Here is a 132,786-nt window from a genome sequence, read left to right on the forward strand (position 1 = left end):
AGATCAAGTCTCTCTCTAATGTGTGGTAATACTTGGGAACAGATTTCCAAAATTAAAATCACTTGGAGCTGATTCCTTGGTGTATTTTATGTTGAACAATAATAAAAATAACAATAATACTAATAATATAAAACGTGTAATATAAATAATATAAATCAACTAAAAAAATCGGCCCGCGGGCCGCCAGTTGGAGAACCCTGACTATGGGCTAGTAGAAGGCAAGAGATGGAGAGAGACCAGCCTCCGTTGGGCCGATTGCGTTAGCTACCCACTCTCAGCCCATCTTTATGTGTATTTTTTCATTTGCATACGTCTGTTAAATTCTTACTGACAAAAACAGTGTGGGTTAGCGTTAGCTAGTTCATTCTGGTGATGGATGCCCGAATGTCAGGCGGGACCGGTGTCGTTGGTACAACCGCTAACGTTAGATCAAATTTGCCTAACGTTAGATCAAATTTGCAAGGACCCAGTTCAGGTAACGGGAGAAGGATGACGTCCAAAAAAACGCGTTCAAAAAAAGGGAAAAGAAGAAAGAGACGGAGGAGTAAAAAGACAAAGACCAACAGAACACCACCATATTTACCACCGGAGGTAACTGGCTATCTACTGTAGCTAGCTGCAGCTTGCTATCAAGTTAATGTTAGTTGGCTAGCTAGCAATATTATCCAATGCTAGGCTAGCCAGAGCCTAGCTATTTACAAATTCTGACATTATTTTAGCTAGCATCTGGCAGATGCTGTCGTCTGAGCTTTTTCGATGGTAAGAAACGTTTTGGCCATATGTAACGTTGTTATAAGCAGGGAATGGACATTTGTTTGTTTGTTGACAACAACAACAGCTGGCTTTCTCACATTACAATAAATGTTGTGACTAGCTGCAAGAGAGCAGCTTGGCAGCTCCATGATGATGTTACAATATACATTGTTTCCCTGGTGGTACATAGATGTAAAATATTGTACTGATAGCTTGCTGTGGTGTGGGTAGTTTTTAGTAAGAAGTACATTAGTCAACAGTGGGTTGTGCTTGTCTGTCAAAATACAAAATGCAGTACAGGCACATCTTTTCAAAACATGTCCTTCCCTCTGTTTCTCTCAGGCTGAAGAGGGAAACATTGAATATAAGGTACTAGTATACAGTTCTTTATTTTTGCATGCCATTTTCCATTTCACCTGTAGCTAGTAATCAAAAGACAAAACACAAAACACATCGATGTATAGGCACGTGGTTCACTTGTTGGACACTTCTTGGTGGTGAAGTGTTGTCCCGTGCTCTAACTTCATTTCAGCTGAAGTTGGTGAACCCCACACAATACCGCTTTGAGCACCTGGCCACCCAGTTAAAATGGCGTCTTCAAGAGGGACGGGGTGAGGCGGTGTATCAGATTGGGGTGGAAGACAATGGCCTGCTTGTCGGACTGTCAGAGGGAGACATGAGAGCCTCGCTGAAGACCCTACGGAGGATGGCAGAGAAGTATGTCACTACCTCGTTTGCAAACGTCACCAAAGGCACAATCTGGGATACTTTCTTCTGCTCAATGGTCATTTCAATTATACCCATAGATTTTTGAAGAAACTACTTTATAAATGTCTAATTTGACAGTTTGCCATTGTTGCTGTATTTACTAGTTGCCCTTCAGTTTGGTGGGTGTTGGTGATAAATATGCTATGTCTGCCTCACCAGGGTTGGTGCTGACATCACACTTCTACGAGAAAGAGAGGTGGATTACGACTCGGACAGAAGCTGCCGGAAAATCGCAGAGGTTCTTGTCCGAAAAGTTCCAGACGACCAACAGGTGAGATTAAACAGCAGAAGGGCTGACTGTGTGCTGAGATGTGGTCCAGTGGTAACACTCCTGGCTCCATGCATATATGTGACTCCCCCAAAGACTGTGGTTAAATTCCCTTCTCACTGTATCTCCCATTGTTTATTTTCTGTCTGTCAATAAATAATTAAAATGCGAAAGGAGAGTGACTCTCCACTCTCCTTAAAAAAAACTGTAGAGTCAGATGTCCTACCTCTACCATTTGTTTTGCACTCAATTATATAAATGCTCAATGGTAAGCTGTACATACAATGAAGGGTTTCTGCCATGCCGATCTGCTATAATTTGTGTGTGTATGAGAGCAGTTCTTGGACCTGCGTGTGGCGGTGCTGGGAAACGTGGACTCCGGGAAATCCACACTGTTGGGCGTGCTGACGCAAGGCGAGCTGGACAACGGGCGAGGCCGGGCACGCCTCAACCTCTTCAGGCACCTTCACGAAATCCAAACGGGCAGGACATCCAGCATCAGCTTTGAGATTTTGGGCTTCAATAGCAAAGGGGAGGTGGGTAACAGCGTCTTATAGGTGACAAGATAGAGGACGGAAGGATAAACACGCATTAGTTTTCCTCCTTTGAGCAAAGACTATAAAAAAACAACTTAGTCCTCAAAAACGACACTGATATAACAAAAACGTGTAATGACACAAAAAACTATGTAACAGTAAACAAATGTTTTGATCATCTTCTATTTGTGACTAACCCATAAAAACAGTGTAACAACACACAAGTTAATTGAACTTCCTCTCATGTGGCTTTTGAAGGTGGTGAACTACAGTGACTCCCGTACAGCCGAAGAGATTTGCGAGAGCTCTTCTAAAATGATCACTTTCATTGACCTGGCCGGCCACCACAAGTACCTGAAGACCACCATCTTTGGCCTCACCAGCTACTGCCCAGACTTCGCCATGCTGGTGGTCAGTGCCAACACAGGCATAGGTAAGCCCGATCATATAGCTATAACAGTGTAGATTGTGCGGGCCCTCGTAACCTCTACAAGATTTGTTTGGCCCAGCAAGCTATGAAAAGTGATGTGCGTTTGACTACTTATGTGACCACTGACTAGGGTTACAAAGAGGGCGTTAATTGCAGATGAGGACATTGTTTATTATATGTTTTTCCATTAATCTTCTCCTGAACATATTTACTAGAAACTCATGGACAACTTGGACACCATTTCTTTTTTTTTGTTACTCAAGTATAAATTACCAAAGTTTCCATAGATTTCCAAAATAATCAGTTAATTACCAAAAGTCTGGTAACTTTTGTAAATTACTGGGAGTTTTGCGACCCTACCACTGACCCAACCAGATACTATTTTCTCCCCCTTAGCTGGCACCACCCGGGAGCACCTTGGCCTGGCCATGGCACTTAAGGTGCCCATCTTTATCGTGGTCAGCAAGGTGGACCTGTGCGCCAAGGGCACGGTGGAACGCACAGTACGCCAGCTGGAGTATGTCCTCAAGCTGCCCGGCTGTAACAAGGTGCCGATGGTGGTGGCCAGCCCGGACGACGCTGTCACAGCTGCCCAGCAGTTCGCTCAGTCCTCCAGGTAGACCTAGAAGGAAACTGGAATTGAGATTCAGAACCCAACTATACACCACATAAGCCTTAGTCCAGGGTGACTAGAAGGGAATTGACTTAGCAAGCATGTACGGCAACGTTGTTTGTATTGGTGGGGGAAAAAATCAATACAGTTACATATTGGGATATTATTTTTAAGGATATAGCATATCGTTTTGACAATATCCCAATATTATTTTTGCGATAGCTGCACCAAAACTTTCCTTCATAGCTTGTTCTCCATCTTTTTTAAAATAGGGAGCCAATTTGTTTTAAGCACTTTTATTTCCATGACTGATCAAACCTGTTTTCTCATGGCTCTCTCTTGTCCCTCTGCAGCAGACATATGGTGAGCAATATGTTTGGAACATCGAATCACAATAAAATCGCAGTATCAAATCGCAATACATATCGTATCGGCACCAAAGTATTGTGATAATGTTGTATTGTGAGGTCCCTGGCAATTCCCAGCCCTAGTTGTTTGACCTAGTTGTTTGACTTTGTCTAATTTAAACATCAAGGGACTAACTAACTTAGTGGGCAGAATTTGGCATGGGACATCATAATGATGCAATTTTCCCATGTGTAAACTGATTTTATGAAAGTCAGATAACCAGATTAGAAGTGTTTTAGACATCTTTTGAGAAACCATTAAAATATGTCTACCTGGTTGTTATTTGACCAGATAACATCCAAAATATGACATCTTTATGACTTCTTGATGTAGTCATGAAAAACATGTCTTTACCTGGTTGTAATCTGGTTGTCCGATATGTCTCCTCAACCAGAAAACCACTTCTTGACATCCAGACAATAATGTTCTGATCACCCAAGCCAATTTCTTTACACAAAATTACATAATTACAACAACGTTTGTGATGTCATGGTTAGGTTATATACTGGTCGTAAAAGTCACCTCATGCCAACTTTAGCTACATGTATAGTCTGTGCTTGAGAGTGCAACACTGGTGTGTCCCTTTGTGCCGTAGCATCACACCCATCTTCACCCTGTCCAGCGTGTCTGGAGAGAGTCTGGACCTGCTTAAGGTCTTCTTCAACATCCTGCCTCCTCTCAGCAACAGCAAGGAGCAGGAGGAGCTCATGCAGCAACTTACTGAGTTCCAGGTAGTACACCTGCATATACACACACGCACCCAGGCACATTAACGTATACAATTATTGTGTGAATGATGTGTGTGCATGGACATTGTGTGGGTCCATGCACACTCACAACTAACACAATAATACACATATTACACACACGTACAGTATTTACCAACACACTACACCCATCCAAACGCATTCATACATTCATGCACACGCATAACAAAACATACACCCACACATACATTGCATACATACGAGATGTGAACATGCACTTTCACACATTCAGATTCACACCCTTATTCTGTATCAATGGTTGCAAAATATACTTCCTCATTCCTCTGCTTGTGAATATAGGTAGATGAGATCTATACAGTGCCAGATGTGGGGACAGTGGTGGGAGGAACTCTCTACAGGTCAGTTGGCCATACATCATATTGATACTCATGAATGGAATGATAATGGATTGATTTAGAACTGTTCTAGGGATTGTTCATCCAAATGACAAAATGACATATTGGTCTCCTTACATATTGGTCTGTCTATGGACAAGGTCTGACCTAATTCCTGCTTTGGTTTAGTTTCCCTGGCACTGTTTCCAAATCAAATCAAATGAAATTGTATTTGTGACATGCGCCGAATACAACAGGTGAAACACCTTACAGTGAAATGCTTAATTACAAGACCTTAACCAACAATGCAGTTTAAGAAAAATAAGTGTTAAGCAAAAAATAAAAGAAGAAGAAAAATAGAAAAATAACAAATAATTAAAGAGCAGCAGTAAAATAACAATAGCGAGGCTATATACAGGGGGTACCGGTACAGAGTCAATGTGTGGGGGAACAGGTTAGTCGAGGTAATTTAGGTAATATGTACATGTGGGTAGAGGTAAAGTGACTATGCATAGACAATAAACAGAGAGTAGCAGCAGCGTAAAAAGATGAGGTGGGGGTGCAAATAGTCCGGGTAGCCATGATTAGCTGTTCAGGAGTCTTATGGCTTGGGCGTAGAAGCTGTTGAGAAGCCTTTTGGACCTAGACTTGGCGCTCCGGTACAGCTTGCCGTGCGGTAGCAGAGAGAACCGTCTATGACTAGGGTGGCTGGAGTCTTTGATAATTTTGAGGGCCTTCCTCTGACACCGCCTGGTATAGAGGTCCTGGATGGCAGGAAGCTTGGCCCCAGTGATGTACTGGGCCGTACGCACTACCCTCTGTAGTGCCTTGCGGTCGGAGGCCGAGCAGTTGCCATACCAGGAGGTGATGCAACCAGTCAGGATGCTCTCGATGGTGCAGCAGTAGAGCATTTTGAGGATCTGAGGACCCATGCCAAATCTTTTCAGTCTCCTGAGGGGGAATAGGCTTTGTCATGCCTTCTTCACAACTGTCTTGGTGTGTTTGGACTATGATAGTTTGTTGGTGATGTGGACACCAAGGAACTTGAAGCTCTCAACCTGCTCCACTACAGCCCCGTCGATCAGAATGGGGGCGTGCTCGGTCCTCTTTTTCCTGTAGTCCACAATCATATACTTTGTCTTGATCACATTGAGGGATAGTTTGTTATCCTGGCACCACACTGCCAGGTCTCTGACCTCCTCCCTATAGGCTGTCGTGGGCAAACTTAATGATGGCGTTGGAGTCGTGCTTGGCCCTTGCAGTCATGGGTGAACAGGGGGTACAGGAGGGGACTGAGCACGCACCCCTGAGGGGCCCCCGTGTTGAGGATCAGTGTGGCAGATGTGTTGTTACCTACCCTTACCACCTGGGGGCGGCCCGTCAGGAAGTTCAGGATCCAGTTGCAGAGGGAGGTGTTTAGTCCCAGCTTAGTGATGAGCTTTGAGGGCACTATGGTATTGAACGCTGAGCTGTAGTCAATGAATAGCATTCTCACGTAGGTGTTCCTTTTGTCCAGGTGGGAAAGGGCAGTGTGGAGTGCAATAGAGATTGCATCATCTGTGGATCTGTTGGGGCGGTATGCAAATTGGAGTGGGTCTAGGGTTTCTGGGAAAATGGTGTTGATGTGAGCCATGACCAGCCTTTCAAAGCACTTCATGGCTACAGACTTACGTGCTAACGTTTTAGCATTTGTGGCACAAATCCCATTCAAGTCATGGTACCTATATTAGCATTTTTCGCGCATCATGTTCACATCTATAGGTGACTTTGTTGAGCTTTTTTTGTAAGATACTTTCAGAGGATTTGCTTAGTTAAGCTTTTAGCTAATCAAAAACCAATAGAAGTCAATCTACTGCAAACGGTGTAACCTTGAAGTGCTGCTCCAAATGATTTGACCTGGAGAGTTCCACCTTGACATGGCATAATATGTTTTTCCTCCCGTTGTCCCGCGGACAGTGGGGTGTGTCGCGAGGGGGAGAGGCTGGTGGTTGGCCCTACGGACGAGGGCCGTTTCCTGAGGCTGAAGGTGGGCAGCATCCATAGGAACCGCTCTGCATGCAGGGTGCTGAGAGCCGGCCAAGCCGCCACACTGGCCCTGGGCAACTTTGACCGCTCGCTGCTCCGCAAGGTCAGAGGGTTCAGCCACAACACAACTGCACCGCATGTGCCCAGATGTGAATTTTCATGACTTTTATTTATTTATCTAGAAGATATCGTATTCTCCCCTACCATGTTCTATGTTCTGCCAATCACATCCCTTAATATGACTGAACATTGCAGGGTCACATTTTGAAACAGGACGACTGCACGAACTGCTCATGGTTATGATACTGTCATCTGTCCTCTGTTTTGTGTGTTACATGTGAAACCTCAAGCATAGGTAGCAGGTTTGTGTAGCCTACTACGTTTTTATGTTTGTTTATTTTTGAAGCACTCCAGACAAGAAGTTCCCTCATGGGAAAAATAAATGTATTCTATAAATAAAGTTATTCAAAAATTGATAGCTATCCGTGAAAAACATACTTTTGTCCTTGAACAATCTGACACAATGTCCATGCACACTCATAACACAATATAATACACACATACATGCACAAACAACTCACAAGTCATATGTAGTAAAAATGTAGTCTACTGTTGTTATAAAATCAGTCCCACAATGGTTGTTCCTTTCCCATCTCCCAAAGTACTTATTGGTGTGTGTGTGTGTTTGTGTTGAATAGGGTATGGTGATGGTCAGCACGAAGATGAACCCCACCATCTGCTGGCAGTTTGAGGCGGCCATCGTCCTTCTCTTCCACGCCAAAACATTCCGTCGGGGCTTCCAAGTGACCGTGCACGTGGGGAATGTAAGACAGACGGCCACCGTGGAGTGCCTGCATGGAAAGGTTAGTAATAATCATTATAAACTGGGTAGTTAGAGTCCTGAATGCTGATTGACTGAAAGCCCTGGTATATCAGACAATATACCACTGGTATGACGCAAAACTACTTGTTTACTGTTCTAATTACCTCAGTAACCTATTTCTAATAACAATAAGGCACCTCAGGGGTTTGTGGTATATGGCCAATATACCACGGCTAAGGGCTGTATCCAGGCACTCTGCGTTGCGTCGTGCATAAGAACAGCCCTTAGCCGTGATATACTGGCCATATACAAGACCCCCTCGTGCCTTATTGCGTAAGTATACACTCCTTTTTCTTTAAAAAAATGTTTTATTATTTAAGTTGATAAATTATAAGTTTTATTCGTACAGCGTCTTTCATACATTGTATTATTCAGCCAAATTTGTACAATGTCAAATGAAACCACAGTTAGCACCGCCTTAACACAGCAGTGCCTCAATATGGGCCGCATTCAGTAGGACACAACTTTGTGCAACGTTCAGATAGAGATTGTATTATATAGAACAAACATGCCACTCTGCCTTGTAGAGGAAGAGGAATCAGGTCAGCTCTATCCATGACATTTCTATCTGCAACGTTCCACAATGTCTGCCTACTGATTGTGGCCCTGCTGCTTTACGTGTCAACACAAACCGTTTTGTGTACCCTTCCCTGTTTTCACCACCAGGAGGAGCTGCGCACAGGCGAGAGGGCCGTGGTCTGCTTCCGCTTCATCAAACACCCGGAGTACCTCCGCATGGGCGCCAAGCTGCTCTTCAGGGAGGGCGTGACCAAGGGCATCGGCCACGTCACCAGCCTCCTGCCCAACTCACACAACCATGACCAGAACCATATCCACGACCAGAACCAGAGGGAGGTAGAGAAATAGAGAGGAGGAAAAAGGAGGGAAGGAGAGGAAATGATAAGCTCTCCTGAACATGCCTCCCCCCTCAGAGTAAGTTTGTGTGAACTGCCGGCGCCGGACGTCATCCCAGTAGTTTGGTATTGAACCACACACTGGTATTTTAATCCCCATTTGTGTGTATCTAAGTGAGTCTGTACTGTACTTTCCTCATCTGCCCTTCGTGCCATGTAGAGATGTGAAGCACCATTGAAACCCTTGATCCTTCTCAGTGGTGTATTCTGGAGCGGCGCTTTGATGAGTGTGGGTTCGGCCGCACGGCAAAGGTCGGCGTCTTAAGTCGAAGCCGGGTGACCTCTTGGAAGGCAGGCTAAGCTTTCATCTAATCTGCTGTGGATTGCTTGAAGGAACCATTCCCATCCCTCTCTGGCTCCAAACACCAGAGGGTCATTTCAAAACAGATACAATAGATCAAATGCATGCTCTCCCTGTTTTACTTGGACTGGACAATGTGGAACATACTCAGTATACCCATCCTTCGGAGGTTTAAAGGGATAGTTGGCTTTTTAAAAGTTTTAGCTCATTGTCGATTTACCTAAGGCAGGGTTTCCCAAACTCGGTCCTGGCCCCCCCCCCACGTTTTGGTTTTCGCCCCTAGCATTACACAGCTGATTCAATTAACCAACTCATCATCAAGCTTTGTTTATTTCAATCAGCTGTGTAGTGCCAGGGCAGAAACTCTGACCTAAGGTGTTGTCGTTTTTTAAGTTTGTTAGCTTGTTATTTAGCAACGTCAAGAATGGCTAGCATTTTTGGCGCATGTAGCAATGCTAGTGTAAACAGGTTGTATCAGTTAGCATTGCTTTCAAAAGCATGGGGAAAGCAAGGGAGTGGACCAGTGGGCGTCCTGTCTGCAAAAGGAAGAAGTCTTACCATGCTTTTGAATGCAAGTTTCCTTCCATCCTTTTTCTAAAAGATTACGTGCTTTACTCTCTGCACTTCATTCGTCTTGATTAGTATTAAGGAAAGGTAGACCACGTGCCGCCCATTTTGGTGACGCAAATAAGTGGCACTAGCACCAACCGTAAATGCTGCCATGCTAATTTTTTAAATGTGAAATTCAACTAAGTCTGTGTAGGGCAGCAATAATGTGTGAGGGTTGAGAATGAGTCAAGACGCTCGGCGTAGTCAAGTGACGGTTGCATTGCAAAGCCGTTCTTAAAGAAATGCAGGGGCAAGTATTTTAAGTGATGTGATGTTTTTCATAGTAGCAACGCTTTTGTAACCCTGTTATGTCAACCCATTGAACCCAATGATGTCTATGTCATAGCTTCAGGCTCGTCTGTGTACAAGGCAGCTTTGTGCAGCTAGATACCCATGTGTAGAGTCTGCATGTTAATAGGGACTTGTGAAAATCTAATCAGACGAAATGGACTCCTAAATGACAAATATTTATTGAACTCTTGACTTTATCCCTTAGCCTTTACGGGGTTGTGTGCAATCATAACTAAAGCATTGAATGTACTGTACATTAACTTCTAAATACTATTTTGAAGCACTAAAATTGTAGTTAGAGTTGTCGATTTTGCACTTTGTATTTTTGGAATAGCTTCTGCATGTTTGTGTAGGCCAGAGGTTACCGAACCTAGTCCGGGAGAGCTGGAAGGTGTGCAGTAGTGAAACACCTGATTCAATTTATCATGGTGTTGATGCGTATTGAGGTCTTGGTGACCACTGATGTATGCCGTTTATTCAAGTAACAGCTGATCTTTACAGTATCTTATATGTTTACGGTCATAAGAATTATACACATGTAGTACAGAAAGCATGCAGAGCGCTTTTCTTTTAGATTATATATTAAATATAATTATAAGCTTAGTTGAGACAAGTGGCAAGTTTGCAGTATGTGTATGCATTGCATCAAGGTTGTGTAAATAATATTAAACATGTTTTATCGTGACTTCTTTATTTCATGGACACTTTTGTCCCCATAGAAACATCAAAAGACAACAAATATTTTAGCATCTTTTTATTGACTTAAGAGCTGAACTTATTTGGCTGGATGGTCAACACAGATTGTTCACAGAACACATTTAATGTGAATTTTGCAGCTTAGCTGAAAGCAAATTTTTGAAACGTCACTTGTTTAAATTACTCAATTCCATTAATAAAATATATGTTTACACTTTTATGACTTTCATGAATAGGCTAAACATTAATAACTATTTATAAAGGGCCTACATACTATTAATGACTATTTCATTATTTACATTGAAATTATTAGGCATTTATAATAAAGGATTAAAAAGCATTTATAATGCTTAATCATGAAAGTTATAACGTGTAACCATAAAATGCTGGTCATATTCTGTCTGGTCCATATGAAGCATTGGATTAGGAGGTGATGTTGAGCGAGGCTCTTGAAGCTTGTGCATTCAACATTCATTATTAGCATTTCATAGCACAGCATGCAAGGCTACGTACAGAACTCACACACACAAAATGTTCTACAAAAACATTGAAAAATAAACATTCATAGGAAAAATGAAAGTAACACTACCACAACATTACAGAGCTTCAAATCTATGTGGAGCTACAGTGCCTTCAGAAAGTGTTCATACCCCTTGACTTTTTCAACATTGTTGTGTTACAGCTTGAATTTAAAATGGATTAAATTGAGATTTTGTGTCACTGGTTTACACACAATACCCCATAAATGAAAAGCTGAAATGTCTTGGGTCAAAAAGTATTCAACCCCTTTGTTATGGCAAGCCTAAATAAGTTTATATATTTTTTTGCTTAACAAGTCACATAAGTTATATGGACTCATTCTATGTGCAATAGTAGTGTTCAACATGATTTTTGAATGACTACCTCATCTCTGTACCCCACAAATACAGTCCCTCAGTCGAGCAGTGAATGGATGGTTCAACATTATAGTTACTTCACAATACTAACCTAAATGACAGAATGAAAAGAAGGAAGCCTGTACAGAATACAAATATTCCAGAAAATGCATCCTGTTTGCAATAAGGCACTAAACTAAAACGGCAAAAAATTCAGGCAAAGAAATTAACTTTATGTTCTGAATACAAATCGTTAGATTTGGGGCAATTCCAACATGTCACTGAGTACCACTCTTCATATTTTTAAGCAGGGTGGTGGCTGCATCATGTTATGGGTATGCTTGTCATCGGCAAAGACTAGGGAGTTTTTGGGGATAAAAATAAACAGAATAGAGCTAAACACAGGCAAAATCCTAGAGGAAACCCTGGTTGAGTCTGCTTTCCAACAGATGCTGGGAGACAAATTCACCTTTCAGCAGGACAATAACCTAAAATACCAGGCCAAATATACACTGGAGTTGCTTACCAAGACAGCATTGAATGTTCCTGAGTGGCCTAGTTACAGTTTTGACTTAAATCGGATTGAAACTCTATGGCAAGAATTGATAATGGCTGTCTAGCAATGATCAACCAACTTGACAGTGCTTGAATAATTTTAAAAAGAAAAATGTGCAAATATTGTACAACCCAGGTGTGCAAAGCTCTTAGACTTACCCAGAAAGACTCAGCTGTAATCGCTGCCAAAGGTGATTCTAACATGTATTGACTCAGTGGTGTGAATACCTATGTAAATTACATATTTCTGTATTTCATTTTCAATACATTTTCAAACATTTCTAAAAACATGTTTTCACTTTGTCATTATGGGGTATTGTGGTACATGAGTGAGAGAAAAAAACGAATTTAATCCATTTTGAATTCAGGCTGTAACACAACAAAATGTGGAATAAGTCAAGGGGTATGAATACTTTCTGAAGGCACTGTGTACCCACAGCAAGATTGTTTGTGATAACCTGATAGTAAGATAATGGAAAATAGTCAAATACACAACCAATGTTTTTATATACTGCATCTTGTGTGTATATAAGCTCTCCTCTTGCCATGATGTAGAAAAAGCTTTACATTTCCAACTGCCACAGTTACAAACCCTTACAAATTGATTTTGCTCAGAAAATCCCACGTCTACAAAAAACACGGTTTAGAAGTCTCCATTACAAATGTTGCACGGTGTATACATTCCTACAGTGAAAAGGAAACAGCATGGCCATGTGTATATTATCAATACATAGGTTGAAAACCTTTAAGCATGATATGGTCCTTCACAGACAGGTCCAAAATACCAAAAGCTTGAAGTGTAATGCTTGACTTGACATTCAAAAGACCAGAAGCGTGAAATGTAGTGCTGGACTTTTATGTTCTTCATTCGCCTTTCTAAAGTAACTTCTTGTTCTTCAACTTCTTCAAGTCAGAGTAGTTTTCAGCAAGTAGGATGGAACATGAGCCGATATAATTTAAGCCAAGCTCCTCTGCCGTGGCTTGATCCTCAGATACAGCTAAGAAGAAGAAAATACAATTTTAAAGATCATATAACTATGGTAAGCAGGGGGCTGAGATTCTCATTTAGATGGTCTCAATTTAGATTCAGCATTATTACATAATATTCTTAAGTGACAGGATTTCCCCCACTAGTTAAAGAAATCTATTAATCCTTGCCAGATGAGGGATCTCCGTATGTGAAATGGCAGATATGTTTTTGTCAAGGGGGTTACGCAAGGAGCTGGTAGGTCTTTACAAGGCATGCGTGACTTAGAAATGTTAGGTCTTCACCAGTCTTCTAATCAGAGAAGTAGACCCCCAAGGGTAATTTTTCCCCCTCAGAAATAGATTGAAAGTTGCGGTTTTATACTTTTCACTGAACATATTCTTTGACCTCCAGCACCGGTGGCAGTATTCACAACATCTCAGAGTAGGACTTTTGACATTTAATTTGCCATAATGAATAAGATTACCAGTAAACTTTTTTTAAGCGCCCAGGCATTTATTTGCTTTAAACGCAGAGCTCACCCTGTTATAATGTGGGTTTCTAGCTCTACAAGTTGATAAAAACAGCTACTGTCATTAAGTTCCCAGACAGTCCCGTTTGCTAATTAAAACACTTACATTTAGAAAGCACTGCAAATGTTAGGCTACAAGGTGGCGAAGTGGATCGTGGTAAAATTAGTTTGACGTTGGATATATATTTCTAACTAGCCCCATAGAGCCGAATGTCTGTCGAATATCCAACCTCTAACTGTACCCCAGTGGTCAGTTTTCTTTGCTGGCTACACAGACAGAAATGCATTTTGGCAGGTAGGGATCAATCATCCAGCGCGAGGTAGAGAGAGAGGCTTGAAAAACAATTATCAACTTTGGTAGAGATGCTGTGGAATTCCACTGGAGCAGTGCGACAAAATGTGTGCATGCATAACCTACTGGTAATTACTATTTTTTGACCCTGCATTTAAGAGAGACTGGCATTTATTTTGCGATGCCCGGCCATTAGAAGAGACCAGCGTTTGTTGGAGGCTCGGCATTTAATGGAAGTTTTACAGTATATGGACAGATCCTAGATCAGCATTCCTCCTCTTAGACGTTTTGTGGAAATGCCCCCTGGTCAAAACCACCGGATATGTACAGTGAGGGACAAAAGTATTTGATCCCCTGCTGATTTTGTACGTTTGCCCACTGACAAAGAAATGATCAGTCTATAATTTTAATGGTAGGTTTATTTGAACAGTGAGAGAAAGAATAACAACAAAAAAATCCAGAAAAACGCATGTCAAAAATGTTATAAATTGATTTGCATTTTAATGAGGGAAATAAGTATTTGACCCCTCTGCAAAACATGACTTAGTTCTTGGTGGCAAAACCCTTGTTGGCAATCACAGAGGTCAGACGTTTCTTGTAGTTGGCCACTAGGTTTGCACACATCTCAGGAGGGATTTTGTCCCACTCCTCTTTGCAGATCTTCTCCAAGTCATTAATGTTTTGAGGCTGACGTTTGGCAACTCGAACCTTCAGCTCCCTCCACAGATTGTCTATGGGATTAAGGTCTGGAGACTGGCTAGGCCACTCCAGGACCTTAATGTGCTTCTTCTTGAGCCACTCCTTTGTTGCCTTGGCCGTGTGTTTTGGGTCATTGTCATGCTGGAATACCCATCCACGACCCATTTTCAATGCCCTGGCTGAGGGAAGGAGGTTCTCACCCAAGATTTGACGGTACATGGCCCCGTCCATCGTCCCTTTGATGCGGTGAAGTTGTCCTGTCCCCTTAGCAGAAAAACACCCCCAAAGCATAATGTTTCCACCTCCATGTTTGACGGTGGGGGTGGTGTTCTTGGGGTCATAAGCAGCATTCCTCCTCCTCCAAACACGGCGAGTTGAGTTGATGCCAAAGAGCTCGATTTTGGTCTCATCTGACCACAACACTTTCACCCAGTTCTCCTCTGAATCATTCAGATGTTCATTGGCAAACTTCAGACGGTCCTGTATATGTGCTTTCTTGAGCAGGGGGACCTTGCGGGCGCTGCAGGATTTCAGTCCTTCACGGCGTAGTGTGTTACCAATTATTTTCTGGGTGACTATAGTCCCAGCTGCCTTGAGATCATTGACAAGATCCTCCCGTGTAGTTCTGAGCTGATTCCTCACCGTTCTCATGACCATTGCAACTCCACGAGGTGAGATCTTGCATGGAGCCCCAGGCCGAGGGAGATTGACAGTTATTTTTTGTTTCTTCCATTTGCGAATAATCGCACCAACTGTTGTCACCTTCTCACCAAGCTGCTTGGCAATGGTCTTGTAGCCCATTCCAGCCTTGTGTAGGTCTACAATCTTGTCCCTGACATCCTTGGAGAGCTCTTTGGTCTTGGCCATGGTGGAGAGTTTGGAATCTGATTGATTGATTGCTTCTGTGGACAGGTGTCTTTTATACAGGTAACAAACTGAGATTAGGAGCACTCCCTTTAAGAGTGTGCTCCTAATCCCAGCTCATTACCTGTATAAAAGACACCTGGGAGCCAGAAATCTTTCTGATTGAGAGGGGGTCAAATACTTATTTCCCTCATTAAAATGCAAATCAATTTATAACATTTTTGACATGTGTTTTTCTGGATTTTTTTGTTGTTATTCTGTCTCTCACTGTTCAAATAAACCTACCATTAAAATTATAGACTGATCATTTCTTTGTCAGTGGGCAAACGTACAAAATCAGCAGGGGATCAAATACTTTTTTCCCTCACTGTATATGTCCACTTTTCCTATACTAAACCACTGCTCTGAATACAATATGGAGCTGCAGCCCACAGACACACACTACTGCTGAATTCCAAATTGACCCCTCTTCACCCTGCCTATGAGTTTTGCCACATTTCTTACACCTATCCAATCATTTCAGATCTACAGGAGTGCCTAGGGCTTAGGAACTAGGGGTGGAGCATACAGTGCATTCAGAAAGTATTCCGTCATTCGGAAAGTATTCAGACCCCTTGACTTAATCCACATTTTGTTATGTTACAGCATTATTCTAAAATGGATTAAATTGTTTTTCCCCCTCATCAATCTACACACAATGCCCCGTAATGACAAAGCAAAAACAGGTTTTTAGAAATGTTTGCAAATGTATAAATAAAATAAAAAAGAAATCACATTTACATATGTATTCAGACCCTTTACTCAGTACTTTGTTGAAGCACCTTTCGCAGTGATTACAGCCTCAAGTCTTCTTGGGTATGATGCTACAAGCTTGGCACACCTGTATTTGGGGAGTTTCTCCCATTCTTCTCTGCAGATCCTCTCAAGCTCTGTCAAGTTGGATGGGGAGCGTCGCTGCACAGCTATTTTCAGGTCTCTCCAGAGATGTTAGATCGGGTTCAAGTCCGGGCTCTGGCTGGGCCACTCAATGACATTCAGAGACTTGTCCCAAAGCCACTCCTGCGTTGTCTTGGCTGTGTGCTTAGGGTCGTTATCCTGTTGGAAGGTGTACCTTCGCCCCAGTCTGAGGTCCTGAGCGCTCTGGAGCAGGTTTTCATCAAGGATCTCTCTGTAGTTTGCTCCGTTCAACTTTCCCTCGATCCTGACTAGTCTCCCCAGTCCCTCTGGATCTCTGTCATAGTGACCATCAGGTTCTTGGTCACCTCCCTGACCAAGGCCCTTCTCCCCCGATTGCTCAGTTTGGCCGTGCGGCCAGCTCTAGGAAGAGTCTTGGTGGTTCCAAACTTCTTCCATTTAAGAATGATGGAGGCCACTGTGTTCTTGGGGACCTTCAATGCTGCAGAAATGTTTGATACCCTTCCCCAGATCTGTGCCTTGACACAATCCTGTCTCTGAGCTCTACGGACAATTCCTTCAACCTCATGGCTTGGTTTTTGCTCTGACATGCACTGTCAGCTGTGGGACCTTATATAGACAGATGTGTGCCTTTCCAAATCATGTCCAATTAATTGAATTTACCACAGGTGGACTCCAATCAAGTTGTAAAAACATCTCAAGGATGATCAATGGAAACAGGATGCACCTGAGCTAAATTTAGTTTTTTTATACATTTGTAAACATTTCTAAAAACCTGTTTTCGTTTTGTGATTATGAGGTATTGTGTGTAGATTGATGTGGATTTTTAAAAGTAATCCATTTTAGTATAAGGCTGTAACGTAACAAAATTTGGAAAAAGTCAATGGGTCTGAATACTTTCCGATTGCACTGTATGTGTGGCCAGGCTAGTGTTCCTCCCCTCTCTCCTGCTCACCCCTAGCAGGTTCCTTGGAATGTAGCCCTCTCGGTCTCCGCAGCGGGCCCACCACCATTCTATCTCGTCCTTGTCCTCGCGCCGCAGCACCGTCATGCAGTCGCCTTCCTGGAAGGCGAGCTCGTCATCGTCCTCGGCCTCGTAGTCCCACAGGGCGTACACCACCCCACGGTTCATGATGCCCATCTTCTCCTGTACACCTGCATCAACACAAAGTACCACCCACCTCGTCAAGAACAAGCCGTTAAGATTCAATTTCCGCTAAAACATGTTATGGAGGACCGAACGTTAGTTGGAGTAGGTGAGGGTAGCTGAATTTTGTAAACAAGCGGAGGGGTCGAGTCGGTTGCAAAATGGAAAAAGAGTAACAGGCTGTTTTGTTGTTTTGAGCTTTATCTCCAGTCAGCGTACACTAGCGGTCTCACCGTAGAGGAACTGGGAGCACTGTGCGTAGCCCTCCTCCATCTCCTCGCACTTGTCGGCCGCTGTCTGCATGTCACTGTAGGTGGTGGCGAACACAGCAGCCCCGGACTCCACCAGGAACTTACACACCTGCACGTTATTACAGGAGGCCGCACAGTGCAGTGGAGTCCTGGGAGAGAGACAGACACGGAGAGGTAGAGTGAGGTAGGGACGGAAGAAAGGGAGGGAGGGAGGTAGAGGAAGAGAGGAGGGAAGAGAGGGAACAAGGTGGGAGAGTTGGAGGAGATGAGAGCAAGAGGATGGGTGAGGGAGAGTAGGGGAGTGAAGGAGGGGAGAGATAAAAATACAATAACTTCAGTAATAGTGGGCGACTGGATAACATCAGCCACATGAACACATTGAGACAGTCTTGGATGTGACGTGCTACTGGTTGCTGGGGGTGACAACAGCTTTTATAACAGCTACTGTAAAGTCACTGTAAAGTGATCTTGGCTACTGTAAAGTGACAACAACCACTATAAATATACTGTAAAGTGACAACAACCACTATAAATATACTGTAAAGGGACAACAACCACTATAAATATACTGTAAAGGGACAACAGCAACTGTAATGCGACACTGGCTACTGTAAAGTTATAATGGCTCACCAGCCATCGCTGTCGGCAGCGTTGGCGTTCACGCCAAACTGCACCAGGAACTTGACGATCTCGGTGTGGCCAGCGCAGACGGCGTTGTGCAGGGCTGTGATGCCCTCATCATTGGGCAGGCTGGGGTCATCCACCTATAAGGCACAAAGTTAATAGGCTTCAAGACATTTCCTAGACAAGGTCAGTTATCTGTCTTTACCCCTTACGGTTGATGTTAGGATTTGGGGTGGGATTAGCTGATCTTAGATCTGTGCCCAAGGGCAACATGGTTGAGGTTAGGATTTGGGGAGGGTTTACCTGATCTTAGATCTGTGCCTAAGGGCAACATGGTTGAGGTTAGGATTTGGGTAGGTTTTAGCAGATCCTATAACTGTGCCTAAGGGCAACTTCTAAGCTAAGCGTTTTGACGGACATAGACCAGCGTTTCTAGTTGCTTAAGAGTACTACTTAAGTATTACTTGCAGCGGCATTGCAAAGCCTTTGCTTATGGGACGTTTGTGTGGAAGAGTCGTCTGAGGTGATCCAGTCTGTGGTATTAACATTGAAACAGCAGAAATTAGCTGGGCTAATGATATAAAACTCACATCACGGAGTTCGAATCCGGCCAACAGCCCTTTGACTCCCCACCCCCCTTATCTTCCCAACAATATCTCTTCAATTAATAGGAGTGGGACTGCCCCACACATAAAAAAAAAAAAAAAACTCACATCATAGATGACCCTCTGCACCAGGTCATACTCGCCCTCCAGAGATGAGTCCAGCAGCAGGGCCAGGGGGTTGAACTTGACCCGCATGCCGTGGTCGATGCGCTCTGAGCCGACCTTGCGCAGGTTGGTCCTCTTGCCCTGCAGGAGGGGTGTAGGAGGAGAGGAGTGAGGGGTGTAGATGTTTCACAATTACAATATAATGCAGTGACATCTGCTAGCTATGGTCATCGAAATTGCTAAAAGGTTTTAAAATGAATTACAATAAATGCAACAGTTGGACAATGGATGAAGATACTCCAAACTTTTAGAATTTGTATTATCCATGATATTGACTGAATTATAGCACATGCAACATTTTACTGGCTCGGACAAATAATGAATGGAGTTCAGGGACTTTGGTGGAAATTCTGGTATTCAATTTGTCAATTTTTTATGCATTCAAATCAATACATTTTGTTATTGTATCAGGTATTTTTTTTGTGTGTGTTAAAAAATCAAATGATATGTGCCTCATTTGCATAAATACACTGGGTGTATTTTCGGTAACATCGATAGCAACATGTTTTCACACCAAACATATTTCATTAAACTGTTGACAGCCCCTCTCTCTGAACGCTCGAGAAAGGAATGAAGAAGCGAGAGTAGAGTAGGAGATGGAAACGCACGGTGGTGATATATTCTGTAGCTAAAGTTAATGTGTCAGCCTAATAATTATAAAAATATGAAAAATGCCCTATTCAAAATCAAATTCACTATAATTGTAGGTTAACTCTGTAACCTCAATTAACAATCAAAGAACCAACAGCATCGCCTAGGCCTATACGTTCACTCCCAGACTCATGAATAGAAAGTTTGGAGCGTAGCATAAGGTAACCAGTCCATCCAGTATGCATAATAATACAGTCCACACTCATTACTAGAATTTGTTTAATTTTGGAGTATAGGCTAGACCAATTATGCACCAAAGACATCTTAAATTTGCCGTGCGTAATATGTGGTAGGCTATGTATTGTATAATGGCACAATCATTATTTAAATGCCTATGTTAAAAAAAACAAAAAACATAGAAAGCACTGACCATTTCGTTGTGTTAGGCTTTGAAACAACATCCACAATGACCATGTTTTTCACTCAGTTTCAACCTGCTGTTGAACGTCTTTCTTCAAATTGATCATCACAGTTAGGTGAGTTTTAAAAGCATGATGCTGTTTTGATGATAAGTGTTTGATGTGATTTTCGATCGCATTTGCATTGATGTCAGAGGGGTTAGGGGACAATAGAGCACTGAGTACCAGGCCATTAGCGACCTGATGGTCGTTAGCTTGTTGGGTACTACCAACATACAGTATGTCCAGAGTGTATAAGAGGAGATTACAATGACTCAGTCACATGGAATTTTACTGCGGTCATGACTCATGACTGCCGGTGTGGAGGTAATACGGTCACCGCAACAGCCCTAGGGACAAGTGAATTTTACACTCTTCAAACACAGATGGCTGAAAAAGACAGATCCTCAGGTGGGCGGGGCATGCGCGTTGCTACATCTGCCACTATAAATACATAATACTGTATATGTCACACAAACAATACATCAATCAAAATGGTTTCCCAATACCAAATATCTCACCATCCGTGTAACCCAATATCCAAACCAGCACACCTTTTAGTATGTTTGGCTAAAACATGACCTCATACTATGTATTATGCTAGTATGGGCTATTTGGACATAGAATGTGGGTGTGGCTACATACCGGTGGCAGAGTAACCTGTCCCGTGACCTCTGGAGCCTGCATGCTGAGGTTGTCCTCCCCCAGGTCCTGCTCCCCCGCGCTGGGGTATGGAGGGGGCGGGTAGGGTGGGTACTCCTCCATGTAGGCTTCTGGCTGATGGGGGGGCGGGGGGCAGGGCTCCGGCTCCTCTTCCTCCAGCGATGGGGGCAGGGTGTGGCTGGAGGAGGAAGAGGGCTCTGGGATGGGCGAGTGGGGGGGCTGGGGAGGAGGCACCTGTGTGTCTTCCTCGGTCTCAGCAAGGGACACGGCGGCGTCGAAAACTTGGGACGTACCAGTGCGGTCTGGGGCTCCACCGGCACTGGCGCCCTCCTTCCATGTTCCTCCACCTTCACCCTCATAGGGGGACGCCACAACAGTCTCCATGGCGGCTAGTGTGGTCTTCTGGTAGAGCAGCTTCTGAATGTTGGGCCCCGCGGGGCCCTCAGGCTCTGTGATGGAGCTGCGCTTCTTGAGGGGCCGCGGGGCATGGTGCAGCCGGCGGCGCAGGGCCTCCAGGTCGGCGTCGCTGGGGTGCCGGTGGGGGTGTGAGATGAAGGGGAGGAGCTTGGTGGGGCTGAGGGGACGAGGGGCCCGCTCTGTCTCCTGGCTCTCGGGGGCTGGAGGTGCCAGGCCGGGACCCCCCTGGTCCACCTCGAAATCGCCGGCCCCCAGATAGGTGGAGTCCTGGAGGAGCGACTGCTGCCCCCCACTGCCTGGGATGACTGGCTTTCCATACACTATCAGAGAGAGAGTGAATGGTCAATGCGTGCTAATGGGATCAAGGAAGCTGCTTCATAGCAATAAAACAACCTAGCACGCTAACACAATCACCATTCCATCTTTTAAAAGAGTGTAAGGCTGTTAGTAGGGAAATTTAAGGAAGGTATTTTGCTAAACAATAACAGAAAATGCAGAATGATTTTATCAAATTACTCAGTTTAGTAACATAGTAAAGATCCAGGAGTCATAGGAGTAGCCATACACTACAGTAGCCATGGCTCCTTCTCTTACCTCTGGGCTGCGTGCGTGTCAGAGTGCCCCCGCCTGTCCTGGGCTGTTGGGTGTACATGGAGTAGATGGAGGAGGCCGCCACAGTCTGTGGCTTCTGGAGGACAAGCACTGCTGCTGTGGACTCTGGAGGATCCGGGGTGAAGGGGCGCACCGTAGCCGCTGGAAGAGCCTCCTGCTTTGAGGGCAGAGGCAGGGTGTGGCTGTGGATGGGAATGGGCGGAGGTGCACACAGATGGAGGGAGGCGGCCGGTTTGGCCTTGCCCGGGAAGGTGCCTGTGCTGTAGGGCTGTTTGCCGAAGGTCGGGGGCTTGGTAGGAATAGGAGGTGGCACCTTGCCGAGAGCCTTACCACCAGCCTATTGAGTCAAGAAGACCGTAACATGCATAGTATAATGAAAATTAAATACATAATATTATCACTGCAACAAATGTCAATTAACAGATGGTTATTTTTTATTATTATTACCCCTTTTTCTCCCCAATTGGTAGTTACAGTCTTGTCCCATCGCTGCAACTCCCGTACGGACTCGGGAGAGGCGAAGGTCGAGAGCCATGCGTCCTCCGAAACACGACCCTGCCAAGCCGCACTGCTTCTTGACACACTGCTCGCTTAACCCAGAAGCCAGCCGCACCAATGTGTCGGAGGAAACACTGTACAACTGGCGACAGAAGTCAGCCACAAGGAGTCGCTAGAGCGCGATGGGACAAGGACATCCCGGCCGGCCAAACCCTCCCCTAACCCAGACGACGCTGGGCCAATTGTGCGCCGCCTCATGGGTCTCCCGGTCGCGACACACGGGAGGCTAATTAACAGATGGTTTTATCCAATACAACTGACAGTTCACACATACAGTACCAGTCAAAAGTTTGGACACGCCTACTCATTCCAGGGTTTTTCCTTATTTTTACTATTTTCTAATAGTGAAGACATCAAAACTATGAAATAACACATATGGAATTATGTAGTAACCAAAAAAGTGTTAAACAAATCAAAATATATTTTATATTTGAGATTCTTCAAAGTAGCCACCCTTTGCCTTGATTTCATAGTTTTGATGTCTTCACTATTATTCTACAATGTAGAAAATAGTAAAAAATAAAGAAAGACCCTTGAATGAGTAGGTGTGTCCAAACTTTTGACTGGTACTGTATATCCAGTATTAATATGTGGGCCATGAGGGAATCAAACCTACAAATGGTTTTACCACCCTCCAACCCAAAAAACAATACAACCCTGTATATTGAAAATACATTGAAGCTGCTTCATTGACTAATCGGGCATTTTTGGAAAAAGCAAAACAATGGAAAGCAGAATAATATGTATTCTCTGTGGGTCTGTGATCATTTATAGGAAGAAAATAAATTGGGTAGGGAAGAACATAGCAAGGGAGCGAGCATCTTTTAAGAATATGAATGGTTCCTAAAATGCTTCTGAAAATCAGTGCAGTACCTGGGCATCCCTTAAGAGGTCCTCGCTGCTCTGATTGTTCCGTGAGGGGACAGGAGGTGGGGCGTCAAACATAGAAATGTGACGCCCCTTTTGGTCCTTGAGGGTCTCGGCATCTCCTGCAACCACAGATGAAACCACATCAGAACATTATATGAACCATATGACATTTACATTATCAAAACCATATGACATCCATATCATAATCAGAACATTATCCAAACCATATGACATCCACATAAGAACGTTAACCGAACATTATCAAGATGGTCAGAACCATATACACATCACAATCACTGTAACCTGGAGCAAGTCTTTATTTTTAATATATTCCCAGCATCAGTTTAATAAAACACTATGCTACATCTCAGGGGATGACCTGAAATTAATTTCTAAATTAATTAAATAATATGGCCTTAGCAAGAATTCCCTTCATTAATTCAAAATTGCCCATTCTTTTCTATTAGGATTAGTTAATTCATGCAGTACATTTTCAATTCACTTCCTGAATTGAAAATGGAACTGACCCCAACCCTGGTTCCTAGCCAAGTCGAAGGGAGATGGTTACCTGAGCCCTGTGAGGAGAGGCTGGACATACGAGGCAGAGTAGAGGACATGCCATGATGACTGCCACTGGACTCTGGACTGGAGCTGGACCAGTCGGACAGCTTGGACGTCTTGGATGACTGGAAACCTGTCAGAGAGAGGAGAAGTGTTAACACATAGAAATAGCACTTGAATTGCAAAGGCAAATATATGTCCACAATCTACTACTACACAGTTACACACATGCACACTAACACACGGCCAACGCAGTCACTTGCACAAACACAAGCGCACACACGCAATTGCAATTGAACACACACACACACAAAGTAAAATCATCCATAACGAAACAACGTTTTTACCTGAGTAAGGTTTAAGCGGTCTAGGAGGGGCCTTCATGGAGGAGTCTGGCATGGGTAAGGTGGTGGTGCCGTCGGGGTAGGCAGGCTTAATCAACAGCTCCTGTCGGCTCGGCACCGGAGGCCCTGGGGCCGCAGTGGAGGACAGGATGTAAGGGCCCACGGCCGCCACTCTGGAGGGGCCACACGGCTGCAGGGCCTGGCTCTCTGTGTGGATCTGGAGAGAACGTTTGGGTAACACTTTATCTAAAGTTAGCAGGTATGATGCTTTATTAGTTGTTATTAGCATGTATGAGCCTTTATAATATCTTATTATGAGCCTAATAATATGTTATGTCACCCTATGTAGGGCAGGGATGGGCAACTGGTGGCCCACGTTTTTTTAGGCCCGCGGATCAATTTCCATAAAAAACTAAATAATAATGTTTTGTTTTTAGGAACTCAGTCGGGGTCTCAATTTACTGTTGAGAGGTAAAACATTTTTTTTATCTCCGCTGTCAAGAAGGGGGCTGCTAAAATGTTTTACTTGCATTGGGGGGGTCCACAACATTTCGCTTAGTGCCCCCAAAAGTATGGATGTGGGTACTTGATGTAAGGATGTGAGCCTTGAGCCACTGCAGACCCTCATGATAAGTTCAGATTTTCTGTGGCCCCCACCCCCATCAAAGTTGCCCATCCCTGATGTAGGGCATTGTAATGTAAAAGATTACTCCTGCACATATCACATTGATCTCATGGACTGTCAGTCCTTGCATCCATAGCTCCGTCTATTAATTGGAGTGGTGCTACATTTCCCTGGCCCCATTCCTCAGCTTAGTTCCAATAAATGTGGGGCTGATGTGGTCTGATGAACACTGCCCTAAGGTAACAATAAAGCTTTTGAACTTTGAACCTCTACTTGACTCACGGGCAGGTTCTCCTTCTGCTGTAGCGCTGCCTTCTTCTTCCAAAGGCGTTCGCGGAGCTCGGCCACTCGCTTGTCCATGGTGGCTACTTCCAGGTTGCGCTTGCTGAGGCTCTCACGCTTCTGCTGCAGCTTGGCACTCTGGTCCTGGTTCAGCTTATTCCTCAGCTTAATCAGGGGGAGAAGGGAGAGAGAGCTAGAGTCAGCTTTATGTTTATATAGAGCTTTTCCCACTACTGAGCCGAACTAAGCCGAGCCAAACCAAGCTCTACTGAGTTGGCCTGGTTACATATCCACCATAGTTGCTGGAACCGTGCTGAAAAGGACAGTGTGAAAAGAAAACTTCAGAGCCAGCAGTTTTGTTCTGGGGTATACACTATATATAAAAAAGTATGTGGACACCCCTTCAAATTAGTGGATTTGGCTATTTCAGCCACACCCATTGCTGACAGGTGTATAAAAACGAGCACACCGCCATGCGATCTCCATAGACAAACATTGACAGTAGAATGGCCTTACGGAAGAGCTCAGTGACTTTCAACATGGCACCATCATAGGATGCCACCTTTCCAACAAGTCAGTTCGTCAAATGTATGCCCTGCTAGAGCTGCCCCGGTCAATTGTAAGTACTGTTATTGCGAAGTGGAAACGTCTAGGAGCAACAACGGCTCAGCTATGAAGTGGTAGGCCACACAAGCTCACAGAACGGGACCCCTGAGTGCTAAGGTGCGTAGCGCGTAAAAATCATCTGTTCTCGGTTGCAACACTCACTACCAAGTTCTAAACTGCCTCTAGAAGCAACGTCAACACAATAACTGTTCGTCGGGAGCTTCATGAAATGGGTTTCCATGGCCGAGCAGCTGCACACAAGCCTAAGATCACCATGCGCAATGCCAAGCATCGGCTGGAGTGGTGTAAAGCTTGCCGTCATTGGACTCTGGAGCAGTGGAAACGCGTTCTCTGGAGTGATGAATCACGCTTCACCATCTGGCAGTCTGACGGACGAATCTGGGTTTGACAGATGCCAGGAGAACACTACCTGCCCGAATGCATAGTGCCAACTGTAAAGTTTGGTGGGGGAGGAATAATGAGTTTGGGCTAGGCCCCTTAGTTCCAGTGAAGGGAAATCTTAACGCTACAGCATACAATGACATTCTAGACAATTCTGTGTTTCCAACTTTGTGGCAACAGTTGGGGAAGGCCCTTTCCTGTTTCAGCATGACAATACCCCTGTGCACAAAGCGAGGTCCATACAGAAATGGTTTGTCGAGATCGGTGTGGAAAAACTTGATTGGCCTACACAGAGCCCTGACCTCAACCCCATCCAACACCTTTGGGATGAATTCGAACGCCGACTGCGAGCCAGGCCTAATCCCCCAACATCAGTGCCTGACCACATTAATGCTCTTGTGGCTGAATGGGAGCAAGTCCCCGCAGCAATGTTCCAACATCTAGTGGAAAGCCTTCCCAGAAGAGTCGATGCTGTTATAGCAGCAAAGGGGGACCAACTCCATATTAATGTCCATGAGATGTTCGACGAGCAGGTGTCCACATACCTTTGGTCATGTAGTGTGTGTTTGTTGTCCCGCTGTGTTGATGATGTTATTTTTGCCGCAAAAAGAAACTTCTGTGGAAGCAGACAAATCGGATCTTCTCTTACCTGCAGCTCCTTGTAAAGACGCTCCAGCTCGCCGGCGGAGCTCGGGCCGTCATTCGAGGGCTCCATCTTGACGCTTTTCAGGGTCTCCAGCTGCCTGCTCAGCTCCTCCACTCTGGAGACGGCCACCAGGAGCTCCCGCTGCTTACTCTGAAACATCCCGTTCATCTGCTCTATCTCATCCACTATACGGCCACGCAAATCAACAAACACACACAAGCACACACAGACAGACACAGATAAACAGACACAGTAGTCAAATTTGAAAAGTAACATTTAGAGAATGCTAATGGTGTGTTAGGTTAAACCAAAATCAAATTTTCCGTTAACGTCAAGATTTTATCTTAAACCTAAACATGTTCTGTGAACGTCTGGTACGGCAGATCAAAAAATAATAATAATCGAGAAATGTTTCAGCTATCATTCCCCCAAATTGCACCTTCAGGTTCAAATGTATTATTATTATAATTTTGATAGTAACAGTCTTTTCGAGAGCCATGCATCCTCCGAACCACGGCCCTGCCAAGCTGCACTGCTTCTTGACACACTGCTCGCTTAACCCAGAAGCCAGCCGCACCAATGTGTCGGAGGAAACACCGTCCAACTGACGACCGAAGTCAGCTTGCAGATGTGCGGCCCAACACAAGGAGTCGCTAGAGCATGATGAGACAAGGAAATCCCGGCCGGCCAAACCCTCCCCTAACCCGGACGACGCTGGGCCAATTGTGCGCCACCTCATGGGTCTCCCGGTCACGGCCGGCTGTGACACAGCCTGGGATCAAACCTGAGGCTGTAGTGACGCTTCAGCACTGCCATGCAGTGCCTTAGACTGCTGCGCCACTCGGGAGGGTAGGTTCAATTGTTTTTTTTATGTCCAAATAATCTTAATACACAACGTTCCCATAACCTTCAGGTGTACATTCTCGGAATACACAGAAAACTGGACAAAATAACATTCTGGAAACTAAAACCAGGAATCCTCTTTTGAACCAAAAGTAGTTAGCTGAGTGTACACTGTAGGCCTAAGCCAACCAGCAAAAACTGCTGTTTTCGTGCAAAGAAATGTCAAGTGTGTCAATTTGGAAAAAAACATGTTACCCAGAAAGCCCTACCCAGCTCCTTTCCCAAACCCCTCTTCATCGAGTGTCCTCAACTCCTCGCTCTCCCCTTGGCACTGACCCAGTTTGCTGTTGCTGAGGCGTTTCTGCTCCACTTGACCCTTGAGTGCCCGCACCCGCCGCAGCTTGGTCTCCTGGTTCTCAGCGTTCTCACGGAGCTGCCGTAGTCTCTCCTGCTCTGACGCCTGCTGCTGCTGCTGCCGCTGCTCCTGCAGCTTCAGGTAGCGCAGACGCTGCTCCTAGCCATCCAAACAATAAAACATTTTCAAGTTCAGATTATTTTTATAATACCCACATGGTGTATTAAAGTAGTCAAAGGTGTACTATTTAGTCCCATATCCCTGGCACACAATGACTACATCAAATCTGTGACTATACAAACTCTGCATTTGCAGTTTGTTTTGGGTGTCTTTTGTATCATGTCTTGCCCAATAGTAACATAATAATAATAATATGCCATTTAGCAGACGCTTTTATCCAAAGCGACTTACAGTCATGCGTGCATACATTTTTCTGTATGGGTGGTCCCGGGGATCGAACCCACTAACCTGGCGTTACAAGCGCCGTGCTCTACCAGCTGACCTACAGAGGACCAGCTGAGCTACCGTAACCAAATACGGAATAATGTATTGTTATTTTGGAGTCACTTTTAGTGCCTGTGAGAATTGAAGATGTTTCTGAACACTTCTACATTCACGTGGATGGTGCCATGATTATGAATTAATCATGAAGGAAGCATGAATAATGATGAGTGAGAAAGTTAGGGCACAAAGATGATACCCCCTCGCTCTGGATAAGAGCGTCACCTTAATGACTAAAATGTAAATTGCTAACCTCCACTGTTACTGGTAATGGTGAGAGGTTAGCATCCTTTATTGTAGCCTTTGTAACTGTCTAACTCAGTGTTAGACCTTCCCATGTCTTTAAAGAAAGAGACTTGTCTTTATTAATAGAGCTTAATAAAGAGAAGGCAGAGGGGACAGTGTGAAGAAGAACTGTCTAGGAAGAAACCTTGAGAGGAATCAGACTATTCAACTGGAAGCCTATGTCAAGCTAATAAGTATTGGTAAGAAAGGGAAAGAAACAACTATTTTTATTGGACATTGTCTCGTCTGGAGCTCTACCATACAGGCCCATCTGCTTCACGCTGGCCTAGGCATGAGAAAAGGTGAAGAATTACATGTCTTGACCTTATTTAGTGGCTGTACTCCTCTGCCAAACGAGTCAATGTTCTTGTTTGACATCAACTGCACTGATCTACAAATCCCCTTGCATCATAAATAACTACTGATTATTATTTATAGCCACGTCAGTCAGTCACAATTTACCCACAACGTATCATGGTTTTGATGCTCTCCAACATGGCCAATGTCTTGCCCTACCTTTGAGGCCAGGAGCTGCTGCTGCGAATTGATCTGCTGCTGTTGCCGTGACGCCATCTCCTGCAGCTCCGAGAGGGTGATGTCCATGCGAGGCGGCGCCACCTGGGGGGTCAATAATGACAATGAATGTGTCACACCACACCATTTAACCATTGGCTTCCATCTTCCTTCATTTTACTGTAGTACCGTTTTTTCACTCACCCCATTCTCCATGCATCGGTCCACAGGGACCTTGACCATGTTCCTTTTGGCTGGGTGATCGGAAACCCTTGATCCGCCTATACAAGACAAAATACAGCGGTTTTGTGAGTGTGTGTGTTTGTATCTAACTGTTGGAGAGGGACGTGCATTTGCTGCACAACTGATCATGGGGAGTATAAAGAGGTGAGAAGCTAATTGCTATTTGGGGAAAATTCCACATCCGGAGGAATCTCTGTTAAAAGGGAGCTCCACTTTGTTTGTGTATTACAGTCTGTTTATGATCAAAGTTGGAACAAACATGACCGGAAAACCGACACATGACCCGAGCACTGCACCATGAATAGGGGTCATACTCTGAGGATACGGGATGAATAGGACAAGCATGAGTTGTAGAACTGCTCATTATGTAATAACTGGTGGAGCAGCCAAAGAACCAGGCCTCGTCTACACAGTTGCTCTTCCCGTGCCAGTGTCTGACGGTTATGCAATGCTGTTTTGCGAACAGCTAATATGGGTAACCCAAAAAGGCTGAACAACAAGGCTGATCCCTTTAATAAGCTCTTTGGGGGGCCACAACTCAGGCTTATTAGTTATACAACCCAAATCCTACACCTTATTTGGTAATAACGGCACAAGCAAAACAGGGAGCCGAGCCAGACTGGTTGTAATTGACTACAATCGTGTCCCAAGAACAAATAATAAAGCCTTTGTGCTGTGATATCCCTTGCACTGTTCTGTTGCGTAATATGGCTTTGTCCTGCGTAGGGGGCCCATCATTCCAAGCAACTAGAAACCCAAACACATGGAACTACACAAGGTTCTCAAATGACCAGAGAACCTTGGGTTAAGAAAGAAAGGGCTTTCTGTTGTTTTCAAGTTGCATAAAGGACTAAGTTATGAGGGGGCATCACATAGTGGTACCACTGAAAAGAATATGACCTTGGCTAATCGTCTCATGAAAACGCAATGCGGATATTCACAGAAAAAAGAACAAGCACAAAACCAAAATCACAGCAATGAAAGTAAAGTGTACTGTTCCCTATGGGCTCACTTTAACCATTAGCATGGGTATTTTCATTACGCCGATTCTGTGCAAAACGTTTCTTAAACGGAAGCAAACAGAACAAAAACGGGGAGGGACCTACCTGAATTTGTCCAATAGAAACTTGTTTTGCTCTGTTTGCTTCCGTTTGGTTCTTAAACGGTAAATGTTTTCCGTAATGAATACACCCCAGCTGAGAGGGCGGTTAACGGGTAGCATGCTACCTAAGACTACATGGTGAAGTTGTTTAAAGGTGCTTACACATTTGGAAGCTAGGTGAATTGCAACAGCACTAGACTGCATTCAAAACAAATATCCCCCCTCCCCCGCATTCAATTTCCCCGTAACATGGCGGAGACTCGCGCTTGAGCCTTTTACTTCCAGTTTTGGTCTACCAGCTTCAAACAGCTGTAAAAACTATATTTTTTGTTATTGAAAATATATTTCACAGCGATTTAGATGGTACAATGATTCCCTACACTATTCAGGGCTTGTTGTCTCACATAAACAGACATTGAGTGAACAGTGTAGAATTTTTGCACCCAGGAAATGACAGAGCGATTTCTACATTGGCCGCTTGACCTGATTTCCGCTAAAGACAGCCACAAAATCAAAACAGCTTTCCCATTTTGACAACAGATGCCGGCAGGAGAAATCTATCGGCGAATATCACAGCCAATCACAACACTTGCGGGTAAGTAATACTGTGAAACACTATCATTACACTATTACTGCAGATATATTTCTGAAATTACAATGCAAAAATAAAATAGAAATCCTATGTGTAGCACCTTTAAAGTGGGTTAAAGTGTTCAATATTCTACATCATATGGGGGTGTGTTCAGAAACTGGATTGTGTTATTACAACCACAAAGGATGCTATGACAATAATAGTGCCACTGGGTTATGGCAAGTTCACAAAATATAGAAGAAAACGCAAAAGCAGCAAAAGAAGAATTAAGGATGGCTGAATCATCTTTCTGTCAGGCATTTACATAAGCTTTAGTGTGTGTGGGCCATGTGGCACATTGGGTGGCATGGTATTGCTTAGGTTAGCCACAGACAGTGCCCGTGGCATATTTTATTTATTTATTTCACCTTTATTTTACATTTTAGTCATTTAGCAGATGCTCTTATCCAGAGCAACTTACAGGAGCAATTAGGGTTAAGAGCCTTGCTCAAGGGCACATCAACAGATTTTCCACCTAGTCGGCTCGGGGATTAGAACCAGCGGTTACTGGCACAACGCTCTTAACCACTAAGCTACCTGCCACCCCAGGTACGCCAGTTGAGAACAAGTTCTCATTTACAACTGCGACCTGGCCAAGATAAAGCAAAGTAGTGTGATAAAAACAACAACACAGAGTTACATATGGGGTAAAACAAAACATAAAGTCAAAAATACAACAGAAAATATACAGTGAGGGAAAAATGTATTTGATCCCCTGCTGATTTTGTACGTTTGCCCACTGACAAAGAAATTATCAGTCTATAATTTTAATGGTAGGTTTATTTGAACAGTGAGAGACAGAATAACAACAACAAAAAACAGAAAAACGCATGTCAAAAATGTTATAAATTGATTTGCATTTTAATGAGGGAAATAAGTTTTTGACCCCTCTGCAAAACATGACTTAGTACTTGGTGGCAAAACCCTTGTTGGCAATCACAGAGGTCAGATGTTTCTTGTAGTTGGCCACCAGGTTTGCACACATCTCAGGAGGGATTTTGTCCCACTCCTCTTTGCAGATCTTCTCCAAGTCATTAAGGTTTCGAGGCTGACGTTTGGCAACTCGAATCTTCAGCTCCCTCCACAGATTTTCTATGGGATTAAGGTCTGGAGACTGGCTAGGCCACTCCAGGACCTTAATGTGCTTCTTCTTGAGCCACTCCTTTGTTGCCTTGGCCGTGTGTTTTGGGTCATTGTCATGCTGGAATACCCATCCACGACCCATTTTCAATGCCCTGGCTGAGGGAACGAAGTTCTCACCCAAGATTTGATGGTACATGGCCCCGTCCATCGTCCCTTTGATGCGGTGAAGTTGTCCTGTCCCCTTAGCAGAAAAACACCCCCAAAGCATAATTTTTCCACCTCCATGTTTGACGGTGGGGATGGTGTTCTTGGGGTCATAGGCAGCATTCCTCCTCCTCCAAACACGGCAAGTTGAGTTGATGCCAAAGAGCTCCATTTTGGTCTCATCTGACCACAACACTTTCACCCAGTTCTCCTCTGAATCATTCAGATGTTCATTGGCAAACTTCAGACGGTCCTGTATATGTGCTTTCTTGAGCAGGGGGACCTTGCGGGCGCTGCAGGATTTCAGTCCTTCACGGCGTAGTGTGTTACCAATTGTTTTCTTGGTGACTATGGTCCCAGCTGCCTTGAGATCATTGACAAGATCCTCCCGTGTAGTTCTGGGCTGATTCCTCACCGTTCTCATGATCATTGCAACTCCACGAGGCGAGATCTTGCATGGAGCCCCAGGCCGAGGGAGATTGACAGTTCTTTTGTGTTTCTTCCATTTGCGAATAATCGCACCAACTGGTGTCACCTTCTCACCAAGCTGCTTGGCGATGGTCTTGTAGCCCATTCCAGCCTTGTGTAGGTCTACAATCTTGTCCCTGACATCCTTGGAGAGCTCTTTGGTCTTGGCCATGGTGGAGAGTTTGGAATCTGATTGATTGATTGCTTCTGTGGACAGGTATCTTTTATACAGGTAACAAACTGAGATTAGGAGCACTCCCTTTAAGAGTGTGCTCCTAATCTCAGCTCGTTACCTGTATAAAAGACATCTGGGAGCCAGAAATCTTTCTGATTGAGAGGGGGTCAAATACTTATTTCCCTAATTAAAATGCAAATCAATTTATAACATTTTTTACATGCGTTTTTCTGGATTTTGTTGTTGTTATTCTGTCTCTCACTGTTCAAATAAACCTACCATTAAAATTATAGACTGATTATTTCTTTGTCAGTGGGCAAACGTAAAAAATCAGCAGGGGATCAAATACTTTTTTCCCTCACTGTATATACAGTGTGTTCAAATGTAGCAAGTTATAGAGGTAAGGCAATACATAGGCCATAGTGCAAAATAATTACAATTAGTATTAACACTGTAATTATAGATGTGCAAGAGATGATGTGCAAATAGTGATACTGGGGTGCAAATGAGCAAAAATAAATAACAATATAGGGATGAGGTAGTTGGGTGGGCTAATTTCAGATGGGCTGTGTACAGGTGCAGTGATCGGTAAGGTGCTCTGACAACTGATGCTTAAAGTTAGTGAGGGAGATAAGAGTCTCCAGCTTCAGAGATTTTTGCAATTCATTCCAGTCATTGGCAGCAGAGAACTGGAAGGAATGGCGGCCAAAGGAGGTGTTGGCTTTGGGGATGACCAGTGAGATATACCTGCTGGAGCGCATATTACGGGTGGGTGTTGCTATGGTGACCAATGAGCTAAGATAAGGCGGGGATTTGCCTAGCAGTGATTTATAGATGGCCTGGAGCCAGTGGGTTTGGCGACGAATATGTAGCGAGGACCAGCCAACAAGAGCGTACAGGTCACAGTGGTGGGTAGTATATGGGGCTTTGGTGACAAAACGGATGGCACTGTGATAGACTACATCCAATTTGCTGAGTAGAGTGTTGGAGGCTATTTTGTAAATGACATCGCCGAAGTCAAGGATCGGTAGGATAGTCAGTTTTACGAGGGCATGTTTGGCAGCATGAGTGAAGGAGGCTTTGTTGCGAAATAGGAAGCTGATTCTAGATTTAACTTTGGATTGGAGATGCTTAATGTGAGTCTGGAAGGAGAGTTTACAGTCTAACCAGACACCTAGGTATTTGTAGTTGTCCACATACTCTAGGTCAGACCCGTCGAGAGTAGTGATTCTAGTCGGGTGGGCAGGTGCCAGCAGCGTTCGATTGAAGAGCATGCATTTAGTTTTACTAGTGTTTAAGAGCAGTTGGAGGCTACTGAAGGAGTGTTGTATGGCATTGAAGCTCGTTTGGAGGTTTGTTAACACAGTGTCCAATGAAGGGCCAGATGTATACAAAATGGTGTCGTCTGCGTAGAGGTGGATCTAAGAGTCACCAGCAGCAAGAGCGACATCATTGATATACACGGAGAAAAGAGTTGGCCCAAGAATTGAACCCTGTGGCACCCCCATAGAGACTGCCATAGGTCCAGACAACAGGCCCTCCGATTTGACATATTGAACTCTATTTGAGAAGTAGTTGGTGAACCAGGCGAGGCAGTCATTTGAGAAACCAAGGCTATTTAGTCTGCCAATAAGAATGCGGTGGTTGACAGAGTCGAAAGCCTTGGCCAGGTCGATGAAGACGGCTGCACAGTACTGTCTATTATCGATCGCGGTTATAATATCGTTTAGCACCTTGAGCGTGGCTGAGGTGCACCCATGACCAGCTCGGAAACCGGATTGCATAGCGGAGAAGGTACGGTGGGATTCGAAATAGTCGGTGATCTGTTTGTTAACTTGGCTTTCAAAAACTTTCGAAAGGCAGGGCAGGACGGATATAGGTCTGTTTGGATCTAGAGTGTCACCCCCTTTGAAGAGGGGGATGACCGCGGCAGCTTTCCAATCTCTGGGGATCTCAGACGTTACGAGAGGTTGAACAGACTAGTAATAGGGGTTGTGACAATTTCGGCGGCTAGTTTTTTAAATAAATCGTCCAGATTGTCTAGCCCAGCTGATGCCCAGCTGATGAATGGACCAGATTTTGCAGCTCTTTCAGAACATCAGCTGTCTGAATTTGTGTGAAGGAGAAGCGGGGGGGCATGGGAAAGTTGCAGCAGAGGGTGCAGAGCTGGTGGCCGGGGTAGTGGTAGCCAGGTGGAAAGCATGGCCAGCCGTAGCAAAATGCTTGTTGAAATTCTCGATTATTGTAGATTTATCGGTGGTGATAGTGTTTCCTAGCCTCAGTGCAGTGGGCAGCTGGGAGGAGGTGTTCTTATTCTCCATGGACTTTACAGTGTCCCAAAACTTTTTGGAGTTAGTGCTACTGGATGCAAATTTCTGTTTGATAAAGCTAGCCTTTGCTTTCCTAACTGCTTGTGTATATTGGTTCCTAACTTCCCTGAAAAGTTGCATATCGCGGGGGCTATTCGATGCTAATGCAGTACGCCACAGGATATTTTTGTGCTGGTCAAGGGCAGTCAAGTCTGAGGAGAACCAGGGGCTATATCTGTTCTTAGTTCTGTATTTTTTGAATGGGGCATGTTTATTTAAGATTGAGAGGAAATTACTTTTAAAGAACAACCAGGCATCCTCTACTGACGGAATGAATCAATATCCATCCAGGATACCTGGGCCAGGTCAATTAGGAAGGCCTGCTCGCTAAAGTGTTTTAGGGAGCGTTTGACAGTGATAAGGGGTGGTTGTTTGACTGCGGACCCGTTACGGACGCAGGCAATAAGGCAGTGATCGCTGAGATCCTGGTTGAAGACAGCGGAGGTGTATTTAGAGGGTAAGTTAGTCAGGATGATATCTATGAGGGTGCCCATGTTTACGGATTTAGGGTTGTACCTGGTAGGTTCGTTGATCATTTGTGTGAGATTGAGGGCATCTAGTTTGGATTGTAGGATGGCCGGGATGTTAAGCATATCCCAATTTAGGTCACCAAGCAGTACGAACTCTGAGGATAAATGGGGGGCAATCAATTCACATATGGTGTCCAGGGCACAGCTGGGGGCTGAGGGGGGTCTGTAGCAAGCGGCAACAGTGAGAGACTTATTTCTGGAAAGGTGGATTTTTAGAAGTAGAAGCTCAAACTGTTTGGGCACAGACCTGGATAGTATGATAGAGCTCTGCAGGCTCTCTCTACAGTAGATTGCAACTCCACCCCCTTTGGCAGTTCTATCTAGACGGAACATGTTGTAGTTGGGGATGGAAATTTCAGAATTTTTGGTGGCCTTCCTAAGCCAGGATTCAGACACTGCTAGAACATCATGGTTGGTGGAGTGTGCTAATGCAGTGAATAACTCAAACTTAGGAAGGAGGCTTCTGATGTTAACGTGCAGACAACCAAGGCATTTACGGTTACAGAAGTCAACAAATGATAGCTCCTGGGGAGTAGGAGTGATACTGGGGGCTGCAGGGCCTGGGTTAGCCTCTACATCACCAGAGGAACAGAGGAGGACTAGAATAAGGATATACGGCTAAAGGCTTTAAGAACTGGTCTTCTAGTGCGTTGGGTACAGAGAATAAAGGGGGCAGATTTCCGGGCGTTGTAGAATAGATTCAGGGCATTATGTACAGACAAGGATATGGAAGGATATGAGTACAGTGGAGGTAAACCTAAGCGTTGGGTAACAATGAAAGAGATAGCATCACTGGAGGCACCGATTGAGCCGGTCTCGGCGTGTATGGGGGGTGGAACAAAGGAACTATTTGAGGCAGTTTGAGAGGGACTTGGGGTTCTACAGTGAAATTGTACAATAAGAACGAACTGGAACAGCAATAGGCAAGGCATATTGACATGGGAGAGAGGCATAAAGCAATCACAGGTGTTATTAGAGAGAGCTAAGACAACAACTGGTAATGGCGATAAAGTTTGGGCTGAGGCTAAACAGGACAGGGTACCGTGTAAAGGAACAGTCCAGCAGGCATCAGCTGTGCAACTGAGTGATCATAAGGTCCAGTGAACAGCAATATGTGAGTCAGAGAGCAGTTCGAATTGGTACTACAGCACAGCGATCAGGAAGCACGGCTGTCATTTGCGTGTGCTAGCGGGCCGGGGCTAGCAGATGGATCTTCGTGGTCGTCGCAACAGGAAGCCTGTTGAAACCACAGACGACTACGTCGGCAGACCAGTCGTGATGGATCGGCGGGGCTCCGTGTCGACTCTAGGAGGTCCCGTCCGGTTGACAGAGAGGTAGATAGCCGGGAGATGTGCCTGACTCAAGGCTAGCTCAAGGCTGATTAGCCAACAACAACGTTCATTTGGTTGCAGCTAGCTAGTTGCGATTATCCAGTGTTAAAGGTCCAGTGATTCAGTGATTCCGGCAGAAAATCCGATAGGTTCTGGGTCGATAACGCGCTGTGCAGACAGTGCAGACTGGCCGATAATAGTCCAGGCTAGAGCTGGCTGGTAGGTAGTGCATGCCACGGACAATGGTGAAAAACCGCTAACGGTGGCTAATAGCAAGTAGCTAGTTAGCTGGTTAGCTGGCTACTCCCGTCCGGTAGACAGAGAGGTAGATAGCCGGGATATGGGCCTGCTCGAGGCTAACTGATGCTTGCTTCGGGGGCAGTGGTGATTAGCCTACAGCAACATCCATTTGACATCCATTCGGTTGCGGCTAGCTAGTTGCGATCCGGTGTTAAGGTCCAGTGATTCAGTTATTCTGGCAGAAAATCAGATGTTCTGGGTGAAAACTGCTAACGGTGGCTAATAGCAAGTAGCTAGTTAGCTGGCTGGCTAGTTTCAACTGGAGATTCTAGATAAAGGTGAGTAAATAATAGAATCCGTTCCACATTGAGTGAGGCGGGTTGCAGGAAAGTATATTTAGTAGAAGGATGAAAAGTGTGATAGGGAAATATATACGTAAAATTCAAAATAAAATACAAAAAACAGGCTATTTACATGGACACACAAGAGAACACGACCGCACTGCTACGCAATCTTGGAATACAAAGCATAATTATTTAAATGATTTTAAGAAAAGAAAAATGGCCATGTAGCAACTCTAATATGGTAATTGTATTGAAATTCATCATCCCAACAATGGGGACTATGAAGTGTGTCTCCCAGTTAGAATAGTAGCTGGCTGTATTGACTTTGGCTCAACTGTAATGGAATATAGGACGAATAGAACATTGTGTACACTACACACATAACGGCCAGTAAACACACATGCCTACCCAGGCGTCTCCATTTTCAGGCTATGCTTGACACATTCAGTTACCACACTATTTACCATCCAGGGTACTGGTGGGGGATGTGTGTATGTGGCTCTCACCCGACTCTCGGCAGGGTGCCCGGTCGTGGCGCAGAAGGAAGCGCACCTCCCCCCTCTGCTGTTCCCAACGCTGGAGCACGTCCAGCATTCGCTCTCCGTCACCAATGGCGCGCTCTGGTGTGACAAAGAAAGATGCCTGAGTAAGCAGTTCTTGAGTCCAAGGCCACGTTCCATTTTGGTCCCTTACCTCAACCTTTACCCTTCAGGTGTTCACATCTGACGGGATAGCGGTACTGCTTTCACCCATTACGTCACCTTTAAGATTAGTGAACGCCGAAGTAGTAGGGGCTAGGGAGCGAAATGGAACTGGGCCAAAGTTGACATTGAACAAGATTTTTTTGGTTCCTCCTACCCACCACTGAAAACTCCGGCCTTCGATTGGTTTCATTCAGTTCAACACTTTGATGAGTGCAGCCCTGCATAACATATAAACCTAGAGTAAACACTGCCGTTAAAAGTTAGCCAGGAAGTGTCCTGGCTGGCCTAGCAGTAATTCCACAGCCTCACACATGACTACGGTGTTGGCATTGGTTTGAATCTGGCCCATGCCCTTCTAGCACACCTCTCCTCCTTACTTTACTGTCTCTTTTTACTGTCTCTGTCCAATAAACTTGATCCTTAGTAAGAAGTTGGCACTCTACGATAAGTTTAAAAGGCATAGAATTGAGAAGACTGAGTGAGAACCGTAATGAAACTCACCTGAGCCTCGCCACATCTCGGCTAGGTAGCATTCTCCCTCCCCCGGCTCCTTGCACAGCTCCACCACATCCCGACAAAGCGTTTCCGGGGTAACGGGCACCTCTGTGAAATGCTGGTTGTTGTTGCTGAGGTACACGGTGAGGAACATCTAAGACACAGACAGTGAAAAACTGACCATTAGAACAGTGTTACTTGACATTGGTGCTGTGTACAGTATTCTGGACTGAGAAACCCTGTTATAGAACATCAGGGTCCAACTCCAGACAAAGACTGAGCCAATTCAGAGAAACCCATCGCAGTGGGGGACTTACAAAAATAGTGAGAAAATAATTAGAAGCACATTAGGTCCCTGCTCTCTTCGAAACAGATGGTCAATGTCTATTTTGGATCCAAATATCTTACGGGGAAGTCATTTGTCAGTGTGGTCTTTTTTCTAATAGGGGCAATTCCACTGTAACGGAATTGCGCTGAGACTCAGATTTTTCACTTAAAATGTATGCCAAACAAAAAACATTGATTTAAAAAGTTTAACAAACCAGTAAATGCACAAGGACTACATTTAAGATTTTACACTGAACATTTTACAAAAAAACATTTACTGGAAGAACTGTGCAGATGCAAAGTTTGGTAACAGAATTTTGGTTAAATCTCCCTCAGTTTTTTATGTGAACACGTTTTCCAAACACTTAAAAATCTGCTTCGAATTCATATTCAAAGAAGTCTGTAGAAAGAATTGGGTGTCAGCTATGACATCACACCTTGAGTTTGAAAAAAAATTATTTTGGTTATTGAACTACACTAAGTGAAGTGGATTTATACCCGGTAACAGAATTGCGCCAATATAATTTAATCAATGGTCCTTGATTTGTACTACACAGAAATGCATAATTTTGGATATGAATGTCATTCACAAAAAGGTTGTCCTTTGCATATTTGGGTATTATTCTACACACTGGCTATTATTTTAATTAGCTCCACCACCAAACAAGACCAAATTTGGTTGGTCCAGACCGGACAAAATCTGAACCAATCATAGACGTCTATTTTTCACAAGTTTGGACATCAAATTACAGCACAGTAGAGCCTTGTAGAGAACAGTACCTCACAGAACAGTAGAGTATAGTTCAGTACAGTAGAGTTCAGTACAGTATAGTCAAGTAGAGTATAGCTCAGTTCAGTACAGTAGAGTTCAGCAGAGTATAGTACATTACAGTGTAATGTACTCTACAGGACTTTACTGAACTCTATTCTACTTTTCTTTACTATACTGAACTATACTCTACTTTTGTTAACTGTACTGTGCTTTCCAAACTTATGAAACATAGGCGTCCGGACCGGACCAAATCTGAACCAATCGTGGACGTCTATGTTTGGGCCGGTCCAGATGTCTGTGGACGTTGAAATCAAGACCAGGGCAGACTGACCAAATAAAAAATTGAAAGAGATGGGGCTCATGGGTAGGTGTCAGTAAGAGCCAGGAGGTGACATTAATTAGAGATGGAGAGAGAGAATTGAGAGGTTGTCCAGACTTTTCACACTCTTGCTTTGACCACCAGATGACAGAAAGAGAAAGGAAAACATTTATTAGCTGAACATAATAGTATGTCAGTGAAAGGGAGAATAGTAGCAGGCGACCCAACTGTTGTTTGTGACTACTATGATTTCCCATTGTAGCCAATTAAATAGCAAAAACTCCGCTACCAATTTTTTGGAAATTCTGTTACCGATCTGGTAACAGATTTTAGTTTTAATCACATAAGAATTCATTTTTAAAAAATCTAAACACTATAACTAACTGGCAGGGCCTATAAAAAAAACAAAGCTCGGGGCCTATGATTTCTTAATCCGGCCCTGCTCATGAGGGAGAGAAATTTGAAAATATCTTAAAGATATGTGGACTTTTGGTAACAGAATTTTAACGCACATCGTAATGCTTCTTAAACTTACAGAAGGCAGAAAAGGTAATCCTAAACTATACTGAACAAAAATAAACGCAACATGTAAAGTGTTGGGCCCATGTTTATGAGCAGAAAAAAAAGATTCCAGAAATGTTCCATATGCACAAAAAAAAATGTCTCTCTAATTTTGTGCACAAATTTGTTTACATCCCTGTTACTGAGCATTTCTCATTTGCCAAGATAATCCATCCACCTGACAGGTGTGGCATATCAAGAAGCTGATTAAACAGCATGATCATTACAAAGGTGCACCTTGTGCTGGGGACAATAAAAGGCCACTCTTAAATGTGCAGTTTTGTCACACAACACAATGCCACAGATGTCCCGATTTTGAGGGAGCCTACAATTGGCATGCTGACTTCAGGAATGTCCAACAGAGCTGTGGCCAGATAATTGAATGTTCATTTGTCTACCATAAGCCGCTTCCAAAGTCGTTTTAGAGAATTTGGCAGTACGTCCAACTGGCCACACAACTGCAGACCACGTGTAACCACGCCAGCCCAGGAACTCCACATCTGGCTTCTTCACCTGCAGGATCATCTGAGACCAGCCACCAGGACAGCTGATGAAACTGAGGAGTATTTCTGTCTGTAATAAAGCCCTTTTGTGGAGTATTTCTGTCTGTAATAAAGCCCTTTTATGGGGAAAAACTCATTGTGATTTGCTGGGCTTCGCTCCCCAGTGGGTGGGCCTATGCCCTCCCAGGACCACCCATGGCTGTGCCCCTGCCCAGTCATGTGAAATCCATAGATTAGGGCCTAATGAATTTATTTCAATTGACTGATTTCCCTTTATGAACTTTAACTCAGTAAAATCCTTGAAATTGTTGCGTTTATATTTTTGTTCAGTATAAATATAAGTGTTGATATTAGTTGGCAGGCGTCTAATTCAACATTATTGTGTTTAGATGTATTTGTACTACCGTAAGACTTTTTCTGGTAGATGTATTCTAAGACCCCCTTTTCATCTGTTTGACAATAAATCAAAGTCTTTGCTTATTCCTAATTTTGAGAATGGAAAATACTTGCCTTCGGAAAGTATTTAGACCCCTTGACTTTTTCCACATTTTGTTATGTTACAGCCTTATTCTAAAATGGATTCAATAGTTTTTTCCCCCTCATCAATCTATACATATTACCCCATAATGACAAAGCAAAAACAGGTTTTTAGAAATGTGTGCTAATTTATAAAAAATTTAAAAACTGAAATATCACATTTACATAAGTATTCAGACCCTTTACTCAGTACTTTGTTGAAGCACCTTTGGCAGCGATTACAGTCTCGAGTCTTCTTGCGTATGACGCTACAAGCTTGGCACACCTGTATTTGGGGTCGTTTCTCCCATTCTTCTCTGCAGATCCTCTCAAGCTCTGTCAGGTTGGATGGGGAGCGTCTCTGCACAGCTTTTTCAGGTCTCTCCAGAGATGTTCTTTTGGGTTCAAGTCCGGGCTCTGGCTGGGCCACTCAAGGACATTGAGACTTGTCCCGAAGCCACTCCTGCGTTGTCTTGGCTGTGTGCTTAAGGTCGTTGTCCTGTTGGAAGGTGAACCATCGCCCCAGTCTGAGGTCTTGAGCGCTCTGGAGCAGGTTTTCATTAAGGATCTCTCTGTACTTTGCTACATTCATCTTTCCATCAATCCTGACTAGTCTCCCAGTCCCTGCCGCTGAAAAACATCCCCACAGCATGATGCTGCCACCACCATGCTTCACCGTAGGGATGGTGCCAGGTTTCCTCCAGACGTGACGCTTGGCATTCAGGCCAAAGAGTTCAATCTTGGTTTCATCATACCAGAGAATCTTGTTTCTCATGGTCTGAGAGTCTTTAGGTGCCTTTTGGCAAATTCCAAGCAGGCTGTCATGTGCCTTTTACTGAGGAGTGGCTTCTGTCTGGCCACTCTACCATAAAGGCCTGATTCGTGGTGCTGCAGAGATGGTTGTCCTTCTGGAATGTTCTCCCATCTCCACAGAGGAACTCTAGAGCTCTGTCAGAGTGACCATCGGGTTCTTGGTCACCTCCCTGACCAAGGCCCTTCTCCCCCGATTGCTCAGTTTGGCCGGGCGGCCAGCTCTAGGAAGAGTCTTGGTGGTTCGAAATGTCTTCCATTTAAGAATGATGGAGGCCACTGTGTTCTTGGGGACTTCCAATGCTGCAGAAATGTTTTCGTACCCTTCCCCAGATCTGTGCCTCGACACAATCCTGTCTCGGAGCTCTACGGACAATTCCTTCGACCTCATGGCTTGGTTTTTGCTCTGACATGCACTGTCAGCTGTGGGACCTTATATAGACAGGTGTGTGCCTTTCCAAATCATGTCCAATCAATTGAATTTACCACAGGTGGACGCCAATCAAGTTGTAGAAACATCTCAAGGATGATCAATGGAAACAGGATGCCTGAGCTCAATTTCGAGTTCTATAGCAAAGGGTCTGAATACTTATGTAAATAAGGTATTTCAGTTGTTTATTTTTAATACATTTGCAGAAATTTCTAAAAACCTGTTTTCGCTTTGTTATTACGGGGTATTGTGTGTAGATTGCTGAGGATTTTTTTTTCTTTAATCAATTTTAGAATAAGGCTGTAACGTAACAAAATGTGGAAAAAGTCAAGGGGTCTGAATACTTTCCGAAAGGCACTGTATGCCTTAATCTCTCAAAAATATAGACTCGTAGCTTTCATTTGTCACCCAATTTGACATGGTCCTATGAACTTCACGTTGGTGCTTATGGGTCCTTTTACAAATAAATTACCATAGGGAATTCCACGAATAATAATGGTGTTATTTCGCCATCTGGACTGAGCCAGCCCAAAGACAGAATGGGGACAGTCTGGTACCTACTCCAGAACCCCCTCTGGAATTGTGAAGGGGTGAATGCAGTTCTGAACACCTTTTCAAAAAGAGAAAACTGGGTCTCAAATTCCAATAGAGCCAAGCCCCAATCTTTGAAAATGAAAACATGATGACGAGACAACACTTTCAAGGACACCGGTCCTTGAGAAAAGGGGGCAGGCTCTGTGAATTTGACCTTTCACTAGATTCTACAGGTCAACAGTTTCATTTCAAATGCGCAAACGCTGCAGCAGACCACTGTGACAACTGTATATGGGGGACAATAAAGGGTTATAGAGCCAAGTGCAAGTCAGCAATTTCTTCGCATCATAAATAGCAGGCCAAGCCAAACACATTCCGCTGCCCAAAGGTATAGAGGATGCAAAAAGCAATCATTGGCTTGTTGCTTCGTAGAGGTGGTCTGGCATGTGGCCTGTTAGAGCTATACCATTGAGGTAACAGATGGGCTTTAGACTGAAGATGCGCCCCAAATGGCACCCTTTTCCCTACAGTACATAGTGCATTGCATTTGACCAGGGCCCATAGGGTGCCATTTGGGACACACACTGAGAGTAACATGGAAGCTGTCCTGTAGACTGCAGCACTTCGTTCCCACTAACAACCGACAGAACCTGCCATTCAGAAAACCTCTGCTTAAAACCCGTTATAATTTGGAGATGCCACTATAAAATCAGGAGACTTAGATCTTACTAAGCTATTGATCTGAGTGGTTTTCAAATTCTTTGTCAAACTGAGCTGTCTAACAATTTCCTGAAATCTATGGAAGGTTTTCAAGCCTGAAACCATTCATGATAAATCTATGATGTCAAGCACAGGTGGATTATGGAGAGAAACATAATTATGTCGAGGCAACAGTATAAAATAATAAAGCCTTCCACATCCGCCACAACATCTGGTATTTAACAGAAGTGGCTGAGAGACACGTAACAATGCTAAACCACTCGCAATGCCGACTGATCCGACATTTGTGAAATCGAGGCACAAGCTTGCCGGCTGACACTCCACGCACCAATTCAAGTATCCGGTTTGAAGCAGCTGTGCACTAAGGGTTTAAAAATAGGCTTTTTTTGCCTAAATGCTCTCAATCTGGGCACTGGATCAGACTACAGCTGGCGATATGACTGACTGCCTTTCTGTCCTAGTCACGCTAGGAGTACAAGAAAACCACAGACTGGCAATTGGAGCTAGGATAACATCATGGCCATGTGCCTTCTTAAAGGTAGATTCTGCCATATGACATCATCATGCAAAGCCAAGCAACTTCCTGCTTGCAGACAACAAGATAATTAATATCAGCAAAAATACTACTAATTGCCAACATTCGGCCTCCCTTGAGACATGCCCACATTGGAGAGTGGCAAATAGAGGCAAATTCTAAGTTTGTTGTTGTTGATTTCTTTAAAACAGGAAGTCACCCCACTTTGCATGACAATGTAATTTTGCTAAGTCTACCTACAACACTCTAAAGAGTCCGTCTTTAAAGAGCCACTGAACACGCCTATTGACAAGTGTGTTTTTCTGTTGCTCATTAGAAAAACAGGATTTCAGTCTTGGAGCTGTGTTTCCTGACTGATTCCACATTTGGTTAATGATGTTTGTCCCCCATTTCACTTCCTCAAAATCCCCAGAATGAATCGGGGATAACTCAAGAAATCTGTCATACATGTTTACGTTTTTGCTGAGGATGTTTTAGCTGCGCAATTTTACATCTAACTAAGGTGTTTGGTGCAGTATTTCTCAAGTAAAAACATTTGCGACGTGTTGTCTTATGTAAACAAAGTCTGCTGGGCAGTCTGTCTCACTGTATATGCTACTGGATAGAGAGCTATCACTGCAGCTGTTCACCCCATGTTAGTGGGCAAATGTACATCGTCAAATCAAAACCCAACCTTCATTTACCCGTTGTGACACACAGATGTTCCAAACTCAGTTTTAGGCGAGACTGACTTTATGACCAAAATTATCCTATTTACACTTTGTAGTCAATTTTGACACTAGAATAACTGTTTCTGATTCCTATCAATGCCACATAGGCCATTTTCAAGGGGATTTGTTGCTTTTTAAAGGCAGTCGCTCTTTAACAGTATATAGCTGATTTGAGTCCTATTTGTATCTTGTAAAGCTGCTTAAAAAAATATGTGGACCCCAGCTTGTTTCTCTGTATACAGCACACTTCTCAACAGAAAATGTATTTAAACTAACGCTGTTCATCAACTAAACCACACTTACACTAATGTATTCATTTATTGAATGGTAATAGGTACATTTTTGACTAAATACACATCTTAAGGAAGCCCATGCTTGAACCCCCCCCTTTTTCAAAGGGGACGCGGACATTGGAGGCATTTGCTAATTCCCTGGCATGTCCCTGTTTGCTTGGCACCACTCACTGAATGCATGGCATGTAAAGACATACATTGTGCTTTTGTACGACCTGTCGAATACAAATCGACCGAACATCAAATTACATGCAAAGTAGCACACTTGTATTTCCATACACAAATGTATAGGAGAGCTATCATTGCTGGCTCTTGGCCTGCGTCCCAAATTGAACCCTATTCCCTATGTAGTGCAATACTTTTGATCCGGACCCATAGGGATCTGGTCAAAAGTAGTGCACTATGTAGGGAAAAGGTTACCATTTTGGATGCACTCTTGCAGTGGATGACCAAGTCAGAATAGGGGAATGTTCTTTTCCCCTCAGAGAATAATCAGTTCTTATGGAAATGTGGCTTCTTTTTTTTTATGGGTCGCCAATGATGATGTCCTTGTGCTATCCCCCACCGTCGACGTTCTCGTACTGTATGTGCAGTGGGGTCCGAAATTATTAACACCCTTGATAAGGATTAGCAATAATGACTGTATAAAAGAAATCATTCAAATTGCGAAATTATATAATTGTATACATTTGCTTAGAGAAAGAGATTTTGTTTAGCAAGTAATATAAAAAACATCTCAAAAAGGTACGGGTTAAAATGATTGACACCCCTAAAGATTCTTATAAATAAAGTAGTCAGAAGTGTAGTATTTGGTCCCATATTCCTAGCAAGAAATGACTACATCAAGCTTGTGACCTTTCAAAGTTGTTGGATGTATTTGCAGTTAGTTTTGGTTGTGTTTCAGATTATTTTGTGGCCAACAGAAATGAATGGTAAATAATGTATTGTGTCATTTTGGAGTCACTTTTATTGTAAATAACAATATAATATGTTTCTAAACACTTCTACATTAGTGTGGACGCTACCATGATTACGAATAATTCTGAATGAATTGTGAATAATGATGAGTAAGAAAGTTACAGAGGGCCAAATATCATGCCCCCAACACATGGTAACCTCCCCTGTTATTGGTAAAGGTTAGCATGTCTTGAAGGTATGATCTTTGACCCTCTAATTTTCTCACTAATTATTCAGGATTTATTCAGGATTATCCGTAATCATAGTAGCATACATATTAATGCAGTAGTGTTTAGAAACATATTCTATTCTTATTTATAATAAAAGTGACTCAATACATTATTTATCATTCATTTCTATTGGGAACAAACTAATCTGAAACACAACCAAAACGAACTCCAAATGCATCCAACAAGTTTGTAGTCACAAGCTTGATGTAGTCATTGCGTGCTAGGAATATGGGACCATATACTAAACTTTTCACTACTTTATTTATAAGAATCTTTAGGGGTGTCAATCATTTTGAACCCTACCTTTGAGGGAAAAAAATATATAACTTGTTAAACAAAATCTCTTTCTCTAAGCAATTGTATTAGTATATAATTTCCCAAAATTTTTTTGCATACAATATAGCTCAGTATTTGAATTATTTATTTTATACAGTCATTATTGCTCATCTTTATCAAGGGTGTCAATAATTTTAGACCCCACTGCATATCTTGGAGAACCAGAAGTAGAATAGAATACTTTACTGCCTTTGAGAGAAGTTGTCCTATAGGCTACACTGTATTCCAGGTAGCCTCCACATACAGATCATTCCAGTTATCAGAATAAGACGTGTGCATAGGCAGTAGTTGTATAAACAAAGCACACATAGAATTGAAAACAATCCATTCTAATTCTATGGATAGATTCTATATAAAAACACTGTTATGGCAGGCGGCTTGATTGAATACAATTCCCCTGATTCACACAGCAGGGGAAAGGCAGAGCACTTTGACTTTGCGTGTGGGAGCAGCCCTAATAACACAACACTGCCCTTCTATTCAGACAGATCAGACAGCTCCGGGGTGAAGTTTCCCCTAAGTACATATCTAGGATCAGCTTCCCCTCCCCCAATCCTAAAAATGCTAAACTGACCCATGATGAGTGTCTGGGGCAACTTCACCCTACTCCTATCAGACATTGGCCTGCGAGGTCTAGTCTGTGGTAAAAATAAAATAAAAAAATGTTTCACAGTGTGGGGCATCTAATGAGATCGATTAGGCTAAACTTCTCATTAATGGCGCATCAGTATGACTGAGTATAAACCTCATTAGCAATAGGGAGTCTAATTGGTGGAGGATAAGGTGATGAGCTAAGTGCTATGAGATCTTCGGAAAGGTTTGCTGTAATTGCAAATTGTTCCTCTGTTATTAGGTGAGATAAACATAGACTTCGGGCATTTGACCACGATGACTCGGACTAGAGGCTCTATATGACCTTCCTTTAACAAATGTCAACTAAAAGGTTCTGTATTTCATAACAACTCACTGTTGATAGGGATAGACTGAATTAATCGTGGATGGTGGTCTTAATCCGAAATCTAATTACTGACAAAGCCCTTCTTGCGCCTGCAAATTTCTCCCCAAAAAATAACTTGTGTGAGATGCCTTGAGGAAATCTAAATAACCTTTTTTGTGACATTCACTCTTGGTGAATTATTGTGCTGTGGTGATAAAAATACTAGAGCGCTCAAAAGTAGGCATGGGAGGAGAACAAGTTGAAATGATACACACAAGTTGTTATGGGACCAACTGACCATTACATTTTGTTAAACAGGTTGATTGAATTGTTGATATACCATGACGGACACAAATGGAAAGCTAATTAATTGGAATAGAGAGTGACTAGAGATGAAGTTTGCTGTGACGGCAGTTACAAGCTACAGGAGTAATCCAACCCCACTGGAGTCATTGATTATTCATGCCAATAACAGCATCCAACAAATGAGCATCTGTCGATACATGCATCATCGGGGCAAAGCCATCCTACGGAGTCCAACTTCAAAGAACTGTTGCGTTTCCTCTTGAAACGGGGACCTTTTCAGTTAAAGCGGTATCATTTTCTCCATTACGCGTTTAAAAAAAGATATTAGCACTAACCCTTGACTTGTGGTTGAGTGGATCTTTAATAAATGTTGGCAGATTGGGATAAGCTTGCGAGCCGCCACCGCCGGTCAGCTCCCAATGTTTTTAAACTGCGGCCTGGGTCCAGGCCATATGGCCAGGCTCACGTGACTTTACTATTGAATCAACGTAGCAGCAGCAACCCTCCCCCGTTCCCAACCCCCACTGTGCTGAGCATTACTCTGGGAGCAGAAAAACAGTACTGGGTGAAAGCAAACACAGCCCAGTCGCTCAAATGTTTACATTTTGACATAGCATTGGGGACAATGGGAAATGTAATTGAAAATCTCCACCACAGCCGTGGAGCAGTACTTTTGACTAATCGCCTAATGAATTTATAAATAGCCTAAATACAGCAGCAGGAAGATTGTGTGTGTGTGTGTGTGTGTGTGTGTGTGTGTGTGTCTGTGTGCTTGCTTACTGGTCACTGTGGTAACAGTTGCAAAGGCACTCCGTAACCTCAGGTGTGGGATGAGTTTAACAATGGTAATCAATGGTATTTGGAACCAGATAACAGAGTCTAGCCTATCAACTAATCTATTATTTACCCCTATCTGTATCACCCCTGACCCTGCTAAATAATTGTGTTGTTTCCACAAAATTATCGTGTCTCCCATATAACTGGTGTTACCTTTTGGTGCTAACCCTGGCTAATACCTCACTTGTAGGTAGGAGGTCCTTGGAAGTTGAGTCCAAATCAGTTCTCAGTTCACATAACCACATGATGGAACAGCCTGAAATAGATTTAGCCTAAGCACCATATTTATGAATTCTACCAGGGCTAACAATGATCTTCCAGGATCTCGACCTATATAAAGAAACACAAGATGTTGGGCCAACATTGGGCTCCCAAGAGGAACAAACAGACATGCTAAGTTATATTTCCCTCATCAATTTTACAGTTTAACAATGCAGGGTCATTGTTCTTCAAATAATAGCTGTACTTCTTGTTTTGTGCCTACTTTCCAACCCATGTTTAACTAGCAAAATTACACAACTGATAAGGCAACTATCTTCTTCTTCACTATGTTCAACTGTTGTTGTCAAGATGTGTCATACACTCATTAGTCAAGATTTTTGTTAAAGAACAGTGTCTGGTTGAACAAGAAAAGGGAAAATGTTTAGATGTTGTTGAGGATGACATGTTGGCTCTAATTCACACATCACTAGGGTATATTGTTACACAGTAACCATGTACTCTACCATGTCTAAGGTCTATAAGGACAGTAAATCCTCACTTGGAAACACCGGACCTCAGGGGAGCCAAACAAGTGACACACTCAAGAGCTTAGATAATATCTTGATTTACCATTCTGCAGACCAGCTAATAATAGAATACCATTGTGCCCATTGTGTGTGGAAACCTGCACCCACCTCATGGAAAATCCAAATGTAGAACCCTATTCAGTCAAAGGTTGTCTAGGGTACGACTGACAAAGATTAGTGCAATGCAGGAAAGCCTGTTCAAATTTGTAGGAAGATTAGTTTGTATTTTGTTTCACATAGTACAGTTTTATAAACAAATTCAGTCACACTTTCTTGCAGCACACAAAGAGGATCTTGTAAGTCTCTTACCCAAGAGGGGTTACAGCAGTCGTGCTCTGGGTCTGGGGTAAGATTTGAGGCTCACACTACCTCTCATTTGACTATGAATGGTATACATTCTACTCCCGATGCAAGGGCCTGAGACTGCTATGAATGGATGCACTCAACCAAAGTATGCATTATCAGTACTTCTGTACCTAAACAGTTTGAACTCCAATGTGCATTTACCTGTAATCAACTGCATGTTTTCCAGTATCACTGCCAAGTGAGATCAAGTTTATAAATTGTCTTATAGGGCTGATGCGAGAGTGGATTGCGCAGTCAGATGGAACAGAGTAAATAGGCATTTTAATGTCATAGATTTAGCCGGTGGTAACTTGTGGAATAGGCACCGGCTGGAATGCGGTTTTAACCAATCAGCATTCAGGATTAGAACCGCCCGTTGTATAAAAAAACAACAAGGGTTACATTTTGTAAGCTGGGCTGTTCTACATGAATTCAATCACTTTTTGACAGCACCCCTTTTGATTTGAACGAAACCTTCCATTCATGTTTTCCCATGGTAGAAGTGGTCAGAAAGTGACTTTTTGGACATGAAGGCGCTCAAAGTTGACCCATTTTGCATGAGATTAGACATCCATATCTTCATCACTGAAAAACATCAACAATTGAGTTTGATATCATTTGAAAGCTTACAGAGTTGTCAAACTATTGTATAATTTATTTTTATTTTAATAAAAAATTTCATTTTTTAACCTTTAAAACTAAAATCTGCAGTTGAAACAATAACAAAGCGGCACCCCACCTCTGTTTTGGTGAAAAGCTAACAAATGGGCCTGGAGAAATGTAACCACTAAAATCCATAGACAGAGATATGGATTCAAGGACTGACTAACCATGATATCAAAATGATAGTTTTAACCATGTTGAGCTATACAGTGTTTGTTTACATTTTTGTTTTTTGTTTTTTTACAAACATTGGAGTAAAACAATCTTATATGGTTCTGATGGGGAACGACAATTGAACTATGCTCATGAGGCATTTATAAGTTATATTCTTCAAGAATCAATGGGTATATAAGTCCAAAAATGGATGTAGCAACTAAGGATTGTAGCTTTAACATAAATTATCTAAAAATGCGTAGGCCTAAACGCAGTTTTTTCATTCAATAAGAATTGAACAGAAGGACATCTGACAGATTGTGCTAAACTTTAAGATTCTGGAGGTTATTCCTGAGTTTGCCATTGCAAATGTAAGTACCAAAGCCTAATGATGAATTATGGCTTTCCAGAAGTGAAATAGGCTATTACCACTGGGCACAAACTGTTTTATTTTGTTGTACTTTTACCCCTTTTTCATGATATCCAATTGGTAGTTACAGTCTTGTTCCATCACTGCAACTGCCCTACGGACTCGGGAGAGGCGAAGGTCGAGAGCCAAGCGTCCTCCGAAACATGTTCCTGCCAAGCCGCACTGCTCGCTTAACCCGGAAGCCAGCTGCACCATTATGCCAGAGGAAACACCATCCAACTGGCGACCGAGGTCAGCTTGCAGGCACCCGGCCCGCCACAAGGAGTCACTAGAGTGCGATGGGACAAGGAAATCCTGGCTGGCCAAACCCTCCCCTAACCCAGACAACGCTGAGCCAATTGTGCTCTGCCTCCTGGGTCTCCCGGTCACTGCCGGCTGTGACACAGCCTGGGATCAAACCCGGGTCTGTAGTGACACCACAAGCAACGCGATGCAGTGCCTTAGACCGCTGTGCCACTCAGGAGGCTGTTTTTTTTTTAACGAGATTACAATCAATCAACTTGACACTCATTGGATTTACACACAAAAAGGCAATGGTCAAAAACATTATTATCAACATGTCATCCAACAGTGTTGTGTATGGACAGAATAGCTTACACTTAGTTTATGTCAGACAACCACAAACCTTTAAATTGGGATTTTACTTGTGTGTGGTCCACTGAAGCTTTTCAGGCGAAATATGGTGTAGAAGCCAAATTGGCAATTATCCTCATATGCATGCAGCATGATTTTAAACCATTCTTTAATTTCAGAAATGTTATGAGTCATAAGATATGATTTAAGGAAAGCAAAACCTGCTAGCTAGACATTCAGAGAACACATGGAATTGCTGAACAACATTAGCATGAGCAGCATTAGTGGAATCAGCGGCTCGCCTTCAAAATAAAAGTCCACCTTGAAACTGATGTAAACAGATGAAACTAGTGAAAATAAAGTCCCGCAATAAGAGCTACAACACTAATATTTGTGCATACTCTTTAGAATTGTAATCTGTGGGTGTCACGGAGTAGGCTGAAACCCCATTTCATAGACCCAGGATCCATAGGTTGACTGGTGAGCTTAAAGGAAAAATCCACCCAAAACCACCCATTACTTTAATTTACAGTGTTAAATAAAACTAATATGTGAGAACAATATTTTTTGTGAACAAATGTTTCATTTTGGCGTTAAAGTAAGGTTGGTAGCGATAGTGAAAATCGTTGTGGAAATCTGTTGCATCTCAAGTCTATTACAAAATCCACAATGCAATGCTCTCTATGGGCTGGCTGGCTAGCTGGCTAGCTAGCTAACTAGCAAACATAGCTATACACAATAATAACAAAAAGAAATATCAGCATGTAACGTAGTTAGTTAGCTGTAAAATCGCCTAAACAAACTGCACGATCAATTTAGGAGTCTACAATCTCACCATGTTCAACCTGCAGATCGATGTGCCTCACAGAGTGGGCGTGAGGTGCATTCTGGGCGATTCTGGGACAAGGAGCGCTCTCAGTCAAGGAGTGAATGGGAGTCTATTGGGCGGTAGCTCAAAAACCCAACATTAGCACTAATTTCGTCAACAAGAAGTACAACATTACAAATCTTTTCCGAGATGTGAGATAATGAAATTGCTATCTGTAGTATCGTATAGCTTTGGAATCGTAACATTAAGTACTTTCGAGGAAAATAGGCACGTTTCTTGACATATACACTGACTTTGAGAAGGGATTGCGTGACAATTAGCTTAGCAACCGCGTGACGCATCATGACAATGTGAACGCGATTGGTCGACAGTCTGCTGGGTGGGGCGTTATACATTCCTTGGATTCCTATTTCCTTTCTATAATACAGTACCTCTAGCAACGGCACCATGCAATGCACCCAGGACTAAAGAGGCAGACAAACAGGAAAAATGTGCTAAACCCTCCATTAAATTACAGATTTCTCAAGGTAGGAATATCACAAAAATATGATCAATGACACATTCAAGAGAAGACATCCTCTCGAGTTATGACATCGGCCAGTATTGAAATCTGACATGTATGATAGACATTTTGCCATCTAAAAGTCTTATTCCTATTAACTTCCAGTGCAGTGAGAACGACTATCAAGGTGCTATGTGATACCAGACGGAGTTCTGCCTGCTTGATTGCCAATAACTTAGATACACATGAAAACATGAAATGACCCAGGGAATCGATAGAACATCACTCAGGGATACACAAAAACAATATAACATTCAAAATGGGTGAACCTTTCCTTTAATATGTTGCTGATTTCACAGTGGTTTCAGAGTCCCGCAATAAGAGCTACGACAGCTAATATTTGTGAAAACTGTTTACAGTTCTGTTCTGTGGGTGTCACTGAGAAGGCTGATACCCCATTTTAAATGGACCCAAGATCCATAGGTAAGGCTGTAACATTGCAATATATGTATGCCCCCATTGCAATTCTGAAGTCTATACATCCACAGTGCAATTTCAAATGATTTTTTACTTTTTTGTGTCAGATTAACTAGTTATCGTCTTTTGTAGAATTTATATAACAACACTCCAACCTTGTTTAGCAGTTTCTAGTACAATTGTGGCATGATTCCACAATGTTTATCTGTTTGCATCAGTTTCAATGGGGGACTTTTATTTTGAAGGCAAACCGCCGATTCCACTACTGTTATTCATGCTACACTGTTATTCATGCTAATGTTGTATAAAACACTCTGGTCAAGGAAGCCCATAATTGGCCAAGATGTGGGGTATTCAGACTTTATAAGCAAGGTTACAAACAGTTAATAGCCCACTGTGCTTTATTATTACTCTGGATTGGAAGACTGGGTTTACTGAAAGTCATTAACACAGCCAGTGATCAATTGGAAATGGAAGGCTACCAGCGCGGCAGGTAGCCTAGCGGTTAAGAGCGTTGGGCCAGTAACCGAAACGTCATTGGTTCGAATCCCGACTTGACTAGGTCAAAAATCTGTCGACGTGCCATTGAGCAAGGTACTTAACCCTAATTGCTCTTGTAAGGCTGCTAAATTACAAAAATATTCAGTATTACAGAACCTGCTATTCGTTACACTGTCTGTTGCCAGCAACATGTTGATTGTCAGTGTGCTAAAAACCTGTTCAGATTTTGTGTGGTGATCCTGCCTTTGTCTCAATATAACAGAGGAATAGGGATGCTATAGGCTGAGGAACAAGATAAAACATAGCCTAAGGAGTGAGGTCATATGCTAAACAATTCTTCATCTTGTCTAATCGAAATCTTAAATCATAACACGAACATGTGACCTCAATCCTTAGGCTATGTTTGTTACAATAACTCACCGGCATCATATTGGCTCCGTATCGCATGCAACGTTGTCTACTGCTATCTTCGGCTCGAGGATATTAAATCCCTCACGTATTCGATAATCCAACAGAGGAGTGACATCCGATCAAATGTATTCCTTTTTTCTGTCGGCCCCGTCTATTATACGCACGAGCGCCTCTCTAATTTTACGTTCTCCCGTTCCACAATTATTTATGTTGTCATTACTGGAGACCTGTTGCACTGGTACTGTAACAAGGCTCGTCTCAATGACAACGATCTATCCCTTGAAATAATTTATCACGATTAGTCCGGTGGCCACCTAATCGACATGGCCATTTGGCCCAACAAAGGTATTGTGCAAATGTGCAGCCATGAATAATAGAACGGCAGAAATAGTCTACTGTACGTCCACTGTTAAATCCAATTTTCAATCCATTTTTATCCCTATCTATTAAAGACTTACATTTTTAGACGAATGTGTATCTATAAGGGCACTTGCCAACTAGAAAAGCTATCGGTTGAATTACCAAACGTCGGCAACCCAACCCTAAAGCGAGTGACGCGTTCTGCGAATATAATAATGCTGCGTTCGTTACCAAATGGGAAGGTGGTAATCATCAGTTGTGAAGCGGTAATAGGAGTTGTGTGCATTCACATTACATTTTAGTCATTTAGCAGACGCTCTTATCCAGAGCGACTTACAGTTAGTGAGTGCATAAATTTTTCATACTGCCCCCCCGTGGGAAACGAACCCACAACCCTGGCGTTGCAAGCGCCATGCTCTACCAACTAAGCAACAGGGGACCTATGGGGGACCACATGCATTCAACACATTGAGATACGCTGATTGGCTAATGGCAAACAAGCTGTGTCAACCATCAATTAAAAGTAGAGCTATCATGATCGTAAACAAATTAGACTTCAAAAAACATATTACTAGATTCGTTTTAAAATAATACGGTTTTGTTGTTGCATTTGACTGCCAAAAATGCTGTTATAGAAGCCTGGTCTTATAGACTAGCCGGAACATAGTAAACACACTCAAATGATTATGGTATGTTAAGTTTGGTATATAGTTATGTAAGACTTTTTGGGCGACCAAACCAAATTCAAAATTAAATCAAATCAAATGTTATTTGTTGTTATATTATTATGTATGTCTGCTAAATGACTAAAATGTAAATGTAAATGTTATTGTTGCTCTTTTTTTTTTTTTTACTTTAGTTTATTTAGTACATATTTTTCTTAACTCTTATTTTTCTTAAAACTGCATTGTTGGTTAAGGGCTTGTAAGTAAGCATTTCACAGTAAGGTCTACACCTGTTGTATTCGGCGCATTTGACAAATACGATTTGATTTGATTTGTCACATGCAGCGAATACAACAGGTGTAGACCTTACCGTGAAATGCTTACTTACAAGCCCTTAACCAACAATGCAGTTTTAAGAAAAATAAGAGTTAAGAAAATATTTACTAAATAAACTAAAGTAAAAAAAAGAAACACAATAAAATAACAATAACGAGGCTATATATACAGCGGGTACCGGTACCGAGTCAATGTGCGGGGGTACAGGTTAGTCGAGGTAATTGAGTTAATATGTACATGTAGGTAGGTGTAAAGTGACTATACATAGATAATAAACAGCGAGTAGCAGCAGCGTAAAAAAAAGGGGGGTCAATGCAAATAGTCCGTGTAGCCATTTGATTAGCTGTTCAGCAGTCTTATGGCTTGGGAGTAAAAGCTTCTAAAGAGCTTTTTGGACCTAGACTTGGCGTTCCGGTACCGCTTGCCGTGTGGTATGTAGCTTAGTGGGTAAGAGTGTTATGCCAGTAACCGAAAGGTCGCTGGTTCTAATCCCCGAGACGACTAGGTGAAAAATCTGTCGATGTGCCCTTAAGCAAGGCACTTAACCCTAATTGCTCCTGTAAGTCGCTCTGGATAAGAGTGTCTGCTAAATGATGTAAAAACAGTCTATGAATAGGGTGGCTTCCTCTGACACCGCCTGGTATAGAGGTCTACAGCCCCGTCGATGAGAATGGGGGCTTGCTCGGCCCGCCTTTTCCTGTAGTCCACGATCATCTCCTTTGTCTTGATCATGTTGAAGGAGGGATTGTTGTCCTGGCACCACACTGCCAGGTCTCTGACCTCCTCCCTATAGGCTGTCTCATCGTTGTCGGTGATCAGGTCTACCACCGTTGTGTAGTCGGCAAACTTAATGATAGTGCTGGAGTCGTGCTTGGCTATGCAGTCGTGGGTGAACAGGGAGTACAGGAGGGGACTAAGCACACACCCCTGAAGGGCCCCTGTGTTGAGGATCAGCGTGGCAGATATGTTGTTGCCTACCCTTACCACGTAGGTGTTCCTTTTGTCCAAGTGGGAAAGGGCAGTGTGGAGTGCAATAGAGATTGCGTCCTCTGTGGATCTGTTGAGGCGGTATGCGAATTGGAGTGGGTCTAGGGTTTCTGTGATGATGGTGTTGATGTGAGCCATGACCAGCCTTTCAAAGCACTTCATGGCTACAGATGTGAGTGCTACGGGTCAGTAGTCATTTGGGCAGGTTACCTTGGTGTTCTCGGGCACAGGGAATATGGTGGACTATGGTGGTCTGCTTGAAACATGTAGGTATTACAGACTGGGTCAGGGACAGGTTGAAAATGTCAGTGAAGACACTTGCCAGTTGGTCAGCACATGCTCTGAGTACACGTCCTGGTAATGTGAGTTATAGATCTGTCATTCTCATTGAAAGCAAGTCTAAGAAGCGGTAGATCTGTTCTATGTGCGCTATTTCGATGCTTCCTGTTCTTATGTTTAGTTTTTGCATTTTTACTTTTAGTTTTGTACACCAGCTTCAAAAAGCTGAAAATACAATATTATTGAAAATATATTTCACAGTGGTTTAGATGTTAAAATTATTCTCTACATTGCTTGTTTTGTCACATAAACTGAAATTAGGTGAACTATTAGAATTTTAGCATCCAGGAAAAGGCGGAGCGATTTCTGCATATTGCACCTTTAAGGCAAAAACTAAAGTAGGCTGGATGGGTGGGCGTATACCGCGAAAGTCTCGCAACCCAATGGTTGCGCATTCAAATCTCATCAAGGACAACTTTAGCATTTAAACTAATTAGCAACTTTACAACTACGTACTACTTTTTAGCTACTTAGCATGTTAGCTAACCCTTCCCCTAACTCTTTAACCTAACTCATAACCTTAACCCCTAGCCTAGCTAACGTTAGCCACCTAGCTAATGTTAGCATTAACCACCCAGCTAACATTAGCAACAACAAATTGGAATCTGTAACATATCATACGTTTTGCAAATTCATAACATATCATACGAATTGTAATTTGTAGGATTTCATATGAAATGGATGATGGACATCCACAAATTAATACATAACATACTAAACCTAACATATACTAATTGGAGTGTCCCGGATTTACATGTACTATGTTACGTCTACCCCTGAGTCCAGGTTGGTTATAGAGGTCCTTTACCTTTGTCAATGACATCAGAGTTGAGCATGTGAGAGAAGTGGGTGCTTATGCCGCATTCACATGGTAGTCGGAAATAGGAAACTCGGAAATGTCCTACTTGCTGATTCGTTGAAAGCAGCATGTGTATAACTACAACCAGTTAGCAAGTTGGAAATATCAGAGTTTCCTAGTTCCGACTAGCATGTGAAAGCGGCATAAGCATCCACCCACCCATTAGAGATGATAGAAGGGTTTCCCAGGAATTACCAGTTGGAGGGCCGTTCAAATGTATTTTTCCAATCATATGTTAAATACCACCTTCCCACTTGGTTGTGAACGCAGCTGAATCCCCCCTGGCAACAATAAACTCCTCCTTGTTTCACCGTGCTGGGATGTGGCTTCTACCGCCCCCATGACAGCGTGTTGAAAAGAGGGATGTCCACAGTAGCATTGAAATCCAGGTACAATATAATGTAGTTTAGGGAAGTTCAATCAGTAAGGCTGGTCTGAATGCTTGAGTTAACTTAACACAGTAAGCATAATATAATTCACATAATTTCCTATTCTATATGCATAGTGGGAATGTACATGTTAGAGGTTACAAACATTATCATCATCAGCATAGAGCCCCACAGTGGTGGTGTCATAATACCGATAAAAGCTAGCGGTCAAACAGGGAAATGGTTCCAATCATTCATTTTTCTCATAGGGGATTTTAGAAACACTTAAAATAAGTGCTGTGTTTCGTGTAGGCTTACCCTGGCGTGACGTTTTGATAACCATGGAATCTCTCTCAGACAAGGTAACTTTTATGGATATTATGACTCACACTGTGGTACTCTATAGTGTCATATCTCTCCTCCCGCTTAATGTCATGCGCCGTTCACGTGCTAGTCAGAACTAGGAAACTCTGACATTTTCGACTTGCTATCTGGATGAACACGGCAAGTATATAGCTACAACTAATTAGCAAGTTGAACATTTATGAGTTTCCTAGTTCTGACTAGCAAGTGAATGCGGCATCATTCACCTACACTAAACAATTTCTGTATGGACCTCGCTTTGTGCACAGGGGCATTGTTATGCTGAAACAGGAAAGGGCATTCGCCAAACTGTTGCCACAAAGTTGGAAGCACAGAATCGTCTAGAATATAACTGTATGCTGTGAAAAACAGCCCCAGACCATTATTCCTCCTCCACTAATCTTTACAGTTGGCACTATGCATTGGGGCAGGTAGCGTTCTCCTGGCATCTGCCAAACCCAGATTCGTCCGTCGGACTGCCAAATGGTGAAGCGTGATTCATCACCCCAAAGAACGCGTTTCCACTGCTCCAGAGTCCAATGGCGATGATCTTTACACCACTCCAGCAAACGCTTGGCATTGCACATGGTGATCTTAGGTTTGTGTGCGGCTGCTCGGCCATGGAAACTCATTTCATGAAGCTCCCGATGAACAGTTCTTGTGCTGATATTGCTTCCAGAGGCAGTTTGGAACTCGGTAGTGAGTGATGCAACCGCGCTTCAGCACTCAGCGGTTCCGTTCTGTGAGCTTGTGTGGCCTACCACTTCATGGCTGAGCCGTTGTTGCTCCTTGACGTATCAACTACACAATAACAGCACTTACAGTTGACCGGGGCAGCTAGAGCAGGGCAGAAATTGGACGAACTGACTTGTTGGAAAGGTGGATTCCTATGACGGTGCCACATTAAAAGTCACTGAGCTCTTCAGTAAGGCCATTCTACTGCCAATGTTTGTCTATGGAGATTGCATTGCTGTGTGCTCGATTTTATACACCTGTCAGCAACGGGTGTGGCTGAAATAGCCGAATCCACTAATTTGAAAGGGTGTCCACATACCTTTGTATATATAGTGAATTTACCTTTTAACCTATGAGCACGCCACAATAATGCACATTCCTCACACTTACTGTTTAATCTATGGACTCACCCGAGCAATTCTAACCAATTCTAACATAGCCTATTTATAAGTCAAACGTACCCATGTTCTCTTACTTGCTGTGTTACAGCAAAAGTTACTGACAACTCATCCACATCGTGTCGTTCATTTACACTGAACAAAAATATAAACGCAACATGCAACAACTTCAAAGATTTTACTGAGTTACAGTTCATATAAGGAAATCAGTCAATTAAAATGAATTCATTAGGCCCTAATCTATGGTTTTCACATGACTGGGAATACAGATATGCATATGTTGGTCACAGATATTGTACCTTAAAAAAAATAGGGGTGTGGATCAGAAACCAGTAAGTATCTGGTGTGACCACCATTTGCCTCATGCAGCGCAACACATCTCCTTCGCATAGTTGATCAGGCTGTTGATTGTGGCCTGTGGAATGTTGTCCCACTCCTCATCAATGGCTGTGCGAAGTTGCTGGATATTGGCGGAAACTGGAACACGCTGTTGTACACGTCGATCCAGAGCATCCCAAACATGCTTAATGGGTGACATGTCTGGTGAGTATGCAGGCCATGGAAGAACTGGGACATTTTCAGCTTCCAGGAATTGTGTACAGATCCTTGCAACATGGGGCTGTGCATTATCATGCTGAAACATGAGGTAGTGGTAGCGGATGAATAGCATGACAATGGGCCTCAGGATCCCCTCACGGTATCTCTGTGCATTCAAATTGCCATCAATAAAATGCAATTGTGTCTGTTGTCCGTAGCTTATGCCTGCCCATACCATAACCCCACCGCCACCATGGGGCACTCTGTTCACAACATTGACATCAGAAAACCGCTCGCCCACACAACGCCATCTGCCCGGTACAGTTGAAACCGGTATTCATCTGTGAAAAGCACACTTCTCCAGCATGCCAGTGGCCATCGAAGGTGAGAATTTACCCACTGAAGTCAGTTACGACGTCAAACTGCAGTCAGGTCAAGACCCTGGTGAGGACGACGAGCACACAAATGAGCTTCCCTGAGAAGGTTTCTGACAATTTGTGCAGAATTTCTTCTGTTGTGCAAACACACAGTTTCATCAGCTGTCCGGGTGGCTGTTCTCAGATGACCCCGCAGGTGAAGAAGCCGGATGTGGAGGTCCTGGGCTGGCGTGGTTATATGTGGTCTGCGGTTGTGAGGCCAGTTGAACGTACTGCCAAATTCTCTAAAACGACGTTAGAAATGAACATTACATTCTCTAGCAACAGCTCTGGTGGACATTCCCGCAGTCAGCATGCCAATTGCACGCTTCCTCAAAACTTGAGATATCTGTGGCAATGTGTTGTGTGACAAAACCGCACAGCTTTAAGCAGCCTTTTATTGTCCCCAGCACAAGGTGCACCTGTGTAATGATTATGCGGTTTAATCAGCTTCTTCATATGCCACATCTGTCAGGTGGATGGATTTTCTTGGCAAAGGAGAAATGCTCCCCAACAGGGATGTAAACAAATTAGTGTACAAAATTGGAGAGATAAGCTTTTTGTGCGTTTGGCAAATTTCTGTGATTTGTTTTTCAGCTCATTAAACATGGGACTTCACATGTTGCGTTTATATATTTTTTCATTAAACATTATCATGCCTTTGCCTATTGTGGCAATTGTGTAGCCTACCTCACAACGCCATACACGCTGCCAGAGAAAATGTTAGTTAATTTAGGTCAGCCTCATTTCACTATCATCTGCGTATTTTAGAATTTATGGTCGCCGAGCTGATAACTGTAGGCTATTCAAAAAGTGGAAATATTTGCGCCAAATTGATGCAAGTGGTGGACCTCGGCTACTAGGACAGATCACTGTTGTCCTCCATATTTCAATTAGCCGGGAATAGCTTACAACTCCCAGCTCAATCAAGCACAAGGCTACAGGCTACTTGCCCAGCTGACATTTGACATTTAAGTGTTACTGTAGCACGGTGGGATAGGCACAAATCTGTTGATGTTAGGGCCAGCAAAAATGTAGGTGGGCCATAATTTGGGCACTTACAGTGCTTTTGGAAAGTATTCAGACCCCTTGACTTTTTCCACATGTTGTTACGTTACAGTCTTATTCTAAAATGGATTAAATAGTTTTTTTCCCTCATCAATCTACACACAATAGCCCATAATGACAAAGCAAAAACTTTTTTGGGATTAAAAATAAGAAACAGAAATACCTTATTTACATAAGTATTCAGACCCTTTGCTATGAGACTCCAATTGAGCTCAGATGTATCCTGTTTCCATTGATCATCCTTGAGATGTTTCGACAACTTGATTGGAGTCCACCTGTGGTGAATTCAATTGATTGGACAATATTTGGAAAGGCACACACCTGTCTATATAAGGTCCCACAGTTGACAGTGCATGTCAGAGCAAAAACCAAGCCATGAGGTCGAAGGAATTGTCCGTAGAGCTCCGAGACAGGATTGTGTCGAGGCCCAGATCTGGGGAAAGGTACCAAAAAATGTCTGCAGCATTGAAGGTCCCCAAGAACACAGTGGCCTCCATCATTCTTAAATGGAAGATGTTTGGAATCACCAAGACTCTTCCTAGAGCTGGCCACCCGGCCAAACTGAGCAATCGGGGAGAAGTGTCTTGGTCAGGGAGGTGACCAAGAACCTGATGGCCACTTTGACAGAGCTCCAGAGTTCCTCTGTGGCGATGGGAGAACCTTCCAGAAGGACAACCATCTCTGCAGCACTCCACCAATCAGGCCTTTATGGTAGAGTGGCCAGACAGAAGCCACTCCTCAGTAAAAGGCACATGACAGCCCACTTGGGAGTTTGCCAAAAGGCAGCTACAGGACTCGCAGACCATGAGAAACAAGATTCTCTGGTCTGATGAAACCAAGATTGAACTCTTTGGCCTGAATGCCAAGTGTCACGTCTGGCACCATCCCTACGGTGAAGCATGGTGGTGGCAGCATCATGCTGTGGGGATGTTTTTTAGCGGCAGGGACTGGGAGACTAATCAGGATCGAGGGGAAGATGAACAGAGCAAATTACAGCGAGATCATTGATGAAAACCTGCTCCAGAGCGCTCAGGACCTCAGACTAGGGCGAAGGTTCACCTTCCAACAGAACAACGACCTTAAGCACACAGCCAAGACAACGCAGGAGTGGCTTCGGGACAAGTCTCTGAATGTCCTTCAGTGGCCCAGCCAGAGCCCGGACTTGAACCCGATCGATTATCTCTGGAGAGACCTGAAAATAGCTGTGCAGCGACGCTCCCCATCCAACCTGACAGAGCTTGAGAGGATCTGCAGAGAAGAATGGGAGAAACTCCCCAAAAACACGTGTGCCAAGCTTGTAGCGTCATACCCAAGAAGACTTGAGGCTGTAATCGCTGCCAAAGGTGCTTCAACAAAGTACTGAGTAAAGGGTCTGAATACTTGTGTAAATGTGCAACATTTCTAAAAACCTGTTTTTGCTTTGTCATAATGGGGTATTGTGTGTAGATTGATGATGGAAAAAATCAATTTAATCAGTTTTAGAATAAGGCTGTAGAAGTCAAGGGGTCTGAATACTTTCCAAATGCACTGTAAATCATCATTAAATTATCATAACAGCATAGCCTACCCTACACCCTACTGTAATCGATTGCACACAACCAACCATCAAACGTGATATCACATTACAGACCAAATAGTCTTGTAGGCATACGTAAATCCATGACTCTTGCATTTAAAGATGCACTATGTAGAAATCGCGCCACCATTTCCTTGTTGCTAAAAGTGTAATAGTTTGCCTAATTTTAGTTTATGTAACAAAACAAGCAGTCATTGTGTATTGAATCATTGTACCATCAAAATCGCTGTAAAATATATTTTCCATAACCAAAAATATAGTATTTTCAGCTATTTGAAGCTGGTGTACAAAACCAAAAATAAAAAACACACAAGCAAAACTTAAGAACGGGAAGCATAGAAATAGCGCACATAGAACAGATCTACTGCTTCTTAGACTTGCTTTCAATGAGAATGAAAAATCTATAACTAACATTTCTATGTGAATTTGGTCAGGTCGCCCAAAAAGTTACATATTGTAGCTTTAACATGCGGCTCACATAGACCTACACATAATAAACCATAGGCCTATAATTAATAGACTATGAGACTAGAACATAATGAACTGATATAACAGTAATGTTTACATTTTAGTTATTTAGCAGACGCTCTTATCCAGAGCGACTTACAGTTAGTGAGTGCATACATTTTCATACTGGCCCCCGGTGGGAATCGAACCTACAACCCTGGCGTTGCAAGCGCCATGCTCTACCAACTGAGCTTTTTCTTTATTTTTACTATTTTCTACATTGTAGAATAATAGTGAAGACATCAAAACTATGAAATAACACATATGGAATCATGTAGTAACCAAAAAAGTGTTACACAAATCAAAATATATTTTAGATTTTAGATTCTTCAAAGTAGCCACCCTTTGCCTTGATGACAGCTTTGCACACTCTTGGCATTCTCTCAACCAGCTTCACCTGGAATGCTTTTCCAACAGTCTTGAAGGAGTTCCCACATATGCTGAGCATTTGTCGGTTGCTTTTCCTTCACTCCGACTCATCCCTAACCATCTCAATTGGGTTGAGGTCGGGGGATTGTGGAGGCCAGGTCATCTGATGTAGCACTCTATCACTCTCCTTCTTTTTAAAATAGCCCTTACACAGCCTGGAGGTGTGTTGGGTCATTGTCCTGTTGAAAAACAAATGATTGTCCCACTAAGCCCAAGCCAGATGGGATGGCGTATCGCTGCAGAATGCTGTGGTAGCCATGCTGGTTAAGTGTGCCTTGAATTCTAAATAAATCACAGACAGTGTCACCAGCAAAGCACCCCCACACCATAACACCTTCTCCTCCATGCTTTACGGTGGGAAATACACATGTGGAGATCATCCGTTCACCCACACCGCGTCTCACAAAGACACGGTGGTTGGAACCAAAAATCTCAAATTTGGACTCCAGACCAAAGGACCGGTCTAATGTCCATTGCTTGTGTTTCTTGGCCCAAGTGGGTCTCTTCTTCTTATTTGTGTCCTTTAGTAGTGTTTTCTTGCAGCAATTCGACCATGAAGGCCTGATTCACACAGTCCCCTCTGAACAGTTGATGTTGAGATGTGTCTGTGACTTGAACTCTGTGAAGCATTTATTTGGGCTGCAATTTCTGAGGCTGGTAACTCTAATGAACTTATCCTCTGCAGCAGAGTTAACTCTGTGTCTTCCATTTCTGTGGTGGTCCTCATGAGAGCCAGTTTCATCATAGCGCTTGATGGTTTTTGCGACTGCACAAAGTTCTTGAAATGTTCCATATTGACTGACCTTCATGTCTTAAAGTAATGATGGACTGTCGTTTCTCTTTGCTTATTTGAGCTGTTCTTGCCATAATATGGACTTGGTCTTTTAACAAATAGGGCTATCTTTTGTATACCCCCCCTACCTTGTCACAACACAACTGATTGGCTCAAATGCATTAAGAAGGAAAGAAATTCCACAAATTAACTTTTAAGAAGGCACACCTATTAATTGAAATGCATTCCAGGTGACTACCTCATGAAGCTGGTTGAGAGAATGCCAAGAGTGTGCAAAGCTGTCATCAAGGCAAAGGGTGGCTATTTGAAGAATCTCAAATATAAAATAACAATGACAATGACCCAACACACCTCCAGGCTGTGTAAGGGCTATTTTAAAAAGAAGGAGAGTGATAGAGTGCTACATCAGATGACCTGGCCTCCACAATCCCCCGACCTCAACCCAATTGAGATGGTTAGGGATGAGTCGGAGTGAAGGAAAAGCAACCGACAAATGCTCAGCATATGTGGGAACTCCTTCAAGACTGTTGGAAAAGCATTCCAGGTGAAGCTGGTTGAGAGAATGCCAAGAGTGTGCAAAGCTGTCATCAAGGCAAAGGGTGGCTACTTTGAAGAATCTAAAATCTAAAATATATTTTGATTTGTGTAACACTTTTTTGGTTACTACATGATTCCATATGTGTTATTTCATAGTTTTGATGTCTTCACTATTATTCTACAATGTAAAAAATAGTACCAATAAAGAAAAACCCTTGAATGAGTAGGTGTGTCCAAACCTTTGACTGTAGTGTATATTTTATTTTACTGGACTGATGGCCTACATCTGATGGTCTGAGGGGAGGGAGGGAGCAGCGGTGAGGCTCCACTCTCCCTCCATCCACTGAGAAAAGGGGACACAGTCTTCCAGCTGATGGTGAATCTCAAGTCGCACTGCATTATTTCTGCCTCATGCACCAATTCATGTTGTTACTCCTATGACCAGAGAAAGTGAAATATTCCACGATATAAAAAAATATACAAGCCACTAACAATAACCAAGCAAGCTTATCAGAATACTCTTTCATTGTCACTGCAGTGCTGGTTGTAGCGTGAGTGGAAGTAGGGTGAACGTGCATTTTATGCCTTATAAAACAGGACAAATATAAGCGTCCCCTATTTGACTTATGACCTCAGCAGAGGGATAGAGTGCAAGTTGAAGTGGAGAAGCGTGTTTCATGATTTCTAAAAGTGTTTAATAAAAACAGTGTTTTAGTGCTGATCATTGTCTTTGAGTGTAGTGAAACTGTCTTTAGGCCCTAGATTAGATCGGTGATTGATAGAGAGGGGGAGGCCCTCATGACGAATACACTGACATCAAATAACTTCGCAAATGCTCCAACATCCTCTTCTATACACGGTCCCTAGAAAAATCTGAACAGTGAGCTTTGTTTGGCCATTACCTTTTTTTGCTAGCCAAGTTGGCTAGCAGTGGTGGAAAAAGTACCCAATTGTCATACTTGAGTAAAAGTAAAGATACCTTAATAGAAAATGACTCAAGTAAAAGTCACCCAGTAAAATCCTACTTGAGTAAAAGTATTTGGTTTTAAATATACTTAAGTATCAAAAGTAAATGTAATTGCTAAAATATACTTAAGTACCAAAACTAAAAGTATAAATCATTTCAAATTCCTTATATTAAGCAAACCAGACGTTTTTTTAAATTTACGGATAGCCAGGGGCACGCTCCAACACTCAGACATAATTTACAAACTAAGCATGTGTTTAGTGAGTCTGCCAGATCAGAGGCAGTATGGATGACCAGGGATGTTCTCTTGATAAGTGTGTGAATTAGACCATTTTCCTGTCCTGCTAAGCATTCAAAATGTAACGACTACCTTTGGGCATCAGGGAAAATGTATGGAGTAAAAAGTACATAATTTCTTTAGGACTGTAGTGAAGTAAAAGTATAAAGTTCTCAAAAAAATAAATAGTAAAGTACAGATACCAAAAAAAAACTACTTAAGTAGTTCTTTCAAGTATTTTTACTTAAGTACTTTACATCACTATTGGCTAGTGAATCTTAGCTAGCTTGCTAACGGTGAGTAGCCTACACAGTGATAGCTGTTTACTGCACATGATACCAGTGAGAAGTGACATGCCAGAACTCGCCCATTATTTTGAAATTGAAAAGCTGCATTTCTGGGGGGGACAATTCGGGTTAATATTCAAAGATAATTCAAATTCATTACATAGGCCTAAATTAAATTGATTATATTTACAGCACTAGACTTTATGTAAGATGTCCTTGAGTGTTCTAAATGGCATCTGCCTAATAAAATGTATTATTATTGGGCTCCCGAGTGGCGCAGCGGTCTAAGGCACTGCATCTCAGTGCTTGAGGCGTCACTACAGACCCCCTGCTTTGATTCCAGGCTGTATCACAACCGGCCGTGATTGGGAGTCCCATAGGGCGGTGCACAATTGGCCCAGCGTCGTCCGGGTTTGGCCGGTGTAGGCCGTCATTGTAAATAAGAATTTGTTCTTAACCGACTTGCCTAGTTAAATAAAGGTATAATTATTTATTTTTATATATCCCTTTCGTTTTCATTTTAGTCATTTAGCAGACTCTCTTATCCAGAGTGACTTACAGTTAGTGCATTCATCTTACAATAGCTAGGTGGGACAACCACATATCACAGGCGTAGTAAGTACACTTTCCTTCAATAAGTAGCGATCAGCAAAGTCAGAGCTAGAAAGGGGGGGGGTCAAGTGCAAGAGGTAGGGTTTCAGGTGCTTTCGGAAGATGGGCAGGGACTCTGCTGTCCTAGAAAGGGGGGGAAGGTGGTTCCACCATTGTGGTGCCAGCACAGAGAAGAGCTTGGACTGGGCTGAGCGGGAGCTGCCCTCCTGTAGGAGTGGTAGGACCAAGAGACCAGAGGTGGCAGAACGGAGTGCTCGGTTTGGGGTGTACTGCTTGCTATGAATTCTATCTGATGGTGTATGCATGTTTAGGCCAGTGCTTAACTTGGACTGAAATAGGTGCCAGTACTCATTCTGGGTGACAGTACCAGTTATATTTAGGTGCAGGAACTCCTCAATACTTTTGAGCTAATATTCTATAGGAGGAGCAATAACTCAGTTCTGGTGAGCTCCTGCCCAAGTCAAGTCCTGTGCTTAGGTAAAAAGACAAATAATGTACCGTTGGGAACACTGACAAGTAGAGCTCAATCTGATTGGGTGGGCTACTTTTGTTTCTCATTACTGCATGGCACGTCCCTGGCATTTTGATCCACTCAATCATGCTGCCACTTCTAGCTGTCATCCCATGTTAATATAATTTAATTCACCTCAGCTCTCAGATCTGGATGGATTATTGTAAATGCACGCTTACGTATAGCCTCCGAGGCATTTCTCGGGGCACACTTAATAGGCTAATGGGTTTCTTTACATTTGGGATTCCTAAATCACTATCATAAATATTTAGACTCACTTGGCCTGTTTGGTAAACAATATGTTGTGTTGTGTCATAAACTTTATTTAGCAGGAAGTGCACAGAGATATATCCCAATCTTTTCTCTACAGGTGCAGAGGCGCATAGGCTATCTATCTGATGGCATTCATAGTTACCCATTGTCACATTCTTTCTTAACGGTCTGCATGCAATGCATTGGCCTAGTGATTATCTTATAGCTCATTGGTGTTACATGAATAATCAGGCATAGTCTCTTGATAGGCCTTGTATTCACAATGTTCAATACAACTTCAATCACAACAATTATATTTCCATGTTGAGTGCAAAAGCTAAAAGCTAGCCAGATGGATAACTACAACACTTGAACTTGGAACATCCGTTTCTACATTTCCTGACACTCCATTGCTGGCAAACATGGATCAGTATTGTATAGTAATCAGTAAAACATGTATCCTAAAGTCTGTAGGCAGTCATTCAGATTTCACATTATAATGTTGGCCTACATGCATAATTGTAGCCTACTTTGTAATATCACTTCCATTATATGAAATGATTATTCAGTGATGAAAGTAATGTTTTCATCCATTCTTAATGAGCTCAGTAGATCTATGACTGCCTAACTCATCACCCTAGGCGTTTCATTCATTGTCATAAACAAACGTTTTTCTACAACAATTTTGACGTTAGGTCAGTCCTTGCAATCACAGTTCCATCTTGTATAATGGTTATATTCTCCTCCCAGTAGCAAGTGGCAGGGTGGTCATCGACTGGAATATATCAATTCTGAATTGTGGTTTTCAGCTTCTAGTTATGGTTGCCTGTAGCCCATTAATGATAATTTCACAGTTTGTGTGGTCATTCCAATAATTCTGTTCATGGTTACAGGTGGTTTCGAATGTCTAATTATTCATTTTGTTAGACAGTTTATCCGGGTTTTACTACGGATTCTTATCATCCATGTACTTTTGGGCGATTATCAGGTTAGGTAGTCTGCAGGCCTTTGCCCTACCTTACTGATAAACTGTAAATCTATAGTGGGGCAAATTATTTCAATTTATGCTCCGACGTGCCTCGCAAGTAAAAGGCTACAACAGTTGTTACCAACAGGTCGATCGCAATCTCCAAGCTAAAAAAAACTAAGATAAAGCCAAAGACAGTACAGTTGGTTTACAAACTCTGTGATAAAGCCTTGCGTTCCTTTTTCTTCATTTCTTTTGCGCTGTTGACGGTAGGTGCACTTGATTCAGCAGCCCTAGCGCCGGGAAGGAAAAGTAGGCTACAATTATTGATGTAGGCCAACATTATAATGTAATCAAGTGCACTATGCCGACAGACTTTAGGATACATGTACTTGTTATTACTCATATTCTCTCAGCCCTCAGACGAGGTTGTTTCACTCCATATTTATGTTCTCTCGATGCGGTCTTATTCCTGGTTCCATATGGTTTACATCTTTTCTTGGGCCTTTTGTTCCTTCCCGCAACGTATGTTTGGCTCGTCTGGTTTTCCACACTTCTAGTTACTACCTTAACTCTCAAGCACTCTAACAGGTTCTGCTGCACTATCATTATAGCTTGCAAAATTGTTTTGTTGGTTCAATTTATTTCTGAGAAAGAGGTATATGTTGTTCAAAATCTTGAATGTAAGGGGGTACAGGTAATTTGAGATAGTTGGTACATAACGGTTAAACAATAGATCTTGTAAATTAGGAAAATATCATTTCTATGTGAAGGGTACAATTAATTTGTTCAACATTATGACCATTTACCTCAAGAGATGGTATACAAAGTGGTGTAGACATGTTTTTTTCTACCAGTGTGAAAACAGATCTAGGAAGTATAACATCAAATTGCTTCCAGTCACAAACACAATTATATTTTAGAAATCCTCATACAAAAATCAATTCCCCCTATTATCTATCAGAATCAACCATATCCCCTTATCCATCCATTCTTTGTAGTGCTGAGATTTCTTTTCTAAACATCTGATTTTCTAAATGGATGATTATGTTTAGACAGTTTCCAGTAGAGTAAAACATGTTGGTTAAAAGACAGCTTAAAAGGCTTAAAATTCAGAATAGTAAAGTCACAGCGCAAAACAAAATCTATACCTAAAATATAACCTCAATTTAAAGGTGACATTCTGAACTGTCGCCTCATATTAATCTTAAATACAAAATGCTGGAATATAGAGCCAAAAACGTCAATCTTAGCCTCAGTGTCCAAATACATCTGGTGAGGGCTGTATGCATCTTGTCAAGCTCTCCATTTGTGTTAAGAATATAAAGACCAAAAAGTGGAAACAATGTTGCTGGTAGGAAGTAAAACTGAAACGTGTCACTGCCTTGACTCACATTGAGCCTATTTGACATCTCTTTCTGTTGTCCATTGAAGGTTTTCAAAAACTTTTCAAGGAACTATCAGTCTTGTACCTGCTGACAGACATGATCTCACGCAAAGATCGGAAGCAGTTGTTTGTGTACTTCTCCAATGTACCAGCCTCCTATAGAGAGAAAAAGAGAGCAAGCGAGAGAGAAAATTAAGCCAAATAGCAACAACAGGTTGAGTTGAGTACAACTTAGCGAATATTCAAATGTTACGTAATTATATTGCAATATTTGCTAAAAAAAAAAGCTAACCTGGCACAGTCGGGGCAGCATTGATGAAAGGTAGTTGAACCCCATTGGCTCCTGGCTATACCATATGCTATCACTGGTGATGACCATCTTCTTAGGATGGAGGTAGAGGGCGGTGGCATCTGACGGGATCTTGCTCAGATACTTCTCCAAGGAGGCGACCGGACAGAGGTGACTACCAGGGTTCTCAAACATGATTCCACAGCGATTAGGCCCGTTCTTCTCTTCTGCATCTTTGTTGTTCGGTCTTTCTTCGTTGGAAATCATCGTTGCATATTTTGCTCCGTTTTCATCGTACTTTATTACAAACGACTGTGGCGTTAGCCGCCTATTGCCCTCCTTTCCTCTGGGGCCAAAGTGTACCTGGATATCGAACCACACTTTGTTCACTAGTCCTCTGGGTGTGTAAGGGCTTAGCACAGTAGAGTTTTGAAGAATCTCAAGGTCTTGTGCTTTAATCACCTTAGGATGGGTAGTTTTGTCCCTGCCCTCTCGTCTGATTTTCTTTAGTACCCCAATAAATACATTATTAGAGGAGGTAAACTCACTGTCCTTCATCAAGCACCAGGCTCTGCTAAGGGGAGGGAGGTTAATGAATCTGTTCACGCCAGCCCGGATTCCGATATAGCTTGGGATGCAATACTCCCCACCTTTACCCCTTCGAACAGAACAGTAAAAATCTCGCAAGAGGACATTCATTTCGGATTTCTCAATGGTTGAGAAATCCACTAGCATCTGTTTCTCTGCCAGCCAGTCCTTGAAGCAGTTTATAGCCCACAATGTTTGCTTGTTGGTTGCTTGTACAATACTGCTCTTTTCTAATTGATCTAATACTTCAGTGTCTACCTCTGCATGTCTTGACACCGTGGGCCTGTCCGTCTCCATGTTCAGCCACTCTTCTATGAACAGATCAAATTAATCAAATGTTATGTTTGCAAATTCATCCATGGGATAACTGTGACAACGTTTTGTTAAGGCGTCAGCATGCTTCAGTTCGGCTGGCGAACCGAACGAGTGTGCTCACATAATCCCTTAAAAAGACCCTTGCTTGAAAAACGAGAAAACACGGCAATAGTACCGTTTGTCCATTTTGAGAAGCCGTAGCCAGTATACGCTTCCTCAAAACAGTCAGAATGAATCTAAAATAACTCAAGAAATCTGTCATTAATTTAGACGTTTTTTAGTCGCACAATTTTACATCTAACTAAGATGTTTGGTGCAGTATTTCTTAATGAAAAGATTTGCATCAAAACGAGTCGTCTCTCGTTGAATGACAAAAAAAAAATACTTCATTGAAGAATCCCTACTGTTGACCAATCACCGAAGGGGCGTAGACTTTGGCTTCGAACTTCGGCTTGCCTTAAGAAAATAAAAATGTGTGCCCGAACAGCCGGAAAAAAAACTCACCGAAGTCCAAAACGAACAAAAACATCACAAAATGTCATCATGCACAAACTCTTCCGAACTGTTTTGGCTGGGAAGCATGCTGACGCCTTTACAATGTTGCAGAACGTAAATAATGCACACAGTGATACCTTTTAGAGTGAAAGTGATGAGGTAGCCATGAGGCTATTCCATATTAAATCAATTACCTTCGTGTTGTTCTAGTTGATCTAATACTTCAGTGTCTACCTCTGCATGTCTTGACACCGTGGGCCTGTCCGTATCCATGTTCAGCCACTCTTCTATGAACAGATCAAATTAATCAAATGTTATGTTTGCAAATTCATCTATTGGGTAGCCGTTACAATGTTAGTTACAATGTTACAGAATGTAAATAATTCACAGTGATACCAAAGATACTTTTAACTAACCCAAGATTCTTCATCTGCGTCGTTTACAATGAGAGAAAATGAAGCACAGTGGGCAGAACAAGCAAGGAGATGGGCAGAGCTAAGCATGAGCTAGCAAGATACTATTGGCGTATTTTAGCATGTATTTGGATATTTCCATTAGGGAAGTGTGTGTGCTTAAGAACTCAATTCGCCCTTGGACTTCTAAACAACATTTTTAGAAACTTTGGCAAAGCGTCAAGTCTGTGTGGGTAAGTTGAGCCAAAGGGGTAAGTTGAGCCACCCTTGTTTCTAGGAAACCATATATATATATATATATATTTTTTTATAACCAAATATTTAGGAAGAGGTCATCATTTCATGGAGTCTGTCATAGCCGCAAGAAGTAGCGGTGCTGTAGCACCCCACTGAAAAATCGGAATAATAATAATAAATAAAAAATATATTAATACAAATAAAAGGTTTAAAAAATAAATGTGTGCACTGGCCCTTTACTAGTCCTGTATTAGCAGATCGACATAGCCGTCTGTAGTGCGTGCAAAAAAAATTCTGCGCTCAACAAACTGAATGTTCTTCTCACCATATTTGGTGGTGAGTGGAAGTTCTAAACGGATGCTTCAGATTTATACCACCAGTGACGTATCTGGGTTTCCCCTTTTGTCTGTGGTGATACTTTTGAGAGTGAAAGTGATGAAGTAGCCATGAGGTTATTCCATATCAAATTAATCACCTTTTTTATTGAAATTAAACTTTCTATACATGCTCTTGGTAGAAATGATGAGGATGTGAATCTTGGACCTGAATGACCAACCATTTTGGGGATAGAGCTGCTCAGTTGTCCCATTTTGGACCCCTCACTATCATGAAATACCCATATCTCTGTCACTAATAAAGACAATACGTTTGTTTTTAATATTATTTGAAAGCTTATAAACAGGATCATAAAACGATTTAATATTATTTGTTAATGAAAATTTCAATTTTATAATCTACATGTCAATGCTATATGATAGCAAATTATTGATACAATCCTTATTTTATGTTTCAGCTCCATTTATAGTTTTAATAGAAGAATCCACTCAAAAACGTTTAGTTATTTTTTTTCTTCATTAGTGCACTGTTGATACAGTTCCAAAATGTTTTGCTTGTCAGCAATCAAGTTTTAAGGATATAGCACTTCAAGATGCAAAGTGTATTGTGCCACATCATCATGATGCGTTCTGCAACATATGATGCATTTTGCATCATCATGACAATGTGGCACAATACAAAAATGTAGATTTTGATTGTACAGAACCTTAAGCCTAAGTAAGTTAATTGAAATATATCAGTTATACCGGTTGTCTTTATTCTCTTTTGTGCTTGAGTGGTTGCACCGTCTTCAGCTTCGATTAGATCTTCATCTGTGTGATAAATGGCACATGCGTGAGAACTGCAAATATACAATATGTTGTGAAACAGATAATTTTATATTTCAACATAAAGAGCCTCTTTCCTTATCCAGGACTAAAAAGCACTTTCATTAGAGATTCTCCATTGAGCATGCTTTTTAGGCCCGGACTACTCTGTCAGGGAAACCGGCTCCTAATGCTTACCTGTCCACATTTTTCTTTTTAGCCTTTGTATCTCTTGGTCCTGGGGCTCAGAGGAGTCAGAGGTTTCATCCATTGGTGTAGGGGTTTCCACGGGATTGTTTTGTGTGGAGGGTTTGTCTGACTGTATTGGTGTGGGGATTTTGGGCTGTATTGGTCTGGGAATTTTGGGCTGTATAGGTGTGGGGGTTCCGTTCATGCAGATGGATGTGGGGATGCCGTTCAGGCAGATGTATGTGGGGATTACGTCTAGCTTGGTTGGTGTGGAGGGTTTGCCTGGGTCTGTTGGTGTGGGGAGTCCGTCTAGCTCGGCTGGTGCAGGGGTTCCCACTGAAATAATTGGTGAAGGGGTTCCCACTGGATTGGTTGATGTGGAGTGTTTGGCTGGCTCTGTTAGTGTGGCGATTTTGTTCAGGCTGATGGATGTGGGGATTCCGTATAGCATATTTAGTGCAGGGGTTCCTGATGGAGCAATTGCTGTAGGAGTTCCCACTAGATTGGTTGGTGTAGGGATTCCCACTGGATTGGTTGGTGTGGAGGGTTTGCCTGGCTCTGTTGGTGTGGGGATTAGGTTAAGTCGTAATGATATGGGGATTCCGTCTCGCTTGGTTGGTGCAGGGGTTCCCACTGGATTGATTGTTGTAGGGGTTCCATCTACCTCGTCTGGTGCAGGGGTCCCGTCTGGCTCTGGAGACACTGGGGAGCACTGGCATTGGGACTCAGTGCCGAGTGTGACTGCATTATAAAGAATGATAGTTATTCAAATATCACTACAATGAGCATCAGAAGCTTTCATTTCCATGTCAAATACAGAATCATGAGGTACACTACCTAGAAACCCAAAGCTCACCTTCAAGCTTAACTACAGTGAGCTAATTACAAAACAAAACATAGAGAGCTGGAAAATACTGACTCTATGCATAAAAATCGTTTATATTTTCTTTCCTCTTCATTTTTAAAAACATTGGACTCATCATATTTGTAAAGCTCACTTGCAAAAGCCCAAGGAAAGTGGCAGCCTAGGCCTACTAATCTTTAAACATGAATACTGGGCTGTAAATGCCAGGGCATTAACGCACTGGCAATTAGGTTTCCCTGATAAATTGGACACTGATGCCCTCCTGTGGCTAAATATGGAAGTCAAGACCGCAACAAATTCCTATTTTCCAGCCATGCATTTCTCCAAACCAGAGTGCCCAAAACAAACTGACAGGCAATAACTTTGTTTTGAGAAATGTTTTTAAGGTGCCTGATACCTCTGTACACACCTCAATATGTTTTAACCATTATTTTGTTCCACCCAGGTCTGATAAGGTATTTGTTGAGTGGGGGGAGAAGGGACTGGCCACAATAGAACACATAGATAAACCATTTGCATAATTCAACCAGTTAAAGAACACATTTGAACTCTCTGATTCCCATTTCTTATGCTATCTACACATCAGACACTATGTCAAATGGAAGATTGAAAATGTTGAAACCCTCCCTGTACAACATTCCTTTTATGACCCGCTACAGTGCCCTCCCAACTCAAAACACCTCGTCTCACAATCTGTCTCCAACTATACAGAGGCCTCTACCAGTCACCCCAAGGATACCTATGGTAGCTAAAGAGTTAAATATTGAGAGCTCAGATGATATATGGGGAGAAGCCCTGTCTAGAAGTCACTCCTGTTCCATCAATGCCAGATATCAATTGATACAAAATAATGCATAGGCTTCAATACTCCAAAACCAAATTACATAGAATTTACCACCAGGTCTCCCCACAGTGTGACAGATGTAAAGCCTCAGAGGGTTCATTAAGTTATCTTTTTTGGCTCTGCCCCCTACTTAATGACTTTTGTGCGCTTTAAAAAAAAAATTATTCAAAGGTATATGGGAGGGCGATTGAACCTGACCCAGAACATGCTCTCTTCGGCAGCTAAGAGACTGTTTTAAAATCATCCTATGAGGAACAACAGGCTCTGATGTTTGGTATGGTGGATGCCCCCAAAAACATCTTCACAGAATGCAAGTCACCCACCCCCCCTTGCTTCCGGATGGCTATCAAAAATTATTCACATCATATAACATGGAAAATATTTGTTTTACATGATTAATTCCTTCAACAGATTTCTCTTTAAATGTATGTAAATTGTAAAGTATTTTGTCTGTAATGTCTTTTTCGTTATGTGTCGGATCCCAGTAAGACTAGTTGCCGCCATTGGCATCAGCTATTGGAGATCCTAATAAATCAAATCAAGATTTGGGGTCTGTTTCTGGATCTTCTGGATAGAGACTGATTATGAACGCTTACTGTTGTTGTAACTGTTATATTGTTGTCACTTAAAGGAAGGATTCACCGATTTTGAACATTATATCGTCATATTGCATCATATGATGTAAAATGTGTCATACTGGCTGTATGCTTGAATGGCGAATAGCTCAGATACACATGAATTTTTTTTATGACACCGGGAATCGATAGAACATCGCTCAAAGATGCACAAATACGATAAAACATTCAAAATGGGGGAATCTTTCCTCTAAGCAATATTCCACTTTATATGTCTGGCAGCTGTGTCTGACTTTGGTACTAAATTGTGAAAGAAAATCCTTTAAAAATAAAATATTTGAAAAAGAACAAAAAATGAAACATGAGGTACACTTACCATTCAGAAGACCTAAATAAATGTTTCTCAATGTTTCAATAGAGCCCGTTTCTTTTATGACTTCGGGGTGCGGGCAAAATGAATCCATATCGATATGTTTTGATCCCCTTCTCCTTTTTCCAAGCAGGAGAAGGGGGACAAATCCCAGAGTGTGTAATTTGTAGAGCTGAAATACAGATTCAGACATTCAGAATTACAGTAGTAGCTAGCCTCTAACTTGAATATATTTATATATATTGAATATATATATATTATTATTATTATTATTATTAACATTGTTATATGGGGAGGGGGAACACTTACCAATACTTTAGTGGAAGTTAATATCTGAGAGCTATTATTATAATGGTTGCAATCATTGTGTCCCCATTCGTAATCATACTTCTTCATTGCTTGTAACATCCTCTTCTCTGTTGGATGGTTGAAGAAACAACTGTTGCAGGTCTTACTAAACACTGTGGTTTGTGTCTGACACTGTATACACAGTGAGCCTGACATTTCATCCCTTTTAGAATCTGAAGAGAGAAATTACAAGCAGTTTAGTCATGCCTACTACCACAATTAGCTAGATAGTTAGCCATCTAGCTAACAAGCCAGGTAAATACTGCAAAAGGCAACACAGTGACTGGGCAGGGGGTTCTAACTCCAGTCCAGGGGAACGTTAGCTAACGTAGCTAGCAAAAATTAAACTACAAACTAGCTAGCGAGTTTGCAAGCTATTTGGTAGCTGGGCAGAGCACTGACATCCAACTGAACGAGGCGAAGTTACACATCACATAGGTCCTAGGATAGGATATCCTAATCAAATGTAAATAGAAAAAAGTTCAAACAAACGAAAATGCAGAAAAGACTGCTAGGAGCCAGCAACATTAGGCTTAGGTGTATATTCAGCAGTCACACACCGTAGCAAAACGTTTTGCAACGGGAAACGTTTTGCAACAAAAACTAGACTTTCTATTGGACGAATTCAAGTAGGACCCTCCAGTTTGGTTCCTTGTGAATACACCCCATGCTGCATCGCAACAAGGTCTTGTTTTGAACAGTTCTAGGTCTAGCAAACGCGCTCCGGTGGACAGATTAATAAAAATATGAATAATCGCTTATTTAGGTTGTAATTTTAAAGCTAGATGTTGTAAACGTTTCATAGTAGTACACATACGACCGTGCAATATGATGAATATAGTCACAGGTAAATGGGTGTCCCGACGCCATTTTTCTGTGACTATATTCTTGATATAGCACGGCCTCAGTCTTACTGCCCTTCTAAAATTGTTAGAACATGTATAAAACGCAACATAATAAATATTTCTTACCACCTCGAAATTAACATAGAGCTAGTTACTAGCTCAGAGATCTCCGAGTTGATTTTGCCCCTATACTGTTCTTTCTGAAATAATTCGAATTTTCTAAAGGTTTTCTGCCTGATGCTGCTACTGGTAGTAATAAAGAAATGACTTCCGGTTTTGTGCCTTCTTCTTCTTCTTCTTCTTCTTCTTCTTCAATGAGGTTTAACGGCGGTTGGCATCCAATTTGTTGCATTACCGCCACCTACTAGACTGGAGTACAACTCCCTTATATTTCCTTGAAAAATAAAATAAAACAAAGCAAAGAAATATCCTACCATCTAACACTACACTCACAACTTCAAAACTACTACTAATAATGAACCCCACCCTTCTCCACTATTTAAATATACTCACTCCTACCTCATGCCCTCAACCTGAAATGATGGGACATCACCACTTAACATCCCTGTAACTCTTCCGCTGTCAAGTTTCGCACACCCAAATATCTCTCTGCAGCTGCCACCACAACCTCAATTTTCTTCGATTTGCGTTCCATCCCTGCAGTACAATTAATAACCATTGCTATAAACGCTAAATCCCCAATCTTACTGAAACATATATCACTTGCTTGCCTATCCCACTGTACTGGTACATATCTCCTTCTCTCCCCGTGGATAGTCAGATTAATATAGGGTAAAATAGAGTAATGTGGGGTAACTAGCCCACCCAAAGAACAATGTCCAATTGCTGACACAAAAAAGCAAAGTTTGGTAAAAAATTAGGTATGTGGATGATGATAATGTTTTGGCAAACAAACTATGAAGGGAAGTAAGTAGCTACAGTTTACACTTTTGTTTTATATTTAATTCAATGTTTTTAGAAAAGGGGCGTTTTTTCCCAAGTCCCGGGGTAACTGCACCCCTCAGCCCGCCCTGGCCCCCCGAAGATTAGTATGTTATAATGTATTTTATACATTTTATTTAGAGATATTTTTTTAATGAATTCTTAAAAGCTCAAGTATAGGTATTACAAGCATTTCGCTACACCCGCAATAACATCTGCTAAATATGTGTATGTGACCAATACAATTTGATTTGATTTGATCTTATTTCAATTAAATAAATACAATATTGAAACAAAATGGCATTGCACATCTCACTATTAATATGCTCACTATGATGAGGTTTTGATTTAAGGTGCCTCTCGCACCAGATCATGTCCAAATCATCCTAAAGTATCTAAAAACAAATGACTGTATAAGTCAATTAAGTTACTTGTAGATGATTTGGACATTATTTGGACATGATTTGTAAAATGCTAATTTAGGTACCATTGACTTGCATTGGATTGAGAGAATGCCAAGAGTGTGCAAAGCTGTCATCAAGGCAAAGGGTGGCTATTTGAAGAATCTCAAATATAAAATATATTTGGATTTGTTTAACACTTTTTTGGTTACTACATTATTCTATATGTGTTATTTCATAGTTTTCATGTCTTCACTATTATTCTACAATGTAGAAAATAGCAAAAATAAAGAAAAACCCTTGAATGAGTAGGTGTGTCCAAACATTTGACTGGTACTGTATATTTTTAAAGAGAAATGAGACCAATACATTTTCACCCGCGACATAGTTTTCAAAGTAGCCCAATTTGGCCACAAAACTACGAACATGGCAACACTGATTGACACTCATATTGCACACAATCCATAGTTAAAGCTGTACAGCAGAGGAGGCTGGTGGGAGGAGCTATAGGAGGACGGGCTCATTGTAATGGCTGGAATGGAATTAGTGGAACGGAGTCAAACAGGGTTTCCATAGCTCCTTTCCAGTAGCTCCTCCCACCAGCCTCCTCTGCTGTACAGCCTTAACTATGGATTGTGGATCCATGAAACGGGATATCAGTCTACTCTGTGACACCAACAACTGTGACAAGTTTACACAAACATTAGCATCGTAGCTCTTATTGCGAGACTTTGAATGTGGGGAATCACCTACCCAATCAGCCTATTGTGCATATTGACATTCATATTGCACTACCATGAGGTCTGCGAAACCAATGTGAAATGTAAGTTTGTTATTGCTATTTGTAGAAACAGAATACATACAAGAACTCAATAAAGAAAAAGTACAAAAAGTAGGAAGTAATAATATTAAATAATAATATCAAATAATATGAAGTTTATGCATTTCATTTATTTTCCTTGATAAGAGTGACAAAGAAAGAGTAGACATTTAATAATGTTAAGGGAGAACATCATGAGACAGTCATTTGTGGCATTTCATTACACACTGCAATCTCCGCTCTAAAGAATGATGATCAGCTGACCTGGCAAAGTTAAACTCCGTTAATAGTAGGCTGGAGATGATCATAGGGGTGGAGTTTTCACCATGTTTATAACTATCAGGGGCAGAAGTATGAAGTTCCTCAGTGAAGGTGCAATAAATGAAAGAGTGGATAGTAGTCCTGGCCTCCACATAGTAGAAGGAGACCTGACCCTCTTCATAATCGACAAACACTCCAACCTTCTGGGTCTTCTTTCCTGCTACAACAGTCAGTAAGTGGCACAAGCATTATAGTAAGTGCCCCATCCAGCCTTGCACTCCCTCTCTCTATCCCTCTCCCTCTACTTGTACAATAGAGTGAAGATCACATCCAAGGGTACTAACTACATCAGGGATGGGAAACTGGTGACCTTTTGTAGGCCTGAGGATATACAAAATGTTCAGGCACTTACTATTGAGCATTAGAATAGTAGAATACACAAGGTGCAATTTCAACATTTGGTTGTGCATCAGCAGTTTCTCTTTTGTTTTGTCAATCACTGACAGTCTCTCAATTAGCCCATGTCAGCAAAAAAAATTTAGATTGGTAAATTAGTCTAGCCAGCTATCTAAACTTGTTGTAATCATGGTCGAATTACAGACCGGGGGGCCCCCATTGATTTTGTTAGTCACTCTCACTCAGACATCATATTGAAAACTGCAAACGTTTCTCTCCTATGGAAAAATGTGTAAAATTGCAAGAAATTAACTGTAAAACTGCATATTTTTCTCTCCGCCCCATGGCAAAATGAGTAGAATAACATTAAATGAGCTTTAAAACTGCAACATTTTCTCTATGCCCCATGGCAAAATGTAAATAATTGCATGAAATTAACTCTAAAACGTCATTTTTTATATTTTTTTGAACAACAACGAAACACTTAGGGTCCCCAAAAGCCTAGGGCCGGTTCTGACAGCATGTGTGGTTATAGAGCTCGCCAGCTTGTAGTCCTAAAAACCAGAAATGAGTTACCTCTGGTTCCTTCAGCTATTCCTATGGGGGAAATTAATGGGGAAGAAAATAAGGTCTGAGGATAACACAGGCTTGGGAGATCTGTGAGATGATATCAGTCAGTTAACATCACCTTTATTCATTATTATTATTAAGCCTTTAGGTGCTTTTTTAAAATTACATAAATGCTTCAAAATTCACAAAAAGTGACAGTAGCTGATGAAGATGATCTCATAAGACAAAACCTATAAGATCTCCTAAGCCTGTATTTACCACAGACCTTATTTTCGGCGTTTATCCAAAAACCTTACAATAACGCCATTAATTTCCCCATAGGCTTTGTCCAACTAAAAAAAGACACCATTACTATTTCTCTCTATAGTTGTGGGCATGCAGACCTGGGAGCCACTGCGGCCCCTCACTGCGGCCCCTCCGATTTTTTGTGGCCTCCACCCCCATCAAAGTTGCCCATCCCTAAACTATCCAGCAGAGGACAGTGTCTTGCTGCTTGCCTGGTTCACCGCCTTCAAGGTTCAATGCCTTCGACACAGAAGGCCAGAGTCAGAAGTCACTACAGTATTACATGCTGACCACAACGCCCTCGTCACGTGCGCAAGCATTGCAAAATAAATGTACACATACATGTTATTCAATCATTGCACCCACACTGCTCACGCGCATCAACAAGCGTCTGGTAGCCAGGTGCTAAAATAGATCTTGGTTCTGTTTGTGATGCTTGACGCGCTGCAAGTCCCGCCTCTCCCATCTCCTCATTCATTTTTAGGAGCATATACCCACATGGGTGATTGAAAGATGAACTGAGGTCCACAATCCAGTCCAGTTGGTGGTGGTAATGCATCTTAAAGTTGGTTGCCAACCGCCATATAAAGTCCAAATAAGAAGAAGAAGACTGAAGGAGGAGAGATTACTAGAAACAAACTCGGTTTACCCTTTTATATGTGGATTAATTTTCGGAGTAGAGGAAATTTTACATTTTAGTCATTTAGCAGACGCTCTTATCCAGAGCGACTTACAGTTAGTGAGTGCATACATTTTTTATTTTTTATTTTCAGGTAAAATAACAACCCAATGTTTATATCCCAGGACAAATAAGCTAGCAACAGCAAGCTAGCTAGCTAGCTAAATTGCCATAAATGTTTAATGCTTTTTGACCTGTCCCCAAATTAATATAGTTGGTTCAGAGTTTGTTTTGATATTTCAACCTGCGTGTCCTGATCGCATCTGGCGCACACGGACACACAAATAATAATACTAATAATTTATTCAACTTCTATAGCACTTTTCATTACAAAAATAATCTCAGAAGCGCTTGAAAAACAAACAAGAATAAAATAAAACTCCATGATAAAAGAGTGACACTGAGACTCAGATTTTTCTCTTTAAAATATATGTCAAACAAAAACCAATGATTGCAAAGTTGAACAAACCATACAGCACAAACTGTCATTCTGTTACAAATCTTTGCATCTGCACTGTTCTTCAAGTAAATATGTTTTACAATATTTTCAGTGGAAATTGTTAAAAGTAGTCCTTGTGCGTAGAGTTGTATGGATTGTTTAACTTTGCAATCATTTGTTTTGTTTGACATATATTTTAAAATGAAAAATCTGAGTCTCAGTGTCACTCTGTAACCATGGAAATGCCCATAAGAGTAGGTCTGGACTACGATTTTCATCCAGAGTTAAGGTTCTAAGTGTTTCAAGCCTTCAACAGATGGAGAGACAGTCAAGAAGGAACCACACGGCTTGAGCAGAAGCAGGAGGTCAACTGTATAAAATGTAATTTTACAATGATAGGAAAATGTGTTTGAGCTACACTATATATACAGTGGGGAAAAAAAGTATTTAGTCAGCCACCAATTGTGCAAGTTCTCCCACTTAAAAATATGAGAGAGGCCTGTAATTTTCATCATAGGTACACGTCAACTATGACAGAGAAAATGAGGGAAAAAAATCCAGAAAATCACATTGTAGGATTTTTTATGAATTTATTTGCAAATTATGGTGGAAAATAAGTATTTGGTCAATAACAAAAGTTTCTCAATACTTTGTTATATACCCTTTGTTGGCAATGACACAGGTCAAACGTTTTCTGTAAGTCTTCACAAGGTTTTCACACACTGTTGCTGGTATTTTGGCCCATTCCTCCATGCAGATCTCCTCTAGAGCAGTGATGTTTTGGGGCTGTCGCTGGGCAATACGGACTTTCAACTCCCGCCAAAGATTTTCTATGGGGTTGAGATCTGGAGACTGGCTAGGCCACTCCAGGACCTTGAAATGCTTCTTACGAAGCCACTCCTTCGTTGCCCGGGCGGTGTGTTTGGGATCATTGTCATGCTGAAAGACCCAGCCACGTTTCATCTTCAATGCCCTTGCTGATGGAAGGAGGTTTTCACTAAAAATCTCATGATACATGGCCCCATTCATTCTTTCCTTTACACGGATCAGTCGTCCTGGTCCCTTTGCAGAAAAACAGCCCCAAAGCATGATGTTTCCACCCCCATGCTTCACAGTAGGTATGGTGTTCTTTGGATGCAACTCAGCATTCTTTGTCCTCCAAACACGACGAGTTGAGTTTTTACCAAAAAAATATATTTTGGTTTCATCTGACATTCTCCCAATCCTCTTCTGGATCATCCAAATGCACTCTAGCAAACTTCAGACGGGCCTGGACATGTACTGGCTTAAGCAGGGGGGACACGTCTGGTACTGCAGGATTTGAGTCCCTGGCAGCGTAGTGTGTTACTGATGGTAGGCTTTGTTACTTTGGTCCCAGCTCTCTGCAGGTCATTCACTAGGTCCCCCCCGTGTGGTTCTGGGATTTTTGCTCACCGTTCTTGTGATCATTTTGACCCCACAGGGTGAGATCTTGCGTGGAGCCCCAGATCGAGGGAGATTATCAGTGGTCTTGTATGTCTTCCATTTCCTAATAATTGCTCCCACAGTTGATTTCTTCAAACCAAGCTGCTTACCTATTGCAGATTCAGTCTTCCCAGCCTGGTGCAGGTCTACAATTTTGTTTCTGGTGTCCTTTGACAGCTCTTTGGTCTTGGCCATAGTGGAGTTTGGAGTGTGACTGTTTGAGGTTGTGAACAGGTGTCTTTTATACTGATAACAAGTTCAAACAGGTGCCATTAATACAGGTAACGAGTGGAGGACAGAGGAACCTCTTAAAGAAGAAGTTACAGGTCTGTGAGAGCCAGAAATCTTGCTTGTTTGTAGGTGACCAAATACTTATTTTCCACCATAATTTGCAAATAAATTCATTAAAAATCCTACAATGTGATTTTCTGGATTTTTTTTTCTCATTTTGTCTGTCATAGTTGACGTGTACCTATGATGAAAATTACAGGCCTCTCTCATCTTTTTAAGTGGGAGAACTTGCACAATTGGTGGCTGACTAAATACTTTTTTTCCCCACTGTACACAAGTATGTGGACACCCCTTCAAATGAGTGGATTCAGTTATTTCAGCCACACCCGTTGCTGACATGTGTATAAAATCGAGCACAGAGCCATGCAATCTCCATAGACAAACATTGGCAGTAGAATGGCCTTACTGAAGAGCCCTGTGACTTTCAACGTGGCACCGTCACAGGATGCCACCTTTACAACAAGTCAGTTCGTAAAATGTCTATGCCCCGGTCAACTGTAACTGTCGTTATTGTGAAGTGGAAACAGGACCGCTGAGTGCTGAAGCGTGTAGCGCGTAAAAATCGTCTGTCCTCGGTTGCAACACTCAGTACCGAGTTCCAAACTGCATCTGGAGGCAACGTCAGCACAATAACTGTTTGTCGGGAGCTTCATGAAATGGGTTTCCATGGCCGAGCAGCCGCACACAAGCCTAAGATCACCATGCGTAATGCCAAGCGTCGGCAGGAGTGGTGTAAAGCTCGCCACCATTGGACTCTGGAGCAGTGGAAACGTGTTCTCTGGAGTGATGAATCACACTTCACCATCTGGCAGTCCAACGGACGAATCTGAGAATGCTACCTGCCCCAATGCATAGTGCCAACTGTACAGATTGATGGAGGAGGAATAATGGTCTGGGGTTGTTTTTTATGGTTCAGGCTAGGCCCCTTACTTCCAGTGAAGAGAAATCTTAAAGCTACAGCATACAATGACATTCTAGACGATTCTGTGCTTCCAACTTTATGGAAACAGTTTGGGGTAGGCCTTTTCCTGTTTCAGCATGACAATGCCCCCATGCACAATGCGAGGTCCATACAGAAAGGGTTTGTTGAGATCGGTGTTGAAGAACTTGACTGGCCTGTACAGAGCCCTGACCTCAACCCCATCGAACACCTTTGGGATGAATTGGAATGCCGATTGCGAGCCAGGCCTAATTGCCCAACATCAGTGCCCGACCTCATTAATGCTCTTGTGGCTGAATGGAAGCAAGTCCCCGCAGCAATGTTCCAACATCTAGTGGAAAGCCTTCCCAGAAGAGTGGAGGCTGTTATAGCAGAAAAGGGGAGACCAACTCCATATTAATGTCCATGATTTTGGAATGAGATGTTCGACGAGCAAGTGACCACATACTTTGGTCATGTAGTGTATTTTCAAACACATTTTGATGTAGAATTTTTTTTGCATTCATAAATATTAGATACATGTTTTTTTTTACATAGTAAAATTGTAATTTCATATTAATTATAAAAACATGTTTGTTTCTGTGGGGTGTATTGGAACAAATACCACAACCGTCTGGCACCAAGTCAGTGATGGTAAAAAGGTAGTTTGTTTTAGACTGTCTTGCCTCAATTGTTACTCCTAAATCAGAAGAGCAGAATCCCACCCTTGCGTGACAGGGCAACTGGGGGCTCAAAAACATACACTCCCAAGAGACTACGTTCTTCCCCATGGCTGAGGTATCATGCTGTGACTCTCAGAGCCCCTGACCCTAAGTCCATTGTGTGTGTGTGTGTGTGTGTGTGTGTGTGTGTGTGTGTGTGTGTGTGTGTGTGTGTGTGTGTGTGTGTGTGTGTGTTTGAGCGTAACAATAATGGTGAGGTCACCGCTGCTGTGGAGAGACTCTGTCCATTACAGTAGAGAACTTCATAGCCATGTGAGAAAGCCCACATAAAAAAATACTACAGTTTACTATAGAATATTATAGTACTTACTATAGAATTATGTAGTAAACTGTAGAATACTGTAGAATCCTATACTCTACACTCTAGTATCCCTCGATTGTGTAGTGCTTACTATAGACTTTTGTAGTATACTATAGAATACTATACTACACCCTGTACTAATCCTTGATCATGTGTAATACTTACTTTGTTATTGTTTCAACTGCTGATTGCCGCTTTAAGAAACACATGAATGGGCCTCCTGAGTGGCGCAGCAGTCTAAGGCACTGCATCACAGTGTTGAGGCGTCACTACTGCCTGGGGTTCGATCCCAGGCTGTGTCACAGCCGGCCGTGACCGGGAGTCCCATAGGGCGGCGCACAATTGGCCCAGCATCGTCCGGGTTAGGGGAGGGTTAGGCCGGTGGATTTTCCTTGGCAGATCGCGCTCTAGCAGCTCCTTGTGGCAGGCTGGGCGCCTGCAAGCTGACTTCAGTCGTCAGTTGAACTGTGTTTCCTCTGACACATTGGTGCGGCTGGCTTGCGGGTTAAGCGAGCAGGTGTTAAGAAGCAGCGCGGCTTAGCGGGTCATGTTTTGGAGGACGCATGACTCGACCTTTGCCTCTCCCGAGCCTTTTGGGGAGTTGCAGCAATGAGACAAGATTGTAACTATCAATTGGATATCATGAATAGGGGGTAAAATTACAAATACATTAATCAAAAAGAAACACATGAATGACCATACAAGTATGTTTAAGCATGCATGACTGTTGGGAGTGCGGTACCATACCTTTAGCTCCCAGGTGCAACAGAGCTGACACACTAAAGATGAAGTTGTGGCAGATGTCTTGACCACCCTCTGGCTGTTCTCTAGACAGTGGTAGCGCTGGAAGGTGTCCCAGGTACTGTTTGTGGCCACATCACCTCCCTCAGAACCAGTGAAGATCTCCAGGTTTTTACAGTCGGGCATCAACATAATCTATAGAGAGGGCAGAACAATACAGGAGATGCAATTAGAATTAGTATGGAGTCGAAGTCTCAAATTACAATCCTTGTACAATCCATAGACAATGGTAAAAAGGTAAACAAAAGTATGGCACTGGAGTTTGAGGAAGGTGGCGCGATACATATGTGCTGAGTGTAAGGCATAAAATAAGTTGGTGACTCACTGGTCCAAACTTGATGTCCTCTGCCTCATTGGTGTAGTGGTTCATGGCGATGAAACAGAAGCCTGACTCCACCTGGTCAAATGTCTTCTCTCTACACACACTGACCTGTCTCCTGAGAACTGGATTGAGAGAGAGAGGAAAATAAGATGTCAGGAAATGTCAGAGACAGAGTTCAAATGGAGTTTTATCTTTGCATTCAAGGTAGCGGTCCATTTTAAGACTGCTGTATCAAAAGGGGAAACTATGGTTAATCATTTAGCCAAATAAGTGATAACAAGATGTGGGACTAGACTGAGCTGAGCTGTAGGGCAATTCCAGAACCATCTTTCTAGCCAATAATAGACAGCAGCTTTGGTTGAACCAAATAGCAAAAAGTTAGTTAGCCAGCTAACGTTAGCTAGTTAACTTCCTAGCTAACTGATGTTCACCTAGCTTGCCTCATCAACAGCCTGCTTAAATAACAGAAGAACAAATAACTGCCTACTTCAATTTCAATATTGAAATCATAGCTGATTAGCTAGCTAGTTGGTTAGCGCGTCGTTCAACACTTTTATAAGCCATAAAATGCGCTACAATCAGCACTGCAGCTGCAATGAATGAGTAGCCTATATCAAAGTGTTTTCGATATTGCGTTGTTATTATTAGCGGCTTGTCTCTTTTTTTATATCAAATAATATTTCACTTTATCTGGACATCGGATTAACAACATGAATTGGTGCATGAGGTAGAAATAATGCAGTGTGACTTGAATTTCGCTATCAGCTGGAAGACAGGGTCCCCTTTTCTCAGCGTAGGGAGGGAGAGTGGCAGCCTCACCCCTGCTCTCTCCCTTCTCTCAAACTGACTATCAGATCAGTCCAGTAAAATAAAATAAAAACAAATTATTATGCTCACTCAGCTGTGCCTCAAAACTAATACAACAAATGATCTATTACAAGTGTGATCATATAGGCTACCTACAATTTTTAAATATAATTTCAAAATGGTCTGAGAAGAACAACATTGGCAGGGAATTTCAAGCATAGCAGATATGCAGTGATAATGTATTGGCCATATAGCCTACTACAAACTTCTTTGCTACAGAACTGTTTTTAATAGGTTAATGTTGCATAGGCTTTGGTAAAATTAAAATGAATCTAAGCAGTAGATCTCAGCTTGCATTTTGACTCAGAAAGTGATCTTGACTCAGAAAAGGTTGGTGACCACTGTCGTAGAGCATGAACCTGCATGAGCAAGTCACTGCTTTGATGTTTGCAGAGAATGACAGGGTGTTGTCCAGGGTCAATCCAAGTATCTTTGCACTCTGGGAGGGGGACACCGTGGAGTTGTCAACCGTGATGGAGAGGTCTTGGTGTGGGCAGGAGGAAGAGCAGCTCCGTCTTGTCGAGGTTGAGCTTGAGGTGGTGGGCCCACATCCAAGCTGAGATATCTGCCAGGTACACAGAGATGCGTGTCGCCACCTGGGTGTCAGAAGGGGGGGAGGAGAAAAGTAGTAGATTGTCATCCGCATAGCAATGATAGGAGAGACGATGTGAGGATATGACAGAGCCAAGTGACTTGGTGTATAGAGAGAAGAGGAGAGAGCCTAGAACCGAGCACTGGGGGACACTAGTAGTGAGAGTACCTGGTGTAGACACAGATCCTCTTCATCACTTATATCAGTACATTTGTAACAACCTTAACATTACTCTATTTGATCAAATAAGCCTTACGTAATTTGACACTCTCATAGACCTCCATGCAAAAATATCTGCTTATCTCGCGGGGACAGATTTTGGGCACAGGTAATCATCTCGCTTCGCTTCTTCCTCTCTGGTGATAGCTAGTAATAGTGATGCACAAGCTAGGTCTATTTGCCATCAACTGGCAGCATTTACTTGCCAGAATCAGAAGCTTGAAAACCCCATAAAAAGAAAAACTTGAAAGCCCCATTAGATTTAAAACTGAACATAATTTATGATGGTTTTTATTTTATTTTAGTTAGATTTGCAGTCAAAGATAATAATTTCAGTATAGTTTTAGTTGCTCAAATGTTTTTCATAATTCTAAGTATTTTAGGTTACTAAATTGTTTTTCCAATTTTATTTTTTATTTTATTTTTGGTTTACTATAATAACCTTGTATACTACAGTCATGTCCACAAAAACACTACAGTTAATACTATAGTATACTACAGTCATGTCTGCAAAAACACTACAGTGAATACTATAGTATACTACAGTCATGTCCACAAGAACACTATAGTAAATACTACAGTATACTACAGTCATGTCCACAAAAATACTATAGTAAATACTACAGTATACTACAGTCATGTCCGCAAAAACAGTAAATAATATAGTACAGTATATAAATATAGTAATACTACATTATTTAGACTATAGTAAACTATAGTATATTTTCATGTGGGTAGTCAATTACTACCTGCTGCTTGTCTTTACACACTCAACACAGTGGCCAAAAGTGGCAGGAATTCTCTCTTTCAATACAATTTGACGGTGTGTGTCGCCTTCCATTGGCGTTGTAGCAATGCCAACGCTGACTTGTTATGTTCGATATTGGTGTAAAAAAACACAGAAGTCCAATTGATGATTTAACCATTCGAAGTCTATTGTTTTAAAGGAAAACCTGCAGGTCTGGTGGTTGTGACCCTAATTTACAGATTACAGTGGGGAATTTTTTGCAAAACAGTTGTTAACCCTTGATGAAGCATCTTAATCAGACTAACTGGATGATGAGCCTCGGGGAGAGACTAGAGAAACAGAGTGTTAGTCCCAAATTGCACTGTATTCCCTGGCCCTGGTGAAAAATAGTACACTATCTAGGGAATAGGATTCCGTTTAGGACAGAGAAGAAGAAGCGTGCTACATGTACTGCTTAATCTGGCCCAGACAAAGTAATTTCACTAATTACCAAAAGGGCACTAAGCAAACACAAGGAAATAAGAACGAATTGGCTGTCTCCCGCAGATTACCCCGCGGGGGGTCCTGTCTAATTTGGAGGAGACTAAGGTATTGTCACTGGCCCGGGCTAACATGTACAGGGCAGAGCAACCCCAATAAACACACACACGCAACCCAGCCCTCCACCCCACAATCCCCAACCAGCTTGGCAGCAGATGGTGGAGTCTGCGCAGCATGTAACCTCCTCCCCTCCGTCCCCCCTTCTCTTTTGTGCTCCTCACCGTGCCGTGCACAGGGGTCCACCAACAACAGCCAACACCCCCTTCCCTGCCCTGCCTCTATCTCTGTAGCCATTGTTGCCTGGGCTACTAAGAAGGGGTGCAGTCAGGTGTCCTAATACGCCTGTCAAGGGGGGAATCGAGAAAGCCGTTTATACGTTCCGGGCGGTGGTGTTGTGTCACGTCCACCAGCGGCACCCTGTTCTGTTCTTCAACCTCTCTGTCCCTGTTTCACTTTAAAGCGATAGTTCACTGAATTTACAAAATAACGTATTTGTTTCCTCACCCTGAAAGCAGTCTATAGACATGGACACAGCGCAATCACTTTGAGTTTGTTTACCTAGCGATTGTCACCAACTGCTAACTTTAACATTTTGTAACCAAAACAAATGGAAGTGTAGTATATGATGAATGGTGGTCATCATTGCTGTCAACAAAAGAGTCCATCTATGCTGCATCGTGTCAGAAGTTTTTATTCATACCACGAGGTTACAGCATAAATTACAGACACGCGTTGTCTGGAGAGCAGTTGCCTCGAATTATAATAACCGCTCTGGGGTTTATTGTCTAAAACCCTTCTTATATAGACAATACCAAAATAAGGGTTACCCCCTCTTCTGGCCAATCACCAGTCTCCCCTCGGGCGTCACCCTCCAAGCGGCACATTTCAAATAACATCATAAAACATCCCCCCTCTGGCCTGAACAACCAACATTCCATTTCGTCATGAAAAACATTTAGCACCATCATAATCTTAATACACTACAGAAGTAAATGTACCCGATATTGGCATGTTTTACATTTCATGCCGAGATCATCCCAAAATCTCTGAAAGGGATTGTGTAACTGGCGCTTTTCAGTTGCGCTGTGGTGGGACAGAAGTAGTTGTTGTTGAGGGGCTGTGGGTTTGGGGCTGGACATACCTATTTATCTGATGTGTTTGTCCCAAAATATTTTGCCTGTTTACCTGCAAACCCCCAACATAGCCTAGCAATGATATACAGCTTGCTTTCATAAAAGCTGCAAATCAAATGTTGGTGATTGTCCAAGAAAAACACTAGGCTATGTACCACCATGTCACATCTACAATATAGATTATGGACCTTTGAAGTACAGATGAAATGTGGTCATTTCAGGACATGATGCTAATAGTATTTGGAGTTACTGCAAACATTATAGCCATTTTGATGAAGGAAAAGTTATAGTGTGAGAGCACAATGATAATGGTTCCCCTTTTAAAAGGTCCATAGTCTATATTGTAGATGTGCCATGGTGGTACATGTCCTGAAATGACCACATTTCATCTGTACTTCAGAGGCATTATTTCTAGATTCCTCCATACATCAAAATACGATACAGAGCAAACATGGTGACCAAAACAAAATGGCGGAATGCAGCATTTGTTTTTGCACTGTCACGACTGTTATGTAACAGCCAGGGGACTTGGAGGTCCCTGCAGTGATTTCCATATGACCCAGGGTGTGGTCCCTGTGGACCCCCAGCACACGTGCCCTCTCAGTGGACGACCCCTGGGTCCTGGGGGCAGGGCCAAGAGCGCTGGGGGTCACCGGACAACTGGGACCCTCAGCTGGGGGAGAGGGAGTTAGGATAGGATGAAGGGCCAAAATGTGAAGGGGTCAGTTCTCAAAGTGGATTACATTTACATCCTATTACCATGCAAGGGGACTGATTATTTGATGCTATTGCCAGATTCGCCGGACCACAGTGGTGGTAAAAAAATAGGTGGGTAAACACTGATCGCCGTTCGCGGTGAATAAAGTAACGCTGGATAAATGATCACGCAAAATAAAAAAGGTGCATAAACAGAGTTTACTTGCGTTTACCCTCCACTACACCACTGGTGATGGTGCCAGATTTGACGAAATGGGCTCTGGAACACATTTCATAAATCTGCCCACTGGGCACACCATGTCATTTCAACGTGGATAATTGTGTAATATTTGATTGAGATGTTGATCAATGAGATTACAACCTATATTCACCCACTCAAAAAGATAGTTGCATTTCCAATGCGTTATCATAATGCTTTCAACCATCTAAAAGCGTAATGGATTTAATGGTGCTCCAATGGAAAAACAATGTCTGATTTTTGGTTTAGTTGTCATCCAAATGTCCATCACTGCACTTCCAACCATTTAAAAGCACAGTGAAGTTCAAATGGGAATACAATGTCAGATATTTTACTTATTTATACAACAGATTAGTGTGTTATCACTGTGCTTCATCTAATAGTAGAAACAACCCATTGCGCACAGACGTCAGTTCAACGTCTAGCTTTCATTAACATTTGGTTGAGTTTTCAACTAACGTGAATTCAACGTGAAACAACAAAACATTTCACCATGTTATTTAATTTAGGTTCAAAGTTAGGTGACAAAAATACAAAATCCCCTTACGTTGATGACTTTTAGCAAATCTAATCAGTTTTCCACATTGATTCAATGTCATCACATTGATTTTTTTGGGTTGAAATGACGTGGAAACAGTGTTGATTTGACCAGTTTTTGCCTAATGGGAAATTGCAGTTGAGATTACAATAAAAGTACATGGTGCAAGTGAAGATCTCCACAGACATGCGATGACCTATGCATGCTATATTGAACATGCACACTTTATATGATTACGTAAGAAGACATTTATAGTTACAGTAACCTCAAAATGTGGCCATGGATGTGTTACTCATTTTAAGGTTGAACGTTACATTAAGATAGCCTTAACTTTAGGCTATTTTGCTTTATTACAAAAGTAATATTGAATTGGGTTTGGTTGACAATTGGGTTTGGTTGACTACATTTAAAGGATATGTATCTACTGCTTGGATAGTTCCATCTGAGCCACTGGCTTAATCCCATATTTTAACTTTTATTTTTGGTTAAGTTGGAGACGTGAATCTAACATAGAATTTGTTAACTTGTTATCAAGTTAATAGGCTGTTTATTGTATTTCAAAAGCGATATTGAATTGTGTTTGGCTGTCAACGCAACCAAATATCAACATTTGAAGTATATTTTTCTTCTGCTTGGATAGTTCCATCTGTGCCACTGACTTAGTCTGGCTTTAATTCCAGTTTGTTTACAAATTAATAATTGATATGTTGGATTCACATCTCCATCTCAACCAAAAATCAAAGTTAAAGAATAGGACTAAATCAAATCAAACTTTAAATGCACTTTAAATGTCCAATGCAGCTGTTTTGATCTTAATACCAAATAATTAAGTACCTTACTGTGATTGTTTTCAATTAAAATGGTCAAAAATAAACAAAAACAGCTTTTTAGCAAAGAGCAATTTCTCAAACAAGAATTTTGCTAGGACTGTCTGGGAGTGGTCTGATTGGGGAGGAGAAAACTGAAAACTAGCTAATATTGGCAAAGAGGTTTGGAACTCTCTTTCTTATTGGTCTATTAACTAATTTAGCGCCTGGTGATGTCACCAGGCAGTCCTATACTCCATCCCACCAAAACAGGCTGACATTTCAGACAGTCTTTTCAAACAGCTCTTACACTAAAAGGGCATTATCATCATTTTCACAATTTCACAGTATTATTCAAATTTCATAGTGCGGAAATATATATAAAACACAGAAAAAATCATGGGCCTTTAAATAAAGTTTGATTTGATTTAGTCCTATTCTTTAACTTTAATATTTGATGATTGATAAAGTATTGTCAAATTAAATTTGCTCTGTTAAACCTACCCATTGGAATGACTTCAAAAGCAACAGTGAATCTATTCCATTTTTAAGTGGAGCTCTCTCAACGATCATTCTCACGATAGCACATTGACAGTAGTCAGTGACAAAAATCATAGATGAGCAAGGCTTGTTTAAAACCTTGGATGGGAGACCAAAGGGTATCTGTAGATAGATCAATTCTCAAGTAGGAGGTGCTGCCCAGCCTATTGTTTCTTTTCTGATAGTGGATATAAAGTTGAAAATCTGATGTTGTTTTAAAGGTACACATTCTACATACAGTGTCTTGCAAAAGTATTCATCCCCCTTGGCATTTTTTCCTATTTTGTTGCATTACAACCTGTAATTTAAATAGATTTTTATTGGGATTTCATGTAATGGACATACACAAAATAGTCCAAATTGGTGAAGTGTAATGAAAAAAATTACTTGGTGCGTGCATATGTATTCACCCCCTTTGCTATGAAGCCCCTAAATAAGATCTGGTGCAACCAATTACCTTCAGAAGTCACATAATTAGTTAAATAATGTCCACCTGTGTACAATCTAAGTGTCACATGATCTGTCACATGATCGCAGTATATATACACCTGTTCTGAAAGGCCCCAGAGTCTGCAACACCACTAAGCAAGGCTAGGGGAACCACCAAGCAAGCAGCACCATGAAGACCAAGGAGCTCTCCAAACAGGTCAGGGACAAAGTTGTGGAGAAGTACAGATCAGGGTTAGGTTATAAAAAAATATCAAAAACTTTGAACATCCCACGGAGCACCATTAAATCCATTATTAAAAAATTGAAAGAATATGGCACAACAACAAACCTGCCAAGAGAGGGCCGCCCATCAAAACTCACAGACCAGGCAAGGAGGGCATTAATCAGAGAGGCAACAAAGAGACCAAAGATAACCCTGAAGGAGCTGCAAAGCTCCACAGCAGAAATTGGAGTATCTGTCCATAGGACCACTTTAAGCCGTACACTCCACAGAGCTGGGCTTTATGGAAGAGTGGCCAGAAAAAAGCCTTGCTTAAAGAAGGAATGATGGATGGCGCTAAATACAGGGAAATTCTTGAGGGAAACCTGTTTCAGTCTTCCAGAGATTTGAGACTGGGACGGAGGTTCACCTTCCAGCAGGACAATGACCCTAAGAATACTGCTATAGCAACACTCAAGTGGTTTAAGGGGAAATGTCTTGGAATGGCCAAGTCAAAGCCCAGTCCTCAATCCAATTGTGATATGACTTAAAGATTGCTGTACACCAGCGGAACCCATCCAACTTGAAGGGGCTGGAGCAGTTTTGCCTTGAAGAATGGGCAAAAATCCCAGTGGCTAGATGTGCCAAGCTTATAGAGACATACCCCAAGAGACTTGCAGCTGTAATTGCTGCAAAAGGTGGCTCTACAAAGTATTGACTTTGGGGGGTGAATAGTTATGCACGCTCAAGTTTTCTGTTTTATGTCTTATCTCTTGTTTGTTTCACAAGAAAAAATATTTAGCATCTTCAAAGTGGTAGGCATGTTGTGTAAATCAAATGATACAAACCCCCCAAAAATTCATTTTAATTCCAGGTTGTAAGGCAACAAAATAGGAAAAATGCCAAGGGGGGGTGAAGACTTTCGCAAGCCACTGTAGGTTTGTCTATGTTGAAATTTGGTTACCATGATGACATAATCCTGTGGTTGAAAAGGTCACCCTCAAAACAACAGTTTACGATAATTACTTTTTTCAAATCTAATGTATTTTCTACGTGGATTCCATGTCACAATATTTTGACAAATGACATTGAAACAACGTTGATTCAACCAGTTTGTGCCCTGCGGGTGGGCCCTATTTGAATACTTTAAAGGGGGGCTGAACTGACCGATTTTGCCTGGGCTTTTCTGCTACTCATTAACAAAAACAAGATTTGCTTCTTGGGGGTGCGGTTTGATATGGGTGTGCTATGTCAGTTAGGACTGATTTCTAGGAACACGTCTACAACCATTCTTTGAGGAAATCACAGATTTTATTAAATAATATTAGTGAAAGATTTTTTGGGGAGACCATGTTTTTACCTATCAACTCACTTACAGGTCAGTTTCAAATGGCTATATTCTGCAACAACTCCAAATATTGTTTGTCTTCTTTGGTAAGTTAAATTACAGTGTCTCTTTAGGTTAGGACTGTGGTGTACTCTGGTAGCTTTTATAATGATGCCAGTGGAGTTCTTAAGATGCCCCATGGTTACAGTACTCATCTACAGTAATTTGCAGAAAAATTCATGTTTTCTCTCTTGCGTCCCATCCATTCTGTAATTTTGTAAACATGTATTTTTTTCTAGTGTTCCTCTCACACTATGGACTCTTCAGAGAGAAGAGGAGAGATTAAAAGAAAGGGGGGGATCAATACTCATCCTGCAGCATGTATCCAATAAAGCAGGAGAAAGATTAATGTAAGGATAGATCAGTTGGGCCTGGGTGCAAGGAGGGATAGAGAGAAAGAGAGAGGGAGGAAAATAGAGGGAGTGGAGGGGAGACGTTTCAAATGATAAAAAATTATCTCTTCCTCTTTTTTAACTGGCATTCACCTACAAATGCACACGTGCCTGCGTGCACACACACACACACACACCGAAATACATACATACATAGTACTGTACTGACTAGATACACTATGTCCATTCAGAGGGTTGCCAAGGAACAGATATTAATGAGAGAGCGGGATAGGGCGGATATTAGCAGGCTTACTGCCCAGACAGTGGTCACTAGTCACTACCTCCCAGTCCTCCTGCCATTTCACCCTCTCAGGAGTTTGAGGGAGATGAGAGGAGGAGGCTGCTCTCAGTCGCTGCTGCACTATAACTCACAGATAGGCAGGGGGTTTCAGCCATTGGAGGAGATAGGAGGAGGGAGGAGCTTACGGTACCGCCCACCACTCCCTCTCAGCCAAGCTGCCAGGAGAGAAGAAGCATCAAGAACCGAGGCTGGAAGACTTCTTGTTTTCTCCTTCCTTTTCTCTGTATATCTTGTCCTCTCTCTTCCTCCCTTCCTCTCGCTCCCTATCCCTCCCTCCCCCTCTCCCTCCCTCTCTCTCTCTCTCTCTCTCTCTCTCTCTCTCTCTCTCTCTCTCTCTCTCTCTCTCTCTCTCTCTCTCTCTCTCTCTCTCATCTATCTATCTATCTCTTTCTCTTTCTCGTTGTCTGAATCAGTGTTGCCTTGGAGTACTGGAGCGATACACCTGTCCGGGCTGTTGCCACACCACTCCACTGCGATGCATGCAAGAGGTACCCCCTTTCTTTCTCTATGTATTTTTCCCTCCTCAATCTCTCCCTCTCTCCCTCTCTGTTCTCCCCACTTTCTTTCATCTCGTAAATGTTTGCTAATTTAATGTGAAACTTTTTAATTATATACTGTATGAATGGTTACAGTCATAACACAGGAGTGTATTGCCTACCTCATGCCAAAAGGTTAACTGAAGTAGTAATGATTCTCTTTTTAATTGATAATCCCCCAACAATATAGTTAATCAGTGTGTCAATTTGATTTGTGTATTTTTTAGGTTTTCATGAGTTCTTTACTACTAATACTACTAATTGCAGCTAGTTACAATTGTAAAATGACACATATTTTAATCTTGATAGTCATGCCTTGATATTACAATTATTTGACCTGTGAAGATAATTCCAGTTTTCTATGGCTGTTGCTTGATCCTTTACTCTGGATATATACTGTAATACTAGACAAAATGAAAATGTACTGAATCTTACTGATGTAATACTATCAGTAAATCAAAGTAACAAACAACTTACAAGCTTACAAAATACTAACCCGTTGATATAACATAAAGTGGTCGATCTCAAATGTGACACTGTAAAATGTTTAGGACATTTCTAGATAGCATTTTATTTGACAGCAGTCTTTTTCATACAATAAGTTATTTACTGCTGAATGTGGTATCTACCTCAATCCTGCTAAATTGGCACAAGTATGCCAGATGGTACTGTAGCGACCTTAGCACAACAATATACAACATAGTCAAGATGTTCAGGCTACCCCCTAAATTTGCTACAGTACTTTATTTCACATACGGTAATTCAATGGGTTGGTTTAATAAGCTTTGAAATTATTGGATGATTATATGCACAATGCATGAGAGAGGTATTATGGATGTAGTCCTTCAAAAAGATGGAACAAGACAAATATTATCTTTTACAACCAGCATAAACACACAATTACCAAATTAGCATTGATTTAAAAAGTATTAATTGTGTCAGTGGGGTAAACATTTTTGGCTAAACTAGAGCTATCACAAAAGCCAGGCGTCACACCCCATTTTAGCTATAGTGTTCCTTTTTCGGCGATACAGAGTGTAGCACCACACAACGGTTCAGATAGAATGGAATACTTGAAATTATTTTCACAAACCTACCATTCCAGTTTGAACTGAGGTAAGAGAAGCATATACTATTCCAGTGATAGAGTGCTGAAGGATGGAAACGCCTATTGTCCGTCATTCATCAAAGTATTATAACGTACATGCAGATGCTTTTATCCAAAGCGACTTACAGTAGTGCGTGCATACATTTATGTATGGGAGGCCCTGGTGGAAATCAAACAAACAGTCCTGTTTTTGAAAGTGCCATGCTCTACCAGCTGAGCCACCCAGGACCACATAGTAAATGTAGTATCTTGGGCACAAGAACTGTTGCCTGCTTGAGCAGTTGACTATTGAGGGGATACAAGCTCTTTGAGATTGAGGGGACCAGAGCTAAACTTAAAATTCTAAATGCCAACTGAAAAATTCAATTGAAAGTTTCAATTAAAAGTGATAGTGAATCTATTATGGTTAATGCCCGATGCCACAAATAGTGATATAGGCAGAGGCCTCTTTCTCAATTTTCTTCATCTAATTACCCTGACTGGCACCACAGAAGCCATTTTGGAGGAAATACAGCAACAGAATGGACCAGCTTTTCAAGATCTGGCCCAGGGTTTGTAGTTTGGCTGTGTTGTTTAAGGGGCCATTTGCTCCACTAGGAGCTTAAAGGAATAAGCCAAGTATGGTAGTTACAGGCTAATTTACAGTGAGTTACAGTGCAGTGAAGCATGCAGAGGCACAAACATGTAATCCAGACATCAGAGCAGGATAGGATTGCAGTCAATCTCTTGGCATACAATGTTTTATTTTAACCTGACGGGAATGTGTTTATCAGTATGGCTTGAGCCTTTGTTTTGTGGGAAGAGACAGTGCCTGCAATGACCAGAGTGGACAGGAAAAACCCAGGCCCTACTCAGCATGCTCAAGGTGATGGTAGAGTTCAGTGCTTGAAGTGAAATGAAAAAGGTGCTAGTACTCATTTTAGGTTCATGTTTTAGAGCAATATTCTATAAGAGATCTTGACAGTCTCGCTCTCACCATACATTAAAAATAAAACACGGCACACTTCTTCGCCAACCAATTAAAGGGAGCGCAAACAGCTCAAACATCCTACCCTAAAACCTGGGTGTCCTCCCCCTATTTCCAGTTCCTTGTATTGACCAGTTAATAGCATTATCTGTGGAGTGTGTGCCTGTGTGTATGTGCCTGTGTGCCAGTGTGTGTGTGTGTGTGGGGGGGGGTGTTTGATCAACAGAAGGCCACTGATACCAGGCCTGTGGTCATCTTTCAATTCTACTGCCTTTCATGCCAAAGGTCACCAGGGGTCACGGAGAGGCAGAGGCTAATTAGTTTAACCCCCAAGAGGGCAAGGTCACCCAAAATTGGATTGGAGCGGGGTCCCTCAATCAATCACTATCCATCCCTCCAATTTTCCATCACTCCTTATCACACAACCTGCGTGTGCTGCTGCCACCGATTCCTAATTGGGGATGAGATTGTGTTTCTGTAACGTTATGATAACATTTCTTACTCAATGTAATTATACTTTCATACTGAATGTTCTTGAAAGTGCGCTGCGGTTCTTATTGTGGTTTCTGTGATATGACCACTTTTGCTATAGGATGACCTCAGGTATCTTGTATCCTTAAAAGGGCAATCAGCAGTTGCTACATAATAATAATATGCCATTTAGCAGACGCTTTTATCCAAAGCGACTTACAGTCATGCGTGCATACATTTTATTTTTTTGTGTATGGGTGGTCCCGGGGATCGAACCCACTACCTTGGCGTTACAAGCGCCGTGCTCTACCAGCTGAGCTACAGAGGACCATTTTTGTACTTAGATTAATGATATATACCCATTGATTCTTGAAGAATATAACATATAAATGCCTCATGAGCTTAGTTCAACTGTCGAAACCCATCAGGACCCAAAATATAATCTTGATTTACACCAATGTCTGTAAACAAAGTAAATGTAAACAAACACTATATAGCCTCAAAACATGGTTAAAACTATCATTTTGATATCATGGCTGGTCAGTCCTTGCATCCATAGCTCTGCCTATGAAATTGAGAGTGGTTACATTTCTCCAACCCCATCCCTCAGCTTTTTGCCGGAACAGGGGCGGGAAAACACTTTGTTATTGTTTCTACTGCTGATTGCCGCTTTAATTTAAATGGGGCTGAGACTAAATGGAAGCTTAATAATACAAATATTGAACATCCGCACAATCATTTACCTCATGACCTCATAGGTTAAAAACAGTTGATTTATTCTGAGCACCAATAATAGCCCATGGGGGCATGGTGTTATTCAACATAAACATGAATATGGTGGCTTGTCTTCCTTCCTTACTGCAGTTTGCGGAGATGTGGCCTGTTTTACATACTAGAAAGTAAACAAGATCACCAATAGTCAGTGGCCTCTCAGATAATACTACACATCTATAATAATGCACTCCTGATAGGTAGACTAGGTGGCACATCAGATGCTGTAAGTGCAAACTTGCTTGTGTATCACAGTTCACCAGTACCAATACAGATAGTCGTTTATACTTGTATCTGATACCCGGATGTATCCGTTTAGTACATTCATTCACATTAGTACCAAGACATTGCATAAAGCAGGAGGGCCATGTGATAGTAATTTTCATTGGGAGATGGATATCTAAAGTTGCTCATTTTCAATGGATGATTTTAAGGCAATTACTAATGGCATCATTGCTTGACAATATTGTCCAAAAGATTGCCGATGTACTATAGGCTTTACACTTCAGTCCATTTTTACATGGATAACCAATGTTGACCACAATTTTATTTGCCAATATACAATTGGTAGATGGCGAATGGAAAGGGTTGTAAGTTGTATCTCAGCAGAGTTATGCAACGTAGGGCCTTGTGAATAATGTCAGGTGTTTGAGGAGGGGACAGAACTCAGTGTGTGATAGAGATGGGACAAACAGTTTGAGCTGAAAAGCAGAAGTGTGGGAAGGTCACCGGCTGTATGGCCATCGCTGATAAGGGTTTGCACTTAGAAAGCAAGACATTCTGTCCCCCTTTGACCAAACCAATGTTAATCAGTGACCAAGGAAATAAATGGTGTTTAACGAAAATCCTATCCATGTACACTACCATTCAAAAGTTTGGGGTCACTTAGAAATGTTATTGTTTTCAATTTTTTGGTCCATTAAAATAACATCAAATTGATCAGAAATACAGTGTAGACACCAGAGACCTTTCGATTATTGGCCCAACGCTCTTAACCTCTAGGCTACCTGCCTTACTCAGTTATTTTGCATTATATTCCTTTATATGCATAACAATTGAGATAGATAGATTTAGATCTATAAATGAGCACTGGTCTACAGGCCTGAGGCATTAATGACGTCAATAACCTACAGACCTTGAGGTATTGTAGCCCTGGATCCAGAAATGCCTTTGCTTTCTTTGAATCAGTGGTATTGATGGTGCTTCTTGCGTATGTTTTGTTACGGTGCATAGGGCTGTGAGTTAGCGACCTGGATGGGGCGGTATTTCCACTCCGTCACATATACAGAAGCAAATTAGTTATTTGGATTGACAACATATCCTTACAGTGATAATGTGATAGCAACAGTGATAATGCTGCTGACCAGCTTTTTGATACCATCTTTGAATGTTACTTTGAATGTTGCAATGCACCGCCGTAGTTTCATTCAGCCAGTTGTATGGGACAAACTATACAACACATTTTATATATACACTACATGGCCAAAAGTAGGTGGACACCCCTTCAAAATAGTGGAATCGACTATTTCAGCCACACCCATTGATGACAGGTGTATAAAATCGAGCACACAGCTATGCAATCTCCATAGACAAACATTGGCAGTAGATTGGCCCGTTCTGAAGAGCTCAGTGACTTTCAACGTGGCACCGTCATAGGATGCCACCTTTCCAACAAGTCAGTTCATCAAATGTCTGGCCTGCTAGAGCTGCCTGGTCAACTGTACAGTGGCTTGGGAAAGTATTCACCCCCCTTGGCATTTTTCCTGTTTCAGAATGACAATGCCCCCGTGCACAAAGCAAGGTCCATACAGAAATGGTTTGTTGAGGTCGGAGTGGAAGAACTTGACTGGCCTGCACAGAGCCCTGACCTCAACCCCATCGAACACCTTTGGGATGAATTGGAACGCCGACTGCGCGCCAGGCCTAATCGCCCAACATCAGTGCCCGACCTCACTAATGCTCTTGTGGCTGAATGGTAGCAAGTCCCCGCAGCAATGTTCCTATCATCTAGTGGAAATTCTTCCCAGAAGAGTGGAGGCTGTTATAGCAGCAAAGGGGAGGCCAAATCCATATTAATGCCCATGATTTTGGAATGAGATGTTCGACGAACAGGTGTCTACTTTTGGTCATGTAGTGTATAGATCTATCTACAGTGGCTTGCGAAATTATTCACCCCCCTTGGCATTTTTCCTAGTTTGTTGCCTTACAACCTGGAATTAAAATGGATTTTGGGGGGTTTGTATCATTTGATATACACAACATGCCTACCACTTTGAAGATGCAAAATATTTTTTCTTGTGAAACAAAGAAGAAACAAGACAAAAAAAGAGAACTTAAGCGTGCATAATTTTAGTCTTATCTGACCAGAGTACCTTCTTCCATATGTTTGGGGAGTCTCCCACATGCCTTTTGGCGAACACCAAACGTGTTTGCTTATTTTTTTCTTTAAGCAATGGCTTTTTTCTGGCCACTCTTCCGTAAAGGCCAGCTCTGTGGAGTGTACAGCTGAAAGTGGTCCTATGGACAGATACTCAAATTTCTGCTGTGGAGCTTTGCAGCTCCTTCAGGGTTATCTTAGGTCTCTTTGTTGCCTCTCTGATTAATGCCCTCCTTGCCTGGTCCGTGAGTTTTGGTGGGCGGCCCTCTCTTGGCAGGTTTGTTGTGGTGCCATATTCTTTCCATTTTTTTATAATGGATTTAATGGTGCTCCGTGGAATGTTCAAAGTTTTTGATATTTTTTTCTAACCCAACCCTGATCTGTACTTCTCCACAACTTTGTCCCTGACCTGTTTGGAGAGCTCCTTGGTCTTCATGGTGCTGCTTGCTTGGTGGTGCCCCTTTTAGTGGTGTTGCGTTTAGTGGTGTTGCAGACTCTGGGGCCTTTCAGAACAGGTGTATATATACTGAGATCATGTGACAGATCATGTGACACAGGTGGACATTATTTAACTAATTATGTGACTTTTTAAGGTAATTGGTTGCACCAGATCTTATTTAGGGGCTTCATAGCAAAGGGGGTGAATACATATGCACGCACCACTTTTCCGTTATTTATTTTTTAGAATCTTTTGAAACAAGTTATTTTTTAAATTTCACTTCACCAATTTTGACTATTTTGTGTATATCCATTACATGAAATCCAAATAAAAATCAATTTAAATTACAGGTTGTAATGCAACAAAATAGGAAAAACACCAAGGGGGATGAATACTTTTGCAAGGCACTGTATCTCAGTGGAGGCTCCTCAGAGGAGGAAGGGTAGGACCATACTCCTCAGTGAATTTCATAAAAATAAAAATAGTGAAATATTATTTTATATAAAACTACACTAAATATAATTACATGTCACCACATAATTGATTAAAACACACTATTTTGCAATGAAGATCTACAGTAGCCTCAACAGCACTCTGTAGGGTAGCACCATGGTGTAGCCGGAGGACAGCTAGCTTCCATCCTCCTCTGGGTACATTGACTTCAATACAAAACCTAGGAGGGTCATGGATGTCACCCCCTTCACCCCCAGTAATTATGACAACTTACGGAGGACATCTTTCAACCAAGCTCTTGCAGCATGAACTGACATGTTGTCCACCCAATAATCAAAGGATCAGAGAATGAATCTAGTACTGAAAGCATAAGCTACAGCTAGCTAGCACTGCAGTGCATAAAATGTGGTGAGTAGTTGACTCAAAGAGAGAGAAAGACAATAGTTGAACAGAGCAAGAGAGAGAGAGAGATAATTATATTTGGTCAATTTACTTTTTACTTTCATTTTCACTCACTTAGCTAGCAAATGCAGTTAGCTAGTTTAGCTTACTCAAACACCTGGCTCAAACATAGGGATGCTATGTTAGCTAGCTGGCTATGACTATCCAACACTGGAACTCTTCCAAGTCAAGGAAAGCTTTTGGTTTTACTAATTTATTTCCACCGGGGCCCGCCGGTGTAACTGCTAAACTGCTTACTGACTGTACACTGTACTGCATGATTGTAGCAGGTTTACTAACGCGTTAGTTCTATTAGCTATGTTGACTATTATGTTACTTTAGCTAATATGGTGAGAACGATGTAGGCTGTGTGTAGCGGTTATGATATGAAGATTCGGTTTTGAAAGGTATTTTCACTTGGTCACAGACAGCTGATGTATTGTGCATTGAAGTTCACAAGCGGAGGGAAATTGAAAAACATTTATTAAATGGAAGAAAACGGAGCGAAAAGGGGATAAACATACCTGAATTTGTCCAATAGAAACTCTTGTTTGCAACTGTTGGACTTATGATTACACCCTAGATCAGCTAGATGCAGGCAAGAGTGCGCAAGGCGGTATTGAATGTGTCACTGTCTGTCCCCTCAAATATTTCTCTTGAACTGTGTGCACCTACGTTGTAAACTTTCATTCATAGGCTGGGTTGTAGCAACCTCATGATGGGTATAGGGAAAATCTGAGTATCATGTAGTAGCCTAAACCTATCGATGTTACATTGAACTGGGTGAATGGAATATGAATGACAGTCATCCAATATGCTGAAATAGAAATAAGTCCATGCTCATAAAAAAATTATCGTCCTCCCTCATCTTAATTGGCACCGACCGCCACTGAGATAGATATATACAATATACACAGAGTGCCTTCGGAAAGTTTTCAGACCATTGACTTTTTCCACATTTTGTTACGTTACAGCCTTATTCTAAAATGGATTAAATGAAAATAAATCCTCAGCAATCTACGCACAATACCCCATAATGATCAAGCGAACTGAAATACCTTATTTACATAAGTATTCAGACCCTTTTCTATGAGACTCTAAATTGAGCTCAGGTGCATCCTGTTTCCATTGATCATCCTTGAGATGTTTCTACAACTTGATTGGAGTCCACCTGTGGTAAATTCAATTGATTGGACATGATTTGGAAAGGCACACCTGTCTATATAAGGTCCCACAGTTAACAGTGCATGTCAGAGCAAAAACCAAGCCATGAGGTCGAAGGAATTGTCCGTAGACTCCGAGACAGGATTGTGTCGAGGCACAAAACATGTCTGCAGCATTGAAGGTCCCCAAGAACACAGTGGCCTCCATCATTCTTAAATGGAAGAAGTTTGGAACCACCAAGACTCTTCCTAGAGCTGGCCACCTGGCCAAACTGAGCAATCGGGGGAGAAGGTCTTGGTCAGGGAGGTGACCAAGAACCCAATGGTCACTCTGACAGAGCTCTTGAGTTCCTCTGTGGAGGTGGGAGAACCTTCCAGAAGGACAACCATCTCTGCAGCACTCCACCAATAAGGCCTTTATGGTAGAGTGAACAGACGGAAGCCACTACTCATTAAAAGGCACATGACAGCCTACTTGGAGTCTGCCAAAAGGCACCTAAAGACTCTCAGACCATGAGAAACAAGATTCTCTGGGAGACTAGTCAGGATCGAGGCAAAGCTGAACGGAACAAAGTACAGAGAGATCCTTGATGAAAACCTGCTCCAGAACGCTCAGGACATCAGACTGGGGCGAAGGTTTACCTTCCAACAGGACAACGACCCTAAGCACACAGCCAAGACAATGCAGGAGTGGCTTCGGGACAAGTCTCTGAATGTCCTTGAGTGGCCCAGCCAGAGCCCAGACTTGAACCCGATCGAACATCTCTGGAGAGACCTGAAAATTGCTGTGCAGCGACGCTTCCCACCCTACCTGACAGAGCTTGAGAGGATCTGCAGAGAAGAATGGGAGAAACTCCCAAATACAGGTGTGCCAAGCTTGTAGTGTCATGCCCAAGAAGACTCAACGCTGTAATCGCTGCCAAAGGTGCTTCAACAAAGTACTGAGTAAAGGGTGTGAATACTTGATATTTCAATTTTTATTTTAATAAATTAGCAAACATTTCTAAAAACCTATTTTTGTTTTGGCATTATGGGGTATTGTGTGTAGATTGATGAGAATAAAACAAAATAAATCAATTTTAGTATAAGGCTGTAACATAACAAAATGTGGAAAAAGTCAAGGGGTCTGAATACTTTCCGAAGGCACTGTATACACATGTTGCATCTTAACCAACTGTATATTTGTATATTGTCTCTAGACACAAAATGCATGTTTGCAGTAGCCAGCATGATCTAAATATCACATTTCGATTTTTTGGGGGGAAATGTAATATATCGCAGCACTGTGGCATAATAAAACTCCCTCCATTGGATAAAAAGTGGAAAATATCTACCATCGATGGGGGCATTTCTGACTTGAATAGTGTTGTGTAGGAGATCACAAGTACCGAAGTTGCATTGATCATTCTGCTCAAGCATGGATCACACATGGGCCCTTCCCAAATATTACATAAATGTTTGGTATGAGCTGTGTGCACCTGAACTGGCCATAGGTCCGTTAGATTTTTCCCCCCTTAGCACAAGGACACTATATTCCTCCAAACCCACTCACAGGTCAAAAAAGCAAACAGCTCTTTCTATCCATCTTTCTCCTCTGTAGAGCAATGCACCTATGCATATCAAAATGTATGCACTACTGCAAGTCGCTTTGGACAAAATAGTCTGCTAAATGGCATATAAAGTTGTATTATTACATTGGTACGAGACAACCAGTGAACTTCAGCTTTTGAATAAGGGAAAATGGCTCGGATCAGGCGCTGAGTGTGTGTCTTGGATCAATACAGGGGGGCCATTGGAAGAGGAATGCTTGGCTTGACGGTAGGGTTCAGCCTTGGAGTGGATGGAACAGGGAGGGAACTTGTGGGCACATGGTCTAGTAAGAGCAACGTGGGGTAAAAGCACTCCCAGACTGTGCATAGTGTGTTTGAGGGAGAGAGGGCCAGAGCAAGCCCGCTCCTGTGAAGGTATCACAGACCTGTGTTTCGTAGCAAGGGCTAAGGTAAGAAAATCTGTATTTTCCGGCACAGATTATATTGTATTCTAATTTGAGGGCTATTCTGTATATTTGGTATGAATGAAGACTCGGTTGTATTTCAGGATCAAAGAGATTACACTAAAATTGTAATGGGAGCAATGTGAAATTAGGTGCATATCCACAGTGTACTCTAACTACAGTATTAAGCATTACTCATTTATAACTATTTGATGCTCATACATACTCCGTCTCTGTCTTGCTCAATATGGCATTTGGTGTTTGTTCTTGCGATCCAGTATTGAAATAAATAATGAATTGGGACCTCAAGCTGATTTATCCTTTACCCTACTATTTTCACCATAGTCTTTCTAATTTGTGTGTATAGTGGAAAAGGCTGAAAGAAATTACATATTTCTATTCACATTCCATTTGGACAAGAGCCAATGAACTCCCTGTAATGGGCTTCACGTGAATTGATGACTTCCATTCAAATATGGGGAATAAATATTTAAAACAATTGTGCAATAAGTATTTGAATGTATTTGACACGTATGTATTTGACCCACGTCCGATGTTAACAGAAATCCTGTCAAATATTAGAGTCTGTGCGGACACAAAATGATCATGAATGCAAACTGAATGTCTTGCATAGTAGCCTATTTGTAGCCTTAATAGTAGCCTGCCTTGTTTTAAAAGCCAATTGCAGCTTTTACGCGTAAGTACACAAACTCACTGGGAAGACCATGTGTTCCTAAGAAATATAACTGGTCAGTAGAAGTGTTCCAAGTTCTCCATGAGAACTAATACAACGACAGAACAGTGCATACTGTTGAACTCAATATCTCTCAAAAGATTAGAGAGCACCGCCTTACTCTTGGGAGACCTCACTGTCACGTCTCAGGGCCTTTAGAGTGCACGGTACCAGAATCAAATCATATTGTCTTTATTTTCAGTTCTTGTGACAAGACAATGCAGAACCATAGGGGGGCCAAGTTCGGTATCCATTGCCAATACAGACGCTCCAATTTAGCTTTGTCTTCCCACCGTCTTCCCTCGTTAACGGCAAGAAAGGACTCAGAACCTCAGGCCTGGAACAAATCACAAATGTCATCTCCGCTCATGCAGATTGCAATTGTTTGTGGGCAACCCGCAGCCCCGAGGTCTTGGGATCTGGCCCTGAGGAGCGTAAGGAGGGCAAGGGGTGTGCTCCAGGGGTGTGTATCCGTCCCCCTCCAACACCTCTCCGGTCCAGTTCAGTTCCTTACCCCACCGATGGCCCCAACCGAACAATACAATAGCCTCTCCAGGAGGCATGTCCATCGTCGAATCTCCTCATAATTCGCATGGAAGGGGCCATTGTACAGTAGCCCTTTGAGAATGACCACCAACCGACACAACTTATCTTATTCTTATTGGAAAAAAGTGGGGGTGATGAAAAGATGTACAGAAAAATACAGAGGCACAAAACAGTGCATGGGTACAGTTCCTTTTCTTCTCGTAACAATCGCACTACCCCGTTCAATTATGGAAAGTGGCAGTAAGGTTGGCCTTCGTAGTCTTCATAGTCAACTGAACGCAAATGTAATGGATAACTTGAGGTGTTTATTAATGATGACAATTTGTTGCTTAAGGGTTTCTTGCTGCTGCATTATGCATTATGCAGATGTTTGTTAAAGATACACTATGAAAGTTGATTTATTATGGAAGTTTAGTTAATTACGACAAGTTTTGGCTTGAATGTGGCTGTATGGTTCAAATACATTAAATATTTCTGACTGTCCATTTGGTGGACCCCTTTTGGTTCAAGAGCACCCGTAGGGCTCTATTTTCGGCTGTAAAAACTGTCGCACTGGCAATTTCCAGCCCTAAAGCCAGGTTCGGCAATTTACCTGTCTTATATCAGTTCATTGCGCTCAGATAGATGGGGTGGAAATATTTGAGGTGTGTCCTTAAAAACATGATCCAAAGTGCTAATTTCAGGCAGAGCTGATAGGGATATTTAAGACCAACCAAAAGCTAGTTTTAGCGCTAACACAGTTGGTTATGGCATGAATTTAGACAGCGGAAACTCAGCCTATCCAGCCGTGAAGCATACTGCCTAAATGTGCATGGAACAAGAGTAGCCTTATCTTCTTTTGGTGCCTGTATACTTTGTATTTAGAAACATTTTTAAAAAACTCATGTTTTATCCGATTTTGTTTTATTTGATTAAAAACCAAGCATAGCCTCCCCTCCTCTCAATATTTTTTTTGTTTGTTGTCCTGACCAATGCAGTCGCGAAGTAGTCAAGACTGTCGATAAAGGGCTTGGCTCCTGAGACCGCTTGGAAATAAATCTTACTCACCAAAGCTTTAGAAGCAAAACATTGAGCTGACATTCCCTTTTTATCTATGCATTGTAGGCAGGCCCACATTATTTTAGATATGCAGGTCCCGTTTTGGACGTGCGTAAAACCCCTTCCATAATATAGGCTACGTGTCCAGGCCCATCATGAAATGAGAGATGAGAACCTCGGTACCAGTGAACCTTGTATTTAGAAGTTATTTTCCTGTGACAATTGCTTGTTTCCCATTTCATATGTTCAAAACCCAAGCCCTCCCTTAGGCCTACTATAATGAAGGCTGGTTCAACAGCAATGTGTGACTTTTTTATCCTGGGGATTTTATGATATCATTACATTTTATATGTATTTATTGTTGTTGTTTAAAAAAAACGGATTGCTTGTTTTTTATTTAATTTTATTACAACCAAACTTAGAATGATTCACCTTCCTGGTTTTATGGTGACATCACTGTGGCGCGCATGCAATGCAACTCCGGGAGATGTGTGAATATGATCTGATCTGTAAGATGGTTCTGATTATGTTCATAAAATATATTTGGGAGCAGTATAATGGTGAGTGGATGTTCTCCCTTTCTCTTTATATTGGATCTATATTGGATCCGGCTACTGTGAAAAGTTTGGATGTGAGTAAAACCCTCCATAGTCTGCATTGTTTTAATATTATATCCCCACGGGGAGAAATGATGGCGCCTGTAAGTGTGACATAGCCTTTTTAAAACGAGTTGTTGTTTCGTTTTGTTCAGAATTTGATTCAAATTATTCGTTCTCTTTTTAGGCCTTATCAATAATGAATTTAATCTTGCTTATTGACAATGTTTGGCATGCCCACGCTCAGCCATAATGCAATTTACAGTAGGCCTAGCCCCTATATCAGTGTGAATGCTATTGAAGCCATGCAATTACTTAGAACAATGTGGACTGCAAATGGGTTCAAGTTAATGTATTTAGCAAAGATAGGTCTACATTTTGTTATTTCATTTCGGTAAGCCATTTAACAAACTATAACGGACTAACATTGGAATTGGAGTTGATTCCAAGGCAATACATAAAAGTCCGTAAATACACAACTTGAAGCAACCACATATTTCGCCATGGAGCACGTTCTGATTGGCCAGTGAGGGGCCAAGCCTCGACACACCCACAACTTGTTTATTCATCAAAACCCATCCCTTTAGCGGCAAAACACCAGCAAGTGAGCCGATAATTGTATTAGTGAAAATAGCACAAGTATTTCTGACACACCCCTGAACCTATAGCGCTTAGATTTACCATTGCTTTAGGTTTGCTAAAATAGGGCCCCTAGAGCAAAAGTTTCGTATAGCCTCTTTAATGTCATAATAAAGTGTCTTGTTATCAGTAAATGCCAATGGTAACATTAGCCACTACTGTATACTGTATGCTGTGATAACTACCACATCTGGATAATTTCACTTTGATAAACAAAATGTTCCTCAAACAGTAGCTCAACGTTTGCATGTACATCAGCCTCATACCCTGCACACACCAAAATACATGTGCCCTTCAAGTAAGGCATCTATCTCTCTTGAAAGCTTATTTTCCCCCTATTTTTTACTAAATGTAATATGTATGCATATCCATTCAATACGTTTACGTCAGTATTATCCAATTACCAAAAACCATAGGGATGAATACATTTGCCATCGATTTTGAAGCCTGTCATACTCAATGTTTTGAAAAGTAAATCCCGCTCAAGCGAGGCCATTAAACAACGCATATGCGTTATGTTGTAATGTTTACTGTTTGAACTAAAGCGTGTGCGGGGCGGGTACTGTTATGGCAAACTCCACTGTTCTGACAGATGGTGCCGAGCGTGTGAGTCCTGCTGTGCTCTGCGGGGCTTGTAGCTTACGAGGCTAGGACTGTCAAAAAGACTCAGTCGATTGAGTGAATAACAATGCTCTTATTACTTGAGAAGACCCAATTCTTTGTCACCACTCCCAAAATTGCAATGAATAGCCTTGTGTTGTGTGTGAGTTATATTTTAAAGAATAGATCATGTTTGATTTCACTTTATATAGTATGCAGATAGCATGTTGTTGTGATTGGACCGTAATTATTCAATAAACATTTTAGACAATTTGGCCTGATTCCTATTTTTTTCATAATATCTGCATATACAGCTGGGAAATTGTACTCTGGTCACTTCATGGTATGAGCAAAAATCATTAGAAAGTATTTATACCTATGCAGTTCAACAAGTATCCCTCCCCTTCCTTGAATTATGTCCTTATACTGTAGCTTTTTAGTTGTATCTGACATCCACAAGGTTAGTGGACAAAGTGTTGAATTAACAATGAACCAGAAAGGAGAAAAGTTCAATGCTTTTGAATTGAAGTTAAACTGGAATCATTTGAGTTAATTTCAGTAGAGGCACATTTTAGGTGTTGGAAATGAATGAATTCAACAGTTAAAACCAAACTGAAATATCTTCCAGTATCTCCAAACAAATGTACTGCTCTAGGTTTACATTTTGTTCTAAATCACCTGATCCAGGACAAATAGTCTGATCTGGTTTAGGAACATTGCCATATGTTACTGGTCACTGTTGAATGTATTCTCTGAAAGTGTGTCTCTCTCTCCCTCTGTCTCTTCCCAACTCCTCTATTCCCCCTCTTTCCTTTGCCCTATCCCTCTCAATTTGTTGCAGTGGTCCGGAGGTGTCAAAAGGCCAGGGACCGTGACTTTTAAGGTGACCCAGAGCTCTCTGACAATGGGGGATCCCCATTCCCTATGGTAACGAGTGGTGGTGGATGAACCTTCTGGATGGATTGGGGTGCGGTCTGGGGGTGAGGGGGGTGGGGGGGTTGAGTGGTCTCCTGGAGGGGTCTTTCTAAGGACAGGGGGCACGCGCCAGCTGCCACCGGCGGGGAGACGCCTTTTTGCACACCAGCTGGAAGCGTGATTTAATGCCCCCCCATCCGACCCCTCCTTCGTGGTTTGAGGGGTGAGCGGATTAGGTTCACTGCTGTTTGTTTACGGCACACTTCTATTGTTATGGCCGTTTACATATGTATATGTTTCAGGCCCGCCCGAGGGACAGAGAACTGCCCATAGTAGTCCTCCTCCAACTCAGCTACCAGCCCGTCATTGGCTTTTAAATCCTGCTTGGCTTCAAAAGAGAGAGAGTATCACGGCTGCCAATAGAATCGCCATACTCTGTGTTAATGTGGATTGTGGTTTGGGCAACCCTTTAATAAGATTCTGGGTTGTGTTCATTGCGGTACACTGTTTTAAAACGTTTTGTGATGGAAAATGAAAATTAGTGTTGCTTATTGGACAAGTACAGATAATACATTCATGTTTCACTCCGTTTTGGAGTGTGTTCCTACTGAATACAACCCGGGTATTTTTAAATGCGTCCTGTGATCCGATCAGTGGCCACATCTGGTGAGATGAGGTCACAGTGGCTAGGTTCATGTTCATTAGGCACCAAGTGGAAAGAACTAAAACAGGGAGGGACTACCTGGACTAAACACATTTTTGTTTCAAAATGTTGAAAAAGTTTTATGTTGTGTGCTCTAATGAACATGACCCAGGTGTCGGCGCTTTGGGGACAGATTGGTATTCATCGGATCAAAGTGAACGATCTCCTGAGAAAGACAAGGGCATTGTAGCTGAGTGTATGTGTGTCCGTGTGTGTGTAACATGGGGCTCCATGGATAGACTGAGTAATCTCTGCAGGCAACTGTGATGTCTTATGGTTTCTCACATTGACCTGGAGAGGTTCTGCAGTCTGTCTGCTCATATGCCCTCTCGTTCGGAGTGAAAAACACAAAATAATGCAGATTCTATAACATGGATCCCAATGCATCCATCTGTCTTATCCTAACTAAGAGTTATGTACACTAGAGTACCCTACCACTGCAATAATGTTTGTGAAAAATACACGTCAATCATGGGGTGGATGAACACCACTTACACATCATCTGTCACTCACACAAATATGTTTGTGACTTGAGCCAGGCAGAAATGGCTGGTAAGTGCAACTGCTGTCTCAGGAGCCCCTGTTGGAGCCTATGCGAGATTCTCTATTGGTTTGCTCAACTCCTCCGTCCTCTCCTCGCCTCCTTTTTAAAAAAGTCAAAGGTAACCGAGGAGAGAAGGGGAAGAGAGGAAATGTGGAAACAAATACGCTTGTATGAAATGAGACCATCCTTCTTCACATGCACGTCATCATGCAAATTATGTTTACAGGGGTGGAATCCCAAATTAAATGTGTAAAGTAGTAAAAATACATTTAGCTAGTTGTCCTAGACATTTTATAGATAAAGGGATGAGTAGCATATTGTTTTAAAATATATGCATCCTTTTCTCCTCCAAGTAAACAACAGTAGATTCAAAGGTGGTGTGGCAGATCCCATAACTCTTCCGCGAAGGACTCAAGTAGGATACTCTTGTGCTTCTTCGGCGGGAGGAGGCTATCGAGGAGGCGGGGACACTAACTAACTAACTGATACTCTCCTCGACCACTCAACCTCTTATCGGTTTCCGGGTCACGGAGGAGAGAGGACGGAGGAGTCGAGGAGAGGACGGTCTTTTTCCCAAATGAGAATCTCCCCGTGAGTATAAACAGTCAGAAATGTCTCCTACACCTCCACGGAATGGACCAAAGTCCCAACTTGATCAGACGTCCGATGAGTTGCTTTGATTTGGCCTAATCTCAGCTGGCAACTGTGAGCAGTTCAGTGTTTCCTCTCACAGTGGCTACTGGGGTTCTGCTAAACGCAGCTGTTTGCCTCTCCTGCACCACAGTACAGTCCAGTACAGTAGGTCCCTGGCTGGAACAAGTTTTTGGAGGGGCGTCCAGTCTCCAAGGCGTCAATAGAGATGACCTGCTCCATCCCTCGTCCCCACCTACCCCAGTCCCTTTCCATCCCAGGGAGAAAAAATAATACAATAAAAATAAATACAACAAATAAAATATTAATTTAAGGCCTCATAACTCCAATTCTATACCTATACCTAACCGTAACCGTAACGCTAAACCTAACCCTAACACTGGCATGTCGTGCCATATCAACAAAGCTGCAGTTGATAGTTTGTTTATAGTTTGAGCCTCTATAGAGCAACTATGGGGACTATCCAAAAAAGTGGGTAGAAAAAGTATCTTTTTCTCTATAACTCGTCCATTTCCTCTCCTAATCTTGTTTTAACCATGTATTAACGCCCTCATTTGCCCACTTGCAGTTGGTTCTTTTTGAGCCAGAATGGAACCCCGGTTTCCATGACTGAATGCAGAGCTTTCTGATGTTGATGATACTGCATCAGGAACTGATTGGATGATGTCGATGGGCCATCAGTTCTTGATGCATTGCCTTCAGCATTGAAAGAAACATCACTCAGTGTGTTGCTCTTTAAAACTATGATTTTCTAGTTTTTTCCATGTATGTTGTGCTTGTGCTGTAAAAATTAAATCATTTAAAATACTGTAATTGAGTATCATGAGTTAACTACATTTGATGTTTCGTAAACTTTCATGAATAAGCCTTTATAAATGCTTATTCACGTTTATAAATGTTTACAAATAAATGTGTAATAGTTTAGAAATAGTTTATTCATGCTTATTCATGATCATTATTATAAAATGTTACCAATGTTTTGTTAAGGCGAAGATTAGGACACCAGGAACTTTGAGATATTTAATGAATAGAACAAAGCTGTGTCATAGCAGCTTTTGGTTAGAATTTGTGTTAAAGAGAATGCTTGTTGTGAATGGTTTGGCATATATAACTGATTGCATTTTTTTTTTTATAAGTCCATAATATATTTGGGGTAAATGTGTGGTGTGCAATGCAGAATGATGACACTATTAAAGGATGTTGTAGAAGTTTAGTATGCTGTACCTCAAGTACATTTCCTCATGGCTATTCAGACCACAGGAGGCTGCTGAGGGGAGGACGGCTCATAATGGAATGGCATCAAACACATGGCAATCATGTGTTTCATGTATTTGATACCATTCCACTAATTCTGCTCCAGCCATTACCACGAGCCTGTCCTCCCCAATTAAGGTGCCACCAACCTCCTGTGATTCAGATGTGTTAGTTCACATGATAATTGTTGCAAACATGACAATTGACTTCAAGACAGAATTGAGTACTGTAATCCCATAACCAATGACAAGGGCGCCACCTGCCAGTCACAATATGAAAGTATCTATATTTTCATAATGTGCATTTTTTAAACAAAGACAAGAATGGACACACTCAATCAATACCATCTATGGAGTAAGTGCATTACATGTTCACATGCAAATACTGTCTGGTTTCTGTATATCGAACATTCCATGAGAGCAACTACTTTTTAATACATGATGTGAAGCTATCCATAAGTTCTTTACAATAATAGGTCCTTCATTTTGGATTATGGTGTGTGTGTGTGGCATGTGCACACATGTTGCCCAACTAAGGTAAAACAGTTGATCTCTTATAGTCACAAGGCCTCCAAGTAAAGATCACAATGCATTGATACCAGCAGACTAATAGCTTTATTACTGAATAGGTATCACTATCCTCACAGACGATGCTGAATCAAACCATAACCCAGGATATAGGGGCTGAGTGAATGTGGTCTGGAATTTGTGGAGGAGGGTCATTGTGTCAGAGATGCTGTAGAAGGACAGAGTTCCTGCACTAGAGATGTTGTAGAAGGACAGAGTTCCTGCACTAGAGATGCTGTAGAAGGACAGAGTTCCTGCACTGTGGTTCAGGTACACTCCTACTCTAAAGGAACAAGGGACATTGCTATGAGTCCATTCTCCATTATTGTGGAAGAAACAAGTGTAGGGCTTAGGGGAGCAGTATAACCTCCAGGACTGATCATTCACCCCAAAACAATGCTGATAACCTACTTTCATGCTCTCTTCATTTGACAATGCTATATTAGCGGATTGCCCACTCCACTCTACCTCCCAGTAGAAGCAGGCACAAGACAGACCCTCTCTACACAGCACCTGGGGGTGGTTGATCAATCTGACTGGATGGTCCGAATAGGAACAGTTGTGGTCACTTTTCTGTACCCCGCAGACAGACACAAATTAATTTACTGTATTGGGATCCAATGTCAGCTGGCAAGAGTCTAAGAAGAGGAGAAATAAAGATATTGAAAATGAATGTGTGTGTGTGTGCTTCAATTTACTCACATTCTAATAACTCCTCTCTGGTCTTGGGCTCAACAGGGCGTTCCATCTGAACATCAGTCACTATGGAGACAGACCGACTCATCTTATAACGCACATTGTTGAAGAATTGTCTCAAATTAAATCAAGCTGTCAGAATATGATTGTGTGTATGGTCATTTTTGCACTTTGCACAATTATTTTGTCCTATGAAAATGTTGCCTTAAGTATGTTATGTTGAAAGCCTGTAAGAAGGTCTGTGAGAGGGTTTTGTACATGCAGGAATGGTCATGTATGCTTTTTACATAATACTGCAGGAAAGATAAACCGATATGCCTTGCTAATCGGTTTCATATACAGTGAATTCGGAAAGTATTCAGACCCCTTGACTTTTTCCACATTTTGTTATGTTACAGCCTTATTCTAAAATTGATTAAATAAATAAAAATCCTCATCAATCTACACTTAATACCCCATAATGACAAAGCAAAAACAGAATTTAGATTTTTTTTGCCAATTTATTACAAATAAAAAACTGAAATACCTTATTTACATAAGTATTCAGACCCTTTGCTATGTGACTTGAAATTGAGCTCAGGTGCATCCTGTTTTCATTGATCATCCTTGACGTTTCTACAACTTGATTGGAGTCCACCTGTGGTAAATTCAATTGATTGGACATTATTTGGAAAGGCACATACCTGTCTATATAAGGTCCCACAGTTGACAGTGCATGTCAGAGCAAAAACCAAGCCATGAGGTCGAAGGAATTGTCCGTAGAGCTACGAGACACGATTGTGTCGATGCACAGATCTGGGTAAGGGTCCCAAAAAATGTCTGCAGCATTGAAGGTCCCCAAGATCACAGTGGCCTCCATCATTCTTAAATGGAAGAAGGTTGGAACCACCAAGACTCTTCCTAGAGCTGGTCGCCCGGCCAAACTGAGCAATCGGGGGAGAAGGGCCTTGGTCAGGGAGGTGACCAAGAACCCGACGGTCACTCTGACAGAGCTCCAGGGTTCCTCTGTGGAGATAGGATAACCTTCCAGAAGGACAACCATCTCTGCAGCACTCCAACAATCAGGCCTTTAAGGTAGAGTGGCCAGACGGAAGCCACTCCTCAGTAAAAGGCATATGACAGCCTGCTTGAAGTTTGCCAAAAGGCACCTAAAGGACTCTCAGACCATGAGAAACAACATTCTGGTCTGATGAAACCAAGATTGAACTCTTTGGCTTCAATGCCAAGCATCACGTCTGGAGGAAACCTGGCACCATCCCTACGGTGTAGCATGGTGGTGGCAGCATCATGCTGTGGGGATGTTTTTCAGCGGCAGGGACTGGGAGACGAGTCAGGATCGAGGGAAAGATTAACGGAGCAAATGTATATATGAGTGCATTCTAAGAAAAAAATAGTAACATTTTACAATAAATTACCTGAATTCCCACCAACATCCCTGACATTATTTGTCCGTGCCAGTAAAATGTTTGTATCAGATGGATACAAAAATATATATATTTGGCCGGGCGGCCAGTATTAAACTGGGAATCCAGTTTAATCCTTTTTTAAATAAAATGTTAAGGCAGCAAAATGAGAAGACGCTGCAAGGGATGTGTAGACTTTCACTGGGTGTGTAGAGTTTCACTTGGAACTGTAGGGTGGCAGGTAGCCAAGAAGTTAAGAGAGTTGGGCCAATAACCGGAAGGTTGCTGGTTCAAATCCCCGAGCAGACTAGGTGAAAAATCTGTTGATATGCCCTTGAGCAAGGCGCTTAACCGTAGTTGCTCCTGGAAGATGTTTTGGATAAGAGCGTCTGTGAAAATGTTTGTCCTTTAGGAGATGTATGGATAGACAGGCCTCAGATCCAGTAGAGAGACTGGAAACTCTACAGAGAGGGAAATGTTTGAAAAACTAATTTTACTTTAGATCAAGCTCATTTCACTGAGAAATAAGTCTAGTCAGAGATAGCCATTACATAGTATTTTGGGGGACACCTAATTTAGAGATGTCACCTGGAGGAAATGGATTTGATCTTCTGAGTTTGAGAGCTGCTCCAGGTCAGCATCTCTCCTCCTTATGTCAGCAAACTCCTGCTCCAGTTTCTCTTTCAACTCGACTCAGTTCAGACCATTCCTGGGCTCTGATCAGCTCCTTCACATCAGAGCGCCTTCTCTCAATGGAGTGGCTGAGCTCAGTAAAGATCCTCTCACTGTCTTCCACTGCTGCCAGTGCAGAGTGCTGTAAGGATTCACACACAGAGGAGGGGGGTCCATTTTATCCAGTCCATTCACTCAGCTCTTACCTGGATCCCAGACAGCCTGGAAATGTAAATATGTATATAATTTACATAGATGACCCCAACACTTAGCTTCAGAGTCCACAGCCTGTCTCACGTCCTGCATCTCTTTCTGTCTCTCCTGGATTGTCTGTTGGGATTTCTGATGTTTCTCCTCCAACTGTTTGCATTTAAATAAATCCTATGAATGTGAAATGCCTTTAGCCATTTATATTTTGAAACTATTTATATTCTAGTGTTTGACATGTTTGAAATACACTGCTCAAAAAAATAAAGGGAACACTTAAACAACACAATGTAACTCCAAGTCAATCACACTTCTGTGAAATCAAACTGTCCACTTAGGAAGCAACACTGATTGACAATAAATTTCACATGTTGTTGTGCAAATGGAATAGACAACAGGTGGAAATTATAGGCAATTAGCAAGACACCCCCAATAAAGAAGTGGTTCTGCAGGTGGTGACCACAGACCACTTCTCAGTTCCTATGCTTCCTGGCTGATGTTTGGTCACTTTTGAATGCTGGCGGTGCTTTCACTCTAGTGGTAGCATGAGACGGAGTCTACAACCCACACAAGTGGCTCAGGTAGTGCAGCTCATCCAGGATGGCACATCAATGCGAGCTGTGGCAAGAAGGTTTGCTGTGTCTGTCAGCGTAGTGTCCAGAGCATGGAGGCGCTACCAGGAGACAGGCCAGTACATCAGGAGACGTGGAGGAGGCCGTAGGAGGGCAACAACCCAGCAGCAGGACCGCTACCTCCGCCTTTGTGCAAGGAGGAGCAGGAGGAGCACTGCCAGAGCCCTGCAAAATGACCTCCAGCAGGCCACAAATGTGCATGTGTCTGCTCAAACGGTCAGAAACAGACTCCATGAGGGTGGTATGAGGGCCCGACGTCCACAGGTGGGGGTTGTACTTACAGCCCAACACCGTGCAGGACATTTAGCATTTGCCAGAGAACACCAAGATTGGCAAATTCGCCACTGGCACCCTGTGCTCTTCACAGATGAAAGCAGGTTCACACTGAGCACGTGACAGACGTGACAGAGTCTGGAGACGCCGTGGAGAACGTTCTGCTGCCTGCAACATCCACCAGCATGACCGGTTTGGCGGTGGGTCAGTCATGGTGTGGGGTGGCATTTCTTTGGGGGGCCACACAGCCCTCCATGTGCTCACCAGAGGTAGCCTGACTGCCATTAGGTACCGAGATGAGATCCTCAGACCCCTTGTGAGACCATATGCTGGTGCGGTTGGCCCTGGGTTCCTCCTAATGCAAGACAATGCTAGACCTCATGTGGTTGGAGTGTGTCAGCAGTTCCTGCAAGAGGAAGGCATTGATGCTATGGACTGGCCCGCCCGTTCCCCAGACCTGAATCCAATTGAGCACATCTGGGACATCATGTCTTGCTCCATCCACCAACGCCACGTTGCACCACAGACTGTCCAGGAGTTGGCGGATGCTTTAGTCCAGGTCTGGGAGGAGATCCCTCAGGAGACCATGCGCCACCTCATCAGGAGCATGCTCAGGCATTGTAGGGAGGTCATACAGGCACGTGGAGGCCACACACACTACTGAGCCTCATTTTGACTTGTTTTAAGGACATTACATCAAAAATTGTAGTGTGGTTTTCCACTTGAATTTTGAGGGTGACTCCAAATCCAGACCACCATGGGTTGATACATTTGATTTCCATTGATCATTTTTGTGTGATTTTGTTGTCAGCACATTCAACTATGTAAAGAAAAAAGTATTTAATAAGATTATTTCATTCATTCAGATCTAGGATGTGTTGTTTAAGTGTTCCCTTTATTTTTTTGAGCAATGTATGTTATGCCCTATATGAACTCAATGTGAGGATTGGCAACAACAACTTCTCCACACTAACTCTAAACTCAGGGGCCCCCCAAGGGTGTGTCCTCAGTCCACTACTGTACTTCCTGTTCACCCACGACGCGTGGCTTTGCACAACACCAACTCCATCATCAAGATTGCTGACGACACCACAGTTGTAGGCCTGATAACCAACAATGACGAGTCAGCCTATAGGGAGGAGGTAAGTGAACTGGCATTGTGGTGTTATGACAACAACCTCTCCCTCACCGTCAGCAAAACAAAGGAGTTGATTGTTGACTTCAGGAAGCAGAGGAGGGAAGATGGCCCGGTCCACATCAACGGGACTACAGTAGAGAGAGTCATGAGTTTTAAGTTCCTCTGCGTCCACATCACTGAGGACTTGTCATGGACCAAGAACACCACCACTTTTGTCAAGAGTGCGCAACAGTGTCTCTACTTTCTAAGGCGTCTGAAGAAATTTGGCATGCCACCCCGGGTCCTCTCCAAATACTACCGCTGCATCATCGAGAGCGTCCTGACAGGTTGCATCACGGCCTGGTACGGGAATTGCTCCTTCCACGACCGCAATGCCCCCCAGCCACGAGCTGTTCTCTCCCTTACCGTCGGGCAGACGGTATCAGAGCATGAGTTCTGATACCAACAGGCTCAGAGAAAGTTTCTATCTACAAGCCATCAGACTGCTGAACACTTGAACTGGACTGACCACCTGCTTCTGATTCTCCGCACCTTAGCACACATGCATTCACTCATGCACACACCCACACAGACATACACACACACATATACATTCATGATACGGCAGGTAGCTTAGTGGTTAAGAGCGTTGTGCCCGTAACCGAAAGGTCGCTGGTTCTAATCCCCGAGCCGACTAGGTGAAAAATCTGTCGATGTGCCCTTGAGCAAGGCCCTTAACCCTAATTGCTCTGGATAAGAGTGTCTGCTAAATGACTAAAATGTAAATACACATACATCACTGCTGCTACCAGACTCTTATTATACTGCCCCCATCCCCCCTTCCCCAATACACATGTAAATATTGGACTATAAATTGTGCCTTCCTGTATTATACTTATACATTATAAAGGTTTATTCTATTCTACTGAGCCATTAACTTTATGTTTGTATTCTTATCTTGTATTAATTATTGTTGTGGCATTGTCGAGAAGGAACCTGCAAGTAAGCATTTCATTGGACGATGTATACCATGTGTATCCCGTATATACGACTAATAATAAAACTTGAAACAATGAGATTAAATGTATTCCTAAAAGACAACTGAAGTTTATCCTGACAACAGTTAATGATTGATACTTTATCTATTGTACCTTGATATTTCTGGGCGTTGGCTGTTGTTTTTTGCTCTTCCAGTTACAGTATATCACCTCAGCAAAAACACTTCCATTTAATTATAAATATACTGTATATAGTATATATATCATTCTATGTTTAAATGCAAATCGGGGATATCAAACAGTGGAGTTCTCATCCTTACCTGTTTCTCAGTCCTTTCTTCTGCAGTTGAGACTGTATCATGGCCTTTATGTTCATCCATCGCACACAGCAGACAGATAGGCCTACACTGCTGATCGGTACTGCAGTAAAGCTCCAGAAGTTTGTCATGATGAGAGCAGATCTTCTCCTGTAGTTGTGGAGGCATTGACCAGCTTGTGCTTCTTTAATGGAGCTACTTCATAGTGAAGCTGGGGTTGAGTTTCACAGTAAGAGACCAGACACACCAGACAGGACTTGACTGCTTTGAGTTTTATCCCAGTGCAGAAATCACACTCCACATCTCCAGGTCCAGCATTATAGGGAGCAGGCGGAGCAGCTTGGAGTCCTGTCTTTTTCAGTTTCTCCACCACTTGAGCAAACATAGTGCTTTTGTTTCATACAAGCGCATTTGTTTCCTCTCCTCGCCTCCTCTCCTCGATTACTTTGGACCTTTTTCAAAAAGAGGCGAGGAGAGGAACGAAGGACAGAGGAGAGGAGGCGAGCAAATCCAATAGAGATTCTCTCAAGGTTAGTTGTCCTTGTTCTGAGGAGGAGTGGCATGTATACTGTCAAAGGTAGCTTCCTAGTTCTGAGTTCATACAGCCCCAGGTCTGGCCAGCAGAGGGCATGACTGGTCTCTCACAGCCGGAGAGTGACCATTCTCACAGGCTTAATTAGTGCAATCCTGTTTCCTTGGGACAACCTACCCTAAACCCTAACCGGTAAAAGCAGCAGAACTATCCTCTCATGGGCCCAAGTGAAATGACCGGTGAATGCAGAGAGAGAATGCATTTTTTTTTTTTTTTTTTTTTTAAGGAGACCACAAAAACTTTTCTCTGTGTAACATGACTGCGGCAGGGCTTGGGATGGGTCATGTTGACTTGTGCAAGGTAGGAAATTAAGGTCCAGAAACCTTTATTATTTTATAAAATACTGTTCTGAACCTATTCTCGGCTAATGATGACATGATGACATCAACAGTAATGCAGGTGTATGAGTATAGTGAGGTATGTGGCTGTAATGTTTGGTGTTGGTAATTTGTTCATTATTCACTAATAATTTGGTTGCAAATGCAACTGGGTCCATGTAAATAATTGTTAGGCTACTCATTTTGAATACACAGGTGGCCACCTTGTGTGACCACAAAAGTGCGTGCAACCGGGCACAGTAAAATCATTTCCTTGCAAAAGTTACTATCCTGCCCTACACAATAGAACGCTACACCATATAAACATAATTACTATTGTAATGCATAACTGCCATGGTAATTTTGAATGTTAAGTCATTGAGCATTATGGGTAATGTAGTCATTCTATAGTTTCCATAACTACTGGGAAAATAAACAGAAATACAAAAAACAATGGTATAAAGCAGCCTATGGCATGGTCCCGGGCGATGCACTTCTTCAGCGCCTAAAATTAAGAAAATCTGTTCAAATGGTAGGAGCCTATCCTTCCACAAGTCTGTGGCATACAGGCGTGATCCACTATACCGTGATAATTTGTATAGCCACACTTGCGTCACCCTCATGTGGGTGCTAGCATACTAGCAAGCATGCTAGTTAGTGCTTGGTATCAACAGCCAATCCAGTAGGGGATGGAAGCTATAGTGAGCTTTGATTGGTCAATCGTGCCGCAATATCACAGAGTATTTGCATAAAGTTCAGCTTTTCCCAACTTAGGTCCCGCCTTGTTCACACTCCCTCGCCCATGTAGTTCTGTCTTTGAGCTGTTCTTGTCTATTAATGTTCTATATTATGTCATGTTTCATGTTTTGTGTGGACCCCAGGAAGAGTAGCTGCTGCTTTTGCAACAGCTAATGAGGATCCTAATAAAATACAAAATACCCCCACGTTCTCTATTGTTCAGTTGATTTTATGATTAAAATTGTAGAGTTAGCTCTGACATCTGTGGTTGCGTCTATCCTTCAAACCTAACATTTGGCGACTATGGCAGTTTTTTCCCCTAACACTACCCTCTCCCTTTCTCGCTCTGCCTGGTTAGCCCCCGGTTCCATGGACTCAATGTATTTAGTCTTTTGAAACATACAGTTGAAGACGGAAGTTTACATACACCTTAGCCAAATACTTTTAAACTCAGTTTTTCACAATTCCTGACATTTAATCATAGTAAAAATTCCCTGTCTTAGGTCAGTTAGGATCACCACTTTATTTTAAGAATGTGAAATGTCAGAATAATATTAGAGAGAATGATTTATTTCAGCTTTTATTTATTTCATCACATTCCCAGTGGGTCAGAAGTTTACATACACTCAATTAGTATTTGGTAGCATTGCCTTTAAATTGTTTAACTTGGGTCAAACGTTTCGGGTAGCCTTCCACAAGCTTCCCACAATAAGTTGGGTGAATTTTGGCCCATTCCTCCTGACAGAGCTGGTGTAACTGAGTCAGGTTTGTAGGCCTCCTTGCTCGCACACGCTTTTTCAGTTCTGCCCACACATTTTCTATAGGATTGAGGTCAGGGCTTTGTGATGGCCACTCCAATACCTTGACTTTGTTGTCCTTAAGCCATTTTGCCACAACTTTGAAAGTATGCTTGGGGTCGTTGTCCATTTGGAAGACCCATTTGCGACCAAGCTTTAACTTCCTGACTGATGTCTTGAAATGTTGCTTCAATAAATCCACATATTTTCCTTCCTTAATATGCCATCTATTTTGTGAAGTACACCAGTCCCTCCTGCAGCAAAGCACCCCCACAGCATGATGCTGCCACCCCCGTGCTTCACGGTTGGGAAGGTGTTCTTCGGCTTGCAAGCCACCCCCCTTTTTCCTCCAAACATAACGATGGTCATTATGGCCAAACAGTTCTATTTTTGTTTCATCAGACCAGAGGACATTTCTCCAAAAAGTATGATCTTTGTCCCCATGTGCAGTTGCAAACCGTAATCTGGCATTTTTATGGCGGTTTTGGAGCAGTGGCTTCTTCCTTGCTGAGCGGCCTTTCAGATTATGTCGATATAGGACTCGTTTTACTGTGGATATAGATACTTTTGTACCTGTTTCCTCCAGCATCTTCACAAGGTCCTTTGCTGTTGTTCTGGGATTGATTTGCACTTTTCGCACCAAAGTACGTTAATCTCTAGGAGACAGAACGCGTCTCCTTCCTGAGCGGTATGACGGCTGCGTGGTCCTATGGTGTTTATACTTGCTTACTATTGTTTGTACAGATTAATTTTTTTCTGGGGTCTTGGCTGATTTCTTTAGATTTTCCCATGATATCAAGCAAAGAGGCACTGAGTTTGAAGGTAGGCCTTGAAATACATCCACAGGTACACCTCCAATTGACTCAAATGATGTCAATTAGCCTATCAGAAGCTTCTAAAGCCATGACATCATTTTCTGGAATTTTTCAAGCTATTTAAAGGCACAGTCAACTTAGTGTATGTAAACTTCTGACCCACTGGAATTGTGATACAGTGAATCATAAGTGAAATAATCTGTCAGTAAACAATTGTCCTAACCTACTTGCCAAAACTATAGTTTGTTAACAAGAAATTTGTGGAGTGGTTGAAAAACGAGTTTTAATGACTCCAACCTAAGTGTATGTAAACTTCCGACTTCAACTGTACATAACTGTGCTGGGTGTTCGGAACACTTGGCTATGCTGAAAAGTACTCAGACGCTGTTGCTCTTTTGACACAGTCACGCAATATGTTTTTGTTACAGTTAGAGCTGGCACAACTATCATATAATCGTGTAATCTACAATTATCGACAATAACTATTTGTTTTTGACAGTGGTTTGTTACAGTCTTTGGTTTTTTCATTTATATTTCGAGGTTGGACGTTAGCACTTTTGGCGCACCAATTGGTGTCACCTCGTTAGTCAGTATGTGTTACACCTTTGCTGGCTTGTCATCTCGTTAGTCAGAAGTTGTTTCACCTGTGCTGGCACAGGTGATATTTAAGAGCGGCCGGCCCAGTGCTTCAGTTGTCTTGAGAGATGTGGAGGGTTAACACCTTTAGTTGGCACTCCCTATTTTGAGTTCTAGACAAATAATCCTTTACCTGATCTTCCCTGTTTTCATTTTGCTCCACTTTTTGGTTTGCTTCCTGTCTTTAAATTTGGCCTGGGTTTTATTTTGTTTGCCTCTTCTTGGGCATATTCAGTGGGTGCTCATGGTGGGTGTCTTTTAGGGCCCAGTTGTTGTTGCTAGTCAACTTTTAGGGGACACCCCCATGAGTGTCTTTCAGAATCCCTCATAGAACCCCACCTGTTTCGTTTTGGTCATTGTCAGTGACTGTTAGTTCCCCCTTCTGTTTGAGTGACAATTTTTGGTTTGTTGCTGGGGAACATAACAAGTTGAAAAAGTACCCAATTGTCATGCTTGATACCTTAATAGAAAATGACTCAAGTGAAAGTCACCCAGTATAATACTACTTGAGTGAAAGTGTTAAAATATTTGGTTTTAGATATACTTAAGTATCAAAAGTAAATGTAATTGCTCAAATATACTTAAGTACAAAAAGTATACATCATTTAAAAATCCTTATATTAAGCAAACCAGACAAAGCTGGGACAATTGTGCACCACTCTATGGGATTCCCGATCATGATACAGCCCGGGATCAAACCCGGGTCTGTAGTGAAGCCTCTAGCACCGCTGTGCCACTCTGGAGGTTTGGAGACGAAAGTGAGGAGAGCAGACATGAGGAGTAAGGATGAAAATGGGATGTTCATCATTGATTAGTAATGCCTGACCTGTGTCTTTAAAATCCTGTCTGTCACGTGAACTAATTGAGATGGTGGTTGCCTGTCAAGAATAAAGTTACAATTTATAGAGCTCATGTGTGCTGCCTCTGTCTGGTCTTAGACTTCATATAGTTGACGCTCCACTCTCTGAACCCATTGACATTGTAACAAAAACATTCTGCCACTCATTGGCAGTGCGAAGTTGTGCTATTACATTTACTACCTGCCTCAATATTTTCAAATCTCCGGTAGAGGGGGCGCAATGCTTTTGATTAGATACAGTAGAAATTACTTTGCAATGTTAAAGAGACAAAAGCCTTTGACGCGGATGTAGAGTGTAACCTGTAAAGATAGCACCACCTCCCGATCATTTTGTTACCCTGTGATACCCTGGTAATTTGTACATGAGTTTACCGACTTCGGGGAGAAGTTGCTTCTTCAGACTTACCATCTCTTCTGACGGGACCCTCCGGAGGAAAATAATCAATTGAGTATTGATACACACCCAACTAAAAAGTAATTTTACAGGTAAATTGCAACCCTATCGAATGCAAATGAAACCATACCTTGCATAGCCTACATTTTGCACTACTCCAAATTTGGTTGCATGCCATTAGGATACTAACCTACATTTGATCTGTTGAATTGAATGCGCATTGTTCAAGAGATGTTAAATTATTTATTATAAATCCAACATATTTTTATTTATTTATGTTGTATCATAATCATAATCGGAAATTGGTTTTGTTTATAATCGCTGCATCAGACAGTCGCACCAGTTGACATGTCGGAATTGACAGGTTTCTATTCTGTGCCAGATTTAGCCAGTTTGCTAGTTTTCATCTGTAGTCCCCTGGGCAGATAGGCTAGATAATAGATAGCCTACTGTGGTTATCTTGTAAATCAGACTTTACTACATGGGGCGATTAGTGTTAAAATATGTTATGTTGATAACGCTAAATATGACACCAATAGGATATAATGATTTATTAAACTTTAAAGTCATTACAGTATGAACGAGAGCTAAACGCGGAATGGGAATGTACTTTCAGAGAAAACACATGAAACTGATAGGGTGATTCAGAAGATAGCTGGAGGGGGATTTGGACCTTTGCCAATAAAAAAGTGAATGCTGCAACCTGGCCTCAGAGCATTTCGTATCATTATGTATGTAAATTCGAAACACTGGATTTAGTTATCAAATCAAATCAAAAATCAAATCAAATTGTATTGGTCACATGCGCCGAATACAACAGGTGCAGACATTACAGTGAAATGCTTACTTACAGCCCTTAACCAACAGTGCATTTACATTTCTTACATTTCGTATGGTATGTATTAATTTGTGGATGTCCAGGGTTTGGGGAAGGATTGGCTAACATGCTAAGTAAGTGCAAATTAGCTATAAAAGTAGGAAGTAGTTGCAAAGTGGCTAATTAGCAAAATGCAAAAGTTGTCTATGATGAGATTCCAACATGCAACCTTTTGGTTTGCTAGATGTTCGCATTATTATACACCCAACCAACCACCCTTCCTCATTTCCATTTTTCCTTAAGTAACCTTCTGTCTTATGTAACCATACCAAATGGAAAATATCATACTCATTTGAGTGTCCCGGATGTACTTTTACTATGTTACGTCTAGTCTATGAGACCAGGCTGTGCTCCCAAAGGAGATGTTTGTACTTGCTTAACAATTCCTCTCCTGATGTAATTATTTTTCTTAATGAGGTACACCAACTGATGGTGCAATAAAGACACTTTACAATTGGTTTTCACTCTGCACCCATGCAAGCACACGCACGCACACACACACACACACACACACACACACACACACACACACACACACACACACACACACACACACACACACACACACACACACACACACACACACACACACACACACACACTGGTAGCCAATTATTCATGTTCACTGTTGTAATTATGGTTGTATGATTTACTAGTGTATGTGCATCCCAGCTGACCCACTATTTGGGACAACCTTAATAGATACCTACTTTTTCAGACACTGGATACGCAATATCCATATGCCAGCATCAGCTCCTTGAGCATTAGGTATTGTGGTATTACTGTAAGTTTGCCACAGGTCATGCCCTGGAATTTGAACATGATTTTCCAAGCATTTCCTGTTTGCAATGCAGGAACATCGTGCAAAGTGGATGTTGCTCTAACCAGTTTAGGAAAGTAGTTGAGTAGAAAATATAATAATGGAAATAATAGAATGTGCTGAATTCTTCATTAAGGAAGCTATACAGGTCATAATGCCAATTTTCTAATAGTAATGCCAATTATAATGTATGCAGCATATAATGTTATAATCAGCATATTTTCATATCTTATATCATTTCATGATAATGTATAAATGGACAGATCTGGTTGGTTTATGAGAATCATGTCCATCTGCTGACACAGATCTCAACTTAGTGCCTTCCTCAGCATGTGTTAGAAAACTGGAGTGAGTGAGTCCTGGCCATAGGACTACCATTTGGGAAACATAAAGAAAACTGGACCAAATTAGATGTATTCTGCAACCATTTTGCCAATGTATGCAAACATTTTTGGAACATTCTAAGACTCAACATGCACACAAGGACACTTACTCGAAAAACACATTTTCTCACTCAATCTTTTTCTCAATGTCGCAGGGACGTCACAATGCTACGGATTTACTTGTGCTTGAGTGTTGTTGTCAACGTGGCCATCTCGCAGGAGGCTGAAGAACCCATCTCATACACGGCAAGTGCCCCTCTCACACCCTCCACATGCATACACTGCAGTGCCTGCTGCAAAAAAAATAGGATGGGTTTCCCGGAGCCAGCCAGAAGCCTAGTTCCAGTTCCAGACCCAAAGGCACATTCAATGGTGATTCTCCATTGGAGACTATAGGATTAATTTGGGAAACTGCCACTAAAAGACGTTGCCCCTTACCAAAAAAAATGGCTTCTGTCAAACAGTTGTGGAAACGCTTTGGTAAATTTGCCGCAAATTTGCACCCAGCTCATATTTTCACATGTAAATTAGTTTTGTGGCAAACTGTGGAGTCAAATTTGCGGCGACTTGTGAACTTCTGGCAAACAATTCTGGAAAGCTTGTAGCGAACATTCTACTGTTTCCTGCAAAATATGAACATATACAAATTAGTTCCGATTTTTGGTTACTTTGTGTATTAACAACATTTAATGCAGTGTTGGGTAGTAGTGAACTGCATGTACACTGAACAAAAATATAAACGCAACATGCAACAATTTCAACAATTTCAACAATTTTACTGAGCTACAGTTCATATAAGGAAATCAGTCAATTGAAATAAATTCATTAGGCCATAATCTATGGATTTCACATGACTGGGACTACAGATATGATTATGTTGGTCACAGACACCTTAAAAAAAAAGGTAGGTGGGTGAATCAGACAACCGGTCAGTATCTGGTGTGAC

General features: G+C 42.1%; 3 protein-coding genes across 5 annotated transcripts; 1 reads left to right on the forward strand and 2 right to left on the reverse strand.

Moving 5' to 3' along the window:
- The first annotated feature begins 203 nt into the window (after nucleotides 1-203).
- LOC121572344 (GTP-binding protein 2-like) lies at nucleotides 204-10,586 on the forward strand. 2 transcript variants are annotated; one of them, XM_045226519.1, is made up of 12 exons: nucleotides 204-591; nucleotides 1,096-1,122; nucleotides 1,286-1,470; nucleotides 1,681-1,792; nucleotides 2,128-2,325; nucleotides 2,584-2,758; nucleotides 3,152-3,371; nucleotides 4,372-4,507; nucleotides 4,844-4,902; nucleotides 6,835-7,006; nucleotides 7,602-7,766; nucleotides 8,453-10,586. In XM_045226519.1, the coding sequence occupies exons 1-12, from the start codon at nucleotides 373-375 to the stop codon at nucleotides 8,651-8,653; spliced, it is 1,869 nt and encodes a 622-aa protein (XP_045082454.1). In that variant the 5' UTR covers nucleotides 204-372; the 3' UTR covers nucleotides 8,654-10,586. The 2 variants fall into 2 exon arrangements, with proteins under 2 accessions (XP_045082454.1, XP_045082455.1); XM_045226520.1 differs by lacking the exon at nucleotides 204-591 and adding an exon at nucleotides 622-759.
- A 1,797-nt stretch (nucleotides 10,587-12,383) lies between these two features.
- Nucleotides 12,384-55,996, reverse strand: LOC121572345 (apoptosis-stimulating of p53 protein 2-like). 2 transcript variants are annotated; one of them, XM_045226521.1, is made up of 18 exons: nucleotides 55,454-55,996; nucleotides 39,146-39,293; nucleotides 38,447-38,560; nucleotides 29,425-29,501; nucleotides 29,224-29,325; nucleotides 27,903-28,080; nucleotides 26,727-26,908; nucleotides 25,070-25,234; nucleotides 24,166-24,379; nucleotides 23,826-23,951; nucleotides 23,261-23,376; nucleotides 21,812-22,166; nucleotides 20,783-21,537; nucleotides 19,032-19,169; nucleotides 18,325-18,458; nucleotides 17,677-17,843; nucleotides 17,252-17,451; nucleotides 12,384-13,025 (listed from the first exon to the last, which is right to left on the reverse strand). In XM_045226521.1, the coding sequence occupies exons 1-18, from the start codon at nucleotides 55,478-55,480 to the stop codon at nucleotides 12,984-12,986; spliced, it is 3,240 nt and encodes a 1,079-aa protein (XP_045082456.1). In that variant the 5' UTR covers nucleotides 55,481-55,996; the 3' UTR covers nucleotides 12,384-12,983. The 2 variants fall into 2 exon arrangements, with proteins under 2 accessions (XP_045082456.1, XP_045082457.1); XM_045226522.1 differs by lacking the exon at nucleotides 55,454-55,996 and adding an exon at nucleotides 49,271-49,330.
- A 13,887-nt stretch (nucleotides 55,997-69,883) lies between these two features.
- LOC123492889 lies at nucleotides 69,884-79,746 on the reverse strand. The gene is made up of 8 exons (XM_045226523.1): nucleotides 79,619-79,746; nucleotides 78,609-78,820; nucleotides 78,306-78,471; nucleotides 75,655-76,386; nucleotides 75,397-75,462; nucleotides 73,859-73,951; nucleotides 72,270-73,165; nucleotides 69,884-72,133 (listed from the first exon to the last, which is right to left on the reverse strand). The coding sequence occupies exons 2-8, from the start codon at nucleotides 78,801-78,803 to the stop codon at nucleotides 72,029-72,031; spliced, it is 2,253 nt and encodes a 750-aa protein (XP_045082458.1). The 5' UTR covers nucleotides 78,804-78,820; nucleotides 79,619-79,746; the 3' UTR covers nucleotides 69,884-72,028.
- Nucleotides 79,747-132,786: the final 53,040 nt, after the last annotated feature.

This window comes from Coregonus clupeaformis, chromosome 17 (genome assembly GCF_020615455.1).
Source record: "Coregonus clupeaformis isolate EN_2021a chromosome 17, ASM2061545v1, whole genome shotgun sequence".
In the NCBI taxonomy this organism is placed as follows: Eukaryota; Metazoa; Chordata; class Actinopteri; order Salmoniformes; family Salmonidae; genus Coregonus; species Coregonus clupeaformis.

Coding starts and splice junctions, on each gene's coding strand:
- LOC121572345 (XM_045226521.1), bottom strand. CDS start 55,480: ATGCGATACGGAGCCAATATGATGCCG. Junction 17,844..18,324: donor GCTGCCGACAGCGATGGCTG/GTGAGCCATTAT, acceptor TCTCTCTCCCAG/GACTCCACTGCACTGTGCGG. Junction 13,026..17,251: donor TTCCAAGGAACCTGCTAGGG/GTGAGCAGGAGA, acceptor TCTTCTTCTTAG/CTGTATCTGAGGATCAAGCC.
- LOC123492889 (XM_045226523.1), bottom strand. CDS start 78,803: ATGTCAGGCTCACTGTGTATACAGTGTCAGACACAAACCACAGTGTTT. Junction 76,387..78,305: donor TTATTTAGGTCTTCTGAATG/GTAAGTGTACCT, acceptor TTTATAATGCAG/TCACACTCGGCACTGAGTCC. Junction 73,952..75,396: donor AAAGAGAATAAAGACAACCG/GTATAACTGATA, acceptor ATCTGTTCATAG/AAGAGTGGCTGAACATGGAT.
- LOC121572344 (XM_045226519.1), top strand. CDS start 373: ATGGATGCCCGAATGTCAGGCGGGACCGGTGTCGTTGGTACAACCGCT. Junction 1,471..1,680: donor CTACGGAGGATGGCAGAGAA/GTATGTCACTAC, acceptor CTGCCTCACCAG/GGTTGGTGCTGACATCACAC. Junction 7,767..8,452: donor TGGAGTGCCTGCATGGAAAG/GTTAGTAATAAT, acceptor TTTCACCACCAG/GAGGAGCTGCGCACAGGCGA.